This window comes from Ovis canadensis, chromosome 3 (assembly GCF_042477335.2).
Source record: "Ovis canadensis isolate MfBH-ARS-UI-01 breed Bighorn chromosome 3, ARS-UI_OviCan_v2, whole genome shotgun sequence".
NCBI classification, from domain to species: Eukaryota; Metazoa; Chordata; class Mammalia; order Artiodactyla; family Bovidae; genus Ovis; species Ovis canadensis.
Window position 1 is genome coordinate 92,411,724 of NC_091247.1, and position 143,739 is coordinate 92,555,462.

The following is a 143,739-nucleotide window of genomic DNA, read 5'->3' on the forward strand; positions in this document are numbered from 1 at the left end:
CCGAGGATGTCGGAAGGAAACAAAATTGTCTTTGGCCCAGAAGCCCGCAATCCTTGGTGGCCCTGATTTACACATGCAGCTTTGCACATGGGTCAAGCCAGACTTCTGAGCCATGCTCCTTGCCTTTAACTAAACCTCACACCGTGTCATTCACTCATTCAGTCCTTCATTCATTCAGTATCCTAAGAAGTTTCTTTCTTTCTAATTGATTATTCCATTTATGTGAGAGAGGCAGATTTGAGATTATTTACAGAGCATTTGATCATTCTTAAGATTAATGAAAGACTCCATAGAGAAAATTATAAAGTATTTCTTGAATAAATATTGCTTACCCTGCCCAGGCAGTGTTTTGCTTGAACATCTCTGTCTTTGGGGAACTTACTGTATGGGGTTGGCCAAAAGTTTTGTTCAAGTTTTCCTGTTAAATGGTGCAGAAAAACCCCAATGAACTTTTTGGCCAACCCAGTATTAGTGAATGTAATCCTAGGTGCTAAAACAGACAACTCAGAAATCTCATTGAGTAAATACAAGGTGATTTCCTGCTCCTAGAAAGTAAAATAAGCAATAAGGCAGAGGAGAGGAATGCTCAGATCATTGTATTTATTTAACAACTTTGGCTTGAAGTTCTGTTGCGTTCATTGTGAGGTTTCCAAGATTACCCTGGGCATTGACATCAGTGATCAGATAATGGAAGAAAAGATGTCAATCAGGGCATTGTGGACATCACTTTCCCCCATATTACATTAATCAGAACTCAGTAATATAGCTTTACCTGCATGTAAGGGGGCTGGGAAATGTTATTTCTGGCTGGCAACAGTTTCCCAGCAGAAACTCTCTATTAGAGAAGGAGGGCATGAATATTTAGTGGGGAGATAGAATGCCTGCCACACTTACCTTCTATTAGGTGTGGGGAGATCCCAGGGATGGGGGAGCCTGATGCTGCCGTCTCTGGGGTCACATAGAGTTGGACACAACTGAAGCGACTGAACAGCAGTAGCAGCAGCAGGTGTGGGGAGATAGACAACAACATGTAATTGAGTATATTACATAGTATTTCAAATGATAAAAGGAAAATAAGTTAGGAGAGAGGAAAAGGGCTGCCAACAATTGTGAAAATAGTTTCCCCAGTGGTACACATTTGACCATATTGTCTACAGAGCATATGTGAGTTGGCCCTTTAAAAGTAAGAACTCTCCTTCCTGAATTGTGCTGGAGCAGCTCAGACTGGAAAGAGAGACCCTACTTGGTATCCAGACAAACCCACATTGTCATCATCACAATGGTGATGAAATTAAAGAGTTTATTGAAAGGCATTATCAAAAAAAAACATAGTAGATAAAGTAAGTTTAAATTTGCTTTTGGATCTTTTCTATTCTTTGAGCTTTTTGTTGACAATATTGACCCAGGCTGAAGTTTAGAGGCCTTTGCTTTTGATTATGTATCCACTTTTAGATAATACCACTTTGTTGATTCTAAAAGGGATCTACTTCCCAGATGTACATTGAAAATCAAGGGTTGATTTTCTCGATAGTAAGAGAGTAATGTGGCCCTTATCCTGAGGAATACTAGCTGGTTACCTAATATCAACAACAGAAGGTTAATTGGAAAGAAGCTGGTGAGGGACTTTAAATGGTTCTAACAATGTATGGAGTGATGGGAGAAAGTTCCATGTTTGGCAAAAGGCAGAGCCTTAGACATTTCTGAAACCTCAGTTCTTTCCTTGCGTTGTGGATATGATGAATATATGAGCATTTATTGATAAATAAACGAGCATTTATGAGTCCTTTTTATATGCCTGACCCTATGCTGGGCACCAACAGTGTAGTAGTAGATGATTCTGCTTTTGATCTCAGGAGCTCACCGTCTAGGCATGAGAAACTTCACCAATCTGGAGGCTGGATTTCAGTTGGACAGACAGGACCCATGAGCATTGTGCTAACAGTTTTGAGCTTTATGTTTCCTAGTTAGTGAAGAACCATCAAAGAGGATTTCTCTGCTGGGTCGTGGGTGATGGATGTTGAAACCGGTACTTGCTTACTTTGAGACAGCTGGCAACTCAACTTATCAGACTTCTATTTTCTTTGTCTGGAAAGGGAAGATAATAATAACTTTCCTGCTCTTCTTGGAGGACTTTTATAAGAATCTAAAGAAATCACGTTATGGGAAAGAAATGCAATTTTGGTGAACTATTATTAGGACTGATTAATAATCTAGACATCTGGGAGAACAAGGGAGGACTTGGGCGCTGGGCAGTGATGCTGTGAGGATATAGCAAAACCTTTCATCTAGAATGGACATATGTAGGAGGGAAATCAGTCTTAGTAAAAAAAAAACAACACACACACACACATAATCCACAAAAACTTAGTAAAAACTAATATAAACAATGGAGCCAATTTTTTTCAAGTAAAATTTGTTGTAAGTGAAGAAAGTGAACAGGGATCCTGGTTGGTATAGGCAAGATGTACATCTGGATTCAAAGAGGGAGTGAGCAGACCAGAGGCCCTGCTGCAGAGACAGGTTAAGGGCTGGCAGTGAGACATTTCCAGGGATCTGGGGGTCTGCCAGCGCACAAGCTACTAGAGAATCAACTCAAAAGCAGCAAAACCACAGCTGTCGACCCAACCAAGACCAAGCCTTCAGAGAACATGGGAGCACCTGGCCCCAAAGGAGCTCATGCTTCCAGAAATAATGATTTAGCTCTTGGCAGTATTTTCTCTCTTCAGTACAGTTCAGTTCAGTTGCTCGGTTGTGTCTCACTCTTTGCGATCCCATGAACCACAGCACGCCAGGCCTCCCTGTCCATCAGCAACTCCCAGAGTCTCTCCAAACCCATGTCCATTGAGTTGGTGATGCCATCCAACCATCTCATCCTCTGTTGTCCCCTTCTCCTTCTGCCCTCAATCTTTCCCAGCATCAAGGTCTTTTCAAATAAGTCAGCTCTTTGCATCAGGTAGTCAAAGTATTGGAGTTTCATCTTCAACATCAGTCCTTCCAGTGAACACCCAGGACTGATCTCCTTTAGGATGGACTGGTTAGATCTCCTTTCTCTCTTATGATTTCCTAAAATTGTTGTTCCAAGAGGAAGAGGCTTGTGTCCAGGAGGGCTCAGAGTTTATCTGACTTTTCTGTGGACTTTGGGACCTCACATGCCAATGCAATGCATATTATAAATCAACAGGTTCTTAGAAGGGTCTTTCTTGATGGCTCAGTGATAAAGAATCTGCCTGCAGTACAGAAGAAACAGGAGACATGGGTTCAATCCCTGGGTCTGGAAGATCCTCTGGAGAAGAAAATGGCAACCCACTCCAGTATTCTTGCCTGGAGAATCCCATGGACAGGAGGACTATAGTCCACAGGGTCACAAAGAGTCGGACATGACTGAGTGCCCAAACACACAGTCCTTAGGAAAATGGAGGGGATTAATGTAATGTAAGTTATAATTGGCCTATTTCAAGACCATGTAATCCCATCATTCAGCCCAAACGTGAGAATTGATCCCAAAGTTGAAACCATAAACAGAAGGTCTTTGGCTTGTGGAACAAATGCTTATTTTAGACTGTTTCCACCTAATTTATAGCATCTTGAAAAGCTGCAGAGAAAGACATGGTCACAAATATATCTTTTTAATTAAAAGTAATCGTCCTAAGTCAAAGCGTGTGAAAGTTTTGTTAAATCTTGGTCATATAGAAACTGTTTTTTATTGAAATAAAATCTGAATGACAATCTGGTAAGCCTTTTTTGAAAATCATATTCAGAGTTTCGCAACACTGGAATTTTTTTTTTTTCTTCCTTAAATTTTTATTTATTTATTTATTTTTAACAATTTTATTTTTACTTTATTTTACTTTACAATACTGTACTGGTTTTGCCATACATTGACACGAATCCACCACGGGTGTACATGCGATCCCAAACATAACTGTGGAATTTTATCTCTAGATAAGAGAAGGAGGCTAATGATTGCCTGAGTGGGAAGTGACCAAGTCCTATATAAAACTGTACTGAAAACATGCTTCTTTGAATCAGTTTCTCAGTCTTAGAAGCTGCCTGCCAGACTATAGTTCTCAGTATGGCTTGAATAGAACTTTTTTATTTATATTGTAGGATGACTATTGCTGACTTCCTTTGACATCACTTTGTGTAGTCAGCACGATATCAGGTTAAATGGAGCCTGCTTTGGAGTAACACTTAGTATCAAGTACAGATCGCTTGAGCCCCCACCACCCCAACTTCACAGCATTTTTCTGATACTTTGGTGAGTTCTTCCTGATATATAGACCTTCTTATCTTAAGTTTGATGTTCCTGTGACTTTTCTTCAAGTTGTCTTCTTAAATATTGGACTTTTATTGTGGTATGAGTACATTTCCTAGGTAAGAAAGACCAGGGAGGAACTGCTAGGCAGGAAAAGACTGGAAGAAATTTTTGTTATATTTCCTAGGTGAAAAGAACTTGAGGGGGATTTCCAAGCAATAAAAGCCTAGGGACATTCCTGGTGATCTAGAGTTTGACACTCCACACTTCTAATGCAGGGGCATGGGTTCAATCCCCGGTCGGGTAACTGGGATCCCACATGCCATGTGTGGGATTTAATCAATTAATTAATTATCAATTAATTTATGAAAAATAAATAAATATAATAAAATTATTTAAAGCTTCCCTGGTGGCTCAGATGGTAAGGAATCTGCCTCTAATGCAGGAGACGTTTGTTTGATCCCTGGGTCAGGAAGTTCCCCTGGAGAAGGAAATGGCAACCCACTCTTATATTCTTGCCTGAAGAATTTCATGAACATAGCAGTCTGGTGGGCTATGGTCCATGGTGTTGCAGAGTCAGATATGACTGAGTGACTAACAAACAAGAAGAAACTTTGAAGTGCTTTCCTAGGTGGGGAACTAGAGGTGATTTCTTACACGGGGAACTAGTCCTAGACAGGAAAACTTCAGAGTGAAATGTGTTGGCTGACCTCTTTTTCCAATTTGGCTTAAATTGGCAAGGTTGGTATGTATATATTTTTAAGAGGTTATTTGAAACTGAGTCCATGTGGGCTCTCAAAACAAAGCATACTAGTTCCTTTAAGCCCAGAGGCATACTTAGGCAGCTGATAATCTAGAGAAAGTGTCTGAGAATTGATCATCATAACGAGTAGTGGTCCCATAGGGAATTCCATGCTGACACTTCATTTTATTTACGGTTCTCCTGGGAACATGTACAGAAGAATTTGTCAGTAAGTGCTTTGAGCCCCCATAGAGGTTTTAGACAGCTGGCAGAAGAAACCGAAACCCAAAAGAGCTGAACTGACTTAAGGGTAACGCCTCGATGAGCTAAGCTCACAAGCCGAACACTTCTGATCCACTACACTGTCTTTAGAAATTGTTCAAGCCTTTCAAATAAAATGAAAGTAAAAGGGAAACAGTGCTTCCAAAGCCTACCATCTGCCAGATGGGCAGCCACTAGAACTCTGTCTGAGCTCATGTATGGTCCTGAACCATTGCTATCAAGTACTTACCTGGCCCTAAAATGACAAGTATGGGAGTTCTTCTGACATTCTGAAACTGGTTTTTACATACGTAGCTAGGAAATAAAGCTGGCTTGATAAAACATCTGTGCAAGATTCTGACCTGGAGGGAACAAAATTATTTCTAGGAGAAAGCTGGAAGTTATAAGTTTTACCATGCCCTTGAAATGTAAGCATAGCTTACATCTCCTGAGACTATGGCCTTGGGTTAACCAGTAGAACCTAAAACCTAAACAAAAAAAGAGAAAAGCGGTCCTTTCTCATGGTTTTCCAGCAGAAAAACCATGAGATCTCTCTGTATCTGGATGTATGTTTGTCTGTGTGTATGTTATAGACATGATATGTCCCTACCTTCAGATGGTATTATCAAAATTAAATTGTAAAAGTTCTGTATTTAAACAGCTTAAACAAGTAAGTTTTTATATAAATTCTCAGAAATATAATAGAAATTTACTAAAAGGAATTTTGGGTTCATGTGATGTGGGAGATATTCAGTATTAAATTAATATTCAGTATTAAAGTCAAGTTATTGGTATAATTAATACAAGCATGTCTTTACAAGTCATCAACAATAGAATAATACTTTAATTGTACCTGGGTTTATGAAAGTCAATAAACTCATGTCATCTCTGTTAGAAACATTTTCAACAAGAAAATTAATTTGGTATGATGATACTTTCATAAGTAATAAAACAGATAGAGATAAATGGATATTAGGTAGATTCTTTAAGACTAATTACGTTTTATGGTAAGTTTGCTTAAAAATAGTTTATCCAAAAAAAATAGTTTTTCCAGATTTTTGTTGAAATCTTTACTTGGAACTAGGGTTTTGCTAAATTAAGGATGGGAATTCATTTAATGTCCATATTGTTTTTAGTAAATGCTGAAACATTAACTGCTAAGCAAGTCTATGTTTACCTACCTTTGTCTTTTATTAGAGAAAAACTAAAGATGTTTAGTTTATTAAAAAGACATCTTATACCACATTGAGAGAAATTATGTTGTGAAAATACATATGTTTCTAGAAGTTATGCAATACATATGTAAGCACGCCAATCAGGAAATGCTAATAAAACAGACAGCTTGCCATGATTGGTTCTTGGTTTTTGCTACAGATTAAGGTTCTTAAGGGATAAAAATGGTATATAATTAAACCTACTAGAAACAATAAGAAAAATATTTCAATATTCAAGGAAAGTAGGATGTGATTCCAATAAAAGAAGATATGAGGAATGTAAACGCATTTTGTTAAGGTAAACAGAAAGTGATTTTGTCCAGAATCTGGTTATTTTTAAATGAGAAAGAAAATAGATAGATTTGGATATGGTAGGTTGTGGGAGGTTTGTGGAAGAGGTGACCTGAGAAAAGGTAGTGGTCAGGACTAGAATTTGATTTTCTCTGTTAGGAGGACAAAATTTTCCCAGAATATTGATCTGTTTTGATAATGGATTGTGAAAGGTCTTTATATATATATATATATATATATATATATATATATATATATATATACACACACACACACACACTTTAAGCAATCTGTTGTCTTTCTATACTTGCTTTTGAAACATTTTATTGTCACTTTGGTTAAATTAATGACTAAATATTTTTCCACGGTGACTTATTTGACTAAATGTTTTAAAAACCCTTTTTGACATTTTGAAAAAATGTCTCATGTTCAAATTCTAAATGAAGTCTTTTGGTTTAGAACTAACTGAGTTATTTTTCTCTCCTTATGGAAAGAGACTTATTAAACTAATCTGGCAGGTTGTCATGGGAAGCATTGTCAAATAAAAAGTAACATTCAGCCTTCTTTATGTTACTATCCATATCAATATGCAAAATAAGTGTCCCAGAAATTTTTATGTGAGATTCCTGGAAGTCTTATATGTCCTGACATGAAATGTTATCTGTCATCAAAATTGAGTCTACACTAAGTAAGGAAATGGCAACCCACTCCAGTATTCTTTCCTGGAGAATCCCATGGATAGAGGAGCCTGACGGGCTACAGTCCATGGGTCACAAAGACAAAAGTCATGACTGAAGTGACCTTCATTTTCACAGAGACTGAACTCGAGCATCAGGGAAATGCCCAGTGTGCTCACGTGTGAAGCCAACAGCAAAAGAATCTGTGACGATTATGTTATGTATAGATAAAGTCCATGCTACTGCTGCAAAAATTAACTTCTCCTTGTCAGACTTTTGCCATCCTGATATCCTTGTAACATGGCAACAGTTTGCTCCTAAATCAGAGGAATTAAGATGAGTCAGAAATAGCTGTAAATTAAATAGTTGGGCCTTGGGGAGCTCAAGTTGACTGCTTGGCTCTTCCTGGATTCCTGGCAAACTCCGCTTTCCTTTTGATGGATTAGAGCTTTCCCTTACAGCAAGGCTGATGCCCTCACAATGACAAAGGAACTACTGGAAAATAAATGCGCCTTCTACTTGGGGTATATCTTCCACAGTCTCCCTGGGCAAATTATATGAGTCTTAACAAAAACCTTGCAAACTTCTTGAGATGATCACTGACATTATCACCTTCCATCATCAGGCAAGAGTAATAAAACTAAAGGAAAAATTGGGTTTAAGCGAAACAAGAATTCGTTATATGGGTTGAATGAACTGATAAATATAATAATTTTAGTGATTTTTTTGGATCTGAAATATTACTGGCTTTTTATCTTTCTTTTTCAGATATAAGGAAACATTTCCCCTAAGCTAATTATGAAAGTGAAAGTTGCTCAGTCATGTTCGACTCTGCAATTCCATGGACTATACAAGCCATGAAATTCTCCAGGCCAGAATACTGCAGTGGGTAGCCTTTCTTTCTCCAGGGGATCATCCCAACCCAGGGATCAAGCCCAGGTCTCCAGCATTGCAAGTAGATTCTTTACCAGCTGAGCCACAAGGGAAGCCCAAAAATAATGGACTGGGTAGCCTATCCCTTATCCTGACTCAGGAATCAAACTGGGGTCTCCTGAATTTCAGGCAGATTCTCTACCAACTGAACTATCAGGGAAGCCCAAGCTAATCATGACTTACACCAATTTGATAAATTAAACCTTCATAATCAGAATAAAAACTTTTGTCTTTCCTCTCTACCTGTTTCCACCAGAATTTGGAGTATTCTTAAGTTCATGATATTAGTTACTCGCATGAGTTTAGTAAGAATTTTTTCTCCTTATATTGATTTTTGTTGTTTAGTTGCCATGTCTGACTCTCTGGGAATCCATGGACGGCAGCACATCAGCCTTCCCTGTCCTTCACTATCTCCCGGAGTTTGCTCTAACTTATGTCCATTGAGTCAGTGATGCCATCCAACTATCTCCTCCTCTGTCACCCTCTTCTCCTCTTGCCCTCAATCTTTCCCAGCATTAGGCTCTTTACCAATGAATTGGTCTTTGCATCAGGTGGCCATAGTATTGGAGCTTCAGCTTCAGCACCAGTCCTTTCAATGAATATTCAGGGTTGATTTCCTTTAGGATGGACTGATTGGATCTCCTTGCAGTCCAAGGGACTCTCAAGAGTCTTCAGCACCACAGTTCTAAAGCGTTAGTTTTTCGGCACTCAGCGTTCTTTATGGTCCAACTTTCACATCTGTATATGTCTACTGGGAAAACCATAGCTTTGACTATATAGACCTTTATTGGTAAAGTGATGTCTCTGCTTTTTAATACACTGTCTAGATTTGTCATAGCTTTCCTTCCAAGGAACAAGCATCTTTTAATTTCATGGCTGCAGTCACCACCTGCAGTGATTTTGGAGTCCAAGAAAATAATATTTGTCATTGTTTACACTTTTCCCCCATCTATTTTCTATGAAGTGATGTGACTGGATGCCGTGATCTTCATTTTTTGAGTGTTAAGTTTTAAGCCAGTTTTTTCATTCTCCTCTTTCACCTTCATCAAGAGGCTGTTTAGCTCCTCTTTGCTTTCTGCCATTAAAGTGGTATCATCTGCATATCTGGAGTTGTTGATATTATATTAATAGCAAGACACAACTGGAAACATTGGTGATATTACTATGGCTTTGACAGAAATGTCATATTTGGGAATATACGTGAAATAAAGTATGCCTTAATTAACAAACGTCTTAAAGAGAATAACGTGTGTATATTATGCCAGCTGCTCTCAAATATTAAATGTCATACAGATAACTTCTGGAAAACCTGCAAAAAAAAAAAATAAATCCATGCTTCAGTACTGTGTTAAGAAAACTTCCAGTTAACAAAGCTGTCAGTGAGATTGCTTGTGCTCCCTGGAGTTTTATCTTTGCATGTGGCATTAGAATTGACCCACCTTCTCAGAGATGGGCACATAATGTTTCTATGGTAAATAAAATAATTATGTTGACTGGTACCTAATGCTACCCCATCGTCTCTGTAGAAGGCAATAGATGAACCTTCTTTCTCTTTTCATTATGGCGTCAAGAGATCTGTTTTAGCAGAATACCAAGATACCTGGTGGAAAAGTATTTGGGGAATCTTGATTCTTAGTGCAGGAGTATAACGTAAACAGAGAGATGATTAGAAATCTATCAGTCACTTTTGGTCAAAGGACAAAAGGACAAAACTTTTGGCAGAAGACAGTGCAAACAGCGTTAGAGCACAAAAGACGTCCCTCAAACGCTTAGTCCAAGTAGTACTGGATAACAGGGCTGCCTTAGATTTTTTGTTGCTGGCTAAACAAAGAGATGTTCATGCCATTGCTCACATTTCTTGTTGCACTCATATCAACACCTGAGGAAAAGTAGGTTATACACTCAGAAAAAAATTGCAAAAAAGCTAAAAGATGTATGGGAAACAGATCCTTTAAATAATCTGGTTAGAGTCCATCAGTAATAGGCAATTTTTTTCAGCTTGTTTTACAGAGGATTATCAAAGTCATAGTATGCGTTATTATTCTTTTCCTAGCTATCAAGGTACATGTGATATGTGTTACTCTTTGCTCTAAGCTGACTGCTAAAAGCACGTGTACAATGTTGGAGCAACAATTTGATATAATTGATAATATATCTTATAAAATGTTTACTCATCACCATATACCTCTGTGTTTACTTTGTTCCATTAATCAATTCAGCCTTCCCTGGTAGCTCAGAGGTTAAAGCGTCTGCCTGCGATGCGGGAGACCTGGGTTCGATCCCTGGGTTGGGAAGATCCTCTGGAGAAGGAAATGGCAACCCACTCCAGTATTCTTGCCTGGAAAATCCCATGGACGGAGGAGCCTGGCGGGCTACAGTCCATAGTGTTGCAAAGAGTCAGACATGACTGAGTGACTTCATTTCATTCATTCATTAATCAATTACCTCTCCCATAATGAGAATAACTGGGCTTCCCTCGTGGCTCAGATGGTAAAGAATCCACCTGCAATGCAGGAGACCTAGGTTAAATCCCTGGGTTGGGAAGATCCCTTGGAGAAGGGAATGAATACCCACTCCAGTATTCTGGCCTGGAGAATTCCATGGACAGAGGAGCCTGGCAGGCTACAGTCCATGGAGTTGCAGACATGACTGAGAGACTTTCACTTTCACTTTCAATGAGAATAATTGGGCAACTCTTTGAGGTTTGTGACATTGTAGAAGAGACAGGGATCAAGACCATCCCCATGGAAAAGAAATGCAAAAAAGCAAAATGGCTGTCTGGGGAGGCCTTACAAATAGCTGTGAAAGGAAGAAAAATGAAAAGCAAAGGAGAAAAGGAAAGATATAAGCATCTGAATGCAGAGTTCCAAAGAATAGCAAGAAGAGATAAGAAAGCCTTCTTCAGTGATCAATGCAAAGAAATAGAGGAAAAGAACAGAATGGGAAAGACTAGAGATCTCTTCAAGAAAATTAGAGATACCAAGAGAACATTTCATGCAAAGATGGGCTCAATAAAGGACAGAAATGGTATGGACCTAACAGAAGCAGAAGATATTAAGAAGAGGTGGCAAGAATACACAGAAGAACTGTACAAAAAAGATCTACATGACCAAGATAATCACGATGGTGTGATCACTCATCTAGAGCCAGACATCCTGGAATGTGAAGTCAAGTGGGCCTTAGAAAGCATCACTACGAACAAAGCTAGCAGAGGTGATGGAATTCCAGTTGAGCTATTTCAAATCCTGAAAGATGATGCTGTGAAAGTGCTGCACTCAATTTGCCAGCACATTTGGAAAACTCAGCAGTGGCCGCAGGACTGGAAAAGGTCAGTTTTCATTCCAGTTCCAAAGAAAGGCAACACCAAAGAATGCTCAAACTACCGCACAGTTGCACCCATCTCACACACTAAAGTAATGCTCAAAATTCTCCAAGCCAGGCTTCAGCAATACGTGAATTGTGAACTTCCAGATATTCAAGCTGGTTTTAGAAAAGGCAGAGGAACCAGAGATCAAATTGCCAACATCCGCTGGATTATGGAAAAAGCAACAGAATTCCAGAAAAACATCTATTTCTGCTTTATTGACTATGCCAAAGCCTTTGACTGTGTGGATCACAAGAAACTGTGGAAAATTATGAGAGAGATGGGAATACCAGACCACCTGACCTGCCTCTTGAGAAACCTATATGCAGGTCAGGAAGCAACAGTTAGAACTGGACATGGAACAACAGACTGGTTCCCAATAGGAAAAGGAGTACGTTAAGGCTGTATACTGTCACCCCGCTTATTTAACTTATATGCAGAATACATCATGAGAAATGCTGGGCTTGAAGAAGCACAAGCTGGAATCAAGATTGCTGGGAGAAATATCAATAACCTCAGATATGCAGATGACACCACTCTTATGGCAGAAAGTGAAGAGGAACTCAAAAGCCTCTTGATGAAAGTGAAAGAGGAGAGTGAAAAAGTTGGCTTAAAGCTCAACATTCAGAAAACGAAGATCATGGCATCTGGTCCCATCCCTTCATGGGAAGTACATGGGGAAACAATGGAAATACTGTCAGACTTTTTTTTGGGGGGGGGCTCCGAAATCACTGCAGATGGTGATTGCAGCCATGAAATTAAAAGACACTTACTCTTTGGAAGAAAAGTTATGAGCAACCTAGAGAGCATATTCAAAAGCAGACACATTACTTTGTCAACAAAGGTCTGTCTAGTCAAGGCTATGGTTTTTGCAGTAGTCACGTATGGATGCAAGAGTTGGACTGTGAAGAAAGCTGAGCACCGAAGAATTGATGCTTTTGAACTGTGGTGTTGGAGAAGACTCTTAAGAGTCCCTGGGACTGCAAGGAGATCCAGCCAGTCCATTCTAAAGGAGATCAGCCCTGGGTGTTCTTTGGAAGGAATGATGCTAAAGCTGACACTCCAGTACTTTGGCCACCTCATGGGAAGAGTTGACTCATTGGAAAAGACTCTGATGCTGGGAGGGATTGGGGGCAGGAGGAGAAGGGGACGACAGAGGATGAGGTGGCTGGATGGCATCACCGACTCAATGGAAGTGAGTCTGAGTGAACTCTAGGTGTTGGTGATGGACAGGGAGGCCTGACATGCTGCAATTCATGGGATCGCAAAGAGTCAGACACGACTGAGCGACTGAACTGAACTGAACTTTCCTCTAAAAAATTAAAAGAGAGGAAGTCCAGTACTGAGAGACCTGTGGGTAGGGAGCAACCACTCTGGCATCAAGGGACAAATATTCTGGTCATCACTGCTTTCTTTTCAAAGATTTTTTTTGATCAGAAAAGGGAAATGATGGTGGAAATATTCACATATTGAGGCATGAGGAAGTCATTCTGGCTTATCCATGAATTAACTTAAACTTTATCCTAACTAGGACAGCCTGTTTTGTGACCTATTAAACATATGTCGTACATCTGCTTTAACAATAAAGAAAAACTTGGTCTGCATTGACTGCAGTGAAACTGTCCATTTTAAAGAGGCATGCCTCCCTTCCTAGGACACCAGTCCTGGTGCTCCTTGGGTGATAAACCTTTCCTGGCACCACGGCTTTCCTGACTCCCTGTGTATGTGCTGACCTGTCTTTTTTGAAACTATGAAGAAATGTACTCTTGTAATGGTAGGTGTTTTTATTTTTTTCTGACAAGATATAAAACTTCCCCAAATCATGCTTTTCTGGAACGGTTTTTCAGAACTATTGGAGAGACTGCCTCTTGAACTGTAGCCCTCAGTTTGGCTCAGATAAAACTCTCTTTTATTATTATTATTGTTATTGTTGTCATTATTACTATAGATTGATTATTGATGATTTCTGTCACCAAGACATACCCCCAAGCATTGCCAAAAGGCTCCTGGGATGGGCATCATCTCTACCCAGGTAAGAACTACTGTTTTGTGTTGACCAATCATCCTCGTTTGCCCTGGACTGAGATATGTCAAGGCTTTACTGCTAAAATCAAGATATCTGGAGGCAAACTGGGATGATCAGCCACCCGACAAGTGGAATTTCATCTCCTGCTTAAGTGGAGGCTGTTGTGAGAGGGCCATTGGTTGATCTCACGGTGGTTGTCCTGCCAGTCTTTGATTTCTGTAAGGTATTTCTGTACCAAGCACATCTGCTTTTCTCCCTCTTTGTATCCTTCAAGGGGTAGAGGGAAAGTGACCTACCTCAGAGAGGCTAGCTGAGTAGAAGACGAGAGAGAATGCTGGTGCGTAAGCGCGTGTGTCAGAGAGACAGAGAGCTGGGAGGGGCATTGGGGTGCTGGACTTTAGAACCCATTGGTGGTGTCAGGTAGGTGATATGCACGTATGTTTATACCAGGAGTTAATGGAGACTGGATGGGGAAGGTTTTCAGCTCTGTATTAATTTGGCCTATGACTATGAGATAGGTACATTTTTTTTGGTGCAGTATTTTAAAATATGTTTATGAGTTAGAATAACTCAGTTTAATCTATGGTGATTCACTGAGAGAAACAAAAGGGAAACCTCAAAAATGGTTTGTTATGAGGATTATTTTTATTGTGCTGTTGAGAATACATTTGCAACAGAAAAAAAAAGTTAGGTTTGTTTGCCAATTTACGAAGCACTTCCCAAATACATCATCTATCCCCCAGCATTTTACTCTTGATGTCATTCATTTGCGCATTTACAGATGAAAATCAATGAGTTCTGAAAGTGAGAAGAGACCTGCTGGGGTCAAATGCCAGAGTTTGTATCTGAAGCACTGGACTCTGCCTCTGGTGACTCCAGACTCTTCCAGGCTCTGGGAGAATGAGTCCTGCCTACTAAGTGCTGAGTCTGGGTCTCTGTAACTAAATGGCGAGATGCCAAGTGTGGACTTGGAGGATGTGACTCACCTCTATCGCCATGACTGTGACTGTGACCACGGCCCCTCCCCCTTCTCTGTCTTCAAGTAGGGGGATGAAGCAGGTTCCAGGAGGGTGACGCCTAAGACACACGGCCGTCTGGCACCAAGCCTGTATCCACTGTGTCTTCCTCTGTGCTCTTGGACACAAGTGTTGGGGGTGTGATTTGCTGAGTATGGTTGTTTGCATTTTCCTTGATTATGTAAACTGGTGGCTTGTGCCAAGAACTCTCTGTGCCCCAAAGCTCTAAGCTTGGTCCCTCCCATTGGCTGACTTCATTTCTTTTTTGGGAGAGGTGTATTTGTCAAGTTGCAGGGCAGTGATAACTGGCAGTGCCTCTTAGGCGTGAGGTACCTGGAGTTCGGGGACCCCCAACCTGTTGACAATGACAGCAGATGAATTGGTTTTCTTTGTGAATGGCAAAAAGGTAAGCAGAAGCTGATTTTTCCTCCGGTTTCCCTGATCCCCGGGAAGAATGTTTGTCCTCTCTATTTTGGGTTCTCATTCATTTGTTCACCTTCTCGCTTTCTCTTCCTTCAAAGCTATTCCTGAATTGGGGGTATCATTGGGGAGAGAAGACCTTCTCGGGTCTAGAACCCAGTCAAGATCCTCATGGGGCAGAGGAGTGATGGGGAGGGAAGACAGAAGAGGGGTATATGTGAGCACTTCCCTCCCCCACGCTCCCAGCCTGTAGAGATGCTGGCACCAAGCTGAGAAAGGTGGACAGGATTCTCGGTGAGATTGGCGGTCACCCACTCCACCTCTATTTCGGTGTTTAATCAAACGTATCCTAAGGCTTTTGTTGCTCTCTTTACTGAGAAAAGGAACAGGAATGTGTTTTCTTGCTTATCTCAGGGTATAACGTGTACACTGCTTTGATTCTGAAATTTCATCCATATCAATGTAACAGTTAACTTGCGTGAGGACATATACTGACATCTTGTGTCAAGTCACAATGCTTGTTTCCTAAAGGGCATGGGTCCCCCCACCCCACTCTTGGTTCAGTTCAGTTCAGTCGCTCAGTCGTGTCCGACTCTTTGCGACCCCATCAATTGCAGCATGCCAGGCCTCCCTGTCCATCACCAATTCCCGGAGTTCACTCAGACTCATGTCTATCGAGTCACAAACCTCTTACTTTGATAAAAATTGCCCACTTGGATCAACTTCAGTGGTGTGCATAGGGACCTAGGAAAAGTGGGGATGGAATGGGGCAGAGGAGGGTCTTATGACATGGGTACCAGTCCTTGCAGCACCAGAAGGGTAAGCATTTTTGCAAATTTTAAAGCAGTTGGAGAGAGCTGTAAACACATCACATTGTCTCCGTTGTCGTCCACTTGCCCTCCCTCCACCGGTGCTGAGGTGCTTGCTTCAGCTCCCCGACTGTGAATGAAATGGACAGTAAAAGGCTAGCTGTGATTGCACACTGTGGATGGCCATGTGGATTTTATGAGTGAGGGCCAAACCCAGGAGTCAGAGCAATTTTGTTTCACAATATTGGCAATTTTAAGTTGAGAAGCTAGGCGACTTTGGAGGCAGTTTTCAAGAATTAAAATGCAACTAGTGCTTAAATTGTCAGGGTGTGTCTGGGTGACTACCAGGGGAATGCTGTGAGCTGTTGCAACGTAAGGGGCTTCCAAGGTGGTCGGATTCAGTTTCAGTGGTATCAGCAGGTGGCCCTGGGGAAGGAGGTCACTTGTGCTCTTTCAGGTGCAGAGTAGTTTCTCTGTGTTGACTTCCTTTCAGGGTTGGCCTCTGACAGCAAACTAAGAGGTAGGGCAAAGCTTCCACGTTGGTGGTTGTAAGATTTCTGCAGCCAAGAATTCCAACAATGCTGTCACACACAAAGTTACACTGGAGAGATTTAAGAAATGGTTGCTGAATAGGTCTTCTTCACATATTACTTACACAGAGGCATCTTCCGTGGCATTTTTCTAAATGATTTTTGTAATGGATGAGCAGCTGGATTCAGTGACTTAACTCAAAGTTTTGATGGTTTATGAAGCCATCAATTCATGTGTGACAGTGCAAGGTTCTTTGGGGATGGTTGCTGTGATGCACCAGATCTAGAAAGCAGCACTTCAAGGTCAGTCTGGTTTGTTGAAAATTGTTTCCCTGTGTATTTTATTTTCACCTTAGGAAAGCAATTAAAATTTTTTAGATGGTATTACTGCATCAAACTCTACCATCTCTTGAAACTTCGACTACTTCCAGTTTCTGTAATGAATATTGGCACATTTAATGTTGCAAACATGAACTTTTGAGAATCTACTGGAAAGGTGGTGAGGCAAGGTGAGGAATGATGAGGTGAAAACAGTGCTGTAAAACCTGGACCAACCAAGGAATTCCTAGTCAAATAGAGGCATCTGTTTCTTCCCAATTCTATTCCCAAGATGTTCTAGATCTTTCTTTACCAGACATTGTGCAAGGAGGTTACCAAAGAAGCTGATGGAACTTGCTGACTCACTCTTAAATATGCACTTCCTCCTGTTCCTCTTTCAGACCACAGTCTAGGACTCTTGTCTTCACTCGCTGTGATCCTGGAGAGGGAGTAAGATACAAATGATCAAATACCTCCAGAGCCTTCTGTGGTGGTGACAGGCCTTGGTGACTATGGCTTCCACTTCCTCTGATTTGAAGTCAGAGTCAAAGGGAAAGAGTTGCCCAATATTTTGGAATCACTGTAGTGACCATGCTTTTGGCTGGATTCCTTTTTTTTTTTTTTAATGTATTTTTAATAGGAAGATAATTGCTTTACAACGTTGCGTTGGTTTCTGCTGTATGACAACGTCAATCAGCTATAAGTATACATATATCCCATCCTTCTTGAGCCTCTCTCCCAACTGCCATCCCACCCCTCTAGGTTGTTACAGAGCACTGAGCTGAGGTCCCTGTGCTAACATCGGCTTCCCACCAGCTGTCCACCCCACACACGGTAGAGCATACACGTCAGTGTCGCTGTCTCAACCTGTCCCGCCCGCTCCTTCCTCCGCTGTGTCCACATGTCCGCTCTTTATGTCCGCCTCTCTGCAGTCCGTTCTCTGTGTCTGCATCACTGTTCCTGGCAGTGGGGCGGTTGGGGTTGGGGCCGGGGGCAGGCGCTGGATTCTTGTTATTCAAACAGTCCCTCTCTGGTTAGTGAAGATGTTGACCCCTGGAGAAGTCTAGAAAATTCTGCATGGAGAGTACAGGTGAAAGTGTCCATGAGTGACGCCCACAAGAAGCCGCAGTCAGTGATAAGTTAACACCCAGTCACTTACCCACCTACCCTCCTTGTCAACAACATTTACAAGCTCCTCCCAGGTCTGAGACTATGGGACACACATGCATGAGAGGAACACAATCTCCAAGATCAGGCGTTTACCATTTGGGAGCTAATGAACGGGTTGGCAGAATAGATTGTGATCGGGTAAGTTACCATATTCTACAATGTATTTCAAAGACAAGTATCCCCACAAGATGCTCTTCTTAGATATTCTTAGACCATTTTGTTGGCACATAGTAGGTGCCCAATTGATGTGGAAAGGATGAATGGATGGATATCAAAACCCTGAGAAATCCTCTACTAAAGAAATTTATTTTTCAAACTTTGAACTTTAAAAGTTAAACTTAAAAAAAAATGTAAAACTTATAAGGAAGTTGCAAGAAGAATACAAAGAAATGCTTGCTAAATAAATGCCAACAAAATGATATATAGGTGCATAGGTATATAGATCTATAAGTACATAATTTTATATATTTAGATATGTAATTAATTGGAATGAACATATAAAGTATAAAATTTTCTTTATGAACCATTGAGGATAAATTTCAGATATCATACTTCTTTCTCCCTTAAACTAAGAATAAGGGTATTCTTACATAACCACAATCTATTTATAAAAATCAGGAAATCTAGTGTTACTATATCATTGTTACCTAATCTATAGACTTTATGCAGCATTACTCCAATTTTCCTAAAAGTGTAATTTATGGCTCTCTCTCCACAACCGCAGGACCCAGGATCATGCCTTGCACTTAGTTCTCAAGTCTGTTTCTGTTGTTGTCATTGTTTAGTCACTAACTCATCTCTGACTCTTTGTGACCTTATGGACTGCAGCATGCTAGGCTCCCCTGTTCGCCACTATGTCCCAGAGTTTGCTCAAGCTCATGTCCATTGAGTGGATGATGCCAGCCAACCATTGTCTCATCTTCTGTTGTCCCCTTCTCCTCATGCCCTCAATCTTTCCCAGCATCAGGGTCTTTTCCAATGAGTTGGCACTTTGTATCAGGTGGCCAAAGTATTGGAGCTTCAGCTTCAGCATCAGTCCTGCCAATGACTATTCAGGGTTGATTTCCTTTAGACTTGACTGGTTTGATCTCCTTGCAGTCCAAGGGACTCTCAAGAGTCTTCTCCAACACCACAGTTCAAAAGCATCAATTCTTAGACACTCAGCCTCCTTTATGGTCCCACTCTCACATTTGTAAGTGACTACTGGAAAAAACCATAGTTTTGACTGTATGGACCTTTGTTGGCAAAGTGATGTCTCTGCTTTTTAATACTCTGTCTAGGTTTATCATAGCTTTCCTTCCAAGGAGGAAGTGTCGTTCAGATACCTTCTCCTCATAATTCAGAAACATGTGGGATCTCTAGTACAGGTTTCTCTAAAGAAACTCTTATCACACGTCTGTGTGTGTGTATGTATGCTAAGTCGCTTCAGTCGTGTCTGACTCTTTGTGACCCTATGAGCTGTAGCAGGCCAGACTCCTCTGTCCATGGGATTCTCCAGGCAAGAATACTGGAGTGGGTTGCCATGCCCTTCTCCAGGGGATCTTCCTGACCCAGGTATCGAACCCGCATCTCTTATGTCTCCTGCATTGGCAGGCGGGGTCTTTACCACTAGTGCCACCTGGGAAGCCCCTTATGACACGTGCTCTCCCCTTAATCACCCCAATCATCCAAACCCTATTGTGCTTGATGATGCAAGAGGAGACGTGAAACAGATTTTTACAGATTTCCTTCGATGATTTCCAGCAGGACCTGGCACTGTACTTTGTAAGACAAGTTTTTTCTATCTTATTGAACATTCTGTTCATGGGCCTTTGGTTTGAGACTTTTCCTCCATTTCTAACCTGTGTTAGTGTTGTTGATTGTGATAACCCAACTCAAACAATACTCTGCTATAATCACAGGCTGACTGACTGGCAATCTACTGCCTAAGAGTCTACTCTCCAGGAGGCAAAGCCAGAGGTCTGTCCCTGGTGTACACAGATGTTATCCAGCAGCTGGAAATGAAATGACATGCTTATCTTAAAGGGGACTTTGCCTTGATCAGCCCAACATGGCAGGTGCCACACCTACGTGCTGTCATGGGTCCAGAGCCAAGCATGAATGCAGAATTTCAGAACTGCAGGGTGTCAGCTTACACACAATTTGGCTTGCAGATAATATGTTCATCTTATGGAATGGTCAAGAAAAGTACCTTCATTTTCATGATATGTTTAATGCACCTCCATTATTAACTCTGCAAATTCTTGGGTGAGACAATGGCTAAGTATGTGTTTGATATAGTTTTCTTCTGTGTTTGTTTTTATAGGTGGTGGAGAAAAATGCAGATCCAGAAACAACCCTTTTGGCCTACCTGAGAAGAAAGTGTATCCTGACTGTGGAGTGGGGATGAGGGAGAGGGGCCACTGGGGACTCATTCTCTGGGCCCTGGGCCATTTGCTAGTAACTGGTCTGGAGGTCATGGAGTACAGAGAAAAGAGCACTTTGGAGCTCTGCATTTTAGCCACAACTCTGTCCCTTGGCAGCTGTCTGACCCTGGGAAGTCATTTGAACTCTGTGGGTCTGAAATTCTCAGCTGCCAAGTAGGAATGTTGTCCTTGATATTCTTCAAGGTCTCTTGCATTTAAGACTCCAGTAACGCTGAGATTTAATCCTGGGCCTATAAAACAAACAGCTCCAAAAGGCCCTGTTTAGCCCTGACCAGCTTCATGGCCTTTCCCCTCCCCACCAGGAAGAATGGGTGTTGGGTGGGGGCCTGCCTCAGCAGATCTTTGTTAATGCAGGCGCTTCCCATGAAGGCTTTCAAGCTCTGCGGAGGGAAAAGGAAAGTCAGAGAAGGGAGTATTCTGGGGGAAGAGATGCCTGAGGTGGGAATCGTGTAGAGGCACCATCCACTGTGGGAAAGGCAGATGCCGGGAAGCATGGGCTGGGGACTCCTGGGGGTGGGGTGTTGCTCTACCCGCAGTGTGGGGAGGGCTTCTGTAAGGTCCCGCATCCCTTTTGTTCTTTCACAGTAGGAAAGGATTCTGAGACCCTGGAACAAAAACAACAGTAAAGACAACAGGGGCTTACATCTAATGGGCGCTGACCATGTATAGGCAGAGTGCAGGAGATTTGTGTAGGCCGTCTCACTGACTCCACAGCGATCCCTTTGACAGAGGAGAAAGTGAGGCTGGGAGTGTTCAGGCACCTGCCTCCCCCACCTCACGTTTTCTGCACACATGCTGGGAGAGCTCGACTGAAGCCCAGCGCCACGGTCTGAACCTCCCACCCACCACTGGACACTTTCCAGGGGTCTCCTGTAAAGTGATGCCCATCCTGACCTCTGTGGCTCCCAGAGGTGGCGATGTCTCATGGCTCTTTCCAGTGATGTATTTTGGAACAAAAGCAAAAAGCTGTCTCAACATCCACAAAAGTGAGCCTGGAATCCATGGCCTTCCCTCTTGTTCTTTCACCTCCTATCAGAGAGTGACTGGCTCTAATGTACTTTGTCCTGGATTTTTAACCTGGAGGGGGCAGGTCTGGAAGTTCACAGCACATGGACCTGATGGTGTTTTTGTAGAGGTTGGGTCACTCAGTAGGATCAGGGAACTGCACGAAACTCCATTTCCAGCCCATCTACCTAGGCAGCCTGGGAAGAGAGGCTCATTCTTAGATTGCTGGCGTCAATTTTAGTTTTCTAATAAGGTTGTGAAGAGCCAGCAGGATCAGAAGTTCCTGGTCATACCGTTGGTTGGTTTAAATGCCAAATCACAAATAAAATCCAACTGTGAAAGATGGCTTCATGTAAATATGAAGTCCTTGTGGCTTGTTGCTGCCTGTGTTGAGAGTTTATTTGTCAGAGTTCCAGGCAAGAGAGAAGACTCTAACCTTGACTTCTATCTTGGCTGCCAGAAAGATCCCCAGGCTAGCAGAAGACTCTAGACTACTTTGGGCTGCTTCCTTTCATCCTCACGAGCCCCTAGAGTGATCTCAATTGCTAATCTCATAGGTCCAGACTAGTGAAAGGAAAACTCTAGATCTAGAGAGCCCTCTTCAGCTGTACCTTAAAAGAAGCAGCAGCATGGTGAAGGAGGAGGCTCCAAATCCAGAACCAGAGGACTGCGTTTGGGCCTAACACTCAAAGTAACTGAGTGTTTCCTTGCGGGGCTCACATTACGTCTTGGGTCTCAGTCTTTCCTCCTTCTTTCCTCCCTTCCCTCCCTCCCGCCTTTCTTTCCTGCTTTCTTTCTTTCTCCCTCCATCCTTTCTTTCTTTCTTTCATTTCACTGTTTCGTATAGCAGTTCCTGTCCTACCCACTAACCAAAGTATGGTGAACATCAAACATGGATATGAATGCTTTCCAAGTAGAAGATGCTATACATCATTGTTAGTTATTAACTTTATCTTAAAATTAGGGAAATAACCGGGAGATGAGATACTCAGCTCTCTCCATCTTCAGCAGGAAGCTGAAGGGCTTGGAGGCCTGGGGGCCTGAGGGAGAAGCAGCAGGGGAGCTTGTGTGTCCCATGGGAAAGAGGCCACCATAATTGCTATTCTCCAAGGCAGCCTATTAGCTAGGCACTTTTCAAACTTCAAAAAGTATCAGAGTCTTAATTTCTCCCAGGATGTAAGAGATGTCTCCAATATTGGCTTTTGACCCCCAAAATATCCTCATTTTAATTTCCTTTCACATATCTTATGGGATGGATATTCAGAAGCCCTTAATGCAGCTCTAATTTTGGTCCCCAGACTTCATCATTCCAAAAGGTTTGGCAAGGGAATGAGGGAAGCTGAACTCAGCAAGTCCCATACTGGCCTGAGTGGCTTCATTGCATGCCCAGCTGGGGTGATGAGGATTGCCCCACTTGCTCCATTTTTGAGGCACCTGATTCACCTGCCCAGTGAGGCCACCAGTTTGGGGGCCTGTTAAGACCACACCTAGAAGACTGTGATCCCAAGAAGATCTCCAGGTCCAAAGAGCAGTGGAGCTCCAGTCCCAGGGGATGACACATGGGTGCCAGGGCCTTCCTTCTCTGCAAGTGGAGCTGGCTCCATCCCTGCCTCCTCGGGTTGCAGGGCAGCCTCTCTGAGTGGGAGGCTGTTTGGACCTGCTTCCTCCCGGGCTGAGGGCCCTGAGCCTGTGTGTGGATGGATGGCTCTTCACTTGCAGCTCAGCCCAGGCATTTCCCAGCAGCCCAACAAAGACTCTTTTTCTTTGAGTTCATATTCCTTAACCCTTGACCTTCCAGTGGGGCTGAGAGGAACCAAGCTGGGCTGTGGAGAAGGGGGCTGTGGGGCTTGTACAGTGATGCTCTCCAAGTATGATCGTCTCCAAGACAAGATCATGTATCCTTTGCTTGCTGGCTGGTTGCCTTTGGGGACTAGGATGCAGGGGTTGGCTTTTGAGTGACGATGTGTCTGTGTGTATCTGTCTGTATGTGTGTGTATGCACACATGTGGGTAAAGCCCTGTGTTCCTGAATAGGCTTTTATCATGACCAGGGATATAATAGAATGATGTCTTAGGGAGCATCTTCCTGGCTTTTAAATATGGACAAGATTCTCCACTGCTGATAAAATGAGCTTTCTAAAATTCAGGCTCATTTCACATCCCATGAAATTCTTCAATAGGCCTCCATTGCCCCGTCTAAGTCCAATTTTTTTGCTCAACATGTGAGGTCTTTCAATTTGCCCCACCTTTCTTCTCCAGTTTTCTTTCTCTCCATAGGTCCAGCATTCCGCTCATGCAGAAACTGTTATGAACTACCAATGCTCCATGTCCACTCATTTCTTGGTCTCTGCACAAGCTGTTTCCCATCTTGAATTCTCTTTTTTCAAAGACTTCTCTACCTGACTAACTCTTATTAACACCTTAGGACTGGGCAAAATATCAGCTCTTCCAGGAAGGCTTCCTTGACCTGCTAAGATTGGGTTAGGAGCCCTTTGTGCTGGTTCTATGGTGCCACGTGCACAGCCCTCCTGCAACCCTTACCATAAGATATTTAAACTGCATTTTCACACTGGTTTCTGCTTTCCTGAGTTAAGGCAAGCTATTAAAGGACAGAGGTTTTGTCTGATTCACCTTTATTTCCTCAGCCCTCAGCAGTGTGCCTGGTGTAAAGTTGGTCTTCCATAACTGATGTTGGTTGCATGAGTGAGTGAGAGATGAGTAAAAGGATGGAGGTGGGGAAGCTCTAAGGGCTGTTCACCTGGGGATTTTTGCCTCCCTCTCTGCATAGATGAATGGGAGAAATGGAGGTGAGTGAAAGCAGAGAAGCAAAAGTGACAGGAGGTTCTGAAATTGAAGTGTGTGCTAAGGGCTTCCCTAGTAGCTCAGCTGGTAAAGGATCTTCCTGCAATGCAGTTTGATTCCTGGATTGGGAAGATCCCCTGGAAAAGGGATAGGCTACCCACTCTAGTATTCTTAGGCTTCCCTGGTGGCTCAGACAGTAAAGAATCTGCCTGCAATGCAGGAGACTTGGGGTCGATCCCTGGGTTAGGAAGATTCCCTAGAGGAGGGCATGGCAGTCCACTCCAGTATTCTTACCTGGAGACTCCCCATGGACAGAGCAGCCTGGAGGGCTACAGTCCATGGAATCACATGACTGAGCAACTAAGCACATAGAGAAAAAGGGACGCATTAGACTTGGGACCTCCCAGAGGCCTCCAGGATCTACCTGAGTAAGAGGCAGCTGAAAGTGCCCCTGGCTTCCATGCTCCAGCCCAGAGGCCTAGGGTGCACCAGCGCGACCCCACAGGACACTGGAGGGTCTCGGGCCCTGGCCTGGGTGGAGAGATGAGGATACTTGCGGAAAAGAGAACACTATGTAGAGTGAGGAGAAGAGACACAAGCACCACGAATCTCCCAGACCCTGCACTCGGGTCCGCTCTGAGAGCCTAAACGGTCTATGGGATGGCCTTAATCTGGGGTTCCAGCCACTTTTCTGCCAATGCCTGCCTGGCTCCCATCTGCTCCTTGCACCATGTGGCTGTGACGACTGTGGAAGGAATTGGAAGCACCAAGACGAGGCTGCATCCTGTGCAGGTAACCAGAGGCTCTACCAAGGCTGCTCTGGATTGTTGGGATGAGGATTGCAGCCTGAGCCAAGGAGGCATTCTGGCCGGCCACCCCCCTCAATTCCTTGTGGAGGTCAGGGGCTAGCTGTGAGGTGGAAAGAGGAGACACCCGAGCCTGAAGCTCCCTCCTGTGTTTCAGTGGCTGGTGACATTGCATGGCCCTGTGGGAATCAAGAGATCAACTTGATCTGGTGGCTGGAGGTCTAGCTGTACCAGAGCTGGGGGGAGGAGGGGCAGAGGATCTTCCTCTCTGTGCCCAAGTGTGCTTAGGAAGCCCCTGCCTTCTCAGATTGAAGATTCCAAATGCTGTGTGCCTTTGATCAAAAGCCCACCTACTCCCTGCTCCCTCCCACAGGAATTCCATTGCACCTCTCACCTCCCACCCACAGATCACCCAGACACAAGCTCGTTAAAATGGTGGTTAGCAAGGGCTGGGTCAGAGACGCATGGGTGTCTGACCGAGGTTTTCTCCCTGATGGTATCAGGCACCTGATGATGGGTTGAGATTGGGGACTCTTTGGGCAAGAGTAGGCAGTAGTCAGGGTTCTGTGGAGTGAGAAAGGTGTTCGCAGACTAGGTGGAAGAGGGCCCACATGGGAGCAGAGCACAGCGGAAGGAAAGGCCGCTGTTCCCAGTGCTCATGTTAAACTGAGGTGGGAGGTCTTTGGGAGGGTGTAATCACAGAAGGTGTCTGAGCCAGACCCTTTTCTTAGTATTCCCTGTACCATATCATTCGGATCTTGCCTTCCTTGGGTCCCTGACATGAATCCTGGAGCCAGGGCTGCCAGTTGAGCAAGCTAACTATACCCCCAGATGAAGCATCTTGGACCAGTCATGTGGGGTCAGAGTCGGGTGAGGTGGTATTACGTCACCTGTGTGGCTTCGCTTCCTAGGCAGGAAAGTGGCAGGTTACTAAACCTGTCCAACTTGCAGCAGGTGTGAGAGGGTTAATGAGGGCTTGTAATTTACTTTGAAACAAATAGACAAGAAGGAACTATTTGAACACAGGGATCACATCCCTAGAATCAGGGGAAAGCCCTCCCTTTCCAGTGGTACAGAGCCTTATTTCCGATGCACTTCTTTTGGCTCCAGATAAGCTTCGATTCCACTTTCCCTTGTCCGTTTATGTTTTCCTCTGGGATTCTATGACACCACGTGTCCCTCCTCCCTCCGTGCTGGAACCGTGTGCAGCTCCTCCTCAGCTCAGTCCCTAATCGCTGCAGCGCCCTGGGCTCTGGCCTGGGCCCAGTCCCTTCCCCACCTTCATACTCTCCCAACATGAGTTTAAGGCCATCTCCATATCTTCAGATTCGATCTCTCCTCAGAGATCAGACTCTGATTTCCAGCTGCCTACTTGAATCACTAGATGGGTGTCTGATATCAAACTTAACAAAAACTCAATTTCACCCCAGCTTCGTTCTCCTCTGGTCTTCCTCCATCTGAGTCAATGGCAAAGCATCCACCCAATTGCTCATGACCAAAATCTAGGAGTCCTCTGTGATGTTTGCATTCCCCGTATCCAGTCCATCCAGAAGTAACAGCTACTCTGCCTCCAGACTTTACAATGGAATCTTCATTCGTTTCTCTGTCTCCCCTACTACTGTTTGGTCCAAGTCACATTCCTTCCCGCCTAGGCCACGTCAATGTCATGATCCCCTGTGTCTTCTCTTGCCCCCACAGCCATTCTCTATTCAACAGCTAGAGTGAATCTTTAAAAACACAAATTCAATCGTATCAAGCCCTGCTGAAATTCCCCTTTAAAAAGCTTCCCATCATCACACCCAAAATCACAGTCAGGATCCCTAATCCTGGCTGTGAAGAGCTGCAGGCTCTGGCTGCTTCCTGTCCCCCCAGCTGACATCTCTTGTCCCAGGGTTCCACCTGTCCTGGCCTTTCAGCAGATTTTCACACTGTCTGTGCTCAGAGCCCTTTTACTCACTGTTCCTTCTGCCTGGGTAACTCGCTTCCTTGTTCCAAATCAAGTTCACCTTAAAGGTCGCTTTATCAGAATGGCTCTTCTGACCACTCCAAATAGCCACTAGTCAGTCACTCTGAGTCATGTCATCTTGTATTAATTCTCTATATAGTACCAACCTCCACCTCGAATTTTCTTCTTTGTTTTTGTCAGTATTTCCCCCATAAGGATGTGAGCTTCGTGAGACCAGGGACTTCATCTCTCTTTCACATGCTCCATCCCCAGGGGATATACTATGCCTGGCACATAATAGATTCTCAGTAAATACTTCTCAAATGAATGACTATCTGTGCTAAGTACTGGTGATACAACATTCTAGCAATTTTACTTGACATACGTTCCAAGAGAGATTCCCAAGAGATTAGAAAATAATGTAGATGAGGAGAATTTCGTTGTAATAAAGATCTGGCAGGTCTGAATGAAAATTCTGTGATGTTCAATGCTTTTAGTGAATTCTATAGCACACATTTTCCAATTCTTAAGTCTCCATCCATTGGACTTCAAGAATTGCCTTCACTTAAGAATACAGAGCTGTTCTAATTTGGAATAAAATGCATTCATTTGGTTGATTTTGGGTTGTGGGGTAGTGTAGTTGAGAGAACCTAACACAGTTCTTGCTTTCCCCATGTGCAGTCTTACACACATCCCTTAAATCTCTTAAATCTTCCTCCTCTGTCTTTAGCAAAGAAAGTGGTTCTAATTGTCGCTGTTCTTAGAGGGGGGTGTCCTATTAATAACTTCCATTGGCTGACTCCCTACTCTGTGCCAGGTATGATGGCCAAGCGTTTTACCTGAATGATCTCACTGAATTCTCAGCACAGCTCTGGAGATAAGTGCTAGGGTAGTGCTAAACAAACGGACAAGGTTTAGGGAGGCTTGGTAGCCTGGCTGCGGTCACAGCTGGTGAGTTGGGGACACTCGGATTTGACTTTGGGCAGTGCAGACTGTCAACATGGGCTGTCTTCAGTTGAATCATGTAGGGAGCCTGGCAGGGATTCTGCCAACACAGGTGTCTGTGTCATCTGCCCCTTTTAGGAGAGAATCGCCAAAAGTCACGGCTCTCAGTGTGGCTTCTGCACCCCCGGCATCGTCATGAGCATGTACACGCTGCTTCGGAATCAGCCCGAGCCCACTGTTGAAGAAATCGAGGATGCTTTCCAAGGTATGGGCCTTGTGCAGGGCCCAGGAGGCGAAGGGGCAAGCGGGTTTCTGAGGAGGGCAGGGCAGGGGCAGAGTGGAAGCCAGGAGTGAACTAGGAGTTCCAGGCACTTGAGGGAAGGGCTCAGGCTGCCCCATCATGGTAGCTAAGATTTGTTGGGAAATGGCCCTCTCTTACTTTGATAGAACACTTGGTTAGTTTGAAGACCCTCTGGGCTCTCCTGCCTTACTGTCCATCTTCCTGCGCTGTCTTCCTGACCCAGCTCTGTGCTGGGAAGGGTGACCTTGAGTGCCTGGCGTAGGAGGAGATCATCTAGGAAGCTGCAGAGAAGCCAATGACATGGCATCTGCCCTGGCAGCTTCCCCAGAGCAGGGTTCCATGGGGCAAAGGCCATGTATGAAGAAGGCGGCCCTGGTTCTGAGTCTGGGGCAGGAACTGGCTCCCCACTTTGCCTTCTGTGAATGGGCCCAGGTGGCTGGACCCGCTATCTCTTCCTCTGAATTGAATAGAGAAGGCTTGCCATCCATTCAATTTCTTTCAGTGCATCATTTATTCCAGTCAGTTATGTGAAGTCCAGTCATAGGCCAGGCACTAGTCAGGGTACAAGGACATAGGAATGGAAGACAGTCCCTCTCCTCAAGGAGTCCATGTTCTGAAGGGGAAGAGAGTTTATAATGTAGTTTGATAAGCTCAGTGATAAAGCTTTGACTAGGAGTCACCATGGGAGGACTTAGGGGGGCACTTGATTCAGTCTAAGCATTCTAGGAAAACTTCCTGGAAGAAGTGATAGATGTTTGGAAGTCAAGGGTACAAGTAAAAGGAGGATCATTCCAAGTAAAGAAAATAGAATATATAAAGAGAGCATTTAACTGTGCTGGGAGCAAAGCCACAAACCTCTTAGCTGCCCTGGGGCCAGTGCTGACATTGCAGGTTTTTCCTTGGCCCACAGGAAACTTATGCCGCTGTACAGGCTACAGACCCATCCTCCAGGGCTTCCGGACCTTTGCCAAGGTGAGTGGGGGCTCTGGGACAGCAGTGGCCCGGTTCCTGAAGCAGCAACACTCTGGAATCACAGTTGGGAGCGATGCCAAGGGCCTCTGGGTTACAGGAAAAAAAGATAAGATGACCAACTGGCAGGAACTTCTGCTGTAGGTACCTGGCAAGGACACTGGGCTCTGCCATTCTTATTTGGTGTGTGGGGGGAAGTGGTGGTTCTCAATAGCCCGGAGACTTTCCTTCCAGGAAAGGCCTGGAGAGCTGGCTCCTGAAAGAGACATGCCACCTAAGAGCAAACTTCCTACAGGGCGTTCGGGCTTGGCATCCTGCCTTGGTGTCTGGCATGCTCAGCCCATGGGGCAGGTGCTGAATGTGACGTTTAGTAACAACCCAGCCTGATTCAGCACTCGCGTCCCTCCTCCCTTGCCATCCACGCTGCTTTCTGCAGCTGGCACTCTGCTGGGTTTATGAAATAATTAGATCTCCAGATAGTGTGTGAAGCCCTGCAGTATTCATATAACTCTGAGTGAGAAACCACAGCTGGGATGAACAGGCACTGATTACATAAATGCAGCCCACACACCTGCCATATGGCAAGGAGGACAGAGAGCTGGCTTCCCCTTTCTTTGCTTAATCTCCCCAGATTTTACCTGATTCCCCAAATGGGTCAAGTTGATCCTAACTCCTATCAAACTGTCTCATCTCAATTTGATTCTGGGTTGAGGGGAGAGTCACAGACACCTGTGTCTTTCACTGACCTTAGAGTTGGTACAGTGCAAAAAAAGGAGTATTGCATCCAAATAGTCCAAAAGGGTAGAGGTGGGACCTCTAAGGATGGGAAACAGCACACCCTGGTGAATGCTGTTGATATTGAGGAACCAGGAAGTATGAATTTAAATGAAAGTGATTGAAAGATTAGATTCAGTCTGCAGACCTGGGTTCAAATCCCATTCCATCACTTAATTGATACATGATATTGGGCAAATTTCCTCATTTCTAAAATGGGGATTCTAATAATACCTACCTTAAAATGCTTGTGGAAAGAACTCCTTGTAAAGCTCTTAGAACAGAGCCTGGCACATCCTACATTTTCAGTAAACGGCAACATAAATTATGATGCTGGTACATTTTTTCCCGTCACCCAGTATTTAATCTTCATGTGCTACTTAGGCTTCCCTGAGAACCACGGATTGTTAATTTTGTCCATGTATTTATTTCATAGGAGGCTTCTCAAAGGAAGATTATCTGACCAGCCCTCCTAGTTTCTCAAAAGAGAAGGACTTTTGGGTGTAGCTGGAAAGTATCCTCCTTCTGAGAGTCAGAGTTTTATCATTGTTGAAATGGTTCCTAAGCCCCCTTTATAGCCATACCTCCCTCAATCCTGCTGCCTGGCAGCGTAGAGCAGAGTCAAGTAGAGCTGGGTGCTTTAAGTAGCTCAAGCGACTGGCACACAGAGTATGCTCAGAAGCTCATGCATGTTACTCACTGGAGCCCCCAAGGCCCTCTTCAGAGCCTTTTAACTCTTGTTTTACACACAGTTCTAACAAACTCAGGTATCTAGTTTACATGGCCACACTGGAAAAGAGTGAGGAAGGTATGCTATAGGAAGGCAGCCTGTTCACAGCAAGAAATGATAACAAAGAAGGAAATGAGGAATCATAAAAATAATCTTGAGCCTAATCATTTTAGCCTGGGCTTCTCAGGTGGCACAGTGGTAAAGAATCTGCCTGCCTTTGCAGGAGATGCAAGAGATGCAGGTTTGATCTCTGGGTTGGGAAGATCCCCTGGAGGAAGAAATGGCAACGTGTTCCAGTATTCTTGTCTGGAAAAGTCCATGGATAGAGGAATCTGACGGGTTACAGTCCATAGGGCTGCAAAGAGTCAGACGTGACTGAGAGGCTTAGCATGCACACACCCCGAAAGAGGAAATCTCTCTGGGGGAAAACCCTAATCTTATCCAACCTCAGCAGACCTCGAGGGCAGTGACACATCATCGTATATCACAACAGTTTATGTCATAAAAAAACATCAGCAAATTATTAAGAAGAAAGATCTAAGTAAGAATGTGCTGGTACTTTAATTATTTGTGAAAGATAGTTTTGTGAAATATATCCTTCCCCACAAGGATCAGGTGAGCGAGGCTGTTGTCTTACTGTATGCAGGGCCTAGTATTCCCCTACATTACTCCTTCTCCAAAACGAGAGATGAGATGAGGCCCTCTTCTTTCTGTCCAAACACAGAGGGGAAAGGCAAAGTGTTGTTGCTTAGTCACGAAGTCATGTTCCACTCTTTGTGACCCCGTGGACTGCAGCACACCAGGCTTCCCTGTCCTTCACTCTATCTCCTGGAGTTTGCTCAAACTCATGTCCATTGAGTCACTGATGCCACCCAACCATCTCATCCTCTGTCACTCCCTTCTCCTCTTGCCCTCAATCTTTCCCAGCACATCAGGTCTTTTCCAGTGAGTTGGCTCGTCATGTCAAGTGTCCAAAATACTGGAGCTTCAGCATCAGTCCTTCTAATGAATGTTCAGGATTGATTTCCTTTAGGATTGACTGGTTTGATCTCTTTGCAGTCCAAGGGACTCTCAAGAGTAGTGGGGAGGTAGAAAATAGACAGCTCTGAAATCCAGTGATAAAGTAGTCACTACAGGAGGGGTCTGCACACAGGGTGGTTGAGGCAAGTCTGAGAATGCTTGCAGGTTCCCAAAGGAGCTTCAGCCTCCTTAGCCCTCTGAGAACTTCTTCGGGGACACTGATGAGCTGTGACTCATCGTTTAGTAAATAGTGACATGAACGCTGTCTTCCATGATTCATGTAGAGAAGGGTTCCTCCCGACTACTCCCCTAGGAGCTGGCTGCTCTGGAAATGTGTCTAGGACTGAGCCTGGGAATTTTCCCCACTCTCGCAGAACTCCACGATTCTATAGTGTCTTCTGGGGCCCTGAGCTGAGACTTCTGCCTCCTTAGGGCAGATCAGTCAGGTAAACACTCCCTTTCCCACCTTCAGTGCATTGGTTGAGGATGTAGCAATCTGGGCTCTAGTCTGTGCTCCGTCATTGGCACCTGGAGAGGTCTTCAGCAAGTCCTCTATCCATAGGTGTTGGGTCAGCAGACCTGTACATAACCTACCGAACAGGTCCACGGTGAGAAATAAAGAGTGTGAACTTTCTGGCAAGAAGTGCCTGATAAGGAGTGGGAGGCTGTCAGGCACATCCCTGGCCCAGCTCTGGTCCTAGACATCTTTGGCAGGAGCCCCACAAAGACTCCAGCCTGGGGGTGCCCAGGACTTGATGGGTTAGAAGTAGAGGCACGAGTGCTGTGAGAACCAATGAAATTTCTCTCAGGGAGGCTTCCTCAGGAAGCAGTACTGAAGTGGGAATGTGAGCACAAAAAGATGTTTTGATAAAATAGGACCTAGGTTTTATGGCGGAGAAGGCAATGGCACCCCACTCCAGTACTCTTGCCTGGAAAATCCCATGGACAGAGGAGCCTGGTAGGCTGCAGTCCATGGGGTCGCTAAGAGTCGGACCCAACTGAGAGACTTCACTTTCACTTTTCACTTTCATGCATTGGAGAAGGAAATGGCAACCCACTCCAGTGCTCTTGCCTGGAGAATCCCAGGGACGGCAGAGCCTGGTGGGCTGCCGTCTATGGGTTCCCACAGAGTCAGACACGACTGAAGCGACTTAGCAGCAGTTTTTATGGAGAAATTTTCTTAAAATTAAATTTCTCTGTTACTTCCAGGAGAGATCCTGTTTATATATCCTCAAGTTATTTAATCTATATTTATCAAGCAGAGGCCCTCCCTATGGGCAGAGACAAGTGGGCTGCAGGGGTGGGGGTGCAGTATCTGCTGCCCCTCTAGATGCTGGGGTGGATTTCAAACCCAGGTTTCATTTGACAGGAATAATCTAGGTTCTTTCAGTTCAGTTCAGTCGCTCAGTCGTGTCTGAGTCTTTGCAACCCAATGAATCGCAGCATGCCAGGCCTCCCTGTCCATCACCAACTCCCGGAGTTCACTTAGATTCATGTCCATTGAGTCAGTGATGCCATCCAGCCATCCCATCCTCGGTCATCCCCTTCTCCTCTTGCCCCCAATCCCTCCCAGCATCAGAGTCTTTTCCAATGAGTCAACTCTTCGCATGAGGTGGCCAAAGTACTGGAGCTTCAGCTTTAGCATCATTCCTTCCAAAGAAATCCCAGGGCTGATCTCCTTTAGAATGGACTGGTTGGATCTCCTTGCAGTCCAAGGGACTCTCAAGAGTCTTCTCCAACACCACAGTTCAAAAGCATCAATTCTTCGGTGCTCAGCCTTCTTCAGAGTCCAACTCTCACATCCATACATGACTACTGGAAAAACCATAGCCTTGACTAGACAGACCTTAGTCGGCAGAGTAATGTCTCTGCTTTTGAATATGCTCTCTAGGTTGGTCATAACTTTTCTTCCAAGGAGTAAGCAACTTTTCATTTCATGGCTGCAGTCACCATCTGCAGTGATTTGGGAGCCCATAATAATAAAGTCTGACACTGTTTCCACTGTTTCCCCATCTATTTCCCATGAAGTGATGGGACCAGATGCCATGATCTTCGTTTTCTGAATGTTGAGCTTTAAGCCAACTTTTTCACTCTCCTCTTTCACTTTCATCAAGAGGCTTTTTAGCTCCTCTTCACTTTCTGCCATCAGGGTGGTGTCATCTGCATATCTGAGGTGATTGATATTTCTCCTGGCAATCTTGATTCCAGCTTGTGTTTCTTCCAGTCCAGCGTTTCTCATGATGTACTCTGCATAGAAGTTAAATAAGCAGGGTGACAATATACAGCCTTGACGTACTCCTTTTCCGAGTTGGAACCAGTCTGTTGTTCCATGTCCAGTTCTAACTATTGGTTCCTGACCTGCATACAGATTTCTCAACAGGCAGGTCAGGTGATCTGGTATTCCCATCTCTTTCAGAATTTTCCACAGTTTCTTGTGATCCACACAGTCAAAGGCTTTGGCATAGTCAATAAAGCAGAAATAGATGTTTTTCTGGAACTCTCTTGCTTTTTCCATGATCCAGTGGGTGTTGGCAATTTGATGTCTGGTTCCTCTGCCTTTTCTAAAACCAGCTTGAACATCAGGGAGTTCACGGTTCACGTATTGCTGAAGCCTGGCTTGGAGAATTTTGAGCATTACTTTACTAGCATGTGAGATGAGTGCAATTGTGCGGTAGTTTGAGCATTCTTTGGCATAGCCTTTCTTTGGGATTGGAAAAGGACTGGACCTTTTCCAGTCCTGTGGCCACTGCTGAGTTTTCCAAATGTGCTGGCATATTGAGTGCAGCACTTTCACAGCATCATCTTTCAGGATTTGAAAGAGCTCAACTGGAATTCCATCACCTCCACTAGCTTTGTTCATAGTGATGCTTTCTAAGGCCCACTTGACTTCACATTCCAAGATGTCTGGCTCTAGATGAGTGATCACACCATCATAATTATCTGAGTCATGAAGATCTTTTTTGTACAGTTCTTCTGTGTATTCTTGCCACCTCTTCTTAATATCTTCTGCTTCTGTTAGGTCCATGCCATTTCTGTCCTTTATTGAGCCCATCTTTGCATGAAATGTTCCCTTGGTATCTCTAATTTTCTTGAAGAGATCGCTAGTCTTTCCCATTCTTTTGTTTGCCTCTATTTCTTTGCGTTGATCACTGAAGAAGGCTTTCTTATTGCTTCTTGCTATTCTTTGGAACTCTGCATTCAGATGCTTATATCTTTCCTTTTCTCCTTTGCTTTTCACTTCTCTTCTTTTCACAGCTATTTGTAAGGCCTCCTCAGATAGCCATTTTGCTTTTTTGCATTTCTTTTCCATGGGGATGGTCTTGAGCCCTGTCTCCTGTACAATGTCACGAACCTCATTCCATAGTTCATCAGGCACTCTATCTATCAGATCTAGGCCCTTAAATCTATTTCTCCCTTCCACTGTATAACCATAAGGGATTTGATTTAGGTCATACCTGAATGGTCTAGTGGTTTTCTCTGCTTTCTTCAATTTCAGTCTGAATTTGGTAATAAGGAGTTCATGATTTGAGCCACAGTCAGCTCCTGGTCTTGTTTTTGTTGACTGTATAGAGCTTCTCCATCTTTGGCTGCAGAGAATATAATCAATCTGATTTTGGTGTTGACCATCTGGTGATGTCCATGTGTAGAGTCTTCTCTTGTGTTGTTGGAAGAGGGTGTTTGCTATGACCAGTGCATTTTCTTGGCAAAACTCTATTAGTCTTTGCCCTGCTTCATTCCGCATTCCAAGGCCAAATTTGCCTGTTCCTCCAGGTGTTTCTTGACTTCCTACTTTTGCATTCCAGTCCCCTATAATAAAAAAGACATCTTTTTTGTTGTTAGTTCTAAAAGGTCTTGTAGGTCTTCACAGAACCGTTCAACTTCAGCTTCTTCAGCGTTACTGGTTGGGGCATAGACTTGGATTATATGATATTGAATGGTTTGCCTTGGAGATGAACACAGATCATTCTGTTCTTTAGCTTCAAAGCTAGGTTCTTTAGCTTCTGTGAAAACTCTTTGCAAATATCTTTGTGTGACATTTGTGGTCATCTCTGTAGAATGGTGGATGCTGTGGAGGAAATGGGAACAATGCAAACTGCTGCATGGACCAGAAGAAAGACCACAGGGTAAGTGGGTATTTTTTGGCCTGGAAGCCTGAGGGCCAACCTCAGGTCAAAGGAGCCAGTGGGCTATCTCCACACTCTGAGCTGTGGCAGCTGGAAGAGGAAACCATTATCTTCAAACTGAAGTTGGCAAATGTACACCTTAGTCCTGGATCCTCTGGCAAAACCTCTTTGTCCCTGCTTCCTGGGAGCTACCTCTCCCCCAACCCATCCCCACCCCAACCAGCCTGCTGGGGGCTGCGGATGAGCTCACTTGGACAGAGGGCTGGGCCAGCCCTATGGGGCATTTTAATGCAGGAGACAGTGTATCCCTTATCTTTTCCCCTTTCCAGCAGGTTACTCTCTCACCATCTTTATTCAACCCAGAGGAGTTTATGCCCCTGGATCCCACCCAGGAACCCATCTTCCCCCCAGAATTGCTGGTAGGTGATGCCCCCTGAGCCCCTGGAGACCTGCTGAGTCCCACTAGTACCCACTGGGGTCTTTGTGTCCTCTTTCTCCTGTGGGTTTCAGCCTGAATTTCCCTTTGTTTCTCTTACTCCAAGTCCCTGTGCGGCATATTTCCACAGGGACCCATGCTTCTCCTCTTCACATGCGTTGCTCACATGTGAGGAGGGGGTCTGTCTGGCAGGCCAGGTACAGTAATAGGAGCTCCAGAAGTGTTTGCTGACACTCTGCCTAAATCTCTTGTCTAAGCCCCGAAGCAATGCATTCTTTCTGTAAGCCACCCATTTTTTTTACAAAACAAAAAAAGAAACAAAAAAGCGCTGTGTTCAAAGGACACAATCCATGATGTGCAGCCCTGTCTTAAGGACACCTCTCACGCCCATTTTCTCACCTGATGATCTTGCTCCTCCACACCAACGTTTATGGCAAACAGACAACCAAAAATCAAGCCACGCTCAAAGTTTCTCAAGCGCAGGCTTCTCTAGGGGTGGTGAGAGTATGAAGATGACTTTAAGAGTTCATTGGGCCAGAAAGAATGGCTTTGCAGCAGACCACCAGAATATCTTTCTCTGGATCATGAAACCTTTAAAAAACCATCAGTTTGATTTGGGGATTTTCCCTCCTGACTCTGCATCACCCCTCATGCGCTAGAAGTGACCCTCCCTTACGTTCCCTTCTGATAGCCCTGCTTTGCCACCCCTGTCCCCTCTAGCACCTCCTGGAGGCAGTGAGGGACAGTTGAAGTCACCTTGTGTTCCCATAGTCTTGATCCTCAGGCTTCTCCTTTACCTGCAAAAGGAGAGACTAACAGCACCTTCTTCCCCGAGCTCTTCTAAAGACTAAATGAAATAACGTATGTGAAAGAGCCGCGGCCCAAGTCCTGCCTCAGTACCAAGCGTTTCCCCTCGCTTCTTCCCTGACATGCACTTTCCCGTTGAATTCAGTACTAAGCAAATCCATAATTAATCCTCTTGCAAACTGAAAGCAACGGGCCTGGGAATCACAGCGGGGAGGAGGAGGCCACACGGTAAGAAAATGGCATTTTCCAGAGGCTGAAAGACGTTCCACCGAAGCAGCTGCGTTTTGAAGGGGAGCGTGTGACCTGGATTCAATCCTCCACCTTGAAGGAGTTGCTGGACCTCAAAGCTCAGCATCCCGAGGCCAAGCTGGTGGTGGGGAACACAGAGATCGGTAAAGATGTGGGCAGCTCTTGGTCAGTCTGTCCAGATCAGCCCCTTGTGGCTCTGTGTGTCCTACTCTGCCTTCATTTCCTCATTTCCTAAGTGGAGGTGATAATGCCTCCTCCAATGGGCTTCCCTGGTGGCTCAGACAGTAAAGAATCCGCCTGCAGTGTGGGAGACCTGGGTTTGATCCCTGGGTCGGGAAGATCCCCTGGAGAAGGGAATGGCTTCCCACTCCAGTATTCTTGCTTTTAGAATTCCATGGCCAGAGGTGCCTGGTGGGCCACAGTCTGTGGGGTCACAAAGAGTTGGACACAACTGAGCGACTAACACTCACTTTTCAAGGGTTGCTCTGAGTATTAACTGAGATCCTTGCTGATTGTTCTCCATAAACACTGACAGAGACCTGGCCCGATGCTAGGTATTCTGGGCAAGCCAGGGGTGCCCAGATCACCTAGACCAGACTCCTTCCCTTGAGGGTCTCCCAGTCTGAGGGTAAGGGAGCAACATGGGTCAAGTGTCTGGGCCAGTACCTGACAGACCCGAGGGGTTCCATAAATGTTACTCTCCTGCCCCCTTTTTCTGGGGGTGATGTGGTAAGGCAAGGGAGAGGAAATGCCCAAGTGTGGCTGTGCTGTGTTGCCCATGTCTGTGGCCACCTGCCCTGTGGTGCTACCCCCCAGACGTGAGCCCCACAATATGTAAACAGGCCAAGGAGGCTCCAGAGGCGCCACTCACAGCCCCAGTGCTTGAAGACTCAGGAGCAGAGATGCCCCACCTCCTGCTAGGCTCGGTCCATTCCTATACCTGGCATGGCCCATTTCCCCTTGGCTGGGCCCCATGCCCAGTGAGGATCTGGGAGAGGGTGGGGAGGCACAGTCCAGGGCAGTCTCAGGGCACCCTCAGAGGCCAGGGCCATCTCAGAGCAGCCCATTCTAGCCTGTCGGGGCTCCTATCGCTGGCTCTGGAAGAACCCCCCTACCCCAAGCCCTGGGTTCTGGTTGGCTCTGCAGCTGCAGAGAGGAGGGCCCAGCTCGGGTGTGTACTGGTGAACTGCAGAACTGAGCCATGCTTGTGAGCACACGTGCCATATGGAGCCCCTCGCTGCAACAACGGGGCCCACTGGACGGCAGGGTGAGAGGCACTGCAGGTGATAGGATCACGACGGCCTATGCGGCCATGACCCGAGGGCCCAGGGTCACGTGAGTTAAGGTGGAGAATGACTGGCTGGAAAAATCTTTGGGGCCCTTGGAGGTATGGCATATTCCTCACCAAGAATCATACAATGTCTTGGACTCAGTTAGATTCTAAGAGAAAAGGAATTCACAAAGATATTATAAGCTCCAAATTAGAAAGAATAGCCTAAGATCACTCCACAGCTCTACCCCTCCTCCTTCCCACACCCTGCCTCCCCCAGAGCAACCTTCATGCACCATACCTCCCCCCGGGTAACCATCTACTGCCGTGATGTTGGGGGAAGCTAGGCATCAAGAAAACCTTATCAAGATGAACCACTTATCGCCTCCCTCTCCCCTCTTTATTCTATGAGCTGATATTCAAACAGACCAGGCTTCTCAAAGCCTGCTCCACCCTTCAGAGACCCTCTGCAGCACGTGAGAAGATGGGGGATGATGCACAGATATTTCCTTTTTAACCTTTTCTATTTACAACCCTGTGGGTGGGGCTGGGAGGGGTGCTGTGCTGACTGGGTCTGAGGAATAGAAGCAGGTCTGTTCAGAGAGGTTTCTTACTTGGTTCACTGGAAGCATAGAAATCAGACACAGACATTCGGTCTCATCAAGCCATGCACTGTAAGAACTCAGACAGATATTGGGAACTAGGCGTTGATTTAAATTTTTCTCTCAGTCGTTTTTCCTTTTTGTCTGAATGTTAGACTTTCATATTATATTACTATTACATCCCAACTCTAATAATTGCCTCGGTACTGTAATGTGCCCGTTCTTAGCTGTATAATTTAGGAAAGAAACTTCACCTCCCTGTGCTCCGGTTTCCTATCTACTGTTGTTTTTAGAGCCTCAGTTGTGTCTGACTCTTGGCGACCCCATGCACAGTAGCCCACCAGGCTCCTCTGTCCTTGGGGTTTTCCAGACAAGAATACTAGAGTAGGTTGACATTTCCTTCTCCAGGGGATCTTCCCGACCCAGGAATCAAACCCATGTCTCCTGAATTGCAGGCAGATTCTTTACCGTTGAGCCACCAGGAAACCCTTCTTATCTATGAACAGAGAAAATCACAGTATTTCATAGGGTTATTATGAGGATTAAATGAGTTAAAATACGTAAAGTGTTTCAAAGGGTTTCTGACTTATTTTCATGCCCTTTTTCTAATATTGTGAATAAACACACATGCACATACACACATATGAAGTCAAGTTCATCTTATTTGAGTTCCGATGAGAGAGAGAAAGACATAGCTTCCTGGCTGATCATGCGGAAACTGCACTTTATCCCATGTCCTGTCCATTGCCCCTCCAAGTCCTGAGACATCCACAGAGCATGTGAAATCCGTGCTGTCTGCAGAGGTGGGAGCCCTGCAACTTGGGGCTTTTCATTTCTTTCAAGGCATTGAGATGAAGTTTAAGAATCAGCTGTTTCCTGTGATCATCTGCCCAGCCTGGATCCCTGAGCTGAATTCAGTGGAGCATGGACCTGAGGGTAAGGGCGGGGGGCGCTGCTTGAGCCCACAGAGGGGCTGGGATCTTGGAGGTGGGTTGTGTAGAGGATGGTGGCGATCCTGCTGCACCTGCTTTTTCAAGAGTCACCCTGCACGGGGGACGCGGACACCCTCACTGTTCTCCTCCACTGAGCATCCATCGTCAGGTACCAATGGGCTCGGGGCTTGATATTTTCAGTAATCATTCTCAATCCTGGCTGCACACAGATTCATTCATGAGAATAGGGGGTGGGTGGAGATGGGGGTTGGGGTGCTTTTTTTAAAAGAAATGCCAAGAGTTCACCCTCAGAGATCTGATTTTAATGAGTTGAGAGTCACTAGTTTAGAGAAAAAAACACTCTGGTTTTAAGCCTGGGCTTGAGTTCTGGCTCTGTTATTAACTGTGTACCATTGGGCAGGTCACCAGACCTCTCTGGGCCTTAATTTCTTCATCCATATAAGGACGTGCATCCTGGTTCATCCTTACTCAGTTGCTGTGAAGCTTCCTAGGAGCTGTGTATGGAAGTGCTTCTTGAGCTGTGAGGTGGATGGCTGTCATTCCGAGCATGTGTTCCCAGGGATCTCCTTTGGAGCTGCTTGTCCCCTGAGCTCTGTGGAAAAGACCCTGCTCGAGGCAGTTGCCAAGCTTCCCACCCAGAAAACGGAGGTGTTCAGAGGAGTCCTGGAGCAGCTGCGCTGGTTCGCCGGGAAGCAGGTCAAGTCTGTGGCGGTGAGTCGCTAGATAGGGGCCCAGGATGGGCACTTTGCCCACAAGGCGAGGGAGCCAGCCTGGGTTCTATTACAGCCTGAATAGGCCTCAAACTTGTGTTTAGGATTTCCTGGGGGCTTGTTGAAAATGCAGACTCCTGGGCCCCACTCTCAGAGAAACTGACTGCAGATCTGGGTTGGGGCGCAGGAGTCAGGCTTTAACAAGCCCCAAGGGTGCTCCTGATGTGGCCCTAGGGCCACTCTGGGGGTGCGCGTGCTATAACTCCATCTTCACCCCTGAGGCTGGAGAGATGGGGCCGCCTGCCCATCTCTTTCTGAACTTAGCCGAGGCTGCCAGCAGGTGCAAGAGAGATAAGTTAGGGAGAAGCCAAAATAGGAAGGCGGACTGCCTTTCAGAGTCAGGGGTAGAACCTAAGGTGGAGCCCCTTGAGAGGAGAGAGAGGCCCATGGGTCGACTGCAATCAGCCTTCAGACAAGCCCCCAGATCCAGGGTTTGCAGACGGCGTTCTCACACTCGGCGCCATTTGAGTCTCACAACTGTTGATGGGGTTGGAAGGAAAGCTGACCCTTCCATTCTATTGTTGTAGCTGTTGTTTTAAATTAGAACAAAAAACAAAGCCAAACAACCTACTCCCATTCCCCTCACCCTACCTCAAGCACCTCTTCCAATTACAGATAAGGAGACTCAAACTCATAAAACTCTAAGTTCCCCAATTCAGATGAAATTGACTTGCGGGAAGGATTTTTTTTTTTCCTGGAGCAACTGGTTTTCTTCCCCTTTACTAATAATGGGAACTCTGTGTCTGATTCTCCTTATATTCTTTGCCAAGGAAGCTCAGTTCGAACACATTGTTTGTCCTTAAGGCTTCCCATTCTTTTTCCTTGATCTTTGTCTTTTATTTCTCTTTCACTAACTCTCTACAGCCTCAGTGATAAACCATCTCAGCCCTTTCAGAAAAAGGTTGGGTGAAATCAATCAAACAAATGTAAATGAACTGATCCTGGTTTACATATAGGTAAACTTCAGAGCTGGGCCCCAACCCCAGGCGTTGGAATCTCAAGTTCGGCATGTTGCCCGAACGCCCGGGTTCTTATTGTGCTGGTCTGGTGTCTATAGTGGGTGGAGGATCTCAGAGCTCTCCCTTCAGCAGATGTCCCCCACCTTCCACATTCGGGAGCCAGGAAAGCTGGACTTTCCTGGGGTGGGCTCTCACATATTCTCCCTGCTTGTCCTAGTCCATTGGAGGGAACATCATCACAGCCAGCCCCATCTCCGACCTCAACCCTGTGTTCATGGCCAGTGGGACCAAGCTGACCATCGTGTCCAGAGGTGAGCTGCCTCATGCAGAGGTCAGGAAAGAGGGCCAGGGCTGGAGTGGAATCTCACAGGATAAGTCACTTACTGCAGAAGCAGAACCCAAAGTTCAATAATAGCTTTCCTAAAGCTTGGATCCCTGGAAACTACAAAAGGAGACGCACCCAGGCTGGGGGCCAGGAGGGCTGGACCATCACTTTATTAAGAATTCACAATAGGACCTGTCACCCAGATGCCATACTCAGTGGTGTGTTCTGGGGCCAGAGTATGCCACTCAGCATAGTTGATGGCTGGGTTTTCAGGGAGTCTGAGCATTTGTTAAACATGGCTATTGTTAAACATTAAACTATATACCCTCACAATGAAATAAATGATATTAAAAACAAAGGTAATAAATACTCAAAATTCACCATTTCCTCATTATTTCCCTTCAGTTTACAGCTGTCTATATCTTTGAGGTTATTTCCATTTATTCCATTTGCAGACTGGAAATGCTATGTAATAGTTCACTCCTGCACCTCTTTCCTTGCTCAAGGGTTTCCCCAAGACCACCTCTAGGTTTAAGGACTTTCAGGAGGACAAGGAAGACTCACAGGACTCAGTGTTGAGTCTGCTCATGGCTATGACTTATTACAGCAGGAGAATAGAGAGCGAAATCAGCAAAGGGAGAAGAAGCATGGGGCAGAGGAAACCAGGCACAAGCTTCCAGGGCCTCCTCCCAGGGGAGTCACACAGGACACACTCATTCTCCCCAGGAATAAGTTGAGCCATGACGACACACGTGAAGGATTGTTTACTGGGGATGCTCGGTAGAGACTTAGCGCCCTAGGCTTTTAGTGGGGCTGGTCATGTAGCTCTGCCTGGCACGTACCAGAAGTCCAGACTTCCAGAAGGAAAGTCAGGTGTTGAGCATAAACCATATGATTTGTACAAACATTTTAGGCATTGTGATCTCTTCTTATCAGAAAATGGTGGGAACTCTCCTGAAAGCTAAGGTCCCAGAGGACAGCCACTGGCCAGCCTTGTAAGCAGACCTCTCAGAGGGTGGCAGGCCTGCTGTGTCAACTCTTCGCTACCCTCTTTTCAACTTCACATTGAGCTATGCTGCTCTGGTAGCTTGACATTGGCCGTTGTAGAAATATTTATACCACAGAAGCTTGTGAATGCTATGAGTCAGGGCTTTTTCTTAAAGAACTGATTGTTAAACAGTCACCAGCACACCAATGCTAAGGGTTTCGGATGGAGTACCTGGGTCCCTGTCGTGCCAGCCACTCCCTCTGACTGTGGGCTTCAGGGGCCAGGAAGGAGAATTCCCCTAGTGATCTGTCCTATGCTTTCTCACACTGGTCCCTCTCTGTCTTGCCTCTGTACAGGCACCAGAAGAACCATTCCAATGGACCACACCTTCTTGCCCAGCTACAGAAAGACCCTGCTGGGTCCAGAGGAGATACTGCTGTCCATTGAGATCCCCTACAGCAGGGAGGTAAGATGCTGTCAGTACAACCCAAATCACCCCTGCTCCTGCCAGGCTCCAGACAAAGAGATCTGCCTCAGGGACCACGCTTAGCATCTCTCCACTTTAACACTGATGTTCTTGTCTCTGAGCCTGGCCTTTATTAACAAATCATATTCCTTTCTGGACAATGAGGAGTTTCAGGGTATTGGGCACAGGGCACAGACAAGGAAACCAGACAGGTAGATGTGCGGTTCTGAACAAGTCATTCATCTTTCTGAGCCACAAATCCTCATCTGCAAAATGGGCCCATGTTTACTGACCTTGCAGATTATTGCGAGGACCAGAAAGAAAGAATTCATAAAGTTCCTGGCAGGTGTCTGGGAGCCAGTGGGGATCAGCAGCTGGTGCTAGCAACACAATTCCAAGAATATACCCAGCTGTGGAATATCTCTGCTCCAGTTTTCATATGATGAGGTGTGCAGTGTGCATGCCAGATGGAATGGCACCTCCAATGTAAGTCAGATCCTCACCTGTTAAACTTGGGCTCAACCAGGTGCTTTTTCTGGCACCCCACTCCAGTACTGTTGCCTGGAAAATCCCATGGATGAAGGAGCCTGGTAGGGTGCAGTCCATGGGGTCGCTGAGAGTTGGACATGACTCAGTGACTTCACTTTCACTTTTCACTTTCATGAATTGGAGAAGGAAATGGCAACCCACTCCAGTGTTCCTGCCTGGAGAATCCCAGGGACAGGGGAGCCTGGTGGGCTGCCATCTATGGGGTCGTACAGAGTTGGACATGACTGGAGTGACTTAGCAGCAGCAGTAGTAGCAGGTGCTTTTTCACTGATCATGCCCTGGGTTCACTTGGATGGGTTTCTGCCTCATGGGAGGGTTTTCTGGCCTGGTGGGGCAGATCTGGGATCCTCTGGCCGCCTTGCTCGTGTTCCTTGGGGCATGTGGTATCCTGACCTGGCATGGTTTTGTCCTACACGTTCCGTGGGCCTTTAGAAGAGTGATCTGGGAGAGGCCGGGCACCAGCAGTAAAGGAGAGTATTAAGGGTTTACACAGCTGGTGCTCTAGCAAGTGTTACAAGGCATGTTTGCCCTTGCTGATTTTGACCTCCTTAATGAGAATGCTGATTAAGTTAAGGTTGTTATGTCCCTGTGGTGGTTTTCCAGCTTGTCTTTATAGGCTATTTTGAACAGTGATTCCCAGAGTTTTTGTATTTCACAGATCAATAGATTTTTTTAAAAAAACTTGTGAGATGGGGAAAGAAGGAAGATACGGTCCAGTTTGTATTCTCCCAGGTAGAGACATAAACAAAAAAACATTTCATAAATGAAAGATTTTCATACCAAGAATTTGGAAGTCTTTCTCAAGAAAGAACAGCCGGTGGCCTGACCCTGACCCTGCATGAACCCTAGGGAAAATGTTGCTTTGGGCCGGCACAGTCCTGGAAGTCATTAGAACCTCTGTTCCAGAACCAAGTTCAAGCTCTGGGCTCATAGACCCAGTGCTATGTTAGACGTCAGAAATCTCATCAAGAGGGCTCTCCTTGGCTTCTTCAGAAAAAGCCTGGGGTCATTTTGGACCTCAACAGTGTGTTTCTCCAATACACTTTCCCTTAAACCTCCCGCCACTGATGTTCATCAGAACTTGGTGCCAGGGACAGTTCAAAACTTGCACAGAACCTGACACAGATGGGTCTTTACCTGGAAACTGACTCACACTCTCCTCCCATCTCCAAAGACAGAGCCTGGCTTGGACCCAGGGGAAATGTACGCTCAAAGCACAAAGAAAGCTATTGTTTCATAGTGTGAGTCTTCCTTTCAGGAAAAGAGAATTCTAACTGAAGCCAGTAGACTGGTGGGAGAGAAAAGTCAGGGAGGGCATCTATGGAGGCCCCAAGCTGACACTGGGTTTCAACACCCTTTGGCATCTCATTGTATCTGCTTGAGAGGCAGTCACGTTGATAGAGGCTTTGGCACAGTGCCTGGCTGTGTCCTTGGACTTCCTGTTTTCCTGACCAATGGGCAGAAATCCTGATCCTTTCCCAGTTTCTGGGAATGTTACCTGGAAATCCTCCTGAAAATGTGGTAGCTATATCCTCACCTTTGACCCCTACCACTAGCTCCTGGATGCTATGTGATGGTCCTCTGATTTCACCTCACCCTCCCTGCTTCAGACTCATTGTTTGCAGCCTTTGCAAAGCAAGGTGGGAAAGAGGTATTTTTCTGTTAATTTCAGGATGAGTTTTTCTCAGCATTCAAGCAGGCCTCCCGGAGAGAAGATGACATAGCCAAGGTGACCTGCGGCATGAGAGTCCTGTTCCAGCCAGGAAGCACGCAGGTAAAGGAGCTAGCCCTCTGCTATGGTGGAATGGCAGACAGAACCATCTCAGCCCTCAAGACCACGCGGAGGCAACTGTCAAAGTAAGAGCTGAAAGTGGAATAAAGTTACTGCTGCTCCTGCTACTATGATTCCCAGTAGCGCTACCATTGCTGCAACTATTGCTATTACTACTGCTACCAGAGCTGCTACCACTACTATGATGACAGCTGCCACTAGTGGTATTACTATTAGCAGTGTTGCTGCTGCTGAAGTACTGTTAGCATGACTGCTACTGCTGCTACTATTGGTACTATTACTACTTATTTCGACAGCTACAACTACTATTACTACTGCTGCTGCTGCTTTTATTACTCCAATGACTACTGCTGGTGCTACTCATCTCACTTCTTCTACTGCTGTTACTATTGTTCTACTATTATCGTTACTGCTATTCCTACTGCTGTCACTACTATGACTAATACTACTATTGTGGCTACTGCTACTATTACAGTTGCTACCACTATGCTGTCTCTTCTACTGCTGATACTATTATTGTTGGTACTCCTAGTGTTACTGCTACTGATATTTCGGCTACAGAAGCTATTATTAATGCTATTACTGCTACTTTACTGCTACAATAACTATTACTATTGCAACTAGCACTGTAGCTGCCACTATTACTGCTAATAGAAGTATCCGTATTGCCGTTGCTGTTACTTCTCCTGCTGGTAGTATTGCTTGTACTATTGCTGTTACTACTGGTGCTTCTCTTATTTCCACTGTTACTTCTGCTTCTACTGCTATTAGTATTGCTTCCACTACTACTATTAATGCTTCTGTCACTGCTAGCATTACTAGTACTAGTACTGCTGCTACTACTATTGCTGTTGCTACTACTACTGTTACTGCTGCTACACTATTAGTATAGCAACTGCTATTACTAAGGCTATCAAATGGCAGCAATTGTACCAAGCACTTTGCTGGCACTGTTCTATGTAATCCTTACAATAACCGTATGGCTAGATAAAGCTTAACTTTGGAGTTAGGCTCCTTGGTTCCAATTCCTGGCTTGAACACTTAATGGATGGGTAATATAAGTCAAGTTACTTAATTCTCCCATATCTCAGTTTTCTCATGGTAAAGTGAGTGTAAAAATTTTCCCTACTGTACCTTTTAGCTTACATTAGAAGTAATGTTTCATATGAAGCACTTAAGACATTGCTAAGTGTGTTGTAGGAACTCAATAGATTTAACTATTATTTTCATGTGTGGTCTTTGGAAAATTGTATTTATTCTTAAAGAAGAGGAAATGGAGCCTTAAGGAAGTTAAGTAATTTGTGTGAAGTGAAAGTGAAAGTTGCTCAGTCATGTCTGACTCTTTGCAACCCCATGGACTGTAGCCTGCCAGGCTCCTCTGTCTATGGAATTTTCCGGGCAAGAATACTAGAGTGGGTTGCCATTGCCTTCTCCAGGAGATCTTCCTGACCCAGGAATCAGATTCAGGTCTCTGCTTTGCAGACAGATTCTTTACTATCTGAAGAACTAGGTAAAGTCACATAACTATAAGTATCTGAGTCACATTTTTGAGCTGAGGTTCATGACTCCACTCACACAAGTGATTCTGAGAGCTGGTTGGGAACACTCTCCCATGACCTGCTCTCTGGCAGGTTCTGGAATGAGAAGCTGCTACAGGACGTGTGTGCAGGCCTGGCGGAAGAACTGTCCTTATCCCCAGACGCCCCTGGAGGCATGATTGAATTCCGACGCACCCTCACCCTCAGCTTCTTCTTCAAGTTCTACCTGACAGTACTGAAGAAACTGGGCAAAGAGGACTCGGAAGATGTGAGTGTGGAGCCTGGCAAGGCTGAGCACTTGTGTGCTCCTGTAGCACTTGTGTTTCAGGATCTGGGAAGCTGACTGAGGTAGGAACAGGCTGTGGACCAGGTGGTAAACGCTCCTCTCCTCTGGACGTCTAAGGACAGAGGAGTAGGGACCAGGGACCCGGCCTAGAGAGTCACATGGAGATGGGAGCTAACTTGGTGGTTGGCAGACAGAGCACTGGGCTGGGAGTCAGGGATGTGGGTTCTTGTCCTGGCTGTGTCATTACCTCAGATGAGAACTTGAATAGGTCACCACTCTTGCTAAGCATTAGCTGTAAACTCTGGGGGTGGGTAGACCTGATGATCCTTCTGCAGCATAGCTGATACAACTGTGATTATGTACTTTGAATGGGAATGTAGTGTGATAAGAATGTGAGGTGGGTCTGCTGCAGCCAGGCTGGGTGGGATTGTTGTGCATTCAGGAGGGGGTGTTAGTTGAAGTGGAACCCAGCTCCTGAGGCGGGTTTGCCAGCAAGCATTTATTTTATACTTTTTATGTCATAAGATTGTACTGCACATGGTGGGGGCCAAGTGTGGGAGAGAATAGGATCAATAAAGGCCAGCCTGGTGTGACTACTGAGGTGATGGAGTTGGGAGGGGGGAGCACAAAGTAGAAAAGCCTTCACATCTGTGGGGAGAGCAGAGTGAGATACCTCTTTTATAAACATTTATAATAATTTTTCTGATTATGGAAGTAAAGAACTTGGGGAAAACTTTATAAATACAAAAATGTATAAAGAAAAACTTAAAATTACTCTCAGATCTTAGATAAAACCACTGCTAGTATTTTTGCTTATTCCTCTGATCTTTTCCCCATGTTTATCTGTCCAATCTATGTGTAATCCTTTTTGTCTGCCCCGTCTCTCTCTGTCTGTCTCCCTTCCATCTGTCCACCTCTAAACCTATCATCTTCCTGTCTTTGATCTGGATATATTATTTTCTAAACAGATTTGGTATCATGCTGCATACAGAGCCTCACATGCCACTGAATTTTGTTGAGATTATATTAATATTATGAATAATTCCCCTACATTAAATGTTTCCCACAAAATTGAGAGGGAAAATAATGACTTTTCCAGGAAGGCTGGGGGAGAAAGATATTCCCAACAGAGCAGCACACATCAGTGCAGGAAGGAGGGAAACCTTGGTTGGGTGTGTCTGAGGAAATAGGGTGCAGGGATGGGAGAAGAGAAGCTGACAGAGCCCATGTTAAAATGTTGGGATAGACCCAGCCAGTATCAGAAGGAGTGCAGATGAGGAGATGAGAAAGTTGTTACATTTACCACTTGGGGACAACCAAGGTGGGGACCAGTGATAGAAACAGTCATGATCACCTGTCACCTTGTCTCCACAGAAGTGTGGTAAACTGGACCCCACCTACACCAGCGCCACTTTACTCTTTCAGAAAGACCCTCCAGCCAACATCCAGCTCTTCCAAGTGAGTACATACCTTATGTGGCTATTATCAGGGGCCCTGCAGCTTCCCTGGTGGCTCAGACGGTAAAACGTCTGCCTGCAATGCGGGAGACCCCAGTTCAACCCCTGGGTTGGGAAGATCCCCTGGAGAAGGAAATGGCAACCCACTCCAGTACTTTTGCTCGGAAAATTCCACAGACTGAGGAGCCTGGTAGGCTATAGTCCATGGGGTCACAAAGAGTTGCACACAACTGAGTGACTTCACTTTAGATGATGCTGACCATTGGTGAGTGACTGATTTACATTGTATGTCAGTGCTTAAAGCTCCTTACCATTGTGCATAAATGTCTAGTGAAGGAAACAGGAATTATATTAATGTGAATGAAGCTATTTCCCCTCTTGCTCACCTCATTTCTCTCTTGGGCTTACTCTCACCTTCACCTGCTCCTTAAATTTTTTTTTTTCAATTTTGTTTTTTTCTGGTTCCTCCATGGGCTAATGTGCAAAGCCATGCATTCTCTTGAGCATGCCAAGTAAAGAAATTAAAAAAAAAAATTTCTATTAACAGCAATTTTTAAAAATTAAAATTTATTTATTTTAATTGGAGGCTAATTACTTTACAATATTGCATTGGTTCTGCCACACATCAACATGAATCTGCCACAGGCATACAAGTGTTCCCCATCCTAAACCCCCCTTCCCACCTCCCTCCCCGTACCATCCCTCCAGGTTATCCCAATGCACCAGCCCCAGAGATCCTGTATTGAACCTGGACTGGCGATTCGTTTCTTATATAATATTATACATGTTTCAATGACATTCCCACAAATCATCCCACCCTCTCCCTCTCCCACAGAGTCCAAAAGACTGTTTTATACATCTGTGTCTCTTTTGCTGTCTCGCCTTGCATACAGGGTAATCGTTACCATCTTTCTAAATTCCATATATATGTGTTAGTATACTGTATTGGTGTTTTTCTTTCTGGCTTACTTCACTCTGTATAATAGGCTCCAGTTTCATCCACCTCATTAGAACTGATTCAAATGTATTCTTTTTAATGGCTGAGTAATATTCCATTATCTATATGTACCACAGCTTTCTTATCCATTCATCTGCTGATGGACATCTAGGTTGCTTCCATGTCCTGGCTATTATAAACAGTGCTGTAATGAACATTGGTGTACACATGTCTCTTTCAATTCTGGTTTCCTTGGTGTGTATGCCCAGCAGTGGGATTGCTGGGTCATAAGGCAGTTCTATTTCCAGTTTTTTAAGAAATCTCCACACTGTTCTCCATAGTGGCTGTACTAGTTTGCATTCCCACCAACAGTGTAAGAGGGTTCCCTTTTCTCCACACCCTCTCCAGCATTTATTGCTTGTAGACTTTTGGATAGCAGCCATTCTGACTGGCATGAAATGGTACCTCATTGTGGTTTTGATTTGCATATCTCTGATAATGAGTGATATTGAGCATCTTTTCATGTGTTTGTTAGCCATCTGTATGTCTTCTTTGGATAAATGTCTGCTTAGTTCTTTGGCCCATTTTTTGATTGGGTCGTTTATTTTTCTGGTATTGCGCTGCAGGAGTTGCTTGTATATTTTTGAGATTAGTTGTTTGTCAGTTGCTTCATTTGCTATTATTTTCTCCCATTCTGAAGGCTGTCTTTTCACCTTGCTTAGAGTTTCCTTTGTTGTGCAGAAGCTTTTAAGTTTAATTAGGTCCCGTTTGTTTATTTTTGCTTTTATTTCCAGTATTCTGGGAGGTGGGTCATAGAGGATCCTGCTGTGATTTATGTCGGAGAGTGTTTTGCCTATGTTCTCCTCTAGGAGTTGTATAGTTTCTGGTCTTACGTTTAGATCTTTAATCCATTTTGAGTTTATTTTTGTGTATGGTGTTAGAAAGTGTTCTAGTTTCTTTCTTTTACAAGTGGTTGACCAGTTTTCCCAGCACCACTTGTTAAAGAGATTGTCTTTAATCCATTGTATATTCTTGCCTCCTTTGTCGAAGATAAGGTGTCCATAGGTGTGTGGATTTATCTCTGGGCTTTCTATTTTGTTCCATTGATCTATATTTCTATCTTTGTGCCAGTGCCATACTGTCTTGATGACTGTGGCTTTGTAGTAGAGCCTGAAGTCAGGCAGGTTGATTCCTCCAGTTCCATTCTTCTTTCTCAAGATTGCTTTGGCTATTCGAGGTTTTTTGTATTTCCATACAAATTGTGAAATTATTTGTTCTAGCTCTGTGAAAAATACTGTTGGTAGCTTGATAGGGATTGCATTGAATCTATAGATCGCTTTGGGTAGTATACTCATTTTCACTATATTGATTCTTCCAATCCATGAACATGGTATATTTCTCCATCTATTAGTGTCCTCTTTGATTTCTTTCATCAGTGTTTTATAGTTTTCTATATGTAGGTCTTTAGTTTCTTTAGGTAGATATATTCCTAAGTATTTTATTCTTTTCACTGCAATGGTGAATGGAATTGTTTCCTTAATTCTTTTTCTATTTTCTCATTATTCGTGTATAGGAATGCAAGGGATTTCTGTGTGTTGATTTTATATCCTGCAACTTTACTATATTCATTGATTATCTCTAGTAATTTTCTGTTGGAGTCTTTAGGGTTTTCTATGTAGAGGATCATGTCATCTGCAAACAGTGAGAGTTTTACTTCTTATTTTTCAATTTGGATTCCTTTTATTTCTTTTTCTGCTCTGATTGCTGTGGCCAAAACTACCAAAACCATGTTGAATAGTAGTGGTGAAAGTGGGCACCCTTGTCTTGTTCCTGACTTTAGAGGAACTGCTTTCAATTTTTCACCATTGAGGATAATGTTTGCTGTGGGTTGGTCATATATAGTTTTTATTATGTTGAGGTATGTTCCTTCTATTCCTGCTTTCTGGAGAGTTTTTTATCATAAATGGATGTTGAATTTTGTCAAAGGCCTTCTCTGCATCTACTGAGATAATCATATGGCTTTTATTTTTCAATTTGTTAATGTGGTGAATTACATTGATTGATTAAAGAATCCTTGCATCCCTGGGATAAAGCCCATTTGGTCATGGTGTATGATCTTTTTAATGTGTCGCTGGATTCTGATGGCTAGAATATTGTTAAGGATTTTTGCATCTATGTTCATCAGTGATATTGGCCTGTAGTTTTCTTTTTTTGTGGTATCTTTGTCTGGTTTTGGTATTAGGGTGATGGTGGCCTCATAGAATGAGTTTGGAAGTTTACCTTCCTCTGCAATTTTCTGGAAGAGTTTGAGTATGATAGGTGTTAGCTCTTCTCTAAATTTTGGTAGAATTCAGCTGTGAAACCGTCTGGACCTGGGCTTTTATTTGCTGGATTTCTGATTACAGTTTCAATTTCTGTGCTTGTGATGGGTCTGTTAAGATTTTCTATTTCTTTCTGGCTCAGTTTTGGAAAGTTGTACTTTTCTAAGAATTTATCCATTTCTTCCAAGTTGTCCATTTTATTGGCATATAATTGCTGATAGTAGTCTCTTATGATCCTTTGTATTTCTGTGTTGTCTATTGTGATCTCTCCATTTTCATTTCTAATTTTATTGATTTGATTTTTCTCCCTTTGTTTCTTGATGAGTCTGGCTAGTGGTTTGTCAATTTTATTTATCCTTTCAAAGAACCAGCTTTTGTCTTTGTTGATTTTTGCTATGGTCTCTTTTGTTTCTTTTGCATTTATTTCTGCCCTAATTTTAAAGATTTCTTTCCTTCTACTAACCCTGGAGTTCTTAATTTCTTCCTTTTCTAGTTGTTTGAGGTGTAGAGTTTGGTTATTTATTTGACTTTTTTCTTATTTCTTGGGGTATGCCTGTATTACTATGAACTTTCCCCTTAGCACTGCTTTTACAGTATCCCACAGGTTTTGGGTTGTTGTGTTTTCAATTTCATTCATTTCTATGCATATTTTGATTTCTTCTGTTGGTTATTCAGCAGCGTGTTGTTCAGCCTCCATATGTTGGAATTTTTAATAGTGTTTCTCCTGTAATTGAGATCTAATCTTACTGCCTTGTGGTCAGAAAAGATGCTTGAAATTATTTCAATTTCTTTGAATTTACCAAGGCTAGTTTTATGGCCCAGGATGTGATCTATCCTGGAGAATGTTCCGTGTGCACTTGAGAAAAGGGTGAAATTCATTTTTTGGGGGTGAAATGTCCTATAGATATCAATTAGGTCTAGCTGTTCTATTGTATCATTTAAAGTTTGTGTTTCATTGTTAATTTTCTGTTTAGTTGATCTATCCATAGGTGTGAGTGGGGTATTAAAGTCTCCCACTTTTATTGTGTTATTGTTAATTCCCCCTTTCATACTTGTTGGCATTTGTCTTACATATTGTGGTGCTGCTATGTTGGGTGCATATATATTTATAATTGTTATATCTTCTTCTTGGATTGATCCTTTGATCATTATGTAATGTCCTTCTTTGTCTCTTTTCACAGCCTTTGTTTTAAAGTCTATTTTATATGATATGAGTATTGCTACTCCTGCTTTCTTTTGGTCTTTATTTGCATGGAATATCTTTTTCCAGCCCTTCACTTTCAGTCTGTATGTATCCCGTGTTTTGAGGTGGGTCTCTTGTAGACAACATATATAGGGGTCTTGTTTTTGTATTCATTCATCCAGTCTTTGTCTTTTGGTTGGGTCATTCAACTCATTTATGTTTAAGGTAATTATTGATAAGTATGATCCTGTTGCCATTTACTTTATTGATTTGAGTTCGAGTTTATACACCCTTTTTGTGTTTACTGTCTAGTGAAGCTCCTTTAGCATTTGTTGGAGAGCTGGTTTGGTGGTAGTGAATTCTCTCAGCTTTTGCTTGTCTGTAAAGCTTTTGATTTCTCCATATTTGAATGAGATCCTTGCTGGGTACAGTAATCTGGGCTTTAGATTATTTTCTTTCATCACTTTAAATAGATCCTGCCATTCCCTCCTGGCCTGAAGAGTTTCTATTGAAAGATCAGCTGTTATCCTTATGGGAATCCCCTTGTGTATTATTTGTTTTTCCCTTGCTGCTTTTAATATTTGTTCCTTGTGTTTGACCTTTGTGTCTTGAGGTGTTTTGCCTTGGGTTTATCCTGTTTGGAACTCTCTGCATTTCTTGGACTTAGGTAATTATTTCCTTACCCATTTTAGGGAAGTTTTCAACTATTATCTCCTCAAGTATTTTCTCATGGTCTTTCCTTTTGTCTTCTTCTTCTGGGACTCCTATGATTCAAATGTTGGGGTGTTTAATATTGTCCTGGAGGTCTCTGAGATTGTCCTCATTTCTTTTAATTCATTTTTCTTTTTTCCTCTCTGATTCATTTATTTCTACCATTCTATCTTCTACTTTACTAATCCTATCTTCTGCCTCCATTATTCTACTATTTGTTGCCTCCAGAGTGGTTTTGATCTCATTTATTGAGTTATTCATTATATACTGACTCTTTTTAAATTTCTTCTAGGTCCTTGTTAAACCTTTCTTGCTTCTTCTCAATCCTTGTCTCCAGGCTATTTATCTGTGATTCCATTTTTATTTCAAGATTTTGGATCATTTTCACTATCATTATTCGGAATTCTTTCTCAGGTAGATTCCGTATCTCTTCCTCTTTTGTTTGGTTTGGTGGGCATTTATCCTGTTCCTTTACCTGCTGGGTATTCCTCTGTCTCTTCATCTTGTTTACATTGCTGAGTTTGGGGTGGCCTTTCCATATTCTGGCAGTTTGTGGTTCCTCTTTATTCTGGAGGTTCCTCACTGTGGGTGGGTTTGTACAGGTGGCTTGTCAAGGTTTTCTGGTTAAGGAAGCTTGTGTCGGTGTTCTAGTGGGTGGAGCTGGATTTCTTCTGTCTGGAGTGCGATGAAGTGTCCAGTAATGAGTTATGAGATGTCAATGGGTTTGGAGTAACTTTGGGCAGCCTGTATATTGAAACTCAGGGCTGTGTTCCTATGTTGCTGGAGAATTTGCATGGTATGTCTTGCTCTGGAACTTGTTGGCCCTTGGGTGGTGCTTGGTTTCAGTGTAGGTATGGAGGCATTTGATGAGCTCCTGTCAATCAATGTTCCCTGGAGTCAGGAGTTCTCTGGTGTTCTCAGGATTTGGACTTAAGCCACCTGCTTCTGGTTTTCAGTCTTATTTTTACAGTAGTCTCAAGACTACAGCAGTTTTTTGAGAGGCACTAGGTAAAGGATCAACTTTTCAGATTTTGTGGGCCACGTAGGTTCTGCTACAATTCCTCAACTTCATCATTGTAGCACAAAATGTGCCAGAGGCAATACATAAATGAATGTGCATGACTGTGCACCACGAAAACTTTATAAAAGCAGAAACTGGGCCAGATTTGGCCATTGTCCACAATTTGTAGACCTCTGCTCCCAAGTGTAACAATCCAAAGCATGAACTCTGGGCCTGACTGCCAGGACTTGAATCCAAACTCTGCCATCATGTAACTGTGTACACTTGGACAAGTGACTTTCTTACTGTTCCTCTTAGGCAAGATAATTATACCAAGCTGCAGATGTGGGTAAGGTGGGTCCCTATTTCACAGCACAGTTTTGAGGATTCAATTTGTTAATAAAAGTAAATAACTCAGATAATCTCAGTATATAGTAAACTCTAAATAAATACTAGCCATCATGATTATTACTTTGAAAAAAACACGTTAAACAGAATTTTATTTTAAACTGAATACACTTTAGAACATTTTGAAAAATATAGAAAAATATAAAGAAGAAAATAGAAATCACACCAAACCTTACCTCCAAGAGAAAATTATTATTATGTTTGTGTGAGACAGTGAGAGAGTTAGTTGCTCAGTTGGGTCCAACTCTTTGTGACCCCCATGGGCTGTAGTCCACCGGGCTCCTCTGTCCATGGGATTCTCTGGGCAAGATTACTGGAGTGGGTTGCCATTCTCTTCTCTAGAGGATCTTCCTGACCCAGGGATCGAATACAAGTCTCCTACATTGCAGGCAGATTCTTTACCACCTAAACTATCAGGGAAGCCAATATGTTTCTGTACTTCTCTCCATTTTTTTCCTATGCATATATGGACATATTTGCATTTATCATGTTTTTCCCACAGGATTTGAATCATTACATGTACACATACAATAGTGTATGTCCTGTTTTTACACTTAACATGAGCATTTCCTTCTAATTAAAATTCTTCAAAAATATCTCTTAGCAATTGTATATTTTTCATCCTGTGAGCATAGCATAGTTTATTTACCCAACCTTCAACAAATGGACCTTTAGGCTCCTTGTTTTGTTTGTTCCTGTATACAGTTAGCCCTCATCTGTGTATGTGGAATCCATGGATACAAAGGGCCAATTGTCCTGTACCATATTATAGAAGGGACTTGAGCACCTGTAGATTTGTTCTCTGGGGGGTGTCCTGGACCCAGTCCCCCACAGATGCTGCTGATGACTGTACAGTGATACTGTGACCACTCTTCAAGTGACTTCTTACCTGCCTACTGTTTCCTTGCCCCTGTGCTCTCCTGCCTCCGCCTTCTCACTCCTCACATTTGCTTTGGCCTGAAGCTCTCCACGGTTCCCCAGGGCCTATAGAGGAACAGTGTCCTCTGAATCCGGTGACCATGTTGTTCCAGGAGGTGCCCAAGGGTCAGTCTAAGGAGGACACAGTGGGCCGGCCCCTGCCCCACCTGGCCGCTGCCATGCAAGCCTCTGGGGAGGCCGTATACTGTGACGACATCCCTCGCTACGAGAGTGAGCTGTTCCTCCGGCTGGTCACCAGCACCCGGGCCCATGCCAAGATCAAGTGCGTGCAGTGAAAACACTTGGGGAGGAGGGCGCTGAGAGTACCCGTCAGGCACTGGAGGTGCCATAACAATGAGCCTTCTCCAGGGCCTCCTGGTCCAGAAAGGAGCACAGCGACCTGTGTTAAACCCAGACAGGAGAGGAGCAGGATACAAGAGGGGCTCAGTGGTGCCTGAGAGGGTGGGGTGATGATAATAGAGACATAGTCAGGGCCCAGATCAGGAAAGCCTTAGGGGTGCTGACCAGGGATGTTACACTTGGCCCAAAAAGTGATGAGGAGCTGCTGAAAGACCTTTCTTAAATCTGCACTGTGGATATTGAGCTAAACTTCAGTACAAATCTTCAGGAAAACTTGAGTCAGCACTAAAGGGAAGAAGGAGGCCTTAGCACGGCTGGCATTGACTTTCTGTTCCAGTGCCTAGCAAACTGACCTTGGCCTTGTCAAGCCAAGCTCTTGAAAAGCTCTCTTTTTCCCCATGTATAATAGCATATTTAAAATGATAGTGTCCACAAAGGACCCAACAGAAAACAGTCACTTGTACTTGTTTATTAAACTTTGAAAGCCCAAATGGCAAGAATTGCTACCTCTAAGATGATGATGATAATAATAAGAATAGATACTCATATCACACAATATTTGCTGCAGCCTGGTTTAAGCATTTTATACATAATGCTTTATCTATTCCTCTCCACAGCCCTATAGGCAGGTCCTAATATTATCCCCATGTTCCAGGTAAGGAAACTGAGTGGTATAGCAAGAGCCCTAATGTGCTGATTCTGGATGGTTATTAACTATGATGTGGGTGTTAGTTGGAGCTCTCCAGAGTAAATGCTGTTTGGTTCCCTTGTATGTGGAGACCAGAACAGGGCCTATGGGGACAGACTTGTCCTATTCATCTTATATCCCCCCTAGCACTCAGCTCATGGCCTCCACAATGGTATTTAAGCAGAATTTGCCAAATAGGATAAGATAGGAGGGAGAAAGGGGAAGAATTAGGGTGAAGGAAACCCTGTCCAAAAGAAGATAAGGTTATCTGATTGGTTAATGGGTCATCTTTTTTTTCAGAGGAAAATGTTTTCCCATTTAAGTTCATGGATCCTTGAATTCTATCAGTGGACCTTTCAAGGATATAGATCTCTTTTATAGATGATAGTATCTGTTCTTCCTGCAAAGGGATGGATGCTATTGGATGGGTAACTACAAGGAGCAAGATTTATAAGGTATCAAAATACAGTTGAAGGTATTTCAGAGATTTTTCTCTACTATACAATCTTTTGGGAATAAATAACTGATACACAAGGTTGAGGTGTGGCATAGTTTGGCACTTTCTCAGGTGACAGGTCTTCCACTTCAGTTTTCCTTCCTGACTCCTCACACTCCTTTTTGCAGGTCCATTGATGTTTCAGAAGCTCAGAAAGTGCCAGGATTTGTTTGCTTTCTCTCTGCTGATGATATTCCTGGGAGTAATGAAACTGGACTTTTTAATGATGAGACAGTCTTTGCGAAGGACAAGGTATATCTTGGATTTTTTAAAAAAAAAATATGAAGTCAGTGGAATGAGTATCTAAGCTTTAATTTGTGTTCATTTCTTCAGACTCCTAATCTTGAAAAGATTATGCATTTGCACATATTGTGGCCATCATCCAATTGGGCAGTATTTGGGACAATCAGTAAAGGGAGAGATAAGCCTGGTAGCACTGTTAACTTGAGATGTACTTACTTATTTAATCGATAGCTGCTGCTTTTAATATCAGACATGGTAGGATGACTCCATGCCAGAGTGGCATTAAAAAAAGGCTGGTGACTGTATTTTAACTGAAAATCAGGTTCTTAGGGTACAATATCAAGCTCCTTTATTAAAAGGAAATAAAAATACATTAAGCAGAATGTATTGTATACATTGATGTATACATTAAGCAGAAAGTAAACAGAATAAAAATTACAATTATACTACCACTACTATGTGAACTGATAATTCACTTACATGAGAGTTTAACTATTGATTTCAACCATACATGGAGTTCTGCCAAAAAAAAAAATTAAGCATTCAAGGCAGGTGCTACAAAAACCTGTATACTTATAGGATAGTTCTCAGATAGTCATTTTATAATTCCAGTACAGATCAAATGTTGCAAGTTGACAGTGAGTAGGTGTTGCTTAAGGACAAATTCAACTGATTACTGAGGTAAACATGAAGAAGAGAATTCAAAACTACAACCCTGAGTCATTAGAACTAAAGGAGAGTGTTTGATAGAAGATAAATTGCTTTACAAACTTCAAGAGCCTCTAAAACCATAATTATCGTTAGTGAGAGTTGTCCAGGTTGGACATCCTCTATGCTAACCAGCTAAGTCAAGAGCTTAATTGAGTCCTAAAGAGGTAATTATCAGAGACAGACATGTTAAATATTGGTTCCTATTGTCAAGAAATATTATATTCCAAAGTGATGAGCTGGACAATATTTTGTTGTTGTTAATTTTGGTGATGATGTTGGGAAACATCCCTGAAGGAGATACATAAAGATTTTAAAACAGAAACTGAATTCATTCAATGAAAATAAAATAATAATTATTAATTAGTTTATAAATCTAACAACCAAAAAAACTGGCTTATAGACTATCATGACTAAGAACCAGTATTTGAGAACTACTGCTTTGGGGCATCTAGATGAACTATGGGACATGATTGCTGCCTTCGAGAAACTTTTGGTATAAATCTGAGAAAGAGAAGATAAAAAAGAGTGGAGTGGTAGAAAGAAAATAATACTACAAGTCAGAGATTAAGACTTAGTTATGGTCCAGTAATGAGCCAATTTAGATCTTGCTGTCTTCGTTTCCATCTCTTCATATGAAGAACAAAGGTGTTGTGTGGATCTGAGTGGACAGATATACTTCATGGTGCCTTGCTTTCCTTCTGCTGCTTGTGGCAAACATCACTAATCAATCACCACGCTTTATCCTGAGCAGCTTCTCAACAGGTTGCACTCAGAATTGGCCCTGGAGATGCAGGTTTGCCATTCTGAGACTGGTTATCTCCAAGTCCTATTCCAATTCTGCTCATTCTAAACACTTAGGAAGAAGCACGTAGCCCCCAGTAGTAGGATAAGAACATGAAATGGCCCCAGGACATTCCTTAAATGTTCCTTAGAAAACTATGGGGGCAGGACTTCCCTTGTTGTTTTGAGCAATCGAAAATAATTAGCTTCATGAGGACTGTGTTATGTTCTTTAATGGTCTGACCCTGCTCCTAGGTGACTTGTGTTGGGCACATCATTGGTGCTGTGGTCGCTGACACCCCAGAACATGCACAGAGAGCTGCCCATGGGGTGAAAGTCACCTACGAGGATCTTCCTGCCATTATCACGATTGAGGTAACTGGGGGATGGGCTGGCTGGAGAGGGGAATGCTTCCTGTTCCTGGAGGCACCTTTATTAAGATCCTCTAGAGGAGATGTGAGGTGCAGGTGGGATTTTCCCAGACAGGCTTTTAAATCTCCAGTCCTGTGATTATGTGATCCTGTGAATCCTCCCCCATAGTGATCCTAGACTCAGTCCACCAACGGCCAGACTGAGTTCTTCCTTTCCAATTTCAACTGGTTTCTTGAGAGGTTCTTTGCTTTTCCCCAAGAACCAGGGTTGTGTGTCTATATCTGAGGAAACAGAGAAACAGGACACCCTGGGTTACAACTGAGTTTACTTTTAGTCTGTGTAAAATACTGATAGAGATGTCTGTGTGACTTACGCGAGGAGAAAGAAGTAATCATTCAAGAGCTTCTTTTCCCCAGCCCCTTAAACTCACCTTCCATCCTTTAAAGTCAAGTCACTGAAATTTCTTTTTAATCCTTAGGATGCTATAAAAAATAATTCTTTTTATGGATCTGAGCTGAAGATTGAGAAAGGAGACCTAAAGAAGGGGTTTTCAGAAGCAGATAATGTGGTTTCAGGTACGGCTGCACCATGCAACGGTGGGTATGGGGTGGCCCTGGTTTCTGAGTGAAATTTAAGAGATGTACCTGAGCCCTGCAGCAAGGAAGTGATTTCCTGACATTTCTTAACAGAAGAGTCTCTCCGATGTTTGTAAAAAATACTAGACAGGTGGCTGGGAAAGAAGGAACATCGGCATCTTAGTCTCCACTCTCCTGTCTCTAGACTGGACATACTTAAGTGATTCTGGAGATGGCATGTTGGATTTGGAAGACTGTTTAGAGAACATAAGAATCACAGATGTCTGGCTAGCCTTGGGTCCACCAGGCTTCCAGCTGCACAGAATCCTCGTCCTCCCCATCTGCATGAAGTCAGTCCTCACCCATTGACAGCTAGTGCTCTCTCTCCCCACCTCCTCCCTCCCTCCCTCACTGTGCAATTAGGTCTAGAGTGCACATCCTAGGGCAAGGCTACTGATCAGACCCCTTTGGGGTTTGTTTCTTACATTGGTTTCTGTGCATTGCTGTAACTAGTAAGTCAGCTCTCCAATTGGCCTGACAGCCTCAGCTCTGGAAGATGCAGTTTATTTTTAGCTTCTCAATCACATTCATTAACTCCTTTTCTATTTTTTAAAAAAGTTTACAATGCTAGTTTAAAAATCTTTGATTTCCACTGATTGCAGTGAGACGAAAGCTTCACACCTGACATATTTCAGTGTTGTCCTGGTTTCTTTGTTGGGGTTTGGCTGCCAGATGGCTTAGACTTTGAGACTCTTGCCCATCCTGGTTAGGGAACTGAAAGATTCCCTGTGGACTGTTGGTATTGCCCGGGGCCCTGGACAAGTACATTCTCTCCGTAAGCAAACTCACTACCTCTGCAGCACTGGGTTCACTGCGGGGAGTGTTGTTGCTTCCCCAGGTGAGCTGTACATTGGTGGCCAAGAGCACTTCTACCTGGAGACTCACTGCACCATTGCTGTCCCGAAAGGCGAGGCAGGGGAGATGGAGCTCTTTGCATCCACACAGAATCCCATGAAAACCCAGGTAGGAGTACAGCAGGTCAACAAGGGGCCAGGGGAGAGGGAGACGTGGGCTGGTCCAGGAGGGGACGTGAGGGTGGTAGTCTGAAGCCAGGCCCTGTCTCCAACAAGTTGGTTTGACTGAACTTGTTATATAACCTTTCTCATCTATAAAGTAGGGCCTGGCATGGATGTTTTAATGCTTAGATGAGTTTTAAAACTTGGATAGAGCCTAGAAAGTGTTAGCTTTTGTCATTCCAGTGCTGTATTGCTTTGGTCAGATCATATCTGACCTCAGTTTCCCCATCAGTTAAATGAAGGAGTTGAGCTTAATGAGAGCTACGGGGACCACGAGATGATCTGCAGGGGCTCAGCTGGTCCTCATTTCTCTATTGTGTGTTAACATGACAGTGGTTGCCAGTGTTTTTGGCAACTGGTCTTACCCTCATGACCCACCAGTTCTTGGCTAAATGGAATGAGTTTTGACCCTGATAGTATGCTGTGAACAGCTGCTCACCCCTCTGATTAAAACAAGTAAACAAGTATGTGAACTCAGTGTGCAGTAATTGATGTGTGCTGGACCCTGGCACCACTACCCAAGGGGTGCCCTGGGATAGGAGGGGGATTCTCAAATCAAGGAATTTCAGAATTCACAGCAATAATTAGGCTTCTGTGTGTCAGGCAGGCTCTGGGTCAAGCATGAAGAAAGTCCTGGTGATGCATTCACTGGGAGTATTTTGTTCTTTTGCCCACAGTCCTTTGTTGCAAAAATGTTGGGGGTTCCAGTAAACCGGATTTTGGTCCGAGTGAAGAGAATGGGAGGAGGCTTTGGAGGGAAGGAGACCCGGAGCACCCTAGTAACTGTGGCTGTGGCCCTGGCTGCATACAAGTGAGTTCCAGTGGGCTCTGGGGAGGAAAATAAGGCTGCCTTTGCTGGGAAGACTTCCTGGGTTTCCTTTGTTGGAAAGTAGATAGCTTTTGCTTGGAATTTGCACAGCCCTCTGTTTATAGAACTCTTGAGTATAGGGGTGAAGGCAGTATCACCTGGCTCATTGTGTCCATGTCTTATCTCCTTTATCTGGCTGTGAGTGATGGGACACAGCCCACGTCCCATAACCCACACCCGTATACCTCTACCTTGTCCAGCACAGTGCCCTGGTGGAGAAAGAAGGCTTCCTTGCAGTTTTTATTCCTGAGACTCACCGGGCTCGGTTGTTGTAGAGATTTCTCACCCTCTGGTGTCTCCCCCAGGACTGGACACCCAGTGCGCTGCATGCTGGATCGTGATGAGGATATGCTGATAACTGGTGGCAGACACCCCTTCTTGGCCAGATACAAGGTTCTAGATGTCAGGGGTTGTGCTGGGTGGGCAGTGTCATCCGCTTAGGAAACGGGATGAAGACTCAGGGATCCTGGGATATACTCTAACTTTTGTCATGATAACCCATGAAGTTCAAAGAAGAAATAGCAAGAAGAGAAATTCAAATCAGCCAACAGCAACATAGGAAGGTAATGCAGGCCAGCCCCCAGGAGATGCCCCAGGTTGCTATACACAACTTCTGTTAAATTGCTGTGGTCCAAATCTTTTCTTTGTCCACTCAGGCTCAAACATGATTTATCAGCAGACCTGGGGTAAATCCATTCTGCAAAGTGATCTAATGTTAATGTGCTATAATCCTGGGAGCCTTCTGTCTGCACAAGCTGGCTTTGAAGAGCTCCTCTTTGGCCTCTTCTGACTTCATTCCATGACTTAACTTACCAAAAGAAACTGTTTGCTCATTCCCAAATTCTTATGGGCTTCAAGCAAGTAACTCCGTCTTTGGAGGTTTCAGGTTCCTTGTTCATGAAATGGCCTGTCAGGGTTTGTTTGGCTAGTGCACACGAGGCTGGGGATGTGAAAGCATGTTCATGCCTGTGCAAATTGTAACTATTGCTGTCTGCTGCCCAAAAGCTATGAGGGGGGGGGTCTCTGGTTTCTCTCTTAGTTTCTTTTCCCAACATTCCCCTCCCTGACCTGTCATGACCAATGGTCTCTTTTCTACCTCCTCACTTCTGCTGGTAGAACCAAAGCCAGGAGCAGAGAGGAAGAAGGATCAGTGCAGGGAGAAGGGTCCATCAGTGGGAGATGTTAGTTCTTTCTTCTTTACCTGTGAAGTCTGCGGATCTCTGAAGTTCTCCTTTATTTCATGGTGTGATGTCTTCTTCTTTCTGGTTTTTTTTTTTTTTTTTCCAAGTAGCTTAAGGGGAGGAGATGGTTAGAGACAGACAAAGGAAGGGAACTATTGAGAGCTCACTCTTCTTTTTACCAGGTTGGCTTCATGAAGACAGGGAAGATTGTGGCTCTGGAGGTGGATCACTACAGCAATGCCGGGAACAGCCAGGACCTCTCTCACGGTGTATGTCAGACCTGCCCCTGCATCCTGGGGTGACTGGGAGGTCCATGTTATAGCATGGATCATTCCTTTATTCCCTTTTATTGATGAAGAATATTCCATTGTATGAAAGGACCATATTTTGTTTCCCATTCACCAGTAGATGGACAATTGGGCTGTTTCAACTCTTAGTTTTTATGGACAATGCTGCTTTGAATCTTCTCATATGACAGAGATTTTTGTCATTTTGAAGATTAACAAAGTTACCTTAATGGTATTATCTTTAAGTTTTTTAAATCTTAACTTTATAACTATATTAGTTATATATGTATGCTGCTGCTGCTGCTGCTGCTAAGTCACTTCAGTCGTGTCCGACTCTGTGCGACCCCACAGACAGCAGCCCACTAGGCTCCTCTGTCCCTGGGATTCTCCAGGCAAGAACACTGGAGTGGGTTGCCAGTTCCTTCTCCAATGCATGAAAGTGAAAAGTGAAAGTGAAGTTGCTCAGTTGTGCCTGACTCTTCACGATCCCGTGGACTGCAGCCTACCAGGATCCTCTGTCCATGGGATTTTCCAGGCAAGAGTACTGGAGTGGGTTGCCATTGCCTAGATTCCTGTAAAAAAGAAATTTCAGAAAAACGGAAGTTCTCTATTATTCCCACTTTGGACATGCTAAGGGCTTCTCTAATTGGCTCAATTTGGAAACTTTATACTTCAGATCTAGGATAAGAAACTGTTCGGGAAAGAAAACATTGCTAGTAGTCTTACTAACTATAAAACTTGCTTCTTGATGTTATAGGAAAATCAGGTTGAGAAAGATACACGGCTTATCCCCAAAGATTTTACAAGTGTTAAAATTCAATCCAGCAAACGTTTATTGAACCCCTAGGGTGGTGACATAAAGAATATAACACTGTTTCCACCCGCAAGAAGGTTACAATATGGTGGAGACAGATAATAAAAGACAAAATGAAATATAAGTACAACTGACAAAGTACTAAGGAAAAGCAAAAAATGGAATTGAGACACATAAAAATCATCCAGGATGACTAAGACTGAAAAGCAACCTGTGGGAAAGAGACTATAAATGGGGAAGCAAACTAAAGCCAAAATGAAACAAACAAATAAAAGCTATCTCTTAGCTCATCAAAAAGATGAGTCATTACACTTTAAAGAAAGAACAGAATGCTATTACAATTGAGCAGTCCAAGAATAAAAATGAAGTCTTGTGAATTAATACTGTGAAAGTGGAAGGGTTGAAAAAAACTGAAGACACTCTCTTAAAAAGGAGGAAACAATGGGGAAAATAGTAGAGAAAATACAAGCAAATCTGAGGACCCATCCAGGAGAGCCAAATAATAGAAGCTTCAGAAAGAAAGAATAGAAAAAAGAGCGAGGAGGAAAACTGTTAAGAAGGAATTTAAGAAATTTTCCCAAACTGGTGGGCATACATTTTGAGACTAAGAGAGCCCATCCAGGAACCAGCACAATAAAGGAAAATAGACTTATGGTAGTTCTATTCCTAGATTTTTAAGGAATCTTCATACTGTTCTCCATAATGGTTGCATCAGTTTGACCGATTCATATTGATGTATAACAAAAACCATCACAATATTATAAAGTAATTATCCTCCAATAAAGTAAATTAATAAAAATTTAAAATATTTTTTAAAATTAAAAAAAAGAAAATAGACTTATGCTAATTTACATTATTGTGAAATTTCAAAAACCTGGGGACAAAGGAGATTTCAGTTTCCAGGGAGGACAAAACCAGGACTCATTCCAAGAATTGGAAAGGTGTTGATTAGATTTCTCAATACTGGCGAGCTAATGCTTTCAAAATGCTGAGGGTAAACGAGAAATTTATTTCCAACCTGGAATTCTATATATAGCCAAATCATGAATTAAAAGTGAAAGCAGAATAAAGACATTTCAGACACGCAAGTTCTCAAAAATGTACCTCTTTATATAGTCTTTTTGGAAAGATATTGAAGGTTGTACTCCAATAATATGAAGGTGTAAAACTAAGAAAGGGGAAGACATGGAATCTAGAAAGAGGAAGTGCAATGTGGAGAGAGGCAGAGGGAATCACTGGGATGAATGTGAGGGGAAAACCCGTGAGTGACAGCTGAACAGACGTCAGACTGTAGCACGCCAGGCTCTTTTGTCCACAGAGTTCTCAAGGCAAGAATACTGGAGTGGGTTGCCATTTGCTTCTCCACGGGATCTTCCCAACGCAGGGATCAAACCCAGGTCTCAAACCCAGGTCTCCTGCACTGCAGGCAAACTCTTTACCATCTGAGCCACCAGGGAAGCACCACCACAGATGCCTGGGGCAGCCAATTTAAATCAAAGTTGGTCAGAAGACTCCAGAAACAATGTCTTCAAAAAGATGAGACCTGATAGAAAATCGAATATGTTTGAACATATTGAAAACAGTTTTTTAGAAATATGTGCATAGAAAACAAAGCCAATGCAAAAAGTAAAGATAATTATTAGCTCCAAGGGGGAAATATTATCAATAAAGAGAGAAGTAATTCTAGCATAACTCCAGGGTTCAACTGTAAGTGATGTTTACAGAATTATTAAATGGACTGTTAATCAGATCAATATATAACTATAAAGGGATGGTGGGAGACAAGAGGCCGGTGTGTACAAAGAGAAAGAGGGTTGGGGCGGGGGTGGGGGAGGGAGGACTAAATCCTCCTTTCCCACGATGGGAAAACGGTATAAAAGTCTAAAACTGAACAAGTCAAGAAATGGAAGTGTAAACACATTATTTAGAGAAGTGGAAGACAATGTAAACGACTGACGGAGTAAGTGTTTGCTTCCGGGGAGTGGAAGGAGGGGCTGCTGGTTTGCATTCCATGACTTATGGAAGCATTAGGTTCTTAGAACTATTTGTGGTACAAGTTTAATGGGAATAAAATCACCAACTTTTTAAAAGAGGCAAATAATCAATTCCAACTAGAGGATCTGGGAGGGGCTTCCTCATGTGGGAGCCTTAATGAGGATTTTAGCAGGTGGATATGGTGGGGAGGGGCGTTAAGGTGAGGTGAGAGTAACAGGCTATCAGAAAAGAGGATAAAAGATACACTGGGGAAAGGTCAGAAAGTGTCCTCAATTCCACACTTAAAGATATACAGATTTTACTGTGGTGTTAACATGTGGCGCTCTGAAGCAAGTGCTTGACTTGCTATGATCTTACCTTTTAGTACGAAGCATAGATTAGAGGGAAGAGACGCAGGCCAGGAGTGCACTAAGGAGACTGCTGTGATATCCCAGGAAAAAAAACACTGTGGGCCCACAGAAGAGCGGTTGACTGGGGCTGGCAAAGGCAGGGATGGGTGCAGACGCTGAAAGCTCGCCTCCTTTTTTGAGGAGCCAATGAGATATAGGCACTGGTCTCTCCCAATCTGGTTTCTTGTGTGTGCTTCAGATAATGGAACGAGCTCTATTCCACATGGACAACTGCTATAAAATCCCCAACATCCGGGGCACTGGGCGGCTGTGCAAGACCAACCTGCCCTCCAACACGGCCTTCCGGGGCTTTGGGGGGCCCCAGGCTCTGTTCATTGCCGAGAACTGGATGAGCGAAGTTGCAGTGACCTGTGGGCTGCCTGCAGAGGAAGTAAGCTGGGAATTTGGAGGAACAAGTCAGAGGGGCTTAGCCTACTTTGGATTTTGGACATCTCCGTCGGGGTAGAGGATGGGCAGGCGCTGGGGAGAGGCGGGAAGCTCCACTTCCGGTTACGCTCCCCTGGTCTCTTGTTACGGCCACGGCCTCAGCGTCTCTCTGCTTGGGAAGGTGCGGCGGAAGAACCTGTACAAAGAAGGGGACCTGACCCACTTCAACCAGAGACTTGAGGGGTTCAGCGTGCCCAGGTGCTGGGATGAGTGCCTGAAGAGCTCTCAGTATTACGCTCGGAAGAGTGAGGTCGACAAGTTCAACAAGTAAGCGCCGCGGGGGAGGAGCCTGACGTTCTGGGGTTCTTTGCTGCTGCTGCTGCTAAGTCACTTCAGTTGTGTCTGACTTTGTGCGACCCCATAGACGGCAGCCCACCAGGCTCCCCCGTCCCTGGGATTCTCCAGGCAAGAACACTGGAGTGGGTTGCCATTTCTGGGGTTCTCTAGGGTTTCAGATTTTATAGCCTTTTTGCTGAACTCAAGAATAATAACTTACTAGATAACTGAGAAGGCTGCTGCGTTTGCTGACTCATCCATAGCCATCTCTTTGAGATCCTGAAATGTTCTGCAGCCCAGGGGCCCCCGAGTCACAGCACTCAGGATCATAGCAGTGTGGTCCATCTTCACACGTTTGTCTGCCCTGTGGGCAGACGATGCTTTGGCCCAGGACTAAGAACACCATAGTTATGTGCCTGCCTCTGACATCAGTCTATAAATGTGACCTTCGTAGTCACTCCATCTCCTTGGGTCTCAGCTTCATCATCTGCAGAGTGGGGATAATTGTGCTGGCCTCTCTCTCACAGAGTTACTTGGATAAGCAAATATACAGCACAGAGGAAGTATTATCAGCAACAAGCCACAGTTCTTCCCTGGCGTCCTCACAGTCCAAGACCACCAGACCGCTCTGACCCAATCCTGATCCCTCTCAGGGAAGCAGAGTGATGACTCTTTAAGGTCCACACTTTCAAGGGTGGGCTTTGTTCCAGCTCCACTGGAGGATCTAGAACCCAAATGCCCACTGTTCTCACTTTGTCTGCCCAGTCGAAGCACAACTCAGTTATGATGAAGACTGAGTGGGTGCTTCCAAGGACACCTTGTTCCAATTTTACAAAGATATTGCATAAAACATGTCCAATCTGACATGAATATGGTGGAGAAGTTACTATGGGATTTTTTTTCTTTCCTCTAGGGAGAATTGTTGGAAAAAGAGAGGATTGTGCATAATTCCTACCAAATTTGGAATAAGCTTCACAATTCCTTTTCTAAATCAGGTAATTGCTCTGTATAATTTTGTCCATCTTCACTGCTCTGGGGTCTCATTCCCCTCTGTTTGCACTGTTGCAAGACTTCCCAAGTGGCACATTGGTAATAATGATCTGTCTGCCAATGCAGGAGACACAAGCAATACGGATTCCATCCCTGGATTGGGGAAGATCCCCTGTAGTAGGAAATAACCCATTCCAGGGTTCTTGTCTGGAAGAGTCCACGGACAGAGGAGCCTGGCAGGCTACAGTCCATGGGGTTCCAAAGAGTCAGACATGACTAAGCACAACACAAGAACACATTGTCGTGGGAGCAGGGCTGAGCAGAGGAACTCTCTGCTGTTTAAATGAAATTGAATTTGTACATCCCTAGTTGACCTGGGGTCAATGCCTAGTTATTATTTTCCTGACTATTGGACTATGGACAGCTGCTCTGCCTTTTGAATCCCATCTGTTTGTCTAGAGAAGCAGAACAAACATATATAACTGCCCTCCCTCTGAGGATGGGTGACAGAGAGATATATTTTTTAAAAGTTTTGCAAACTACTGAAGGTCTAAATTATTAAATCATGAGATGTATACTACTTTGATTTTTTTTTTTTTTTTTTTGTCTGAGGTTTCTATTCAAAATGCTACTGCTGGTTTTCTTTTTCCTGGGCTCCAGTACTTTTGGTCCTGGGCCTTAAACTGAGTTAGGATTTGCTGAATTTTGTGTTTGGCATTCTTCTCTTCCCTTAGGCAGGAGCTCTGATCCACGTATATACAGATGGCTCCGTGCTGGTGAGCCACGGGGGCACAGAGATGGGCCAAGGCCTTCACACCAAGATGGTCCAGGTGAGCAGTCTGGAGACATTGTCCATCCTCCCCAGCACCGTGATGTCTGGGGGAGGTAAGATGCTGTGAAAAAGTGAGCAGTGCCACATCCCAGAAGCAGAGGTAGGCCCAGGTTCTGGCCCTTGCCCAGCTGCTTATTTACATGTGACCTTGGGCGAGCCTGCTGCTTCTCTTGGCCTCAGTTTCCCCATCTATGCAAAGGTATTGGTGATGATTCGGGCCACTTCCATCACCAGCACTTAAGGGCTCCGTGCCTGTGTGTAAGGTGTGTGTTAAAGGTAACTGGCTTCCCTCACATATGTGAGACTCCTCTCAGTGGAGCTGGATTAGAGTTGTCACACCTGCTTGGCTTGTGGGCACTGGCCAAGCTGAATCTTTTTTAAAGCCAGGGTTAGTTTTAAAAAGGCATCATTCATCACCATCAGGTTTATGAATATTTTGAATCCAACCAAACCACTCCATAAAGTGTTACTTCAGATTCAGACTGACGTGAGAACATTGCAGCCTCAGTAGAATTGTGGTTTATGAAATTATTTTCATGCCTGTTAAGAGTGAATCTGAATCCCACCTTGGGGAGAAGGCAGCCAAGCCCTGCCAGGCCCTTCCCTGGAAGGTCGTGTCCTCTCTGTTCGCAGGTGGCCAGCAGAGCTCTGAAGATCCCCACCTCTAAGATCTATATCAGTGAGACGAGCACTAACACGGTGCCCAACTCCTCTCCCACGGCCGCCTCCGTCAGTACCGACATCTATGGACAGGCCATCTATGTAAGGAGCCTCGGGGGCTGCCGAGCCGAGGGCCGGCCCAAGGCAGGGGGCCGGCAGAGGCCCCGCATAGGAGCTGCAGTAGCTCCCTTGCGGGCTTGTGGCGGTGGCCATGCCTCTGGTTCTCTTCACCAGGAGGACACCAAGCTAGAAGAGGGGCCCAGAAACCATTACTGCTTCCATCAGGGCCTGGAAGGATGAGCGTGGAGGGGGCGGGGGGTTGGAGGAATGCAGGGGATTCTGGGAGGGCACACATGCTGGTGGCAGAACTGAGCAGGAGACAGTGGATCGAAACTGGACCTTGACTGGGGGTCAGCCAGGTCAGACCCAGTGCTTCCCCCCGCCCCAAGGTGGGTCATGTCATCAGAAAAGGAGTTTGAAGGGAGAAGCCACCTCCTTAGGGATCCCTCAGCGTTTCCCCTCTTGTCAACTTTAGGACTGAGTCGTGAAGTGCTCTCCGCACAAGGGCCAGTGGCTCCTACCCTGGGCCTGGGACATTGCTGAGAGGGTGGCGTGGCTGTCTGAGTGGCACTCTGGGCACAGCACTGCTTGGAGAACCTCAGGGTTTTGCTTGAGTTGGGGAATGCAGAGGACTGATGTGTCTGCCATGTGGGCTGTCTTCTTTAGGAAGCTTGCCAGACCATCCTGAAAAGGTTGGAACCCTTCAAGAGAAAGAATCCTGATGGCTCCTGGGAAGACTGGGTAAGTTTGCAGACAGAAGAGAAATTAAGAGCAGGGCTGTGTCCCCGACCCTGGGAAGGAAGAGGAGGTCAGGATCTAGTCACAAAGGCAAAGAGAAGATGAGGTGTCTGTATGCTTTCACAGGAGAAGCAAATGTTCAGCCTTGCTGGCCCCCTTCTCTACAGCGTTCATAGTTGAGGAAAGTCACTTGAGAATTTTTGATCCAAGATCTTGACAGCCCTGAGGGAATTGGGGGTTCACTTGCCCCCAGCATCAGAAGATGGGGGTGACTGCTACTCCTGCCTCACTGAGAATTCTTCCCTCAGAACTCATCCCACATCCCATTCATCTTCAGTCTTAGAGTCTGATTTTCTTCAAGGCTCCATTTCTGAGAGGGCTGCCCCAGGAGCCTCCCGCATTACCCAGCTCTGGTGTCTGGGTCCACAGAGACTCTTGTCTGTGAGGGGACAGGGATAAAGACATTGTGTCCCTGCTCAGTCACTTCACTTGTTCTGACTCTTTGCGACTATAGCCTGCTAGGCGCCTCTGTCCATGGGATTTCCCAGGCAAGGCACCTGGAGTGTGTTGCCACACCCTCCTCCAGGGGATCTTCTTGACCCAGGGATCGAACCCATGTCTCCTGCTTGGCAGGAAGATTCTTTACCACTGAGCCACCTGGGAAACTCCAAAAGACATTACCCACAAATTTATATCATCCCTGTGATTTTAGGAGTGATACAAGCACTCATGAGAAGAATGAGCCCAGGTCTCTGATTTCTGGTTTAGAAGCCTGCACGTCAGAAACCCTCAGAGGGAAGCTGCCAGGAAGTGTCTCTCAGGTGGGAGACTCAGCTCTGCCCACAAGCAAACATGCAATGGTGGCCCCACTTGACCTTCCCCTCATGTGGCAATGAAAGGACTGGATACAATAGTAACCCATAAAATGTGACCACACATGAACCAACTCAGATTGTACAAGTCTCCCTCAAAAGAGTCAAAGAAAATAAGCTGTTTCTCCTAGACCTACTCATCTTATTGTGCCTCACGCAACCTGTCCTTCCCTGTACACACTCATAGATACCACGTGAATATGGGTTGATTTTGATAGTGTGGGTTTTAGCATGGATTTGTAAGGCAATGTCAGTGTTTTCAATGACAGTCTCTACAATCTGTTGACCTGGGCTTTGTCTTCATCTCCTGGCCATGTAGTCTAGTGTTCCTTATAAGCAGGTAACCCTCCAAAAGGGTTTTATCAGAAGAGTGTGATTGGGACATGACGGACATCAAAGCTCTTTAGTGTCTGTACTGAACTGAAAAAGACAAGCTATTACTGCTACCACTACTATCTATGTATATATTTGATGTCATATAGTAAAGATCCTAGAGAAATTCTTTCTGTAAACTTTAGTTTGCTCACCTGTAAAATGAATATAATAATAGTACTGATCTTATAGGGTTGTACTGAACATTAAATAAGGCAGTGTCTGCAAAGGACTTAATAGCATCTTTTATATAATAAAGTGCTTGGTAGTTGACAGTGATCATGATGCAAGCTACATCAACAACAAATTAAATTTAGAGCTGTGAATGTTGAAAGAGAGGAAAGAAGGAAGGAAGAAAAAATAAAAATTTATTATGTAGTTGTTCGGTTGCTAAGTCATGTCTGACTCTTTGAAACCGCATGAACTGCTGTACACCAGGCTTCCCTGTCCTTCACTGTCTCCTGGAGTTTGCTCAAACTCATGTTCATTGAGTCAGTGATGCCATCCAATTATCTCATCCTCTATTATCCCCTTCTCCTCCTGCCTTCAATCTTTCCCAGCATCAGGGTCTTTTCCAATGAATCAGCTCTTTACATCAAGTGGCCAAAGTATTGGAGTTCAGTTTCAGCATCAGTGCTTCCAGTGAATATTCAGAGTGACTGGTTTGAGCTCCTTGCAGTCCAAGGGACTCTCGGTGAGAGTCTTCTCCAGCATACAGTTCAAAAGCATCAGTTCTTCAATGCTCAGCCTTCTTTATGGTCTAACTCTCACATCCGTACACAACTACTGGAAAAACCATAGCTTTGACTATACAGACCTCTGTCAGCAGAGTGCTGTCTCTGCCTTTTGATACACTGTCTAAGTTTGTCATAACTTTCTTCCAAAGAGCAAGCATCTTTTATTTCATGGCTGAAGTCACTGTCTGCAGTGACTAAAGAGATAGAATGGATGGAGAGGTGGACAACTTTATTAACAGAACACAAGGCTAGTATGTTAAGTAAGGAATGAGCATTGTGCAGAGTTGCTGTTGTAATGGCCAGAGTAGGGAGTCATCAAGGAGAGGTGGAGGAAGAGGCAAGCTTGAGCTGACTGTTGAGGGAAGGAAAGGATCTGGACAGATAGAGCAGAGGAAGCACATAAATGAAGGTGCAAAAGTGTAAGGATGAGAAGGATTGGGAGAGAGTTAATGCTGGAGTTTTGATTGGAGTAGCAACGATGTGTGTGTTACTGAAAGCCATAGAGGAGACTGGAATCCTTACTGTCAGGCATTTGCTCAGTGGCTCTGTACACAATGCGGAATCATGGAAAGCTCTAGAGTGGGTGAGTGACAATCATGGAAAGCTCTAGAGTAGGTGAGTGACAAGGACTGTGTGGTGTGTTAAGATGATCCCTCTGACTGGACTGGGCTACATGGCAGGGAGGGAGGTGACTTGAAGCTGGAAGACCAGTTAAGAGGCTACTGTGGTGCTCCAGGCTTCAGATGACCAGGGCCTAGTGCATGGGGTGGTGGTGAAGAGCAGGAGGTGCCATGTGGAAGCGAGAGCCACAGTTGAAAAAAAGCTGATCAGCTTCCAGGTGAGGAGGAGGAGCTCATGAAAGCTTAGTGCCGGGCTGGGGTTCCTGGAAGCCATGCTTCCGCCTTCCTGATGGCCATTCCCTCTCCTCAGGTCATGGCTGCCTACCAGGATAGAGTGAGCTTGTCTGCCACTGGGTTTTACAGGTAAGTAAGGGGCTGACCTTGCCCCTCTCACAGTGAGTTGTCATCCTAACCTCTGCAGGCCCCTCCAGCACTGCACTCTGTCAGCCTTTGGTCAGGAGAGAGCAGGTCCACCAAAAGCTTCTCTCTCCAATGGACTTCCACTAACTTCAATGTATTGAAGGTGCCCTGAAACACGTGAGCTTACCAAACTGTGTGCCAAAAGCATGAGCTGTCGTATTAAAAGACCTCTGTTCTAGTTCTGGTCTTAAAGTGTACTATTCCACTTGGGGGGTCACTGGTCCCTCTCTGAACCTGTCTCCTTTTATGACATAATGGGTCCATTGCCAGCCATGCCTCTCAGCATTCTCCTGTAAGAACCAGGGGCGTCTGGTGTTCTGAGGGTTACCCATGTGTGTTACTTTGTGCTATGTGTCAGATTGCTTTAAGCAGGCTCTCCTGCAAAAGAATGAGAGGAGGATCTAGAGCACGTGATCTTGTTACAAAATGTAAAGTGGAACACAAAATGAGATTTAGAATAAAGCGTCTTCTGGAACTTGAAAATTCAGTGAGACCCTGTTTCAGCAGAGGCCCTGCCTGTCTGATCTAGAAGCTGTGAAAAGAAATGATCATATTTACTGTTAGCCATAATGTTTTAGCTTTCTCTGGGAAATCTAACTAAGACCTTTTCTTTCACGGATCAGTGGATGTGAAAAATAGTTCAATGTTTGCTTTAAAAGGTCTTGTGTGAAAATTTATAAATATATAGACTATATATGTAATATAAATATATATATGTATTTTTTAGGGCAAAGCAATGTTTTGCCAGTGCTCCCTGGTTATGTAATATTTGACTTATACAAACACAAACTAATGAAGATTTTCTTAAAAGTTCCTGTTTCATTGTTAGTGTTTATAGAACTTGAGTTTTATCAGGGAACACCCAGATGAACTTGATAAGGTTAGAGGTCAAAGAACATGGCCATCTCTTGGGAGAAGCCTTTTCCCTCAGCCCTGTATTGGTTTTGTTTTCATGCAAATGCTTATCACATCAGCTCACATTATTCTTTCTGTGTAAGGTATAGAATAGCTCAGGTACAGAGTACTATAAACAGAATACACACACACAACCAATGTAACTCATGCAAAATTGGAATCATAAGATAGTCAGGATTGAAAACAAAGGTCATGTTGATATTTGGCAGAAAACAACAAAATTCTGTAAAGCAATTATCCTTCAATTAAAATAAAGAAATTTAAAAAAAAGAAATGAACCAAGTCTAAAACCTAACACCAAATGCTAGAATAAACTTGCTAATAAATTTTTTTAAAGGAATAGAAAAAAAAGAAAAAATGTAAAAGAGAATATCTGCTTCTTTTAACAACCCTTTGCTCAAATCATCTGTTGAAATTTAGGAGGGGTCCATAGATGAAGAGTAATACCAGGTGGCTGCACCCGTGTTGGCATGGGTTACTGATCTTGTTACCTTTCACCTTGAGAAAGGTGAGCAGCCCAGGAGCCAGCCCAGAAGGAACCTTTGGTTCTGAGATCTTTAATTCTAATTCAGTAGATCCTTTGGAGCGTGACTTGCACGTCCTCCATGAGCTCAGGCAAACCTGTCACCTCTGTTTCTACCGCATAGAAGCCGACATGCTGGGACCCTGCACCTCTCAGCTCTGCAAATGATTCATGTAAAGGCCATTGGCAAAATGCAGCAGAGACGAGGGGCAAGATGCTCGGGCATGCAGGGGTTTCACGGACAGGTTCTAAGTGTTGAGAACTCACCGACTTTTTAAAGAACAGCTGAATAAAAAATAAAGCCTTCAGGGTCTTAAGATTTATGGGAGGGGGGACATGTCCATCTTATTCATATGCGATATTTTCTTTTCTCCCCAGGACTCCCAACCTGGGCTACAGCTTTGAGACCAACTCAGGGAATGCCTTCCACTATTTCACCTACGGGGTGGCTTGCTCAGAAGTGGAAATTGACTGCTTGACAGGGGATCATAAGGTGAGAAGTTTGCAAAACGTTAGTATGAAAGGGGAAAAGAGAAACATCTAAAACTGTAATACAGAGAGCAGAGGAATGAACTTTCTGGTTGGGAAAATAGTGTGCTAAGTCATGGCTTGGCAAACTTCCTGTAAAGAACCAAAAAGTAAATATTTGACATTTTCTGGGCCACAGAGACTCTGCCTCAGTTATTCCACTCTATCTTGTAGTCGGAAAATAGATAGGAATGTATGCAAAGAGATGAGCGTGGATGTGTTCCCACAAAAACTAATTTATGCACCTGGAATGTGATTTTCATATCGTTTTCACGTCACAACATATTCTTTTTATTTTTGTCAGTCATTTAAAAACATGAAAACCATTATTAGCTCACAAGTTCCACAAAAGCAGGGGATGGGCTGCATCCAGCCCACAGAATATAATTTGTCAGTGCCCTTCTTACATGATTGACCTGGACTCAGGTTCAAAGCCCCAGGAAGCTGCGTGCCTGCCCTTCCTACTCACACTGCTGCCTGAGGGTGCCTGGAGCGCTCTGCTTGGGAAAGAACTATTCATGTTGCTCTTAATAACCTAAGGGTTGCCATGACCCGTCTGTTATTCCATACATCCCTTTCTTCTCAAACGGCTTTTGTTTTGCTATCCATTCTAGAACCTCCGCACAGACATTGTCATGGATGTTGGCTCCAGTCTGAACCCTGCCATCGATATTGGACAGGTAAGACTCGTGGGGGATCCGGGTGGTGAGGGACTAGGCCACTGCTGTGCCCCACTGCCTCCTAGGAACCCTGGCCACACTGTCTCCCCAGTGTTATTTTTAAGGAGGTCTGAGCATGGTGCCAAGTGAGTCCCCCTGAGAGTGGGATTTAGTGGATGAGAGTCCACCCAGTTCCTCAGGCAGAAGACAAATCCACATGGATGAACTTGAAAAGGGCATTCATACGGCAGAAACCTAGATGATGGGCAGTGGGAACACTAAATATTCAAACACACACATGGCACCGAGGGGAGTGAAGATTGAATTTAAGTTCAATGTGCAGGCAGTGGGGTCTCAGGGCAGAGGCATCTTCTCCCTCTTTATTCCTCTTCCACTGATGATGGCTGTTGTTCTCTAGCAAGTAAATGCTACCAAGCTTGAGGTTGTGGAGAGTCCACCCCAGGTTCCAGCAAGAGGAATAAAGGGATGGCTGGAAGAAAGTCACTTTGGGAAAATATGAGAATATTGAGCAGAGCAGGTAGAACAGTGTCGGGGGGAGGAATCAAGAACCGATGTATTGAACATGCAGTAGAAAAGGTTCATTGTATTTCCCCAAACTGGACAATCACTGAGTACATAGAAACTTAAGTCATAAATCTGTTTTGTAAGTCATTGAACAACAGTGTGGGGAGCCCCTCCTATGGGCAGGCACTGAGCTTGGCATAGCAGATGCAGAGATGCTCAGTGTCTAGTCTCCCTCTGAACACATTTGTTTAGCTGTGATGGTGCCACAGACCATGATTCTGAGCAGTGAGGCTGGGAGAGCAGACACGTGGGCCAGCAGAGGGCATGTGCCCTTCAAGAGATCTGTGAGCTGCAGCAGGGGCCATCTTCTCCCAGAGGGCAGGCAGGACTGGGAGTTCAAAAAGCCTGGAGTCTACTAACCAAGAAAGTCCCGTCTTGTGCTGTGTGCTTAGTTGCTCAGTTGTGTCCCACTCTTTGCAGCCCCGTAGACTGTAGCCTGCCAGGCTCCTCTGTCCATGGGGATTCTCCAGACAAGAATACTGGAATGAGTTGCCATGCCCTCCCCCAGGGGATCTTCACAACCCAGAGATCGAACCTGTCTTGTGGGACTGCCCCAAAATGCATGGTCCCTCTCAGTACACGGCGGGTAGTGGTCCCCTGAGGGACACCCTCAGCCACCATTACCCCACGAGCTCACTTCTCAGCTCGGGAGTGCCGTTTCTTCTGTGGCATCATGGAAGGAACTCTGCATCGGTCCTGAAGTAGGTTTCATAGGAAATTACGCCTACCACTGCCTGTCCCCCTCCTGGAGCCGCTGACAAGTTCTGAAACCGATATCAGTGTCCCTGCCTTTGCTCTGCCTACACCAATGCTGGCAACGGCCCAGATCGGTTATCCCAGGCTGGGGCAGGAGCCGGGGAAGGAAGCAGTAGGGGGCTGTTTTCAGCTTCTCTCCAGTTCCCCTGGGCAGGTGGGGCTTGGTGCCTGCTGTGGGAAGCAGCACCTGTCTTTGGATGGGGGGCGGGAGGCAGGGTAGCCATGGTTTCTGTCTGTCCTGCAGGTGGAAGGGGCATTTGTCCAGGGCCTGGGCCTCTTCACCCTGGAGGAGCTACACTACTCCCCCGAGGGGAGCCTACACACCCGCGGCCCCAGCACCTACAAGATCCCCGCGTTTGGCAGCATCCCCACGGAGTTCAGGGTGTCCCTGCTTCGCGACTGCCCCAACAAGAAAGCCATCTATGCCTCCAAGGTACCGTTGCCCTGGGCCTGTGCCGCCTTCCCATCTGCTCTGTGGGAAACCACCCGCCATGGGGGTCTGCAGGGAGCTTGCATGGAAGAGAGAAAGAGGCCGGACAGGAGCCTGGGGCAGGTGATGAGCGGGCGGGGCTGGAGGTGGGGTGAGGGGCGCGGTAAGCAGACCCGTCTGGGAGCATAGGGCACTGGATTGAGGATGACACCACCTCCCTGTCATTTAAGCCAGCTTTCGGGGTGTACTCAGAGGGATTCCTTAGGTCAGTCTTACAGGTCAAGTCCTGACCTACACCCACGTCTCTGGTCTGCATCCCTGAGGCTTGGTCCCAGAGATGCTCTCGCAGGTCCTGCACCCCTGTCGTCTCTTGAGAATCAGCCCATTCCCCTGTGCACACACTTTCACCTCCTTCAATGACCGCCACTAGACCTTAAGCCTTGATCAGCATGCCTGGATGGTTATAACTACCCTCTGTTTCCTCCATGTCCCCAATAAGTATGAAAAACAGTTAATAAAATTCATTAAACTGATTGATACAGTTGTTGGTCTAAGAAGGAAGACAGATAATTATTTGTAATCAACAAGACACATCTCAGTTTACTTGCCAGTGGGAGGGCCTGGAACACTTGTGGCCCTTGCCGTCGGCTCTCACGCTTTAGCACGCGTCAGGTCACTGGGGGCTCAGGATAGAAAGGTAGCTCCGTGGGACTCACCCTTAGAAATTTTGATTCAGTAGTCTTGGGGTAGGGTCCTTAAACCTGCATTAAAAAATATATATATATTTATATTTGGCTTCCCTGGGTCTTCATTTCTGTGTGGGGTTTCTCTCATCGTGGAGAGTGGGGGCTGCTCTCTACCTGCAGTGCCCAGGCTCTAGAGGACAGGCTCAGTGACTATGTTGCATGGGTGTGGTTGCCCCACAGCACGTGTGATCTTCCCAGACCAGGGATGGAACCCACCCCTGCATTGGTGGGTGGGTTCTTAACCACTGGACCACGAGGGAAGCCCAGGCCTGCATTTTTAACAAGTCTCCCTGCTGACTCTGTTATGGGCAGTCTCTGATCTATGATTTGGGGGATGAAACCACCTTTGCTAGAAAATAGTTTCCATCCTGTTGGTCATGATGCCTCTGTTTCAGCAACTTGTAAGTATAATTATGGTGACTGTAAATATTGGTGACAGAGTTGCAGGTAGATTATTCCCTGAGGTTTATTGCTATGAGGAAAGGATCAGATTTTTTTTTTTGTCTGTAAAATATAATGCTGTGTACAACTTTATACAAATATAATGCTTTATACAACTTTCGCATGGTGTCGTCAGAGAAAATCACACAGTGAAATTTTAAAGACATGTGCCCACAAGGAGGAATCATTTATTAGACTGCTTGTTCTCGGTCCCTGTTTAGTTTTGAGCTCCTGCCTTGCTCTGGGGTCCCCGGGGTCTCCAGCCCTGCTGCTGTGGAGGCTGGCCCTCCCCTGATTCCCTGTCTTTGCTCTGCTCTTGTCCACTCAGGCGGTCGGGGAGCCGCCCCTCTTCCTGGGCGCCTCCATCTTCTTTGCCATCAAGGATGCCATCCGCGCGGCTCGAGCTCAGCACACAGATAATAAGATTAAGGAGCTCTTCCGGCTAGATAGCCCTGCCACCCCGGAGAAGATCCGCAATGCCTGTGTGGACAAGTTCACCACTCTGGTACGAGGGCCTCGCAGTCCAGGGAGGTGGGGCCACAGGCTGGGGAAAGTTCTGCTGCAGGGGGAGGGCTGAGATGTTAGGCTGTCTCTCAGCCTTCCTGTGTGTTAGGCTGGGAAGCCATGGGTCCGCACCGCCTTCTGCCATGAGGCACCGCCTCCAACTCGCAGGAAGATAACAAGAATCCCCTTAAAGCTGCAGCTTGGGCTGGGCCTCCTGAGAGGAAGGAGGGCTGTGTGATGCACTTATCACCCACTGATTCCATTATTTTCATAAAGATGAGGGTAATGGATAAAACTCCAGAAGAGCCTGATCTTTAGTGTCCACCAGTGGCATTTTGGAGACCCTTCTTTGTTAAACACACTGTGTGAGGTACTAAGGAGATGGAGAGGGAAAAAAATGAATTTGTGAGATGGAGCACTTTTGTTCTGTGATGACCCTGTGCCATGCTGATACCAGGGATGCGTAGGTGCCCTGGAAGACATTGCAGCCTTTGCGGACACCAGCTGAGTGCCCTGTGTGGTGACTGCTTACTGCCTTGGAGGTGTGTGAAGCAGTGAACACCATGGTCTCTGGAATCGTTTGGGGAAGTCCCTGTGTGATACTTGTGGGAACAAGGCCGGTGAAAGGAGACTGTGCCAGGACAGACTCGTCCACTGTCGGAGCCTGAGAAGCAGCCCAGTCTCTGAGCTGGGCCGAGTGGGCCTTGCGCTCACTCTCCAATGGCATTTGCAGCCCCTGTTGAGTTAGCAGAACCAGACTCTTCCTGATACCCAAGTTGGATCTCCTCCTGGGTATTTGACAGGAAATTTGAGAGCCATTTTGGGTTTCAGAGGGGGAAGGTACAGGAGAGTCCCTGGAGACAGGCAGATCTGCAGTCAGCACAGAGGGTGAGGGAGGCGGGTGGGTCTCCAGTCAGGCGGCTCTTCAAGTTTTGCAATAGCTTTAGCTTCAGGGTGAGACACACACAGACCATGTGCGAGGCTCCCAGGCAGCAAGGATGCCTACAACTGTGCACTAACCTCGCTGTAGCCCAGAACCTTCCCACCATGGCCTCCAGGCTGACAGTAATCCAAACCCGCCTTCTCTGAGAGCAGAGATGCTGCGTGGCTCCCAGTAAGCTCACAGAGATTGCAAAGTTGGCTCCTTGCAAACCCTCTGATGCAGAAGTCAGTGATCTGATGCAGAAGTCAGTGATCTGATGAGCCCCTCCCTCTGAGGCCCTGGACGCAAGCAAAGATTCTAACCCAAGTGCCTTGGCTATGCTGCAGCACAGCAGGGAAATCCCTGCTATGGATTTTCATGAGCAGCTGATCCATGAGCCTGTTGGGCTTTTGAAGAACTGTGAGTGCCATGTGAGAAAGGACCACTTCTGTATCTGGTCATCCCTGTACCTCCAGAGTCCGCCACAGTGCTTGACACATGGAATGTGTACAGTGAAAATTAATGAATGATCAGGATATCATGGGGTCCTGTCCTGGAGGCATTCCCCACAGCTGGGACTGCAGAGTGGTGTTTGGTCTGAGGATAGTGGTTGGCAGTGATGGGATGTGGCACAGAGTCCTGAGCTGTAGGAAGACCCTTCAATCAGTTCTCCTTTGTTCCTTCCTAGTGTGTCACTTGTGTACCAGAAAACTGTAAACCCTGGTCTCTGAGGGTCTGAAGAAGAAGCCCCATAGGAGTCTTCTTATGCTACCCTGGGGATTCCATGGACGATGGAACTTGCCCTGCAGAACATGAATCTGTGAAAGTTTCAGGATGACAGAGGTGTTATTCCTCAGGATGGTGACTGGAAGAACATTGAATGGATTGGAAGATTTTGATAAAAATATGATTTATAATCATGATGATAAGCAAATTCAAAACTACTAGGCCCGAATGGCTAATAGGCAATTAGCATCATTTCATGTCTGTTTTAATCACATATTTGAAATAGGTGTAGGAAGTATTTGTGCTGTGTTCTAACTCCCTGGACGTTTGTATACACTCAAGTGTTGACAGCGTCTTTCCTTCAAAGAAGATTCTCACATGCCTCCAGAAGCTTAAAACAGAATTACTCTAAGTCTGTGTGTCTTCCTCAAAAAGCCTTTCCTTTGATTCAATAAACATCATATTATAATGTCAGATCTACACTCAGATTTGCAATGGGACAGTGGGGTGCAATTCAAACCTCTGATCACTTCATTGGAGAGAATAAGGAGAGAAATTCATTACTTGAATTGTCTTCTTTAAAAAAAATTTTTTTTTAAAATTTACTTATTTGGCTGCGCTGAGTCTTAGTTGTGATACACAGGATCTTTTAGTTGCTGTGTGTGGGATCTAGTTCCCTGACCAGGGATCGAACCCAGGTTCCCTGCATTGAGAGTGCAGTCTTAGCCACTGGACCCCAGGAAGTCCCATGAGTTTAACCTTCTTAAGTTGCATAAAGTAAGATTAATCCATAAAAGCAAAAGCCAACCAACCCAATTATTCAGTACTTACAATGTGCCAGTGTCTTCCTCTTTCTCTGTGCATTAAGAAAAGATGGGGCTTAAAAATCTTCAATTGAAGCCAGTAGTTCCCATCTAGAAATGAGACTACTAGAATTAAGGTCAGCTGGAGAAAAAACAGCCAAGGACCCTGAGTTCTCACCCCAGCTGTTTCTCTGTTTTTGTGACCTTAGACTGGACTTCCCTTTTCTGTGCTTCATTTTACTGAAAAATGAAAGGATTGAACTGGAATACTCTCTTAAGGTCTTCTTTGGATCTAAAAGTCTATAAATACATGACCTGAAAATTCCAGTTATTTAAGAGATCTGTAGGGCTCAGAGACATGACTCCTTTACTATGATGTGCTGTCTGGGTTTAGCTTCCCCCAAGTAGAAAAAAGAACAGGAGAAAGGCAGGTATTCCCTCTGCTGGCTCTGATGGGTGATTTCATCACTATCTGGTGCTGATGGATGGTGTCGCCAGGTCATGTGCCTTCACTGTGTAAATATCCAACATTCTACTGGATGGGGTCCACGATTCTGGCCTGGAAGGACTGTGGAAACCATGCACTTGAGCCCGGTTCTTGATGTTACTAATAAATGAAACGGTCAGCTGGTTGGCACGTGAGAAATGCTTATTAAGCATCATAATCATGACAAATGCTGACATCTGCCGTATATTAACCAGTCTGCATTGCTAGGGAATGCACACACCAGACTCATAGGTACACACACATACACATATGCATTTCCCTACAAAATTCCTTTCCTCAGAATATTCTGGATTGTTTACAGCATGGTTAAAACTGAACCGCTTTAGAAATAACACCAGTATTTGGATTGAGATCTGCACAGGTCTGTTTCATTGGTTTTCTGGAATATTCTATTAGGGTATGGTTAGGGTATAGGACATGGCCTACAACTGAGACAGGTCAGCTGTTAATAGTGAGGCTATCAGGGCTGAACAATGACTGCAAATTCCCTTCTGAGCTTAGGAACAGGGGCAAGGCAGGGTGGTCGTGAAAACCAAGCAGGCAAGTGCTGTGTGAGCTATAAGTCACTGTGTAGTTCCAAGCTGTTGCCCTCCTCAGACACCTGGTCTTGGCTTGCTGTCTTCTTCTGTAAACTGCTTGGGCTTGGGACGCCAGCATTGTCTGCAGTATCACACTGCAGCCGGCAGGGGGCGGTGGAAGACCAGACGTGAGACCATCCTCTCCAGTGGGCCCAGCAGCACAGCCATCTGCTATGGGTTAGATTCTAGGCAGCTTATTTAGTGTCTCAGAGTAGACCCAACACCTTCAAAGTTCTCTTCAAGAGCCGGATTTGAAGCTGACTTAGGGTATCAGACTGACAAAAATCTCAAAGGAGCTCAGAAGACGGGGGTCAGCTGTGGGAGTCTGAGCCTCAGGTAAACAGCTGGCAGGGGGAGGCAGGTCTTACTTTCTTAGTATCTGCAGCTTGTCCGCCGCCAGTTTTCACATTTTACTTGTATGTGTGCGCTCAGTTGTGTCTGATTCTTTGTGACCCCGTGGACTGCAGCCCACCAGGCTCCTCTCTGCATGGGATTGTCCAGGCAAGAGTACTGGAGTAGGTTGCCATTTCCTGCACCAGGGAATCGTCCGGACCCAGGGACTGAACCTGAGTCTCCTGCATCTCCTGAACTGGTAGGTGGATTCTTTACCTCTGAACCACCTGGGAAGCCCTTTTACTAATGAAATCTCATTTAATCATCCCAGTAGCCTTAGGAGGTAGCACGTTAATCTCTGTAACAACATGAGAAAGAAATCCTACCCATAGCTGTGCAGAGGGATTACTCATGGGCATTGACTCCTGGAAAACAAGCTGCAACTGGGCCATGCGGGTGGGGAAACCTGGCGTACACTGGGCGCCTGTCGGAGTGGACCCATGCTACGCTGGCTCCCAGAAGTTGGTGGAGGCCCCCGAATGCCTATCTATTCGCCTGTGCTTTGGGCAGCTTAGGACTCTCACGATGACTTGGCCAAGTTGTAGACTGTTGTCAGAGGCAGCTGAAAACTTCCTTCTATTCCAGTTAAGGTGGCTGGGAAGCCAGGACAGGAGGACAGGATGGATGGAGGTTGTAGGAGGAACCCTGGGCAAGGGATAAGGGCAGAAATCGTCCTAGCTGATTGATTTACAACTGGGAACATCCCTGAGCCCATGATGTTTTTATCTTTAGCGGAGGGGGAGCCTGGACCATTCCTGCCGCTGCCTGTTTTAGGTCCTCAGACAAAGCTCTTTGGAACACACAGCTTCCTTTATCTGCTGAGGCTTGAAGTCACCCTGGGGCCCCCAGGCTCAAGGACTTGCCCTTGTCTCTGTTCTGGACTGCGGGAAAGCATGATCCCAAGGCAGGAGACAGATCCCGGGACAATCGTATCACCTGATACAAAGCAGCCCACCGGAGGGAATGGAAATGTCAGGAACTACCCAGAGGGTTTGGTCCTCATCTCTGTCCTAGAACAGGCCTGGCCCTGACCTTGCATAGTCCTCTAGACCGATTCGCATCCTAGAACTGGAAAGGCCCTGGGAACCATCAGACTCAAGCTTTTTGTTTAAAAGCCGAGCATCATAAACCCTGAGAGGGTAACTAACTTGTCTAGGGTCTCACAGCCCTTTAGTGAGAGAGACAGGCTTATGACAAGACTGCCTGAATCCTGGTCCAGGTGCTTTAAACTAAATCGTACACCCACTAGTAGAGTGAACCTTCTCTTAGGCAACCTCAGAGTGTGGGGGTCAAGCTCGAAATCTAGTCATATGTGTGGGAAGAAGATAGGGAGAGCTTGGAGCCCAGGAATACCTCACTCATCTGTGCTCTAGGATAGGATGCTGCAATGGGAATCCTTCTGAAGCCCCCCAGGAGGGACCAAACAGTAAGTGTGAAACATCCCCTTGTTCCAAATGAGGGGCTAAGTCACCGATGTGGGACTTGCAGGAGGGATGGTTGAAACTGACTTTGCCGCTTTTAGCTCATGACCTACCTCAGGGAATAAAGGAATAGAGAGTTTGGGAGACTGGAGGGAGAGGATGTCTGAAGATCTTTGAAGAGGGCAAGAGGTATTTCCTCTCTGTTGAAGAGAAGGGAAGGAGGCAGGGAGGAGGAAAGAGAGGAAGATTGTGTATGAGGCAGGGTTTCCCCTCACTCGGCCAGGAGAGGGGAGCTTCATGGGGTGCACTCAGAGACCCAATCCTGAGAGCTGCTTGAGTGGCTGTGGTTGGATCAGCCCAAGGCACAGAGCAGCAAGAAGGGGGTGAGAGCGAGTTACACACCCTCCAGTGTTCGGGCAAGGACACCAGCTGTGGCCACACTGGAGGGAGCTACCCGTGAGGACTGCCTGGAGGGGGAGCTGTAATCCCAACAGAGGGAGGGTCCATTTTATGTCCAGAATCAACTTGCTCCAGTGGCTATGAGAAATGCTCACACATCCCTGCCTGCCTCCTCTGTTCCAACCTGACCTCCACTACCACACTCCTCACTCCCAACCGATCTTTCACCAGGGAGAAGGTGGCAGGGCTCTCCACCGTGCCTCTGTGATGGTGGGTGCCCGATGCCTGGAATCTCGCACTCAGAAATCTTCCCTGAGAGTGAGCCCTGAATGTTGGGGGAGGAGGCTTAGGGGCAGCGGTGCCCAGGCTTCTCTGCTTACTCTGATGTGCTCAGAACATCAGCCTAGGAGCACAGAGTGTGTTTCTGAGAATCTGGGCAGCTTGTGGCTTGCTGCCCTCTCCCCCTGCCTCTGCGCAGCCAGTTGTCTTAATCATCTACAGTGTTGAACTGACCCATGCGTGTGCCCTGTGTTCTTCCCATGAGATGTGTATTCCCTGGGGTCCTCCTAGCTGTGTGCTGTGCTGGGGAGAGGCTGGACTGAACGCCTGTCCTTGGCAGTAGCACCAACATGCCTCAGGCAGCACTTGGCTGTTTAGGAATTGAGGGTGGGCAGGCCAGTTAGCCCTTCTGAACCTTCATCTTTTCACCTGTAAAATAAGCTTGGATAATCATAACACTCCTGCAAGAAATTATTGTTTCCAAATGGACACCCATGAGGTATCTATCTCAGCATGGGAAATTGCCCTTCCTGCAACAAAATTATAAATGAAGGTACTCAACTTTAATACCTGCTTCCAGTCCTTTATCAAACCAATATAATTATTTCATGCTATAGTTTCTTAAATCATTTCTATGTATTGAGACAATTATACAAAAGTGTATCTGATTATAAACACAACCCTTGACTTAAAATAGACCAGACCAAGGTATTGTCCTTGATTCTGTGAGAAAAACACAGATATATCCAAAACACTTTTCATGAAATAGCTCTTCTTTTCCATAACTGCAACCAGAACTAAATACTGTGAATAGAAATTACTTGTGATGATTAAAGCTTTTGAGAATCTAAACTGATCATTAACATCTTACCAAGACAAACGCTATATGTAAACTCTGTGAAAATAAGTTGCTCTGATGGGCTGATGGAAACCTCTAGGAGGGCTTTGTCTGTTACTCATCCACCCCGCTTCATCCACTCAGCCATTCATTTGTTCCTTTATTCAAGAAGAATAAAATGGTTTCTATTTAAAATAAGTATTTGGTTATCTATCTGCCTGTGAAACTCTTTTCCTATAACAGATATTTGAAATTTAAGATGTTCTCTTATTTTATTTAAATGTAGATATTTCTATTACTTTATATTTGTTCCAGTTATTAAGCAAATCCTTCGGCTCCACAATAACTCTTCTATCTGCTCAGTAAGGCTGGGCTGAAACCGTGTAAACCACATTTTTGCTCCGTCTGCCCCCTCTGCTACAGTCTGCCAGTAGAGGGCAGTAGAGGGCGACTGTGGGGCGGGAGGAGGAGATGGACCTGTGCTCCATTGTATTATTTGCCTCTTTTTTAAAAATTAAATTTATTTTTAAATGAAGCAAAGATGAATATTTTAACGATAAAAGGTACAGTTCACAAAGAAGATAGACATCATAAAACCATTTGATACCTAACAACAAAAAACAGAGATACATAAAGCAAAAACCAGAAGAAATATAAGGGAAAAGAAAAAAAATACAATCGTAATGAGACATATTAACATTTCTCTGAGAATATTTTATCAAGTATATAAAAAGTAATAATAGGAGCATCTTGAATGATGCATTAATAACAAATTAATATATTTCTACTTAGATTAATTTATATTAATCTTATATCCTACATAAATATATTTAAAGTTTTGTATCTCATATGTTGTTATCAGATGTCCATAGGGCATTTAGAAAAACTGGAAATAATAGAAACATTACTAAATTTCAAAAAGTAGAATTCGTTTGTGATTCAGTTATGCATATACCATATATTATTTTTGAAATTATTTTTCACTATATGTCCCTACAAGACATTGACTATGGTTTCCCTCTGCTCTACAGCAAACCTTTGTTGCTCGTTCTATATCCTTTTTTTTTAATTAGAAATCTTGCATCCTATTCACACTAAGTCAAACAAGTGGAATCAAAATGTCATAAATTGTTTTAGTTAGGCAAAAAGTCATGTTTTCTAAAATATATATATTATACATATTATTTACATATTATGTATACCAGAACTTTTCTACTATGCTTGCTAAAGGCATGAGAAGGAACCTCAAAAAAAAAAAGAAGAGGTGAAGAAATTAGAAAACGTAAAATAAGTGAAATGGGAGCTCTGAACGTGAGATAGAAGAAGTGACGCATACTAGATGAAAGTAAGCAACCCTCACATAGTCCAGTCGTTTTTAAACAGAGCTGCTCATTAGAAACATATCTGGAGCTCTGGAGAAAAAAGCAACACCCAGGCATCTGTATTTTTCAAAAAAATCCAAGATAATTCTGATATGCATTTGGATTTTAAAAAGTGATGAAAGTTTTTTCTATTAAATGGTAGTTTTGGTGATATAGAATGCTATTATTTCTCTGTTGGCCAATCGTGACACAATGGTTTCAAGTAATAGTTATATAATCACAATAGTAAAAGATGTTTTTCAGTTTCCACAATCAATAGCCAGACAAAAAATAAAAGATAGTATAGTTTCACACCATAGTGGGAACATGATTATCCTAACTATAAAATAATTACATACAGTTGGGGGGCATCAAGCAAACTGACGTGACAAGTGGAAGTGCATACATGCACGTTTTCCTCTGCTAAGCCAGTCTATGCCTTTTGGTTAGTGCATTTAATCCATTTACATTTAAGGTGATTACAGATATATATGATCCTATTGCTGTTTTCTTAATTTTTCTGGATTTTCTGTAGATAGCTCTTTTTCTTCTCGTTTCCTGCCTAGAGAAGTTCCTATAGCATTTGTTGTAAAGCTGGTTTGGTGGTGCTGAATTCTCTTAACTTTAGCTTGTCTGGAAAGCTTCTGATTTCTCCATCAAATCTGAAGGAGATTCCTGCTAGGTAGAGTATTCTTGGTTGTAGATTCTTCCCTTTGATCACTTTAAATATATCATGCCATTCCCTCTGGCTTATAGAGTTTCTGTTGAGAAATCAGCTGATAGCCTGATGGGAGTGCCCTTGTATATTGTCATTTTTCCCTTGTTGCTTTTAATATTTTATTTCTGTCTTTAATTTTTGTCAGTTTAATTACTATGTGTTTCAGCGTGTTCCTCCTTGGGTTTACCCTGCCTGGGACTCTCTGTGCTTCCTGGACTTGGTTGACTATTTCCTTTCCCAGTTAGGGAAGTTTACAGCTATTATCTCTGCAAATATTTTCTCAGGCCCTTTCTCTCTTCTTCTGGGACCCCTATGACGCAAATGTTGATGCATTTACTGTCCCAGAGGGCTCTTAGCTTGTCTTCCATTTCCTTTCCTTTCTTTCCTATATTCTGTTTGGTGGCAGTGATCTCCACCATTCTGTCCTCCATGTCATTTGTCCTCCTTCTGCCTCAGTTGTTCTGCTATTGATTCCTTCTAGTGTATCTCTGTTTGTTCTTTAGTTCTTCTGGGTCTTTGGTAAACATTTCTTGCATCTTCTCAATCTTTGCCTCCATTCTTTTTCCAAGATACTGAATCATCTCCACTATCAGTATTCTGAGTTCTTTTTCCAGAAGGCTGCCCAGCTCCACTTCATATAGTTGTTTTTCTGGGGCTTTATGTTGTCCCTTCATCAGCGACATAACTTTCTGCTTGTTCATGCTGATTTGGTTCAGTTCAGTCACTTACGTCGTGTCTGACTCTGTGACCCCATGGAATGCAGCATGCCAGGCCTCCCTGTCCATCACCAACTCCTGAAATTTACTCAAACTCATGGCCATTGAGTTGGTGATGCCATCTAACCATCTCCTCCTCTGTCGTCCCCATCCCCAGATTCATCTACCTGACTGTCATCCCGTCTACTTTTCTTATGCTGTCAGTATCCATCATCAATCAGCTCTTCCTTTCTATAGTCACAAATATTTCTAGGCCCATTTTTCAATTCTTCATTGTCACAGCAATTCATCTTATTAAACAATAACCAGCCATACAAGCTGTGAAACATCCTTTCAAGAAAAATTTAGCAGTCTACATGTATGTGCTACACCTTGGAAGGAAAATAAAAGATGAATAAGCCTCAGATGCTGCCCTGAGTGGGTTTCCCAGGTAGCACTGGTGCTAAAGAACCCAGCTGCCAATGCAGGAGACGTAAGAGATGTGGGTTCAATCCCTGGGTTGGGAAGATCCCCTGGAGGAAGGCGTGGCAACCCACTCCAGTATTCTTGCCTGGAGAAGCCCATGGCCAAAAGAACCTGGCGGGGTCATCCACAGAGTCACTAGGAGTCGGACAGGACTGAAGTGACCGCCCTGAGTATTACATCATCTAGTGGGAGAAATATGATGTATGTCGATGACTGTAATTATATAACCCAGGTGGACCATGGGGATGGCTGAAGAGGCTTGGGGGCAGAATGCTTTGAGACTTAACAGGGAACACACCAATAGATGGAGAAACCAGAGAAGGCTTCATGGAAGCGGTATTTGTACTGAATGATGGGGCTTAAGGACGGTATGTTAGTTTCCTATTGCTTCCATAACAAATTACCACAAACTTAGTGTGTTACAACAACGCTTGGTAATGTACAGCATGCTGACAATAGTTAATCATACTGTACTACATATTGGAGTTGCCAAGAGTTATAATCACACAGTTCTGTAGGTCAGGTATGTGTGGCGCTGCAGGGTCCTTTGCTTAGCTGCACAGGGTCACAATTAAGGTGTTGGCAGGGCTGTGTTCCTTTCTGGATGCTCTTTAGATCCATCTGCTTCCAAGTGTATTCAAGTTGTCTACTGGATTCAGTTCCTTGTTGTGGCAGGACTGAGGTCCTGATTTCTTGCCGGCTGGCAGCTGGGGGTCTGTGCAGCCACTCCCATCCCTCCCCACACTTTCCATGTGTCCCATATCCACCCCCCAGCAGTGGGGGTTGAATCCTCTCATGCTTTCGAACTTCTTCTGTCTCATCTCTTCTGACCTCAGCTAGGGAAACTGATTAGATCAGGCCCACTTAGGTAATCCAGGCTAATCAACCCATTTTCAGGTCTGTAACCTAATCAACATCTGCAAAGTCCCTGGTAACCTGCAAGGTAGTGTATTTACAGGATCCAGGGATTAGGATGAGCACATCTTTGGAGAGCTCCTATCCTGCCTGCCTCTGATGGGTAGAAGTTACATATGCTGGGCCTGGCCAGAGGGCTCTTCAGGCAGAGGAAGTGGAAAGGATGAACCTTGGAGGCCAGAGACGACCTGCAAGGAGCAGTGAGAACAGCCAGCCTTTCTCCTGGGGTGTAACCATGTCTTCAAATGGTAGGATATGCGTGCGAGCTCCTGGGTCGAGTAACAGCCTCAGAATGAGAATAAGGCAAACACAGACAACTGACCGAGGGGTGTGGGAAGCGCAGGGCCACCTGCCTAGTTCCACGGTGGAAGCTAGAGACCTGATGTGGATATTGAATTCTTCAGCGTTCCAGTTTGTCTTTTCACATTAACACATCTATATTCACAGCGCTCTAGTATCTCCTCAAAGTTCTCCCTTAGAAGCACCCGGACTATAACACGTAACTACTTTTCACTCCCTGGGACATCTTAAATTTATTTCACACGTTACAAAGGGAGGCATCCTGACAAAGTTATATATTCACTGTCCAGATATAAGGGAAAAAACACAATAGTGGAAGAAAATTAAGTCTTATTTATTGCGAAAACCAAACCACTAGGAAAATATATCACAGTCTTGATACAGCAAACAGACAATATTATCATTTCAAGTAGTAAGTTGGTAAAAAGACAAGGTCCTTATCACAATGATAAGGGGCCAGAACTGGGGCAAGAACAACACGTGTAGCAAAGGCCCTGGCAAAAGTGGTATTTGGTAATGGAGGGCAGTACCTTCATCGCTCTAAAGGAGCCACAGTTCATCCCTGAGTTGCTTACTTTTCCTCCCTTGATTTTTTTTGTTGCCAGGGGATTGTCTCAACAAAGCTGTTATTTCAGGGGGCAAAGTGAGCAACACTGGGTTTAGGCTTTCATTCTGTTTCATGAGAAACAGATTTTTCCAAAGCCCGTCCTTCACAACCCTCTTAATGAAGTAGCTAATAGTTCCTCTTTTGCTGTTCATTCCTGAATATGAGCATATTATACTGTCAAAACCCCGTTTCCCTTCCAGGCTGAGTGTCACTGTAAGATTGTCTGGTAGCTTGCTGACTCTGCTGCAGGCGGCCTCAGGGCCCACCATGGCTGCCAGTGAGAGGGAGAGCACTTGCCTCCCTTACCAGTGTGAGATCGCTTCTTACAATTTTGCAGGGTCTCCCGGCTGAATGATGTGATGTGTGAGAATTTTAAGAAACACACATCCACATCTTGATGGTCAGAAAGGAGTACCTGCAGGGACCCTTTCAACGTTTTTATCCAAACTGCCTCTCCCAACTTTACATCTTAACGTCATACCCTTGCCAATAAAAGAAAAACAAGCAAAACAAACCCCCTGGAAGACCCCTGCCCCTTTCTACATTAGTGACTGCATGGATTTTATTCGTTTGTGGAAAATGTTGTAGTGATCCTTCTGGTAAACAGCAGGTGGACACCAAATAGAAACACCTCCTTTCACACTCCACTAGACCATAAGCTGGTTACGTGAACCTGCCAGCCTCTTGGTATCTGTGCAATAAGAGGATCTGGTACCTTGGAGGGCCCTGGTTTGGTACAGGGGAGACTCCCTATTGGCAGGAGAAGTACTTGCCACATGAAACTCAGGCTCACAACAAACCTCCTGTGCTATCTGTGACCCAAATTTTAGCACTGCTTTTTATCCATTTCACTTTCTAGGATTGAAGCACAAAGGAACCAGCGTCCAGAGGAGAGAAACACAGGCCTTAGACTTGCTGCTGTTCTTAATTTCCTCATTCATCAACTCTCCTTAAAAGACCCAAATCCCCATTCCTCTTTTTAAATTGATTCCTGCCCTCAGCCCTGATGGCCACTAGCAGACAGCTATTTCCCAATGGAAGAGAGGGACTCCTTCATCTTCCTGGTCATGGTTGGGATGAGGTTCATGTGGTCATCCACACACTTGGTCACGCAGGTCTCCAGCTGCCGCTTCACGTGAAGCTCCTTACTCCCTGCATCTATCGAATCTTTGGCCTTGTCATTGCAATACATAGTGCACCGGGCCAGGCGGTCCTGTGGCAAGAAGGAACAGGGTAGACCAAATGAAAGGCTGATCTTCATTTACCAAGTGCTTATCATGTGCCACATTCTACACTACATGTTTTGGCTTGACGTGTATTATCTCGATCAATTAAAGGGACACTATAGTGGAATTGACCAAGACTGTCCTGATTAAAACAGAGGGTGGCACCATGAGGGCCCAGACAAAGCATTACTAGAAAGTAGCTGAATGACCCAAAAAATTGTAAGAAGTGCCTTCCAGGAAGTAAGAAGGAACTAGAGGCTACTGTTACTCAACTATAGACTTTCAAACACCTTGATTTTATAAGATCTGGCATCACTACAGAAAAATACTCAATTCAGCAAATATTTATTGAGCTTCTACTGCGTGCTAGGGACTCTCCTGTTGGGGAATACAGCAATGAGTAAAACAGATAAAGCTCTTTCTTTCCGTGAACTGATATTCCAGTGGAGGGAGATGGACAAACAAGTAAGTGAAGACGCTGGCGAAACAGCTGGATATATGAACCTGGATAAGGAGTGAAGCTGGTCTAAAGATATGGATGCAGGAGCTGTCAGTATGTAGATATTTGCTATGAGACTACAGAACTAGACTGAGGTCCAAGCATAACCCTGGGCACTCCCCTGCTCTTCAGAGATTGGAGAGAGTAAAAAAGACAGTAAATGAGAACATGAAAGGAGTGCAGGGGTGGGGAGGCGTGACCAGGAGAGTGAGCTATCCTATCCTGGTGGCCAAATGAATAAAGATTTTTAAACAAGGGGGAGAGTGATCCACTGTGTCAGTGATGGAGGGAGACTGGGTAGATGAGAAATGACCATTGGATTTGGCCCCATGGAGGGGAGTGGAAAGAGTGGTTCTGGTGCAATGGAAAAGTAAGCCTGACTGCAGGACTGAACAGTGAATGGAAGAGAAAGTTGTACAGTAATTCAAGAAGCAAACTTTGAAAGACTTGTAAAATAAAGTGTCAAACACAGAGAAACCCTTTGGAGTTTCATGATCTTGGAGAAGTTATTCTTTTACAGTGCCAGTCATTTTGAAGAATTTTATATAGAATATAAAAACATTTCACATTGGATATAAATTTGTCCACATGAACAGAGTCCTAGGCTATGAAATAGCCTGATCAGAAGTGGGCCCTCTTCCACCCAAGTTTCAGGAATGTATACCCAGAGGAAGGGAGTAAAAGGAAGCTGGGGACACCCTTTGCTGCTCCAGAGAGAAATATGGAGCAGGGCAGGGGGAGAGGGGGCTCTCAGTGACCTCAGAGAGGCTTGCGAGTCAGGCATCAATGAGTCAACAAAAATAATGCTTCATGTAAATGACTGCTCTTTAGTGACACAGGAGCTGCCCTCTGGGTACAGCAAGTAGGGGCATCCTGGGTGGGAAAACCCACAAAATGATGGTAGGATCTTGCTCTAATCTGGACCTTTTAAAGACTGGCTTATTCTACTTTCCTGGGGATTCTGCTATTGTAAGAATGAACTAATATATTTTACAAAGCTTCATACTGTACAGTATACATATATTTGATGTCTATGGGGAAAAAAAAAATAAGGCTCTTGGTCATGAACTCCCTTTCTATGGGAAATTCTTACAGCACTCAACCTCTAGGACTTTTTCCAAATTTTTAAACCGTGTAAAGACTAGCTGGACATAGGACTGTCACAGATGTTAACAAAGAAACAAGACACTAAAGCCAAGAATTCTGAGCCAACGTTTGTCATCTGCAAAAGAGCAACACCTAGGGCTGGAGTGGTCTGGCTGGGGTATTCCTCACCTGGAACTTCTCCAACTCGCTGGTCACCAGGGCCTGGGCTTGAGCCAGAGGTGCGTGGCAGCGCTCAATGCACTGGTGCACTTGCTGCATAGACGCCTGGCTTTCCTCACAACAGGCGGCGCTGCACCGGAACATAAGGCCCTGTGGGGGGAGGGCAGAGAAGGGTGAGGCAGGAAAGCCTTAGTGCAGAGATGACCACCACCGAGTGCAGCAGAGGCTAGGGGGCGCGTCGCACCAGCGCCTCTCTTTAGAATAGACACCAAGAGCTTAAAACCACGAATGGAAACATTACCCTCGGTGCCTAGCAGAGTGTTTCATTGCTGCTAGCTCACTGACAGTTGTTGAACCGACGGCTGGATGGCCGAGGGTGGTGGAGGATGAGATGGGGCCAAGTTCTGAAAACCAGGTGCCTAAACCACAGGGTTCAGAGGTCAGCGATCTAGTAACCATCCACCAGGGGGCAACTGGTCCACTGACTCCAGGGACACCCTGACAAGCAAAACCCACAATCCGGTCGGGGAAGCGGGATCAACAGCCGCTTAACATTCAGGGGATCAAAGCAGAACAGCATATGAGACATCGCTGCGTGAGCCGAGCATGACCAGGCCACTGAGGAGGCCGAGCACCGTCGGGTTTCCGGTCTTTCACCTTGGCGGTGCTCTTTGGGCGGGCTCTGGCTGCTCACCTGCGAAGCGGCCGCGCAAGACGGGAAGGTGGGGGAGGCTGAACACCTTACTCCAGGGGGCTTCTCAACCCTGGCGAGGGGACACCCCCTCCCCGGCCTGGCCTTGGGGGCGGGGGGCAAACGGCCTTGCGCGTGGCGAGGGCTCACAGATTTCATTCGCTCAGCCGAAGCTCCAGTTCTAAGAGTGAGCAGTGCTTCCAAGGGCGCAGCGACGACCCCAGGGACACCCCGACCCGGGTCTGCAGGCTGGGAGGCAGTGGTGCGGAAGGATCCTGAGGCGGCTGCGGGAAGGGGCAGAAAACCCCGCACCGTACTCGCTCCCCCCAACCCCAGGTCGGCTTCCGCCCCGCTACCTGCATCTTCCGGATATTCTCCCTCTCCAGACTCTTCACCATAGAGTCCACCGCCTCCTGCACCCGGAGCTGCTGCAGCTCCGCCATGGCTACCCGCGCGGTTCCCGGCTGCGCCGGCGCCCACATGGCCTGCCGCGCACCGGCCCGCCCCCTCGCCGCCACTTCCCGGGTCACCGCGGCGCGCCCTTTCCCTGCCCACGCCGCCCCCTAGCGTCCGAGAGGAGTAACTGCACTCCTGGCGGCCCGCTCTCGCGGCGCCCCGGGGTCCCGCCCCCGCCGTCCCCGCCCACCTCCGGGATTCTTTACCAGGTCTGCGCACTTCTGCTAGTGCCAAAGGGTTCTTTTCTCTCCTTACCTGTCTGGGTCCCTGTTCCCCTCTCTTACCTAAAGTTCTTTAAATTCATTTTTGTTTATTTTAAAAAAACTAAAGTAAAGTAATGCTCAAAATTCTCCAAGCCAGGCTTCAACAGTATGTGAACCGTGAACTTCCAGATGTTCAAGCCGGATTTAGCAAAGGCAGAGGAACCAGAGATCAAATTGCCAACATCTGTTGGATCATAGAAAAAGCAAGAGAATTCCAGAAAAACATCTATTTCTGCTTTGTTGACTTTGCCAAAGCCTTTGACTGTGTGGATCAAAACAAACTGTGGAAAATTCTTAAAGAGATAGGAATACCAGACCACCTCACCTGGCTCCTAAGAAATCTATATTCAGGTCAAGAAGCAACAGCTATAACTGTACATGGAACAATAGACTGGTTCCAAATCAGAAAAGGAGTATGTGAAGGCTGTATATTGTCACTCTGCTTATTTAACTTATATGCAGAGTACATCATAAGAAATGCTGGGCTGGATGAAGCACAAGCTGGAATCAAAATTGCTGGGAAAACTATCAATAACCTCAGATATGCAGATGACAGCACCCTTATGGCAGAAAGCAAAGAACTGAAGAGCCTCTTGATGAAAGTGGAAGAGGAGAGTGAAAAAGTTGGCTTAAAACTCAACATTCAGAAAACTAAGGTCATGGTATCCAGTCTCATCCCTTCATGGCAAATAGATGGGAAACAATGGAAACAGTGACAGACTTTATTTTCTTGGGCTCCAAAGTCACTGCAGATGGTGACTGTAGCCATGAAATTAAAAGACACTTCCTCCTTGGAAGAAAAGCTATGACCAACAAGACAGCATATTAAAAAGCAGAGACGTCACTTTCCTAACAAAAGTCCGTCTAGTCAAAGCTATGGTTCTTCTAAGAGTGAGCAGTACTTCCAAGTAGTCATGTGTGGATGTGAGAGTTGGCCTATAAAGAAAGCTGACCGCCGAAGAATTGATGCTTTTGACCTGTGGAGTTGGAGAAGACTCTTCAGAGTCCCTTGGACTGCAAAGAGATCCAACCAGTCCATCCTAAAGGAAATCAGTCCTGAATATTCATTGGAAGGACTGATGCTGAAGCTGAAACTCCAGTACTTTGGCCACCTGATGCGAAGAACTGACTCATTTGAAAAGACCCTGATGCTGGGAAAGATTGAAGGCAGAAGGAGAAGGGGACAACAGAGGATGAGATGGTTGGATGGTATCATCGACTCAATGGACAGTTTGAGTAAGCTCCGGGAGTTGGTGATGGACAGGGAGGCATGGCGTGCTGTAGTCCATGGGGTCACAAAGAGTTGGACACGACTGAACTGATAATTGATTTACAGTGTTGTGCCAATTTCTGCTGTACAGCAAAGTGAAAAAAATATTTAATATGATTCATGTAAAAGATAGGTGTGCAGATCTTAGATGTAAACAGCTTGATGAGTTTTAACAGTCCTTGACCTTTCCCTGTCAACCTCTGGCCTTTTTCCCCCTACTGCTCCTGACCCCAAGCAACCACTAATCTGCTCTTTCACTACAGATTATCCTTTTCTTTTCTAGAATATAATATATGTATTTATATATAAATCATTCATTCCTATGTACTTTTGTGGGGGTCTGGTCCCTTCACCTAACATAACACTTTTGAGGCTGAGCCTTATCTTCAGTTCTCTTTGCTGTATTATTCTGTAGTGTTCTATTGAATGGAGGTACAGCAATTTATTTTTCTATTCCCCTGTTGATGGGCATTTGGGCACTTCCCAGTTATTCTGAATAAAGTGGTGACTGTGAACATCCCTGAGCAAACCTTTTGTAGACATCAATTTCCATTTCTCTCGGGCAAATAAATATCTAGAAGTGGAATCATTGGATTGTTGGTAGATATATTTATGCATTCATTTCTAATAAGAAATTGTCAGCTTCAAAGGCACAATGTGGGAGCTACAGATATTCAGTCGACAAGGAAGCATTTATGTGTCAGCAGCAGTGAGCTGTTTCGGAGCTTCTGGAACAGTTCTGTCTGGAAAACCCCTTCCCCCACGTCCTATGCATTTATTCATTAGGACTTCCCTGGTGGCTCAGCGGTAAAGAATCCACCTACCAACGCAGGAGCCTCGGGAGATACGGTTCAGTCCCTGGGTTGGGAAGATCCCCTGGCAGATGAAATGGCAACGCACTCCAGTATACTTGCCTGGGAAACCCCATGGCTAGAGAAGCCTGGACAGCTACAATCCATAGGGTTGCACAGAGTGGGACAGGACTGAGTGACTATGCATGCAGGCACGCACGCTTCCAACCCTTCCTGTTACAGGCTACTTCCAAACTTTAGTGAGTTTTCTATCTTATTAATCTGGCATTATTTCTAATTCTCCCAATCCAATGTCTGCTCAAGGTCTGCGGGTCTACAGAGGAATGTTCTAATGCCTTAGAGATGGGCTACCAGGCCCTTCAGAATCTGCTGGAACCTACCTTTGCAACACTATTCTCTCTACTCACTACCATATGTCAGCCATGCCCAACCGCTGCTGCTGCTGCAGCTAAGTTGCTTCAGTCGTGTCCGACTCTGTGCTACCCCACAGACGGCAGCCCACCAGGCTCCCCCATCCCTGGGATTCTCCAGGCAAGAACATTGGAGTGGGTTGGCCATTTCCTTCTCCAATGCATGAAAATGAAAAGTGAAAGTGAAGTTGCTCAGTTGTGTCCGACTCTTCGCAACCCCATGGACTGCAGCCTACCAGGCTCCTCCGTCCATGGGATTTTCCAGGCAAAAGTACTGGAGTGGGGTGCCATTGCCTTCCCCGGCCCAACCACTGACAGTCCCCCAAACATGTCAGCATCCCTTCCCAGGTCCCTGGACCACCGGCTGTGCCCTTTGTCCAAGGTGCCCTTCCGCACCTCTCTTCACCTTGTGAGCTCCTACTGAAGACTTAGTTTAGATGCTACCCAATTGGTGTCTTATCCTGAATGCTCCTGTAGTGCTTTATGTTTTCTGCCTTTTTCCTATCGCAGTGTCTTTTTTACAAAGCAGGGGTCTCGAACTCACCAGCATTTTGGGTCCTAGAGGCAGCAGCAGTGAGTGAAGCTGGTTTGGGGTAAGTACTTGTGTGGGCAGCGTGATGGGGACTGTAGTAGAGCAAAGAGCATTTTCAGTGTTTCCCCTTAGACAGCATGGCCATACAGCACAAGGGAAACCTGATTCTTCAGGTGCTTTTGTCAAGCGATCAAACTGTTTCCTTTCCTTTTCTTTACCCTTGCTAGCTGGTGAGCCCTTTGAGAACGTTGTGTTGTTCTTTCCATTTTCCTTAGCGTTAATAACAATATAACACACACACATAATGAGGGAAATTTTGCTGAAGACAGTAACAAGTGAGAAGGCTATAGCTTATCTTTCTGTAAATTTTCTCCACTTTCAAGTTTGCCTAATGGGTGGTATGGCCTCTGGCCCACTCTGTGTACTTGGGAAGATTCTGGGTGACTTGGTGAGTGGCTTTTAAAACCAAGCCCCTTTGGGAGAAATAACTCTAACTAAAACCCTAGGGGGTGTGGACATTGGGCAAGGTATGGGAGAAATCTGGTTGAGACCTGGCTAGATGTTGTTCCCAGTCCTACCAACCCCCTGATCCCTCATCCTTCATCTCTCTGAGCCTCAGTTTCCTAATCTGGTGAAAAGAAAAAAAAAAAGAGGGAAGCAAATTTATTTTCATTGGCTGGTTTCAGGGAAGTACATAGACTAGGGTACTTTTAGGTTCTCAGAGGAAAATCTCTTTTTAATACAAAGAATTATTATGGAGAAATCCAAAGAATATTACTAAGAATTATTATTAAGAATCAAATCATTGAACAATGAGCTTACTGGTCACTGGAGAAAACAAGATGAGATGTGGGATGTTTTATGGTGAGTTTATGAAAAGACTGAGGAGATTTGAGGTGTTTTCACCTAAAGCAGAGACTTCTCTCACCCTTACCTGCCTGCAACCCTGGTGGGTCAGAGGGCTCACCTTCCTTGGAGATGTTTAAAGCCCAGTTCCAGGGAGATAATGCAGATTGGTAAGCACGTGGCTCTGGAAGTGTCCCTCTTATATATTTTCTCGGTTAAACAATATAGCCGTGAGTGCTGCGGTCAGTAGGAAGTCAGCCCAGTGTTTGACAACTTGACAGATCTGGATTTGAGTTCTACTTGCCTCTTACCAGTGATGTCATCTTAGACAAGTTATTTATTTATTGGGGGCTGTGCTGGGTCTTTGTTGCTGTGAGGGCTTTTCTCTAGGGCCTGTGAGCAAGGGCTACTCTCTAGCTGCGGTGTGCAGGCTGCCCACTGCAGTGGCGTCTCTTGTTGAGGAGCATGGGCTCTAAGGCATCCGGGCTTCTGTGGCCGTGGCTTCCAGGCTCTAGAGCAGATGCTCAACAGTTGCAGTGCATGGGCTTAGTTGTGCCAAGACACGTATGATCTTCCTAGACCAGGGGTCAAACTCGTGTCTCCTGCACTGGCGGGCAGATTCTTCACCACTGAGCCACCAAGAAAGCCCTAGACAAGTTATTTAATATGTGACTACCTCACCATGTGGTTGTTCTGTGACTTTTGCCCCTGGATAATATCTGCCCCCACTCAGGCCAGGCATGGAGAAGGCGATGGCATCCCACTCCAGTACTATTGCCTAGAAAATCCTATGGATGGAGGAGCCTGGTAGGCTGCAGTCCATGGGGTCACGAAGAGTCGGACACAACTGAGCGACTTCACTTTCACAAATTGGAAAAGGAAATGGCAACCCACTCCAGTGTTCTTGCCTGGAGAATCCCAGGGACGAGGGAGCCTGGTGGGCTGCCGTCTATGGGGTTGCATAGAGTTGGACACGACTGAAGCGACTTATACAGCAGCAGCAGCTGCTAGTCTAGACCTTTCTTCATGTAATCATAGACATCTTGATACTTACAGAGCAAAGTATTCCAGGAGGAGTCTCTTCTTTGGGTGAAATATCATCTTGAGATAGCTGGACCTGGGACCCTCTACTGAAGTGCTTGCACCTGGACAAATGTCTCCTTGAGCCAAAGAATACAAAGAAACTGTAGGCGATTGAAAATAACTGCATGCATGTGCAGTTGGGGCAATTATGAACAATAGGATAAAAAAAGGACATAAACCAGTGGATATTCCTGAGGTGCCTGGGGCAAAAGTGAGGTACTGCGAAAGGTCCTGCACTCAGTATTACCAAGGGGGCAGGCAGACCACCTAGCAATGCCCCCTGCCCAGCCCATGGATCCTCACTACCCCTCCCACCCCACTGTTAACCCCATTTAATGACCCAAGCAGCTCTCCTCGGGGACCTAGTTCTTGTCTTCTCTCCATCTTGCTGCAGCACAAACTGCAATAAAGTCTTGCCTGAAATTCTTGTCTGGTCTCTTATCAATTTCCATTGATTAAAGAGTCCTAGGGCCCAGGTCTGTAACAATCTTTGTCTCTGGTCAAGAATCATAGAATTTAAAGTGTTCCTAGAGAGCTGTTTGCTTTTACAAAATTTTTAGAAGAATCATTTGTTTTCAAATATGACAACTGGGGAAAACTCCAATATGAAGAACAGATGAAGATGTTATTTTAAGTCTAAATTAACTTTCCAAGTTCAAATGTCAAAGAATTGTTTACTTTAAAGACTATCCAGATAGCCACTGGCCAAGTTATTTGTTATTTGAATTTAAATTAAATGTAAATAAAAACAACTCAGCTCCTTAGTCTCATGAGCCACAGTTCAAGTGTTCACTAGGCAAACTTGACTACAGTATATAGACAGAGAGCATTTCCTCCATCACAGAAAGTTCTGTTGAACAGCACAGCTTTAGAACAATGAGGCTGTTTTGCTCAGGGTTGTGAATGATGTTCCTATATCCCTATAGCAGTCTCAGATCCAGTGTACATCTTGGTTTGACTTTACTTGCACAGACTCAAGACAACCTTGATTTCACTGGATGAGTAGTTACACACTGTGGTCCTTTTCAACAGCTCTTTTTTTTTCAGTCTCAGGATGGCCTTCCATAAAGCAAAGGTGGCAGAAGAAGCTTTAGTTAGAGCCCAGACCAGAGTTAGTTAACCCAGCTGCAAAATAACTAATGATGTCTTGTGGGTTAAAATAGGGCAAAGAATTTATTTGAGCAGGTGTTTTTTGAAGGATAGCTCAGAAAGTATTTAAACATGTTTTAAAAATTGGAATTTTGAGATGTGTGAAATACTCGGGCCTCTCTTGTGGAGCCCTAGGATGCTGCAGGGCACAGTTTGGAAACTCTTGATCCAAATCAAAGTTCTCATGAAACTGGGTCCTAGAAAGACAAAGAGATTTCATATGGTCACACAGTAGGTGACTATCAAAAGGAGAGTAGAAATCGGTTTTTCTGACTCAGTCCAGTGTTTTTCATACACTGTTGAAACGATAGGGTCCAAACAGGGCTTCCCCCATCATCCGGGGGTGACTGAGTTCAGTCACTCAGTCGTGTCCGACTCTTTGCGACCCCATGAATCGCAGCACGCCAGGCCTCCCTGTCCATCACCATCTCCCGGAGTTCACTCAGACTCATGTCCATCGAGTCCGTGATGCCATCCAGCCATCTCATCCTCTGTCGTCCCCTTCTCCTCCTGCCCCCAATCCCTCCCAGCATCAGAGTCTTTTCCAATGAGTCAACTCTTCGCATGAGGTGGCCAAAGTACTGGAGTTTCAGCCTCAGCATCATTCCTTCCAAAGAAATCCCAGGGTTAATCTCCTTCAGAATGGACTGGTTGGATCTCCTTACAGCCCAAGGGACTCTCAAGAGTCTTCTCCAACCCCACGGTTCAAAAGCATCAATTCTTCAGCGCTCAGCCTTCTTCACAGTCCAACTCTCACATCCATACATGACCACAGGAAAAACCATAGCCTTGACTAGACAGACCTTAGTTGGCAAAGTAATGTCTCTGCTTTTGAATATACTATCTAGGTTGGTCATAACTTTTCTTCCAAGGAGTAAGCGTCTTTTAATTTCATGGCTGCAGTCACCATCTGCATGATTTTGGAGCCCAAAAAAATAAAGTCTGCCACTGTTTCCACTGTTTCCCCATCTATTTCCCATGAAGTGATGGGACCGGATGCCATGATCTTCGTTTTCTGAATGTTGAGCTTTAAGCCAACCTTTTCACTCTCCTCTTTCACTTTCATCAAGAGGCTTTTTAGTTCCTCTTCACTTTCTACCATAAGGGTGGTGTCATCTGCATATCTGAGGTTATTGATATTTCTCCTGGCAATCTTGATTCCAGCTTGTGTTTCTTCCAGTCCAGTGTTTCTCATGATGTACTCTGCATAGAAGTTAAATAAGCAGGGTGACAATATACAGCCTTGACGTACTCCTTTTCCGAGTTGGAACCAGTCTGTTGTTCCATGTCCAGTTCTAACTATTGCTTCCTGACCTGCATACAGATTTCTCAAGAGGCAGGTCAGGTGGTCTGGTATTCCCATCTCTTTCAGAATTTTCCACAGTTTCTTGTGATCCACAGAGTCAAAGGCTTTGGCATAGTCAATCAAGCAGAAATAGATGTTTTTCTGGAACTCTCTTGCTTTTTCCATGATCCAGCAGATGTTGGCAATTTGATCTCTGGTTCCTCTGCCTTTTCTAAAACCAGCTTGAACATCAGGGAGTTCACGGTTCACGTATTGCTGAAGCCTGGCTTGGGGAATTTTGAGCATTACTTTACTAGCATGTGAGATGAGTGCAATTGTGAGGTAGTTTGAGCATTCTTTTGCATTGCCTTTCTTTGGAATTGGAATGAAAAACTAGTAAGGAGGAATTTTAGTTCAAAACGCTTACTGTAATGGGGGAGGAAGAGTACTTTAAAGAAGCAGGTAACTATTGCAATAGGGAGGCCGCGTTGACCGAAAGACCTGCAAATTTCTTCAGAGTTAGGCAAAAAGGGTTTTCCTTTCACAGAGCAGTAAACAAAGCTAGAGAGACCCAGGTGCAAGGAAGTGGGATGAAAAGATGGTGAGATTAGATAGTGGATCAGAGATTGTTTTATCCTGAGGCTAGTTTATTTTCTGGGAAGGATCCTTTAAGGGGCTATATACTAGTTCACTCTGAGGGTGAACAGGAGTTCAGGGCACTGGAGAGGGGAAAAAAGCTTAACAGAAAATTTGGTTAACAATAGCAAGTTTTATTCTGATTGATCAATAGGGACAAGCAGTTCAGCTACGCATTTGTAAAACAACAAATAAGAATTTGGAGACTGTGTGACCTCAAAATAAGTAAACAAGGAAGGCATCTGCACCCTTACAAAATCTTATGGGGAGGGGTGGGTCCTTGCAAGGAACACAAAGGGTGTGAGGATTTCTTAATCTTCACTGGGCTCAGGTTAAATTCCATATTGTCCAGGAAGCAGGTTTAGAAGTCAAGCAAATTGGTTAAGGTCACACAGCTAAAACAATGCTGAAATGAGTCTCAGATAAGATCTGATAGACTCCAAAACCACTGTCAACTAAGGGCTTCCCTCATAGTCAGTTGGTAAAGAATCTGCATGCAATGTAGGAGACCGGGGTTCAATTTCTGGGTTGGAAAGATTCCCCTGGAGAAGGAAATGGCAATCCACTCCAGTTTTCTTGCCTGAAAATTCCCTTGGACAGAGGAGCCTGGCGGGTCCCAAGAGTTGGATATGACTTAGCGACTAAACCACCACCACTGTCAACTAAAGTCAACTAAAAAGGATGCACAATGTGAGAGTTGTGAGTTAAGTTTTATCTGGGGCAAAATGAGGACTGCAGGCTGGGAGACAGCGCCTCAGAGTTCTGAGAAACTGCTCCAAAAAAGTAGTGGAGGAATGTGATTTTGGTGAAGGGAGAGTTCAATGCAATCAAGCGCTTATTTGACAAAAGGTTTTCTGCTAGTCAAGAGGAGCTGATGTCATCATGAAGGGATTTAGTGCTCTTCTAGATGTGAGGAGATACAAGGACTGGAATCCTGAAATCAGTTTCTGAAAATATCTAACTATCTAAAGATCTGTTAAACCAGTTTCCCTGGAGCACAAGGTGCCTCACTCTATGTCACAGGAGTGTATGTTCCTCGGTTCTTTGTCTCGTCACATCAAAGATTTGGAGTGACAGACGTTAAAGCCCTCTCGTCGTGTCACAGCTCTCAGGTCTTGGATAGACCGTGTTATAGCTCTCAGGTCTCGAATGGACCATGTTATAGCTCTTAGACAAATCAGTGTTACAGTTCAGTGTTACAGCTCTATTTTATTTAGAAGATAGCAAGAAAATCTATCTTCGAGGCATGAGGGCATATCGATTCAAAGACAGGAGGAGAAGAGCATCCCAGCACACGGGAGAGAGAAAGAGAGCTGGCTCTGGCTCCTCTATTTATATGTTTATCTCCCCCTGGGCCTGTCCTGTGTAAATTGGGCCAGCCAGGAGTGTTGTTTGTTTTACCTGAGGTCCTCACTGATTCCTTGGACCTTTTTTTGTTCTATTTTCGCGGGCTTTCCCCTTCCTTGTCTTTTAGCCACCGCCATTTTGGACTCCTTTTCCCTGTTCTACCTACCTAACACTCTCCAACTGAACTTCCTTCAGGGCGTGTTGAAGGTCAACAACTCAACAGCATAGGATTCAGATAGCAGATGGCAAATGTCCTTGTTGTTGTTCAGTCACTGACAAGTACCCATCTGTACTTGCCAACTCCTATGGGCCTCTCTAGTCTAAAATTGTATAAATGGGTTTATCAATTGGAGCATTTCTCATATCACTAGGTGGTGTCTTGGTCAGGTGTACCTAGTAGGTTCTTATTGCACAGAACTGTCCCATTTTGCCGATGAAGATGGTGAAACTGTGCAACTCAAATTGGGACTTGAACCCAAGGTCTTTTAATTGGGGTCACACACCTGATCTCAGAACTTAATGAAACTCAAGTTCCTTATGTATCATCACAGAGAGAATTCAGGAGAGCAAAGTGTGAGAAGTGGATTTCTGTAGAGTGAAACACTCCACAGAGTGTGGGTCATTTCAGAAGGCAAGAGGCATTTGGGTATGGAGGTTGTCAGTTTTTATAGGGATGGGTAATTTCATAGGCTAATGAGTGGCCAGTCTGGTCACATGGACCACAGCCTTGTCTAACTCAATGAAACTATGAGCCATGCCATGTAGATGGACGGGTCATGGTGAAGAGCTATGACAAAACGTGCTTCACCGGAGAAGGGAATGGCAAACCACTTCATTATTCTTGCCTTAAGAACCCCATGAACAGTATGAAAAGGCAAAAAGATAGGACACTGAAAGATGAACTCCCCAGGTCGGTAGGTGCTCAATATGCTACTGGAGAAGAGTGGAGAAATAACTTCAGAGAGAATGAAGAGATGGAGCCAAAGCAAACACCACCCAGTTGTGGATGTAACTGGTGATAGAAGTAAAGTCCGATACTGTAAAGAGCAACATTGCATAGGAACCTGGAATGTTAGGTCCATGAATCAGGGCAAATATGAAGTGGTCAAATAGGACATGGCAAGAGTGAACATCGACATTTTAAGAATCAGTGAACTAAAATGGACTGGAATGGGTGAATTTAACTCAGATGACCATTATATCTACTACTGTGGGCAAGAATCCCTTAGAAGAAACGGAGTGGCCATTATAGTCAACAAAAGAGTCTGAAATGCAGTGCTTGGATGCAATCTCAAAAACGACAGAATGATCTCTGTTCATTTCCAGGGCGAACCATTCAATATCAGGGTAATCCAAGTCTATGCCCTGACCAGTAATGCTGAAGAAGCTGAAGTTGAACGGTTTTATGAAGGCCTACAAGACCTTCCAGAACTAACACCCCAAAAGATATCCTTTTCATTACAGGGGACTGGAATGCAAAAGTAGGAAATCAAGAAACACCTGGAGTAACAGGCAAATATTGCCTTGAAGTATAGAATGAAGCAGAATTAGCAAAGGCTAATAGAGTTTTGCCAAGATAACGCACTGGTCATAGCAAACACCCTCTTCCAACAACACAAGAGAAGATTCTACACATGGACATCACCAGATGGAGAACACCAAAATCAGATTGATTATATTATTTGCAGCCAAAGATGGAGAAGCCCTATACAGTCAACAAAAACAAGACCGGGAGCTGACTGTGGTTCAGATCATGAACACCTTATTGCCAAATTCAGACTTAAATTGAAGAAAGTGGGGAAAACCACTAGACCATTCAGGTATGACCTAAACCCTTAGGTTTATACAGTGGAAGTGACAAATAGATTCAAGGGCTTAGATATGATAGACAGAGTGCCTGATGAACTATGGATGGAGGTTCGTGACATTGTACAGGATGCAGTGATCAAGATCATTCCTAAGAAAAAGAAATGCAAAAAGACAAAATAGTTGTCTGAAGAGGGCTTACAAATAGCTGTGTGCTGGGAGCCACCACAGGAGATCCCACCCATGACAGGGTCATGTGGAAGAGAATTGTTAAGCAAGGCTTCAGGACTCAAGGGCTCCCTAGGCTTTCTCAAGCACCTACCCCCAAACCAGAATCTGTCTGTTTTACTATTTCATGACTTTCACCAACTCCTCTGACATTAACAGAGGGCTATCCCCGACCACCTTTCTCTGGAGAAAATCAACTTAGGGCTATAGCTAATAAGTCTCCTGGACATCAGAGGAATATTTCAAATCAAACCCCCTCTGTTAGCATTCTAGCTTGCTTGGCAGGTATATCCAGACTCTTGCAGCTATGCATACGATTATTTACAGCCTCCCAACTGTGAGAGGCACAGAAAGCCTAAAACATAGAGCCTTTCAAAGAGTTAAAAGTTATTAGAGTGGTGCTGGTGTAGGATTTCATTATTGGGCCAATGCTTGTTGCTAAATTCCCGTATCTCTTATCCACTGTGCACCTGGGAGTGCATTAGTTAACATAGTTGGAATGTAAGAAAAACAAAATAGTAGCCTTGAAATTAACCACATCAGACTTCTGGGGTAATTGGTTCTTTCTTTTAACTCACTGCACCTTTGCTCAGTGAGAAATGTAACTCTGTTTGGCATTTTCTGAGGCTGACATAGATTAGAAATATAAAGAAAAAACACTTTGAGGGAAAATAAGTTTTCTGGTTGAGCAGCCTTTATCAAAAGAGGGTCATGAAATGTTCATAGGCCTCCAAGGCCAGAAGATAATGTACACAACATCATTTGTGGGAAAGATTTGCAGAAAAAATCCTGGTTTCGATAAGGGCAAAACTGCTGGAATGTTTGGGCTGACTCTGTATGACCTTGCATCTTTCATTTCCCTCTATGTATAAGGCAAGGTATAAAAGTACCTTTTGAAAAATAAAGCTTTTGGGCCCTGCTCACCGAAGCAGCTTGGTTTCCCCGTGTGAATCATTCTCTCTCTCTCCCTCTCCCTCTCTTTTTCAGGCTAATCCCTTGGAGCACAGAGGCTCCCTGCATTCACTTATCTGCCTGGATTTCTAAGACCTGAATGGAAAGACGTTCTGCGTCTTCACTCCCTTGGGAGACCGGAAGGGCACCTGCGGCCTCCGTGAACAGGGCAAACTTCTTGTCTCGGAGTTTTATTGGCTTTCTATGTAAACCAAGGAATGTCAGCCTCTTTCTCTCCTCTATTTTCTTATCTTCAACATTCTTTCCTTGTCTCTCTCTAAATCAATCACTGACACCATTTCTCCTTTGGGTTTCCCGGATCCTGCGCAGGCTGGACCCCAGAGGCTGTGAAAAGAAGAGAAGTGAAACGCAAAAAAGAAAAGCAAAGATATAACCATTTGAATGCAGAGTTCCAAAGAATAGCAAGGAGAGATAAGAAAGGCTTCCTCAGTGATCACTGCAAAGAAATAGAGGAAAACAATAGAATGGGAAAGACTAGAGATCTCTTTAAGAAAATTAGAGATACCAAGGGAACATTTCATGCAAAGATGGGCACAATGGCATGGAACTAACAGAAGCAGAAGATAGTAAGAAGAGGTGGCAAGAATACACAGAAGCACTATACAAAAAAGATCTTCATGATTCAGATAATCATGATGGCGTGATCACTCACCTAGAGTCAGATATCCTGGAATTCAAAGTCAAGTGGGCCTTAGGAAGCATCACTACAAACAAAGCTAGTGGAGGTGATGGAATTCCAGTTGAGATATTTCAAATTCTAAAAGATGATGCTGTGAAAGAGCTGCACTCAATATGCCAGCAGTTCAGTTCAGTTCAGTTCAGTTCAGTCGCTCAGTCGTGTCCAACTCTTTGTGACCCCATGAATCACAGCATATCAGGCCTCCTTGTCCATCACCAACTCCCGGAGTTCACTCAAACTCATGTCCATTGAGTCGATGATGCCATCCAGCCATCTCATCCTCTGTCGTCCCCTTCTCCTCCTGCCCCCAATCCTTCCCAGCATCAGAGTCTTTTCCAATAAGTCAACTCTTTGCATGAAGTGGCCGAAGTATTGGAGTTTCAGCTTCAGCATCAGTTCTTCCAATGAACACCCAGGACTAATGTCCTTTAGGATGGTCTGGTTGGATCTCCCTGCAGTCCAAGGGACTCTCAAGAGTCTTCTTCAACACCACACTTCAAAAGCATCAATTCTTCGGCCCTCAGCTTTCTTCACAGTCCAACTCTCACATCCATACATGACCACTGGAAAAACCATAGCCTTGACTAGATGGACCTTTGTTGGCAAAGTAATACCTCTGCTTTTTAATATGCTATCTAGGTTGCTCATAACTTTCTTTTCAAGGAGTAAGCGTCTTTTAATTTCATGGCTACAATCACCATCTGCAGTGATTCTGGAGACCAAAAAAATAAATTCTGACACTGTTTCCACTGTTTCCCCATCTATTTCCCAGGAAGTGATGGGACCAGATGCCATGATCTAATTTTTCTGGAAAAGGTGTTTTCATTCCAATCCCAAAGAAAGGCAATGCAAAAGAATGCTCAAACTACCGAACAATTGCACTCATCTCACACACTAGTAAAGTAATGCTCAAAATTCTCCAAGCCAGGGTTCAACAGTACGTGAACTGTGAACTTCCAGACATTCAAGCTGGTTTTAGAAAAGGCAGAGGAACCAGAGATCAAATTGCCAACATCCACTGGATCATCAAAAAAGCGAGAGAGTTCCAGAAAAACATTTACTTCTGCTTTATTGAGTATGCTAAAGCCTTTGACTGTGTAGATCACAACAAATTGTGGAAAATTCTTAAAGAGATGGGAATACCAGACCACCTGACTTGCCTCCTGAGAAATCTATGTTCAGGTCAAGAAGCAACAGTTAGAACTGGACATGGAACAACAGACTGGTTCCAAATAGGGAAAGGAGTTCGTCAAGGCTTATTTGATGAACTTATTTAACTAATATGCAGAGTACATCATGAGAAATGCTGGACTGGATGAAGCACAAGCTGGAATCAAGATTGCTGGGAGAAATATCAATAATCTGATACGCAGATGACACCACCCTTATGGCAGAAAAAAAAAGAACTAAAGAGCCTTTTGATGAAAGTGAAAGAGGAAAGTGAAAAAGTTGGCTTAAAACTCAACATTCAGAAAACTAAGATCATGGCATCCGATCCCATCCCTTCAAGGCAAATAGAAGAGGAAACAATGGAAACAGTGACTTTATTTTGGGGGGGCTCCAAAATCACTGCAAATGGTGACTGTAGCCATGAAATTAAAAGACACTTGCCCCTTGGAAGAAAAGTTATGACCAACCTAGACAGCATATTAAAAAGCAGAGACATTATTTGCCAACAAAGGTTTGTCTATTCAAAACTATGATTTTTCCAGTAGTCAAGTATGAATGTGAGAGTTGGACTATAAAGAAAGCCAAGCACCAAAGAATTGATGCTTTTGAACTGTGGTGTTGGAGAAGACTCTTGAGAGTCCCTTGGATAGCAAGGAGATCCAACTAGCCCATCTTAAAGGAAATCAGTCCTGAATATTCATTGGAAGGACTGATGCTGAAGCTGAAACTCCAATACTTAGGCCACATAATGCAAAAAAACTGACTCATTTGAAAAGACCTTGATGCTAGGAAAGATTGAAAGTGGGAGGAGAAGGGGATGACAGAGGATGAGATGGTTGCATGGCATTACTGACTCAGTGTAAACCTGTTTACCACAGATAAGGATTCAAAGCCACATGGCTGGGACTTGAACCCAGCCAAAACCCAGGTTGGGACTTGAACCCATGTGGCTTAGGCTTGAACCCAGCCAAAACCCACAGTACCTGGTTTTAGGACCTAATGAACCTCAGATTCTTCATGTCTCATCACAGAAAGAATTCAGTGAGACAGTGATAGGTAAGAAGTGGTTTTATTCAGATACAGAGGGAAGCACACTCCATAGACAGAGTGTGGGACATTGCAGAGGGTGAATGTGGTGGTGGTGTAATGTGGCATGGCTAGTTTATATAGGCTGGGTAATTTCATATGCTAATGAGTGGGAGGACTATTCTAACTATTTTGGGGAAGGGGGCAGAGAATTCTTGGATGTGGGCCACCACCCACTCCTTGGTCTTTTAACAGTGCCTTGGAACTGTCATGGCACCTCTGGGTGTGTCATTTCATTTGCTGATTTAGGATCAAGGTCTTGTCTGCCATCTTGGTCCCATTTGATTCTAATAAGTTTATGTTGTCTTTGGGCTATGTCATTCTTTTGAAAGTTATGCCCTGCCCTGAAGGGTTAATAGGGTAGCAGAGATGTGCCTGCAAACGGGTCTCTCTGCTCAGGCTGAGCGTCCTTGCATACGAGGCGTTCTGCCAAAGAGTCTGGACACAGCCTTGAGTTTAATGGTCCCTTGCAAACGAGGGAGCATTCCCTTCTTGAGATAAGAAGGAGATGGGGGCTTTGGGCAGACTCTGCAGTAGACAGAGATTTCACTCCCCTTTGCTATACGATAACATGTCTGCACCTGCACTGTGCTGAAAAGGCTTATTCATGTAAGTCTGGAATTCTGCCTAGGGGGCTTTTATAATAAACGGCAATTAGTTTTTTGCCCAATTCTGTTCCTCTGGCCAGAGTGGTGTCATGTCTGTCTCTTGTGTGTCTTGTATGTTCTGTGTCATTTCACTCATAATCACCAGTAATCTACACTGCCCCTTTCCCTCCTGTTACAAATGGACATGAGTTTGAGTAAACTCTGGAGTTGGTGATGGATAGGGAGGCCTGGTGTGCTATAGTCCATTGGGTCATGAACAACTGAATTGAACTGAACTGAATTCCTCCACTCATGCAGTTCATTCCATTGAGTCGGTGATACCATCCCACCATCTCATCCTCTGTCGTCCCCTTCTCCTCCCACCTTCAATCTTTCCCAGCATCAGGGTCTTGTCAAATGAGTCAGTTCTTTGCATCAGGTAGCCAAAGTATTGGAGTTTCAGCCTCAGCATCAGTCCTTCCAATGAACACCCAGGACTGATCTCCTTTAGGATGGACTGGTTGGATCTCCTTGCTGTCCAAGGGACTCTCAAGAGTCTTCTCCAACACCACAGTTCAAAAGCATCAGTTCTTTGGCACTCAGCTTTCTTACAGTCCAACTTTCACATCCATACGTGACTGAAAAAACCATAGCTTTGACTAGATGGACCTTTGTTGACAAAGTAATGTCTCTGCTTCTTTTGGGAAAGAGGTGTGGATTTCCAAGTGTTGGTCTACTGCCCACTTTTGACCTTTTCTGGTTGTCCTTGGAACTGTCCTTGTACCTGCGGGTGTACCATTTAGCATCCTGAGGTGTTACAATGATCATACACTGAGGCTCAAGGTCTACTGAAAGTTGAATCTCCCTGCTATCTTGGCTATAGTTAGTCCTAACCAGTTTTTGTCATGTCCTGTGGCTGTTATTTTTTTTAAAGGTTGTGCCCTGCCCACTTCTCTCCTGTTTCAGTGTGGGTTGGAGTACGTGGTGGATTCACTGCTATTACGTCTTTTAAAATATGTTTACTCCCAATACTTTTAGACGCTAATGAAAGAAATTGTAAGACCACAGAAACAGAAGGAGAGACATTCTATTTTCTTGTATTTAAAGAATACAAGAGGGAACGGGGCAGAGTATAACCTTTAAAAGAACGATATAGCCCCAGGACACAACATAAACTGATTAGAGCCAAATAGGTCCAAGATGGTGGATGACTCAGCTTCCACTAGACCTTGAGCCTCAGTATATGCTCACTGTAACACATCAGCAAGCTAAATGGCACACCCACAGGCGTCATGACAGTTCTAGGGTTAACCATCAAAGACCAAAAATTGGGGCAGTGACCGAATTCCTGGAAATCTCTGCCCCTTCCCTCAAATAGTTGCAATAATCCTCCCTCTCATTAGCCTATGAAATTACCCAGCCCATAAAAGCTAACCACATCACATTTTGAGGCTGCTCTTTCTTTCTGAGACGGTTCCACACTCTGCCTGTGGGAGTGTATTTCTCTCTAAATAAATCCACTTCTTATGTATCACGTTGTCTCTCATTGAATTCTCTCTGTGGTGAGACATCAAGAACCTGAGCTTCACTGGGCCCTGAAATCAGTGTGTGATCTCAGTTGGAAGACTGTGGGTTTTGGCCGTGTTTGAGTTCCAGCACATGGGTTCAAGTCCCAATTTAAGATTAATGGTTTCAATACCACCCAAGGCAATCTACGAATTCAGTGGAATTCTTATCAAATTACCAATGGCATTTTATATACAACTGGAACCAAAAAATTTATATGGAAACACAGGAGACCCAGAATAGCCAAAATAATCTTGAGAAAGAAGAATGGAGCTGGAGGAATCATGCTTCCTGACTTCATACTATATTATAAAGCCATAATAATGAAAGTACTATGGTACTGGCACAAAAAATAGAAATATAGATCAATGGAACAGGAAAGCCCAGAAATAAACCCACATAGCTATTACTCAATTAAGCTATGACAAAGGAGACAAGAATGTACAATGGAGAAAAAATAATCTCTTTAACAAGTGGTGCTGGGAAAACTGGACATAGTCAGAACCCTCTTTGACATGATGTAAATTGCAGCAATATTTTTTTGGCTCCATCTTCTAGAGTAAAGCAAACAAAAGCAAAAATAAACAAATGGGACCTCATTAAACTTAAAATCTTTTGCACAGCAAAAGAAACCATATCCAAGGAAACAAAAGGAAACAAAATAAAAAGATACCCTAAAGAATGGGAGAAATCATTTACAAATGATGTGACCAACAAGGGCATAATTTCTAAAACATATGAACGGCTTATACAGCTCAATAGCAAAACACAAACAACCCAATTAAAAAATGAGCAAAAGATCTAAATAGACATTTCTCCAAAGAAGACATACAGATGATCAACAGGCACGTGAAAAGATGTTTAACAGCACTGATTATTAGAGAAATGCAAATCAAAGCTACAATGAAGTACCACCACTCACAGGTCAGAATGGCTAGCATCAAAAAGTTTACAAACAATAAATGCTGGAGAGGATGTGGAGAAAAAGGAATCTTCCTACACTGTTGGGGATGTAAATGGGTGCAGCCACTATGGAGAGCAGTATGAAGGCTCCTTAAAAAACTAAAAATAGTGTTACCATATGATCCAGCAATCCCATTCCTCTGTATATATCTGGAAAAGGCAAAAACTTTGATTTAAAAAGACACATGCACGCAATGTTCATTCAGCACTATTCACAGTAACCAAGATATGGAGGCAACCTCAATGTCCAGTGACAGATGAATGGATAAAGAAGATGTGGTTCATATATGCAATTGAAACCTGTGCGTGCATGCTAAGTCACTTCAGCCGTGTCTGACTCTTTGCAAGCCCGTGAACTGTGGGGACCACGCTCCTCTGTCCACGGGATTTTTCAGGCAAGAATACTGGAGTGGGTTGTCATGCCCTCCTCCGGGGGATCTTCCCTGCCCAAGGACTGAACCTGCATCTCTTACATCTCCTGCATTGGTGGGCAGGCTCTTCCCCACTAGCACCACCTGGGAAGCCTATGAACTAGTACTCAGCCATAAAAAAGAATGAAATAATGCCATTTGCAGCAACATGGATGGACCTAGAGATTATCATACTGTTGCAGAAAGGAGAACTCCTTCCAGGGCCCAAGAATGGGCTCTTGTCTAACACTTGGAAGTGAATTAGCTGAGGAGACATGTGTGCTGACAAAACAAGATACTTTATTGGGGAGAGACACGTGGGCAGAGAGCAGCAGGGTAAGGGAAACCAGGAGAACAGCTCTGCTATGTGGCTTGCAGTCTCGAGTGTTATGGTGATGGGAACAGTTTCCGGGTTGTCTTTGGCCAATCATTATGACTCAGGGTCCTTCCTGGTGGTGCATGCATTGCTCAGCCAAGAGGGATGCCAGCAAGAAGGATTCTGGGAGGTGGAAGGACAGGTAATATCTCCTTTTGACCTTGCCTGAATTCTTCTGGTTGGTGTTAGCTTATTAGTTCTGTGTTCCTTACCAGGACCTCTTGTCGTAAAGCGACTCATGCAAATGGTTAGTATGGTTCCTGGCCAGGGTGGGTGGTTTCAATCAGTGTGCTTCCCCTAACAATACTAAGTGAAGTAAGTCAGACAAAGACAAATATAATATGATATCATTTACATGTGGAATCTAAAAAAGATGATGCAAAAGAACTTATTTAGAAAACAGAAATAGACTTGCAGACATAGAAAACAAACAAGGTTATTAAAAGCGAAAGCAATGAGGGATAAATTGGGAATTTGGGATTAACACATATACAGTACTATATATATAATGGATAAACAACAATGACCTACTGAATAGCACAGGGAACCTTTTTCAATATCTTATTAGAAAAACCTAGAATGGAAAAGAATCTGAAAAAGAATATATACACATACATATATATACAGGTGACTTCCCTAGCAGCTCAGTTGGTAAAGAAATCTGCCTGTAATGCAGGAGACCTGGGTTCGATTCCTGGGTAGGGAAGATCCCATGGAGAAGGAAACGGCAACTCCAGTATTCCTGCCTGGCAAATCCCATGGACAGAGGAGCCTGGTGGGCTACAGTCCATGGATTCGAAAGAGTTGGACATGACTTAGCAACTAAACCATCATATATGTATACATATATATATGTTGTTGTTGTTTAGGTGCACAGTTATGTCCAACTCTTTTTGCCACTCCATGGACTGTAGCCCTCCAGGCTCCTCTGTCCATTAGATTTCCCAGGCAAGAATACTGGAGTAGGTTGCCATTTCCTCCTCCATGGGATATTCTTGACTCAGGGGTGAAACTGGCGTCTCCTGCATTGGCAGGCAGATTCTTTACCTAACAAGCCACCTGGTAAGCCCACTTGCATGATTAGATTTAGGTTAAACATTTTGGGCAAAAATTCTATATAAGTGATGCTGCCTACTTCTCCTATCATTCCTTAATCTCACAACTGTGACTCTATATTCATTTTCTTCTACTTTTATCCGTAATGCCCTTTCTTTCTTGCTTTCTTGGAGAAGAATCTCGTCTAGCCCTTCTCCTTTAGTATTACTCTTTTATCTTCCCTCTGAAGATACATTTTTCAAACTGTGGGTGTTAAGTCACTAGTGTGTAGTGAAGTACATTTAGGGGATTGTAACTAGCAGTTTAAAGAACAAAATAAAATAGATTTAGAATGAAAGAAAAAATATCCGAATGCATGGCACATGGTAAGGGTTAACAGCACTTTTATGAAAACTTTTATTTCTGTTATATATATATGTAAAATCACAGTTTTTACTGGGATTAATGGTCAAAAGAGTTTGGAAAGTCCTGCACTGGAATGTCATGTTGGGCAGAGGTCTAGGTTCTGTTGAAAACACAGGTTTACAGATCCAGTCTATGGCTGAACATCAAAGTCTTCAGTATTCTTCACTTATCTCTGACATCTATCTTTGGATTTATCTACTGACACACTTCCCTTTTCTTTTCTTTCCTTCTCGTCTCTAAAAATTGTGGGCAATCCTGCTATCTCTCAGAGGTGCCATGGCAGGCCGTGATTCAGTGTCTTTGAGGTGTGAGGTAAATAATTATTATTGTTGTTGGGAATCTTGTATTTCTCTCTCTCCCACTGTTATTACTATGGTAGGCATAGTGGAAACAACAATGATAATGCTAATATCATTATTAGCATTGATATCAATTAGCATGATTAGCAATGATAATGATAATAATCCATGGAGCCTGCTGTGGGTCAGGTTTTGGGGGCAGAAGGACTGGCGAGCACCCATAAGAAGACCTCTTAGGGGGCAGTGTTCAGTGCGTTCTGCAGGAGGAGACCTGAGGCTGGTCACACATGTTCTTAACCCAAGGGGCTCTGGTTCTCATGACACTGAAGGAACTTTGGTTGAAGTCTTTGAGTCTGTGATGACCTTAAGCCTTCCTTTCTCTTGAACTCATGTTCTTTATCTGTAACACGAGTGGGATTGGATTAGACCATCTCTATGGTTCTTATCAACTTTACTCCCTTGTGACACCCTTTACCAACAGATGAAGAGTCTCTTGCTAATTGGGAAACATATCTGGCAGCCAAGTTTTGAAGAGTAAGAGTAGAGGAGAGATCTGTTCTGAGACCTTGTCAAGATTGGGGGGAGGTGGTAGGGATGGAGGGGATAAGTGGTGAAAACAGTGGCAGTTAAAGGGCATTAAGATGACAATTGGCTTCCCTGATAACTCAGTTGGTAAAGAATCCACCTGCAAGGCAGGAGACCCCGACTCAATTCCTGGGTCAGGAAGATCCCCTGGAGAAGGGATAGGCTACCCACTCCATTATTCTTGGGCTTCCCTTGTGGCTCAGCTGGTGAAGAATCCACCTGCAATGCAGGAGACCTGGGTTCAGTCCCTGGGTTGGGAAGATCCCCTGGAGAAGGGAAAAGCTACCCACTCCAGTATTCTGGCCTAGAGAATTCCATGGATGTATGGGGTCGCAAAGAGTTGGACACAACTGAGCAACTTTCACATTTTCATGATGACATAGTCTCCCAAGGAGACCAGGGACAGGAAAGAAGCTTTAAGAGAGAATTCAGGGAGTTACTAAAGACTGACCTCATCTGCTATAAACACAGACTACTTTAGCTGCTATAAATACCATGCAGTGCAAGTTTTAAAGATATACTTGAGTTCAACAAGAAGAGTATGCAATAGATTTGACTGACTCTAGGTATGAATGAGTGTGTTGGGTGGGTCAAGTACTGGCCACATGAAAATGTCCATGAATGACTGTAAATACAACAGCAGTTGTCCTTTTGGGCTGCAAATAAATTTTACTGAGTCAGTAAGAAAAAAGAAAAAAAGAAGAGTATGCAAATAGCCTAGATTAAGTTTCTCTTGGGGACATAAGAATATCAGTGAACCTCACAAGAAGTTTAGACATCTCAGGTCCAAGTACATGGCAAGCACAAGCAGCTTATTCTTCTGACCTTGGACCACTGTGAGTCATTGAATCCTGAAGAAATGGAAATGTTGCCTTCAACATTTAAAAATAAGTCTGCATGCTCACTTGTGTCATTACATCACCATAACTTAGACAGTACTGGGGAATTATTGTGGGCTGGGAAGGGAGGTTGCCATTCAGGAAGTCAGTATGGAGGTGAGTGAGAGGGGCTGAAGGAAGGAAGGGAGGGACTGTCATCCACTGGGCTTTGGGGCCTTCAGTTGCTGCCCGCGGCTCCTGGCCAGGAACACAAGGTAGGGAGGCAGGATTCACGGGTTCCAGCTAAACTTTTAGCAGACTTGCAGGGTGGCCCCATCTGAGTACCAGATAGGGTGGGATACATTTGTGCTCCCAACATGAGGTGAGGTTGGTAATGATGAGACAGATAATCAGTGGGACTCTCTCTTCCCTGGTAGAGGCATGGTGACTTGCTTAGCAAGGGGCCAGGTGAGCACATTCTTACTAGAAGGACAAGAGATGGGAAGAATTCCCTTGGTTCACCTAGGCTAGCCCAAGACGACCTCAAGCTACCCAGAGGGGAGTGGTACAACCCTCTCAGGATGGAGGCATAGGGTGCAGTCCAAACTGTGCACAGGGATAAAAAAGCTAAGATGTATTTGATAGGGAGATGTGAAGAAGATATTACACCTCCTGGACAAACACACAAGGGTGAGATGTCTGAATGTGGTGGGGGGAGGGTGGTGGAAAAGGGAAAGGAACTAGCTAGCAGGTATCCAAAGAGCTGCCTGGAATACAGACAGGTTGTCTGCGCAGGAACTGTGGTATTGGAGAAGACTCTTGAGAGTCCCTTAAACAGCATGGAGATCCAACCAGTCCAACCTAAAGGAAATCAGTCTTGAATATTCATTGGAAGGACTGATGCTGAAGCTGAAACTCCAATACTTTGGCCACCTGATGTTAAGAACTGATTCATTTGAAAAGACCCTGATGCTGGGAAAGATTGAGGGTGGGAGGAGAAGGGGACAACAGAGGATGATATAGTTGGATGGCATCACCAACTCAATGGACATGAGTTTGAGTAAACTCTGGGAGTTGGTGACGGACAGGGAGGCCTGGCATGCTGCAGTCCATGGTATTGCAAAGAGTCAGACACGACTGAGTGACTGAACTGAACTGAAGTGGTTTATATCTTTCCAGACATGACCAAAAAGGAAAAGGAGGACCTGCTAGTTCTAATAGGAAAAACCCTGAAAGGGACTTCCCTAGCGATTCAGTGCTAAGACCCTGAGCCTCCACTGCAAGGGGCATGGGTTCAATCCTTGGTCTGGGAACCAAGATCCTGCATGATGCATAGTGTAGCCAAAAATAAAAAGAATCCTGAGAAAGAACTCTGATTGTCCTGGTTTGGGTACCAACTAAACCTTGGTCCAGTTGCTGTCATGAGGTGGCTTAGGCACTAAGATGGACTCAGCCTCATACATGTGTACCCGGTGGTCAAGACTGCGGGTCTCTCATTCAGATAAGGTGTGGGAGAGGAGTTAATGGATAGAGTTTTTGAAAATAGCCACTAACATAAATAAACAAATTGAACACATTGTTATGAAAAACAAGATAACAATAATATATATACCATAGCTAGTTCAATAAAGATAATTAAAGTAAGTTATCAAAAAATGGACCTAAACTTAGATAATAATGGAGAACTATAATTATTAAAATATTATGCAAAATGCCATGCTAATATGTTTGAAAACCTTGATAAAATTCTTTTTTAGAATAATATAAATTATCAATATATGTTCAAGAAACTTCATGCGTAGATGAGTTCTTTCGAGTCTTCTAAGAAAAGAATTCTCATGATATATTAAGCGTTGGATAGCAGAAAATTTTGTGATCTGAAGAGACAAGTAGAGAATGAAAGATTCCCCCACCAGCAAACAAACAAACAAAAAGGCTTTATAGACTAGTGAATGAACGTGAATGCAAAAACTAAGGGGACTACTTCTGAATAAAATCTAGGAGTAGATTAGTTGATTATTTCAGGTTTTAAAGTTTTTATTTTTAATGAAAAATTGTGCATTACAGTAATTAAAATCGTTTGAAAGTGAAAGTCACTCAACCGTGTCTGACTCTTGGGACCCTATGGACTATAGCCCACCAGTCTCCTCCGTCCATGGAATTCTCCAGGTGAGAATACTGGAGTGGATGGCCACTCCCTTCTCCAGGGATTGAACCCAGGTCTCCTGCATTGCAGGTGGATTCTTTACTTTCTGAGCCACTAGGGAAGCGCCCAAATTTGAACAGCAACAAAATGGCACTCTGATTAAACAGCATTTTACAGCCTGCAGGACACCCTGGGCCAACTTGCTTGCTTTTTTTTTTTTCCCACCAGTTTTTTATTTTAGATTTATTTTAGATTTCTGTCTTTCCACCCAACTTCTTCATTTACCAACAACCAAGTTCTTTTCCTTCCTTGCCAGGCAGACAGGCAGATGGGAGAGGCAAGCCCAAGCTTTTGTCAGTTGTTCTCCATTCTTTGATGCGAAAAGGGGCAGCACAATCATTTTAACTTGCACCAACCTCTTTGCATCTACAGAGTTGAACAGTTAAAGAAGTAAAATAAAAAAGCAAGGCTTGTGGCATGTACAGTGCACTTTGGTTACGACTCACTTGCTGGCTTCTCTTGTTCAAGTGTTTCTTTTGAAGGCAGGGATTTTCCCGTTGTGTTTCTGTTTTCTTCCATTTCTACTTGTCGAATTTCTCAGTCTCAGTCATACCCGGTTTGTCAGACACGGTCCCTTGATGAAGTGGAGTGAGGCTAGGGGAGTCCAGTCTGCAGTGGCCACAGCCTAGTGTAGGAGTATATTTAAAGAATAAAAGTTGTGTTCAAGTAAGGTTTGTTCAAGGAATGCTGATATAGCTCAGTATAAAAGATCTGTTAGTTTATATTGTTCATTTCATCACACCCACAGGTTAAAGGCAGCAAAGGTGATCAAATGATTATTTCACTTAGTTCAAATATAACCAAGTTGTGCTCATGCTTAAAACACAAGCATGGCTTCCTAACACATTTAATGTTAGTCCAGTATATCAGGCCCGTATATCAGTATACAATCAGGCCTCTCTCTATAGTCTTGTCCCAGCCCATCCCACCTCCATCCCACCTCTCCTTGGTGTGCTGTGATCCAGCCCTATGGGCCTGTTTCCTTCTTCATTTGCTTCCATCACGTCACATTTGCAGGTGCTGTTCCCTCCACCCACAACACTCTTCCTTCTCATTTAGGCTTAGTTAATGCCTTCTCTTTTTTCAGGTCTAAGATAGTCTTTGCTTTCTCAATACCTGTGGTGGATTCATGTTGATGTATGGCAAAACCAATACAATACTGTAAAGTAATTAACCTCCAATTAAAACTTAAAATTTTATATTTAAAAAATAAATAAATAAAAAGTAAAAAAAAAAAAAAAAGAAAGAAAGAAATCTTTCCTGGGCTTCTCTGGTAACTCATGGTAAAGAATTCACCCATCAGTGCAGGACACACGGGTTCCATCCCTGATCTCGGAAAATCCCACTTGCTGTGGAGCCAGTTAACCCCTGCGCCACTACTATTGAGCTGGTGCTATCAAGCCCGGGAGCCACAACTATTGAAGCCCGCATGCCCTAGAGCCTGTGATCTGCATCAAGAGAGAACACTACAATGAGAAGACCAAGCACCGCAACTAGGGACAGAGGGAAAGGCCCGCACAGAAGCAAAGACCAAGTGCACCACATATAAAAATGTGTGTGGGTGCATGTATATATGTGTGATGTGTGTGTATGTGTGATATATGTGTATGCATGTGTATATATATGGGATATGTGTGTGTGCCTGTGTATATATGTGTGATATGTATGTATATGTGTGTGTGCATGTATATATGTGTGTGATGTGTGTGCATGTGTATGTGTGTGCATATGTATATATGTGTGACGTGTGTGTGTGTATATGTATATATATAAATCTTTCCTTACCTCTCTAATCAGTGAAATCTTTCCTACTCTTGTGCTCTTAAAGCTGTAATGTTTGAGATTCTGTTAAGATACATGTTAAGATATAGATCCTGACTGGGGAGGCCTGGAGGGACTGGAGTTTCTACTTTCTAGTAAGCTTCCTGGTAAAGCCCTTACTGGTGGTGCATGGACCATACACTGAGTGTTGTGACCTTTTTCTTTCTCACACCTATTGTGATTGTACTTTTACATTCATTGTGTGACTTTAAAATATATATTTATTTATTTTATTTTTGGCTGTGTTGACTCTTTTGTGTTGGATTTCCCAGATGGCTCAGTGGTAAAGGATCCACCTGTGACTCAGGAGATGTGAGTTCAATCCCTGAGTTGGGAAGCTCCCCTGGGGGAGGGCATGACAACCCACCCCAGGGTTATTGCTGGGAAAATCCCATGGACAGAGGAGTCAGGTGGGCTACAGTCCATGGGGTCACAAAGAATCCAACATGACTAAAGCAACTGTGCGTGCACACAAGGGAAGCATTAGGAGCACATGCGACAGATAGAGCATTTATGTAAAGGGCCCTACCAACCAAAGAAAGAGACAACTCAATAGGAACGTGAGCAGCTCACCACAGGAAAAAGAAGTACACATGGTCAGTACACAGTGTTGTTCTGATTTGAATTGTAACAAAAAAGATACATTGAAGTCCTAACCCCGAGAACCTTGGATTCCTCCTTATCTGGAAATAAGGTCTTTCCAGAAGTAACCAGTTAATGCAAGGTCATTAGGATGGGTCCTAATTCAATAGGACTGTGCGAAGTCACTTCAGCCGAGTCCGACTCTTTGTGGTCCTATGGACTAGGCCACCAGGATCTTCTGTCCATGGGATTCTCCAGGCAAGAATGCTCGGGTGGGTTGCTGTGACCTCCTCCAGGTTATCTCTCAGACCCAGGGACTGAACCTGCGTCTCTTATGTCTCCTGCATTGGCAGGTACATTCCTTACCACTAGTGCCACCTGGGAAGCCCCAAATATGACTGGTATCCTTATGAAAAGGAGAAATTTAGACCCAGAGACAGACATACACAGTGAGAGGAGCATGCAAAGAGACACAGCTCAAGTTCCCCAAGGAAGGCTCCCAGAAGCTGGGAGAGAGGCCTGGAACAGATCCTCCCCTAGAACCTTCAGAGGGAGTGGGCCCAATGCCACCAACACCTTGGCTCTGGGCTTCCAGCCTCCATAACCTTGAAACAGTACATTTCTGTGGTTTTAACCCACCCAGTTCATCATAGTTTGTTACAATAGCCCTAGGAAACCAATGTACTGTGAAATAAGATTCAGTTTCACTAGAAATTTAAGAAATCAAAAAGAAAACAGAGCACTGTTTTTTACAACATTGTTCAGCTTCTGAGGTGGTGGCAGGATAAAATCAACTATCAGTGAAGATGAAAGGAAAAAGGAACGTTCATACAATAATAGTGGATGTAAAGAGTACACTTATCCATAGCACGAGGAAGGCCATTTGACAGTATATATAAAAACCATAAATACATGAAAACTTCTAGACCAACAATTCTTCTAAAAAGAAAAACCTAAGGAAATAATCAGACATGTTTGGAAAGATATGTGAACTAGGATGATCAGCACTTCAGTTCAGTTCAGTTCAGTTGCTCAGTCGTGTCCGACTCTTTGCAACCCCATGAATCACAGCATGCCAGGCCTCCCTGTCCATCACCATCTCCCGGAGTTCACTCAGACTCACGTCCATAGAGTCGGTGATGCCATCCAGCCATCTCATCCTCTGTCATCCCCTTCTCCTCCTGCCCCCAATCACTCCCAGCATCAGAGACTTTTCTAATGAGTCAACTCTTCGCATGAGGTGGCCAAAGTACTGGAGCTTCAGCCTCAGCATCATTCCTTCCAAAGAAATCCCAGGGTTGATCTCCTTCAAAATGGACTGGTTGGATCTCCTTGCAGCCCAAGGGACGCTCAAGAGTCTTCTCCAACCCCACGGTTCAAAAGCATCAATTCTTCAGCGCTCAGCCTTCTTCACAGTCCAACTCTCACATCCATACATGACCACAGGAAAAACCATAGCCTTGACTAGATGGACCTTAGTAGGCAAAGTAATGTCTCTGCTTTTGAACATACTATCTAGGTTGGTCATAACTTTTCTTCCAAGGAGCAAGCGTCTTTTAATTTCATGGCTGCAGTCACCATCTGCAGTGATTTTGGAGCCCCCCAAAATAAAGTCTGACACTGTTTCTACTGTTTCCCTATCTATTTCCCATGAAGTGATGGGACCGGATGCCATGATCTTCGTTTTCTGAATGTTGAGCTTTAAGCCAACTTTTTCACTCTCCTCTTTCACTTTCATCAAGAGGCTTTTAAGCTCCTCTTCACTTTCTGTCATAAGGGTGGTGTCATCTGCATATCTGAGGTTATTGATATTTCTCCTGGCAATCTTGATTCCAGCTTGTGTTTCTTCCAGCCCAGCGTTTCTCATGATGTACTCTGCATAGAAGTTAAATAAACAGGGTGACAACATACAGCCTTGATGTACTCCTTTTCCTATTTGGAACCAGTCTGTTGTTCCATGTCCAGTTCTAACTGTTGCTTCCTGACCTGCATACAGGTTTCTCAAGAGGCAGGTCTGGTGGTCTGGTATTCCCATCTCTTTAAGAATTTTCCACAGTTTCTTGTGATCCACACAGTCAAAGGCTTTGGCATAGTCAATAAAGCAGAAATAGATGTTTTTCTGGAATTCTCTTGCTTTTTCCATGATCCAGCGGATGTTGGCAATTTGATCTCTGGTTCCTCTGCCTTTTCTAAAACCAGCTTGAACATCAGGGAGTTCACAATTCACGTATTGCTGAAGCCTGGCTTGGAGAATTTTGAGCATTACTTTACTAGCATGTGAGATGAGTGCAACTGTGTGGTAGTTTGAGCATTCTTTTGCATTGCCTTTCTTTGGGATTGGAATGAAAACTGACCTTTTCCAGTCCTGTGGCCACTGCTGAGTTTTCCAAATTTGCTGGCATATTGAGTGCAGCCCTTTCACAGCATCATCTTTCAGGATTTGAAAGAGCTCAACTGGAATTCCATCACCTCCACTAGCTTTGTTCATAGTGATGCTCTCTAAGGCCCACTTGACTTCACATTCCAAGATGTCTGGCTCTAGATTAGTGATCACATCATCATGATTATCTGGGTCGTGAAGATCTTTTTTGTACAGTTCTTCTGTGTATTCTTGCCACCTCTTCTTAATATCTTCTGTTCTGTTAGGTCTATTCCATTTCTGTCCTTTATCGAGCCCATCTTTGCATGAAATGTTCCCTTGCTATCTCTAATTTTCTTGAAGAGATCTCTAGTCTTTCCCATTCTGTTCTTTTCCTCTATTTCTTTGCATTGATCACTGAAGAATGCTTTCTTATCTCTTCTTGCTATTCTTTGGAACTCTGCATTCAGATGCTTATCTCTTTCCTTTTCACCTTTTCTTTTCGCTTCTCTTCTTTTCACAGCTATTTGTAAGGCCTCCCCAGACAGCCATTTTGCCTTTTTTCATTTATTTTCCATGAGGATGGTCTTGATCCCTGTCTCCTGTACAGTGTCACAAACCTCATTCCATAGTTCATCAGGCACTCTATCAGATCTAGGCCCTTAAATCTATTTCTCACTTCCACTGTATAATCATAAGGGATTTGATTTAGGTCATACCGGAATGTTCTAGCGGTTTTCCCTACTTTCTTCAATTTGAGTCTGAATTTGGTAATGAGGAGTTCATGATCTGAGCCACAGTCAGCTCCTGGTCTTATTTTTGTTGACTGTATACAGCGTCTCCATCTTTGGCTGGAAAGAATATAATCAATTTGATTTTGGTGTTGACTATCTGGTGATGTCCATGTGTAGAGTCTTCTCTTGCGCAGGCGGCGGACTAAGTGCGGCCGAGAGGAGCTACCCCATGTCCGAGGTCAGGGGCAGAGGCCTAGAGTGTCAGGCTGCGATGGCGCATGAACGGCCAAGAGGAGCTACCTTGCGTCCGAGGTCAGGGGCGGCTGGGAGGAGCTACCCCGCGTCTGAGGTCAGGGGCAGCGGCCGAGAGGAGCTACCTCTTGTCCCAGGTCAGTGGCGGCCGGGAGGAGACACCCTGCCTCCGAGGTCAGGAGTGGCCAGGAGAAGCCACCTCATGCCTGAGGCCAGGGGCGGTGACCCTGAAGAGCCACCCTGAGCCCAAGGCCAGGGGTGGCAGCTGGGAGGAGCCACCCATGCCGGAGGCCAGGGCCGGGGGCTGGGAGGAGCAATCCGAGGAGCGGTGGCTGAGCAGGCACAGGAGGGCCTAGAGGAGCTATCCCACGTTGAAGGTCAGAAATGGCGGCAGTAAGGAGGTACCCCTCATCCAAGGTAAGGAGCAGCGGCTGTGCCTTGCTGGAGCAGCTGTGAAGAGATACCCCATGCCTAAGGTAAGAGAAACCCAAGCAAGATGGTAGGTGTTGCAAGAGGGCATCAGAGGGCAGAGACACTGAAAGCATACTCACAGAAAACTAGTCAATCTAATCACACTAGGACCACAGCCTTGTCTAACTCAATGAAACCAAGCCATGCCTGCGGGGCAACCCAAGATGGGCGGGTCATGGTGGAGAGGTCTGACAGAATGTGGTCCACTGGAGAAGGGAATGGCAAGCCACTTCAGTATTCTTGCCTTGAGAACCCCATGAACAGTATGAAAAAGCCAAATGATAGGATACCAAAAGAGGAACTTCCCAGGTCATTAGGTGCCCAATATGCTACTGGAGATCAGTGGAGAAATAACTCCAGAAAGAATGCAGGGATGGAGCCAAAGCAAAAACAATACCCAGGTGTGGTTGTGACTGGTGATAGAAGCAAGATCCGATGCTGTAAAGAGCAATATTGCATAGGAACCTGGAATGTCAGGTCTATGAATCAAGGCAAATTGGAAGTGGTCAAACAAGAGATGGCAAGGGTGAACGTCGACATTCTAGGAAATCAGCGAACTAAAATGGACTGGAATGGGTGAATTTAACTCAGATGACCATTATATCTACTACTGCAGGCAGGAATCCCTCAGAAGAAATGGAGTAGCCATCATGGTCAACAAAAGAGTCCGAAATGCAGTACTTGGATGCAATCTCAAAAACGACAGAATGATCTCTGTTCGTCTCCCAGTCAAACCATTCAATATCACAGTTATCCAAGTTTATGCTCCAACCAGTAATGCTGAAGAAACTGAAGTTGAACGGTTTTATGAAGACCTACAAGACCTTTTAGAACTAACACCCAAAAAAGATCTTCCTTTTCATTTTAGGGGACTGGAATGCAAAAGTAGGAAGTCAGGAAACACCTGGCGTAACAGGCAAATTTGGCCTTGGAATGCGGAATGAAGCAGGGCAAAGACTAATAGAGTTTTGCTAAGAAAATGTTTAGCACTTATAATATTCCATATTTGGAAGCAACTAAATGTGTAAACATAGAAAATTGATTAATAACTAATGAAAGTACTATATAATGGAGTACCCTGCAGACAAAGAATGAGGCTGAGGAAGCAGTTTCTATTGATGTGGAAAAATGCATATTTGATTGATTGAGTTACTTGAGAAGTCAAATAAGAAAATATTCTGTGCAGAAAGCTTTTATATCTATAAGAAACAAACAGGTTTATATTCACAGAAGAAAGTTTGGAGGGTTACACAGTAAAATGTGTTAAGGTTTGTTACCTGTGGGTGGTGAAATTATTTTCTCCTTTATGTTTACATTTTCTTCAACACATACGTCTGCCTTGGTTATATAAAAAATATTTCAAGTTAGAACATTCCACCATAATTAATGAGCAAGAGTTAGGACTCTTAGGGTGGCAAAGTGTGATGGTTTCTGCCATGCATCAGCGTGATTCAGCCATAGGTATACATATGTTCCTTCCCTCTTGAATCCCCACTCCTGCCTCCCCATCCCACCCCTCTAGGTTGTCACAGATGTCCGACGTTGGGTTCCTTGCATCATACAGCAAACTTCCACTGGCTGTTTATTCTGCATAGGGTAATATATGTGCTTCAGTGCCATTCTCTCAAATCATCCCACCCTCTCCTTCCCTGTGTCCGAAAGTCTGTTCCTTTTTTCTGTGTCTCCTTTGCTGCCCTGTTAGCAGGATCTTCAGTACTACCTTTCTAGGTTCATATCCTGGCATTAATATATGATATTTGTCTTTCTCCTTCTGATTTACTTCACTCTGTATAATACGCACTAGGTTCCATCTACCTCGTTAGAACCAACTCAAACGCATCCCTTTTTATAGCTTAATAATATTCCAGATCAGCAATACTTAAAAATTATTATTATTATTATTTTTCTATCAGGTGCCTTCCCCACAAAACCTTAAGGCCACATTACCACTCAGATAGAGCAGATGGACAAAAAGGCAGCCTGAGGAAGCTCTGGCCCCCAGCAGGGAACTGGTGCTGCAGGTTGGGTTTCCATCTCGATTTCATCTGTAGTCACAGCTCTGCCCAGATTGTCTTAATGACAGGCTCTCCTCACTTGGTTTTCTGAGTGACGTGTATCTTAGAGGTGGGAAGATACACAGAATGCTGTTCTAATTCCAGAGGACACGGCCCAGCCTTGCTCAGTGCCTCCTTGCTGGGGACCTGCCTTAAGTCACTCTATCTTTGTACCAACAATCTGATTATTGTAATGAGATTTTTTTTTTCTTCATACCTCCTTCAACTCAAAGGAAACACCCTCCTACTCAATGTCTCCGTCTGTTCTGTTCATATGAATCACTTTAAGGGTTAACAGAATTATCTCCCCTCTGTAGCTTTGGGAAAGCAGATATGTGCATGTGAGCTGGAGAACAGAAGACAGGTGGGGCACACTGGAGCTTTGATTTCTGTTCTGATGGGTTGCTGGAGAATGCTTCTGTTAGAAGAGGCATCCTGGTAGAAGTTAATCATGAGGATCTTTGGTTAATCTCTCCATATATATGTATGTACCCACACATAGGGTATACAAGATGTTCTATAATTATTAGTTATTTTATTATCAGGGATGATTCTGGCTGACTTTTTGCTTTGGTTCTGCTGAACACAGTGAAGTGGAACAGAAAACATTAAGGACAGACATTGGAATAGCTTTTGCTCTTCAAGAGAGATTTGTGACCAGAGCTTAAGCCTCCCAATCAATGGAGCAGGTCCTGCCTTGTCTTTTTGCTGCTTACAGACCACTTCAGGGAGAAATGACTCCTGGTATGTGCCAGGCACATTAATAACCACCTTGGTTCCTAAGTGCAATATTGCGTGACCTCACCGTGTGACTTTTAGGACCCCAAAACATATTTGATGAAACTTGTTGTTGTTCAGTCGGAAAGTTGTGTCTGACTCTTTGTGACCCCATGGACTGCAGTACGGCAGGCTTCCCTGTCCTTCTCTATCTCCTGGAGTTTGCTCAAACTCATGTCCACTGAGTCGGTGGTGCTATCTAACCATCTCATCCTCTGTCGTCCCCTCCTCCTCTTGCCCTCAGTCCTTCCCAGCGTCAGAGCCTTTTCCATTGAGTCGGCTTTTCACATCAGGTGGCTGAAGGATTGGAGCTTCAGCATCAGTCCTAAAAAATCAGTTAATAAAGAAATTTTCCTCAAATTTACAAGTTTTACAACATTTTGAGGTGTACTGACACATTTGCAGAGTTTTTTTTGAAGGCAGAAACAGGTGAAATTGTGTTTTTCTTTCTACTTTTCAGTATTTCACCAAATTTTCTTTAAGAACAATGCATAACTTTTATAAATGTGAACATTGCCGGGGTCCAGCCCCGGTGGATCCAGGGTGATTTGAAGGTGGGGGGACGGAGTCGGCGTCTTTGGAAAAATACATATTTAATCACAGATATAGAGAGATTGGAAATGGATAGTGCAGTAGGAAGATTAGTGGAGAAAAGGAGGCTGAATAACTTGGATTACGTGGAATAGCATCATGCTGCAGATGGGAATTCAGCCAGAAAAACGGGAGCAAGAAAGAAGCGACATGGGGGAATCAGTCTTTCCAGAAACTGATCTGATTTCTTTATTTTTGGGTTTGCTTATATACCTTTTGTTACACATAGGGATGAATACAGAGTCACGTGGGAGTCAGCAGTCCTGACCTTTGTCAAAATCAGGTGCTTCACATAAACGTATAAAAAAAGGTCTTAGGAATATTACATTATCTTCTGGCCATGAGTGAGACCTGCTGACATTTTATGATCCTTTCTTTCTGATAACCAAAAAACTTATTTCTTCCAAGGGTGTTTTTTCTTAAACCAGGAACCACCCTCCAAATAAAGTTACATTCCTATAGGGTGAGGGTGTAGTGAGTTACAATCAAGAAAGGAATTTATTTAACCCAAGGTTAACATGATTAGTCTTAAAGGTTAATACTTATTTCTCCTATATGTTATATTCATTATAAGGGTAGGGAACATGGAGATTTAGCAGCAAACATCAGCCCAACAAATGAAAATCCTTTCACCAATGCTCCCCTTAAGATCTATTTAGTCTTAAGATATGATAGAGTTATATTTTTACATAGCAAGGACACAGTGATTTATAACAAAGTACAGTGATCTATTACAAAAGAGAAAATCCATTAACTCAAAAAGTCTAGTATTGCTAACATCAAAAACTACTATATTTCCTTTGCTATATTCCAAATACATTGATTAATATATTCCCAAGTGCCTAAGGATATGGAGGCCTGGCGGCAGTCATTGACTCAACAAGAAGAAAAAGTCCTATGCTAATTAAGACTCTCAAAATACTCCAAAACTCTCTGTGCTGTTTACGGTTGAGAGGTAGTAAACAATCATGTGCCTAGTGGCAGCAGTATGGATAATCCTGTCACACAAGCTAGTCTGTCAGCAGAGAGGTTTGACCTGAAACATCCTTGTCCCACCCAGAGCAGGGAATTAGCAGCAATTATTGACACAGCAAATGAAGAACCCTTCACCAATATAATTCCTAACCAACACACTATACTAATAATTTCCAACTGCCCAAAAGAAGTTGCCTTTAGTAAGTCTAAAACATCTCGTGCCTCAGGTTAGGAGGCTGTAGACAATCACATTTGGCCGGATGAACCTATATAGGCGGGCTAGATAACCTTCAGAGGAGTCCGTAAGCTGAAACACTCTTGTCACGCCCAAGAATTTTTATTGCCTTGGAGCTGCACGTTTACTCCTCTGAGAGAAACGGTTATGGGGGAGAGCCCCCCGTAAAGTCAGAGATGTAGGTGAGAGCATAAAACAGACTCTGGCTTTGGGGTTAGATGCTCGGGAACAGGGGGTTTCCTGAGGCTTGATCACGCCTTTGCGTATGCCAAGCCTCGTTCCTCACGACCTTTGCCATGGGCAGAGTTCCTCACGCTGGCCCCCGGCAGAACATCATGAGAAAAAAGAGAGCCCTGAACCCAAAAGCTCCTGGGCTGACGGCTGAGGTCCTCACATCTGAGCTTCTGCCCCATGTGGAGACCTTTACCACGAGCAGGTTGCCCTACCCTGGGTCAGGTCACAGCCAAAGAGGTGGCAGGTCACAGACCTCCCTGACCCCACAGTCCTTCTGAGTTCATTCAAGGATGGGCAGCTGCTCTTCTGCCCCTTGGCCACCTCCTCTTTTTCCAATACAAGCAGGTGTGTGGGCCTTTAAGCCTTCCTTTTAGCTCTACCCACCCCCAGCTCCATCCCTCAATGGCAGATGGAGCAAGTGGGGCAGTCAGTCAAACTCATAAGGCCTAGTCATCCGGAGTTGAGGCCCAGGAATCTCATTGTTTTTCAACCCAAACCTGCTCGTATTTGGAGGTGGGGGGCAATTTTTTCACACCAGAAACAAATTGCTCTCTGAGCCTTGCAAACCCACCTTGAAACTCTGGATCATACCCATCTATCCAGGTACAAACAGTCCACCCAATGTTTCTCCAACTGGGGAACTGCTGGGGGCCTCAGTGTATTCTCAGAGTTTGTGCATCCTGTGGAAGTTTTTAATATTTTCATTTTATTAATACTCTTAGATAAAATAATATAAATACATAAAATATTTAAAGCTATTTTTTATAAAATATAAAGTAATGCTTTATACTAGCCAGCTGACCAAATCGTGAATAGATTCTTCTGTATAACTTCAGGGTTCATGTTTTCACGTTTGCATCTTTGATTACTGTCACTTTGGCTCTGAAGTGATTCCCCAAAGTGATAATTTTTTAAGTTTATAAATTGAAGTACTGGGACTTACCTGGTGGTCCTGGGACTCCACACTCCCAATACAGGAGGTCCAGGTTCAATCCTTGGTCAAGGAACTAGATCCCACATGCTGTAGCTAAGACTCGGTATATCCAAATAAATACTTAAAAAGAAGAAATGGAAGTATTTTCTCTAATCATAGCCTTGAATAGGCTAGTGGAAAATCTTCAAAATCAGCCTCAGGCCTGGAACTTTCCTCAGAAGTAGTCTATGCGGTTCTCAAATGTGGACCTAACTGCCCTAGGTTGTTCTGCCCAAGCCCACTCCCTCTGCTGGGGACTCCCCTTTCCTGTGCTCCCCTGGATGCCTCTCAGCCGTCCCCTGCTTCCTAGGCTTCTCTCATTGTGCCCCCCTAATTAATTCAGGGTTCAGCTGGAGCCCTCATGAACACCTGACTCAGTTGTGGGCTTTGCTGTGGGTGAGTGAGGGCCTTGGGCCAGATCTGTGGGTTCAGGATGAACAGAGGGGCCAGAGCCTCTCCCAAGCAGGCCTTACGGTTTTCATGTGTATCTCAGGTCTCAGCAGCAGGGGTCACTGCATGAAAGATTATAACCAGGTGGCAGCTTTTCAACCAGCCTCCTGGTGTAACAGGGGAAATCAGCAGCTTAGCACCAGTTGTTTATCCCATGGGGGTCTGTTTAACTATGTGCACAGGGGAGCTGAATGGAATTGACTTCATCGCGGCTTCTGCTAGCATCATCACCCACTCCCCAAGTTTTGCTGAGACTAAGGACACAGATTAGACCCACCCAATTAGACTGCAAGTTATTTATAAACTCACTCAATTGTTATGCATACTAAGAAAATAATAAAATCTCAAAATAAGGCCCAAAGATAAGATCTCTGTTTTAAATACTTAACATGTTGCAAGTTCCAGCAATAGCTCGGCTCTTCTCACCCTCCCCATGACTCCGAGTAGCCTACCAGTCTGTGTGGGCCCCAGAGTCCCCTCAAGGTCAGAGGTGATCATATACTTAGCATGCCTATGAATCTTCTCCAAATCTTTTTTCCTCCTGAGACTGTGAAACAAAACCTTTACCATCCTGCAGGTCATTTACTTTTCTGGGACTCAGCCTATCCAACTGAAAATGGGGCTGGATCCATGTTTCTAAATTTTTCTTCTATGAGGTGATTCTGAAATCACAAAACCAACCAAACTCTCAAAATAATACAGACGGTATTTTTTCCTTAAACATATTTAGAAACATGTAATAAAATAGGAACACACACATATGGCAATGATTATTATGTAGTAAACTATCTTTAAGGGATGGCGAGCCCGGCCTAGGCACACAAGGTGGGGACGTGCTGCACAGGTGAGCAGTGATTATGATGGTGATGGTGGGGTCCAGACCCACTGTCCATGTGGTGATCACTGCTCCATGCGAGGCTTTCTGTCTTATAGTTATTGTCCAATTTTATCATGGTTTGTGCTTTTTGTTCTTCATGTAATAAAAATAGTTGCGTTTTTCTTAGTATTTTCACTCCAACATATGAATATACTTGGGATCATTTTGTGTAGCGTTTTCCTCTGTGAGACTGTTTTGGCTGATCAGTTGAATCCAAGTGATTCCACTCACATTCTGTCAACAGATGATGATTTTTAAAATAATTACATGTCAAATTTCTTAAGAAAGCACACTGATTATAAGATCTGTTTATTTCCTTTTAGATCAGGGAATCTATATTCATGTGGATATAATTCAGGGAATGAAAGAAGAAAAAAAGTTCAGAGGCGCCATTCAGTAGGAACTTAGGGATCTACCAATCAAAGCCAAGTGTGTGCATGTGTGCGTACACCTGGGTGTACCATGTGCGTGAAGGAGAAACACTCAGGAACAGGAAGACTTGGAGTAACCGGAGTGGACAGGGGCTACTCCCAGAGCTTGGCAGGAAACACCTTACCGAAGGGACTGCTTCCAAGGTCACCTGAACACAGAGAGACAGACACAAGCACACAGACACAAACAAAAACGTACTGAGAAACACACACACTCAGGACTAGAGAAACACACGCAGACATTCTTTTATAAGAAGGTTTTAGTCGGGTGCAGGCATGCGAGGAGACAGAGGAGGGGCTCAGGAAAGCAAAGTTGATTGCACTCACGAGTCCTAGAGACACAGGGTGTTGTGCAGGGCCACAGGGGGAGAGACACCAGGACTGTGAGGAGGCAGGAGTGAGGGAAGCCCTTAAGCCATGGGTTTCCTCGGGCTTCCATGGAAACAGCAAGGCAAGGCAGGGTGAGCATTTTAGAACTGGTCAGTTTGAATAGTTTCAGTGGCCTTTAAGGTTGGTTCCAAGTCACTGGAGCAGGCTGGGCACCCCTATCAAACGCATAAGACCTGGTCATCCAGAAGTGAGCTCCAGGGAACCCTTTGCTGCTTATCAATCCAAATCTGCACTTACTCAGTGCAGGGGATGGACGATTTTGGGGGTACCTGGCCCAGAGGATTAAGGCATAGGAATATTGCCTCCAGGTCAAGGAGATGTGACCTGGCTCCAGAACGTTTAGTTTGCATCCTGGCTGGATCCTTTGCTATCCTCAGATATGCAAATAACACTACCCTTATGGCATAAAACGGAGAGGAACTAAAGAGCCTCTCCATGAAGGTGAAAGAGGAGAGTGAAAAAAAAAAAAAAAGATCATGGTATCCAGTCCCATCACTTCATGGCAAATAGATGGAGAAACAATGCAAACAGTGACAGACTATTTTTCTTGGGCTCCAAAAGCACTGTGGACAGTGACTGCAACCACGAAATGAAAAGACACTTTCTTCTTGGAAGAAAAGCTATGGCAAACCTAGACAGTGTATTGCACAACAGTGACAGTACTTTGCCAACAAAGGTTCATCTAGTTAAAGCTATGGTTTTTCCAATAGTATGTACGGATGTGAAAGCTGGACCTGAAGAAGGCTGAGTATCGAAGAACTGATGCTTTTGAACTGTGGTGCTGGAGAAGACTCTTCAGAGTCCCGTGGACAGCAAGGAGATCCAACCTCTCCATCCTAAAGGAAATCAGTCCTGAATATTCATTGGAAGGACTGATGCTGAAGTTAAAGCTCCAGTACTTTGTCCACCTGATGTGAAGAGCCAACTCATTAGAAAAGAACCTGATGCTGGGAAGGACTGAAGGCGGGAGGAAAAGGGGCCAACAGAGGATGAGATGGTTGGATGGCATCATTGACTCAATGGACATGAATTTGAGTAAACTCAAGGAGATGGTGAAGGACAGGGAAGCCTGGGTGCTGCAGTCGATGGAGTCACAGATTCAGACACAACTTAGCAACTGAACAACAACGAAAGGAGGGGCTGTCTTTCCTCAGCAGGAAAGGTTTTTTAAGATGTCAAAATATAATAATATACAGAAAGTGATATAATATAATTTAATATATACATATAAAACAGACATGCACTCAGACAGATGCAGACATACACAAAGATACACAGTACTCCTCATCAATGCAATCTCTTTTCAGAAATGTGGAGGTGCTCCAGCCATGCCCTCTCTTGAAAGGAGTCCTGGATGAAGTTTCTTGATAATTGGGGCTATTTCCAGTTACATCCATGGTGCAATGAAACCACTCAGTGTTCCGACCAGCTAAAGGCCTTTGCATGATAGAGTTAGCCTTCACTTTCTAGGGGAGTTTGAATCCCAAATTTGAAGTCCTTTCTGAGATTAAGTAGATCTCAAACTTTAGTCTTCTGATGGTTCTCTGGGAAGCTGGGCCTTGGGCTCCATGCCTCTGATACTGAAGGATTGAAGAGAGATCCAAGGATTTTTATGAAACCTCAAATTCTGATGCAGGAATTTCATGGAAAACCATGCCATCAAACTATCTCAGAAATTTAATTAATACAACAGAGTATTTACTAAGGAAATCAAGGTACTGAGTGTTATAGTAAAAATATACAAGAACCACCTAGAATGCCTCTTTCCTAAGAATCACCTTCTTTATTGTTCTTATAAGCAGAAGGTACTTCTAATCCTCTTTCTAGGCTAGACGATAAAGCCAAATGGGCCCATCTATAACATATTGGCAAGGTACTAGATTTCCCAGTTTCTTGAACTCATAGCAATGATATTGGCCTCAGAGGGCTTTGGTAACTTCTGGAATTGCAATAATAGTTTAGCTTCTCAAAACTTAAAAAGTTATATTATTCAGGGAGCAAATACAGTTAATTTCTTGATCTAGTATAACATACACAGACACACACATTTTATTGAAAAAGTTTCTTGACAGTTCTCATACCCATGTTAATTTACATTCCATTCCATTCTGTTTTGTTCTACTTAGTTAAAAAAAAAAATACTGGTCATGCTATACTAGATTGAATTCATGACCCACTATTCTAGTTATCTATTACTGCATAACACATTACCCTAAACACCATGTCTAAAAATAGCAAAAATCATTTTATTATCTCCCAAGTGTTCTGTGGGGCAGGAATTTGGGAAGGGCTCAGCATGGCTGCTATTAGGTCTGTAAGTGGCTGTGAGTGGCTGGGGCTGGCATGGTGTGGGCCTGAGTCACTGTCTCTCATGTAGTCTCTCCGTGCGGTCTCTCTACATGGGCTAGTTTGTGCTTCCTCACAGCATGGCAGCTTGAGGGTACTTGAATTGGTTACACGTGGCTAAGGGCTCTAAAGCTGAAAACAAAAACGGTAGCCTAGCCTTTCATCTAGCATGACATGGCAACTTGAGGGTACTTGAATTGGTTATACGTGGCTAAGGGCTCTAAAGCTGAAAACAAAAACGGTAGCCTAGCCTTTCATCTAGCATGACTTCCTCCATAATTGCAATAGAATATATTGATATTCTTCTCCAATAGAAGAAAATATAATATAAACACCACCTCTTTTAAAAAAAATATTTATTTATGCACTGAGTCTTCGTTGCAGTGCAAGGGCTCAGTAATTGCAGTGTGCTTAGTTACCACGCCACATGTGCGGTTCCCCGACCAGGGATAGAACCTGCATCTCTTGAATTGGAAAGCAGATTCTTAACTACTGGACCACCAGTGAAGTCCCTAAATCCATCAAGATGGAGTTTGGTGTTGGGTGGAGTGCCATATTGTAGGCAGAGTAGTTGAGATGGGAGACACTGCCATCTGTGGAAAATGCAATCTCCTACACCCTCTTAGAGGGTACCATTGCAGTTTGGACAATCGTCCTCTAGAGGGCACTCTTGTGATATGACATTGGCTCCATTTCACTATGAGAAATTGGGCGGAGAGATGGGTGGGGTGATGGAAAGAGAAAAAGGAATTTGGGTGTTGGCTAAGGTGGAGCAGCTCATCCTTTCTGAATTGGTCATTCTTTCTGTTGCATGGAGCATGCTGGCAGGGATGTGTGTATGCGTGTGTGTGGTCATGTGGCTATCGTAGGACGAGGAGGGCTGGTGACAACTTTAGGGCTTTATGCCTGTGTGCGCTCCCCATTCCCCACCCCTTTGCCTAGCAGAAGGCCTTGTACAGGGATCTGCTGTGACGGCTAGGCATAAAGTGCCTGTGGGTCACCAGGCAAAAGTAAGTTTTCCCAAGCTTTGGGAAAGGAGAGTGCCACCCGTAGCGCCTCCATGGAACCTGCAATTCCCGATAAACTGTGCCTGGCTCCATGCCTGCAGTGCTCAGAGACTGGAGTGGTGGTTATTTGGGAGAATATTGAAGGTGAGTTAGTAAATGAGCCTGTCCAGGAAGTGTGTATACAGTGAGAAGAGACTAAAGGTGATCTATAGCCTGATACAGGAGGAAAACCTGGTGAGAATGGTGGCAGGGGCTGGGATAGAGTTTTCAGGAAGAGGGAGTGGGCCTGAGGGTCAAGTATGGCAGCAAAATCAAGACTGAAGACACCATCAGATTTGGCAACATGGAGGTTGTTAGTGACTTTTATGACCTTTTGGGGAAGCCAGCTGGGCAGAGTATTACAGGAGTTTAGTAGTGATGGGAGGAAGGAGTAAAAGGGTGGAAACTGGAGAGGTGGACAGGTCCAAGAACTGTTTTTTAAAAATCTTGGCCACAGCTAAACACGTGGAAGGGAAGGAAAGGAAACAGGGGAAGGGAAACCAGACTAAAGAGGAGTAAATGATACATCCTGGTCCAGAGAGGAGTGGAGTCTAATGCCCAGACCAAGCCATGAGGCTTGGAAGGTGGCCAATTTTTAAGGAACTTGAAACAAAGAAGAGGTTGAGGTTTAGGGAGAAGGGGTGATGAGCTGAGCTAGTTCAAGTTGCCTCTGCTTCCAGAGTGAGAAGTGAGAAGGGGTAAAAGGCTTGAGAAGAATTCATCAGCCTGTTGGGGAGGAATGAAAAGTCTGTTTAGTTTCAGCTCACACATATTTAGGACCTATTCTGTATAAAGTGTTTTCAATGAAATTGCTTTATCCTTTTCCAACAGTGTGTGAAATAGGAAGTATCCCTATTTGCAGGCTCTAACCTCTTCCTTAGTCAGACACGACTAAGCGACTTCACTTTCACTTTTCACTTTCATGCATTGGGGAAGGAAATGGCAGCCCACTCTGGTGTTCTTGCCTGGAGAATCCCAGGGATGGGGGAGCCTGGTGGGCTGCCGTCTGTAGGGTTGCACAGAGTCGGACACGACTGAAGCGACTTAGCAGCAGCAGCAGCAGCAGCAGCAACCTCTTCCTTGGTGGGTTTCTTGCTTCATCTAAGCTTGAAAGGAGTATGGCCATGAGGAAAAGAGGGGTGTGCTGGTTCCAGGTCAGTCCTGCAGCTCAGAGAACAAACCGTAGTCTTAAGTCATTTTCTAGTGATCTCTTTCCTTGATTTTCTTCATTTTTTCTTCCTCTTCTCTCCTCCTCAGGTTGCTTTCAGGAACTTCAAAGTCTTCTGTGTCTGAAGACCAGTTTACCTGCTAAGAGCATCCTTTTTAATAAAATAACCAACAACTGTGAAGTATTCTGTAGCTTTTACTATATATTTACATGTGGGGGTGTGTATGCGTATGGGTGTCTGTGGTGGGGGTGGATTTTGGTGGCCTCTCTTATCTGATCCAAGAGCACCAAGCTTAGACCCAGCTCAGCTCTTCCTTGCCTTCCTCAGGACAAGCAGCTGAAAGAGCTCTGGGAACCGAAAAATACCAGCCTGCAGATGTCCCTGCCTGTAAGGAATACCCAACCAACCCTAGGGCCAAAGGATAGGGACAAGAAGCAGAGGACTACTTAGTGATTTCTGCTTTGCTCACCTCAACCAATGGGCCTCTACTTTAGGAGTAGAGAGCTAAATGCTTAATGGGACTGTCTGGGCCATAGGCTGGCAGTGGCTGCCTCTCTCTATTGAAGGCCATGCTCTTGGACAGTTCTTTTTCGTATCTGTGGGTCTCTTTGGGTTACAGTGACCATTCCCCCATTCTTCTCCAGTTCTAGAGATAGTAAAAGCGCCCCATGATTGCTTCACAGGATACAATGCAGGATTGTTGCTTTCCCTTAAGCTTGTCCATGTTGCTGTAACTCGGCACTTTATCTCAGTCAGTTCAGTTCAGTCGCTCAGTACTGTTAGACTCTTCACAACCCTATGGACTGCAGCACACCAGGCTTCCCTGTCCATCACCAACTCCTGGAGCTTGCTCAAACTCATGTCCATCGAGTCGGTGATGCCATCCAACCATCTCATCCTTTGTTGTCCCCTTCTCCTCCTGCCTTCAATCTTTCCCAGCATCAGGGTCTTTTCCAATGAGTCAGTACTTTGCATCAGGTAGCCAAAGTATTGGAGTTTCAGCTTTAGCATCAGTCCATCCAATGAATGTTCCGGGTTGATTTCCTTTCGGATTGACTGGTTTGATCTCCTTGCAGTCCAAGGGACTCTCGAGAGTCTTCTCCAACACCACAGTTCAGAAACATCAATCCTTTGATGCTCAGCTTTCTTCACAGTCCAACTCTCACATCCATACATGACCACTGGAAAACCCATAGCTTTGATTAGATGGACTTTTGTCAGCAAAGTAATGTCTCTGCTTTTAAATATGCTGTCTAGGTTTGTCATAGCTTTTCTTCCAAGGAGCAAGCATCTTTTAATTTCATGGTTTCGGTCACCAACTGCAGTGATTTTGGAGCCCAAGAAAATAAAGCCTCTTGATCTCATTCTCCTCAATTAACTCGCTGCTGGGTGTGCCCTTTCTTTTCACCTCACTCTTGCTCGAGTCCTTTGTGCCCTGGTTGTAGTTTTATGAAAGTCTTGCCCAGCTTTAGGAGTCCCAGTGGGCCTTTCAGATGTTGCTTCCCTGAGGCCCTTCCTTGAGGAACTTGGGGCTGTGAGGGTAGAAGAAGGAGGCTTTGTAAGCAATCATGCAGGCCCCTCATTCTCTCTCCCTCTCCTCCATTTCCCCCACAGGCCCTAAAACCCTTAAGAAGCCCAAGGATGCTCTGGAATGAACAGATGATGGATAGGTCTTCTAGTCTGTTCAGAGGGCTCAAGGCCCTTTAGAATAGGAATCAGAATAGGATAATGCCTGGGACCTGGCCTTTTGTTACCAAGACTGTTTCCCCAGACCAAACCCCGACCCCTCTCTTGAATAGAAAACAATTACTCTTACCTAAGTTTCAAGAAGAAGCTGCAAATAGAAAAAAATAACAAAATCTGCTTAGAGCCAGCTAAGCCCAAGATACCAGAAGACTTGACTTCCAGAAGACCTTGAACCTCACTACACACTCACTGTAATATTTTAGCATGCTAAATGACCCACCACTGCCATGACAGTTGATAATTGCCATGACAACAACCGGAAAGCCTATACCAAGACTGAAAAGAGTTGCATCAGTTCTGGATTCAAACCACACCCCTGTTATCAGATCACTCATGAATATTCATTCCTCCCACCCTTTCTAATTCCGTCCCCTTTACCTCAACCCTTCTATGTATTTGGTGTCTCCACCCAAACTGGGTTGAGAAGTTGATTTGTGAACTAGGTCCCCACTTCTCCATGCTTTGGCCATTGAATAAAGCTTGTATTGTTCCAGTCTCAGCACTGGTTTTGTTATTGGCTATGAATCTGACCGGGAAAAGAACTTCCTGTGTTGGGACAAGAGGTCTTGGGCCAGGCCAGGACCCAGGCATGGGTCTGGTTGACCAATTAGTAACAACCTTATCCACTGCCTCCATTCCCCTGCTTTTCCCTCTTAGTGGAGGTTCCAGACTTCTTATACCACAGGGTATGTAGGGGCAGTGAGGTCTGGTTGGAAGAAGGTTGAGAAGACTTAGGTTCAGCTTTCCTTGAAACTGCCACTGCAGGGTTTTGCTGGAGACTTGGCATTTTAGGAGGAGGCTTGTAGGCAGCAGTAGTGAGAATGGGGTGTTGATGAGATGTTAGCGGGAAGGTTTGAGCCTTGCTCACTCACTCCTTAGCCCTGCCACTTGCTCCCCTTTTGCAAGAAACTGGTGATGCCAGTTCCCAAATAAAGAATTATCTATTTAATGTAATTTAAGTTGTGGGGGATCAAATCTTGCCACTCCAAAATATCTCTTTTGCATGCAAATTATTTCGAGCTGGAAACAATCAAGGCCCAAAAGACTTACGAAAAAGCTTTGGCCTTCTCCCTAACTGTCTAAAAGAATGCAGACAGAGAATATATCCCAAGAAAGAAGTTATCACCATAGATAACTATAGTATGAATTAGGTGTACAGATAGAGAAATGCAGGAGACGCAAGAGATGTGGGTTTGACCCCTGGGTTGGGAAGATCCCCTGCAGAAGGAAATGGCAACCCCCTCCAGTATGCTTGCCTGGGAAATACCATGGACAGAGGAGCCTGGTGGGCCACTGTCCATGGAGGGGCAAAGAATCAGACACAACCAAGCACACGTGTTCGCATGTGCACAGGGAGGAACCTAGCAAAGTCTCTCTGTGAAAATTCCTGTGTCCCACTGTCTCTGCATGGCCCAGCAAACATTTATTTACCAAACATTTGCTTGTCCATCTCTGTGTCAATGGCCTTCCTCCCCTCTGAAGTCCCGAATCACCACCCTCAATATTCTCTTTTGTCTTTAGCTGAAGGGAGTACTTAAACTAAGGTTTCAG

The 143,739-nt window shown here is 44.5% G+C and overlaps 2 protein-coding genes and 1 pseudogene across 5 annotated transcripts; 1 reads left to right on the forward strand and 2 right to left on the reverse strand.

Annotated features, from left to right (window-relative positions):
- Positions 1 to 15,025: 15,025 nt before the first annotated feature.
- On the forward strand, positions 15,026 to 82,865 carry XDH (xanthine dehydrogenase). 4 transcript variants are annotated; one of them, XM_069580485.1, is made up of 36 exons: positions 15,026 to 15,185; positions 20,332 to 20,389; positions 23,256 to 23,352; positions 24,942 to 25,050; positions 28,093 to 28,219; positions 29,166 to 29,227; positions 35,804 to 35,872; positions 36,202 to 36,291; positions 37,366 to 37,507; positions 40,080 to 40,172; positions 40,749 to 40,900; positions 42,136 to 42,229; positions 43,588 to 43,697; positions 45,919 to 46,103; positions 47,670 to 47,844; positions 49,237 to 49,320; positions 56,911 to 57,080; positions 58,470 to 58,593; positions 60,331 to 60,450; positions 60,926 to 61,022; positions 61,921 to 62,045; positions 62,776 to 62,909; positions 63,272 to 63,359; positions 64,330 to 64,416; positions 67,832 to 68,023; positions 68,201 to 68,346; positions 69,269 to 69,350; positions 70,080 to 70,175; positions 70,811 to 70,939; positions 71,564 to 71,638; positions 74,547 to 74,599; positions 76,473 to 76,587; positions 77,237 to 77,302; positions 78,867 to 79,055; positions 80,568 to 80,744; positions 82,354 to 82,865. In XM_069580485.1, the coding sequence occupies exons 1-36, from the start codon at positions 15,144 to 15,146 to the stop codon at positions 82,402 to 82,404; spliced, it is 4,005 nt and encodes a 1,334-aa protein (XP_069436586.1). In that variant the 5' UTR covers positions 15,026 to 15,143; the 3' UTR covers positions 82,405 to 82,865. The 4 variants fall into 4 exon arrangements, with proteins under 4 accessions (XP_069436586.1, XP_069436589.1, XP_069436587.1 ...); XM_069580488.1 differs by having other exon boundaries at positions 49,240 to 49,320; XM_069580486.1 differs by having other exon boundaries at positions 36,205 to 36,291.
- Positions 82,866 to 92,398: 9,533 nt separating this feature from the next.
- FAM136A (family with sequence similarity 136 member A) lies at positions 92,399 to 96,933 on the reverse strand. The gene is made up of 3 exons (XM_069580490.1): positions 96,731 to 96,933; positions 95,693 to 95,833; positions 92,399 to 93,905 (listed from the first exon to the last, which is right to left on the reverse strand). The coding sequence occupies exons 1-3, from the start codon at positions 96,854 to 96,856 to the stop codon at positions 93,717 to 93,719; spliced, it is 456 nt and encodes a 151-aa protein (XP_069436591.1). The 5' UTR covers positions 96,857 to 96,933; the 3' UTR covers positions 92,399 to 93,716.
- Positions 96,934 to 122,110: 25,177 nt separating this feature from the next.
- Positions 122,111 to 122,676, reverse strand: LOC138436278 (thymosin beta-4-like; annotated as a pseudogene).
- Between the last annotated feature and the right edge of the window lie 21,063 nt (positions 122,677 to 143,739).

What these genes read in the sequence shown, in the direction of transcription:
- XDH (XM_069580485.1), top strand. Translation starts at nt 15,144, where the DNA reads ATGACAGCAGATGAATTGGTTTTCTTTGTGAATGGCAAAAAG. An exon ending in GCTGACCATCGTGTCCAGAG is followed by an intron (nt 42,230 to 43,587) that starts GTGAGCTGCCTC and finishes GCCTCTGTACAG; the next exon opens with GCACCAGAAGAACCATTCCA. An exon ending in GAGGTCGACAAGTTCAACAA is followed by an intron (nt 68,347 to 69,268) that starts GTAAGCGCCGCG and finishes TCTTTCCTCTAG; the next exon opens with GGAGAATTGTTGGAAAAAGA.
- FAM136A (XM_069580490.1), bottom strand. Translation starts at nt 96,856, where the DNA reads ATGTGGGCGCCGGCGCAGCCGGGAACCGCGCGGGTAGCCATGGCGGAG. An exon ending in AGAATATCCGGAAGATGCAG is followed by an intron (nt 95,834 to 96,730) that starts GTAGCGGGGCGG and finishes CTCCCCCCACAG; the next exon opens with GGCCTTATGTTCCGGTGCAG. An exon ending in GCGAGTTGGAGAAGTTCCAG is followed by an intron (nt 93,906 to 95,692) that starts GTGAGGAATACC and finishes TTCTTGCCACAG; the next exon opens with GACCGCCTGGCCCGGTGCAC.